The sequence below is a fragment of the Heteronotia binoei genome, chromosome 2, assembly GCF_032191835.1.
Source record: "Heteronotia binoei isolate CCM8104 ecotype False Entrance Well chromosome 2, APGP_CSIRO_Hbin_v1, whole genome shotgun sequence".
Classification (NCBI taxonomy): Eukaryota; Metazoa; Chordata; class Lepidosauria; order Squamata; family Gekkonidae; genus Heteronotia; species Heteronotia binoei.
Window position 1 is genome coordinate 197,883,296 of NC_083224.1, and position 142,776 is coordinate 198,026,071.

Consider the following 142,776-nt stretch of genomic DNA (forward strand, 5'->3'; position numbering starts at 1 on the left):
AGCAAATGGTGGGGGTAAGACCGCTGGAGACTGTAGCGCTTCTTCTGCACCAGGCTGGTTGGGCCACTGGAACTCACCCGGTACAAGACAGCATTTTTGGTCTGCTCTCCTCATGTAGAAAACTAGCCTCTTTCTGCTCCAAGTAGTCCAGCATGGTTTTAAGGTACGGAACAAATTGGCTTATAGGTGAAGAAGAAGACTGCAGATTGATACCCCGCCTTCTCTCTGAATCAGTCTCAGAGCGGCCTACAATCTCCTGTGGGGTGGAGATATAGGAGATATAGGAGGGGGGGGGGGGAGATATAGGAGATTGTGACCGCTCTGAGATTCAGAGTATAGGGCGGGATGTACATCCAATCCATTCCTTCCTTCCTTCCTTCCTTCCTTCCTTCCTTCCTTCCTTCCTTCCTTCCTTCCTTCCTTCCTTCCTTCCTTCCTTCCTTCCGCCCACATTCCTAAGTATTTGTTCAGCTTAATGGTCCCAAAGTGCAGGTGAGCAATTATGCTCACAAGATTAAATCCATTACCTTCTGTGGTCATGCCGTTTTCAAAATAGCGATTGAATCTGGAAGATGTGATGTTCTGTTTGAATGTTTTTGGTATAACAAGGCAGGACAGAAAAGGAGTAAATCTTTGACACAACAGTGGACTGAGTCCTCAGTAGATCGCCTTGTTTCTAAATTACTAGCAGATTCAAGAGTAAAAAATATACTCAATCTAGATAAATTTTTTTTTTTAAGTTCAGGCAAGTTACAAGAGGTTTTTATTGTAGAGAACAGATGTCTTTGTAGCACACATGCTAGCCCTGTCTGGTCTGAATTCTTCCTCTCCCCCTCACAGGTTTGGAATTCTAGCAGGAGCTCCTTTGCATATTAGGCCACACCCCCTGATGCAGCCAATCCTCCAAGAGCTTACAAAAAAGCCTTGTAAGCTCTTGGAGGATTGGCTACATCAGAGGGTGTGGCCTAACATGCAAAGGAGCTCTTGCTAGAATTCCACCCCTGCTCCCTCATATCCCCAGTTACATTTGATGAACACTTCTCAAGACAGGAAGGGAAGGGAAGGAGAGGAGAGGAGAGGAGAGGAGAGGAGAGGAGAGGAGAGGAGAGGAGAGGAGAGGAGAGGGGAGGGGAGGGGAGGGGAGGGGAGGGGAGGGGAGGGGAGGGGAGGGGAGGGGAGGAGAGGGGAGGGGAGGAGAGGAGAGGAGAGGAGAGGGGAGGGGAGGGGAGGGAGGGAAGGAAGGAAGGAAGGAAGGAAGGAAGGAAGGAAGGAAGGAAGGAAGGAAGGAAGGAAGGAAGGAAGGAAATAGATGGAGGGGAAGAAGGAGGGGAGGAGAGGTGGAAAGAAAGCAGCTTTAACTTTAAATGCATTCCCCAAGCTACCAACCGGCTTGGCGAAGTGATTTTAAAGAGAGAAAGGCTTTCAGGGTGGCAGACGCTTTAAGAACATAAGAGAAGCCCTGTTGGATCAGACCAATGGCCCATCCAGTCCAACACTCTGGGTCACACAGTGGCCAAATAAACCAGGTGCCATCAGGAGGTCCATCAGTGGGGCTAGAAGCCCTCCCGCTGTGCTCCCCCCCCCCCCCAAGCACCAAGAATACAAAGCATCATTGCCCCAGACAGAGAGTTCCATCAATACACTGTGGCTAATAGCCACTGAGGGACCTCTGCTCCATATGCTTATCCATTCTCCTCTTGAAGCTGTCTATGCTTGTAGCCACCACCACCTCCTGCGGCAGTGAATTCCTCGTGTTAATCACCTTTTGGGTGAAAAAGGATTTCCTTTTTATCAGTTCTAAACCCACTGCTCAGCAACTTCATTAAGAGCCACATGTGGTTCCTGAGCCAGTTTGGCTCTCCCTGTTATAGACTATTCCTGACCTATCCTGAAGCTGCTGTTATCTGATGGGTTCTAGGGGTGAAGGTGTGATCCCCACCCCCCCTCCTCTTCCACTGAATGGCTGCGTGCGTTCTTTTGTGCTTGGCAAGGTTGTGAAACAGTGGCCTCTTGTGTGTTCTCAAGAGGCAGTTTGCTGAAGTGGTTAAATGTGCGGACTCTTATCTGGGAGAACCGGGTTGGATTCTTCACTCCTCCACTTGCACCTGCTGGAATGGCCTTGGGTCAGCCATAGCTCTCGTAGGAGTTGTCCTTGAAAGGGCAGCTGCTGTAAAAGCTCTCTCAGCCCCACCTACCTCACAGGGTGTCTGTTGTGGAGGAGGAAGGGGAAGGAGATTGTAGACCACTCTGAGACTATGTCCTTGAAAGGGCAGCTTCTGAGAGGGCTCTCTCAGCCCCACCCGCCTCACAGGGTGTCTGTTGTGGGGGAGGAAGGGAAAGGAGATTGTAGGGCCGCTCTGAGACTCTGTCCTTGAAAGGGCAGCTTCTGGGAGAGCTCTCTCAGCCCCACCTGCCTCACAGGGTGTCTATTGTGTGTGTGGGGGGGGGGAGTAAAGGAGATTGTAGACTATGACATGCTGAGATTCAGAGTATAGCAGGATATAAATCCAAAATCATCATCATCATCTCCTCCTCCTCTTGTGGCTGTGTCCCTATTGCTTTGTGGATTCCCTCCCCCCCCCCCTTTTCAGCATGTGTTTTGCTCTCTCTAGCTGTTTATCCATCTTACATCGGTTTGTGTCTGGCATATCTCCCTGCAGATTGTCATGCCAGACATGCAGTTTGGTAATCTCCAACTGACCGCTGGAGGGAGAAAAAAACGCAATTGGGGAAGAAAAAAGCAATAGGGGACAGACAAGGGATAACACTTAAAACACGGAAGAGCCCAGAAATCAGTTTACCTAGCCTGCTGCCCACACTAAGCCTCTGAATGCTAAAAGGTCCAGCTTTTCATTTCAAACGGAAAAGTCAACGTTACATTTAAAAATGCCGCTCTTTTCTCTTTTCCTTCCAGGTGGCTTCATTCACCGAGAGGAGCCCCGGAGTTGGGTGTGCCTCCACAAGCGGCTCTATTTCAACTTCTCGGCCCTGCGGAAAGCAGAAGTGCTGACCATGGCCCAGCTCCAGATCCGATTCAACCAAAATTCCTACCGCGCTCCCAGATCGGGGCTGCCCTTTGAGCTGAGCCTCTACAGAGCTTCCCACATGGCCCTGAGGGGCATGTCGACACATGCCTACAGCCGAAGCCTGCTGCTGGAGCAGTCTTTTGTGCACGTGCACAAGTCTTTCCTCTTTAACGTGACCGAGGTGGCCAAAGATTGGCGGGCCGCCGGCAGAAACCTGGGCTTGATCCTGGAAATCGCCTCGCCCCAGGCCCCCGCGCTTTGCTCCAGTCTCGATTCCTTCCTGGACGCTTCCCTGCTGGTGATCTCCCTCGCCCCCAAACAATGCAAAGGAAGCCGGAGCAAGCGCAGCTCCCATTACGTGCCGGCCGGCCTCAGCAACATCTGCAAGCCCCGCCGGCTGTACGTCAGCTTTAGCGACATCGGCTGGGAGAACTGGATCATCGCTCCGCAGGGCTACATGGCCAACTACTGTCTGGGGGAGTGCCCTTTCCCCTTGGCGGAAGAGCTCAACAGCACCAACCACGCCATCCTGCAAACCATGGTCCACTCCCTGGACCCTGAAGAGACCCCGCAGGCCTGCTGCGTCCCGGTCCGCCTCTCGCCCATCTCCATTTTGTACTACGACAACGACGACAACGTGGTGCTGCGGCATTACGAGGACATGGTGGTGGACGAGTGCGGCTGTCGCTGAGCTGGGCGTTCCCCTCCCCCTGTCCTCCTTCAGCTTCGATAGCGGCTAACCACAGATGCTGATTTATAATCTTTGCACGGATGAGAATGCGGTAACGCCAGAGCTTTTTCTGTAGCGGGAGCTCCTTCGCACATTAGGCTGCACCCCCCCCACCCCCGATGCAGCCAGTCCTCCTGAAACTTACAGTGGGCCCTGTACGAAGAGCCCTGGAAGCTCTTGGAGGATTGGCTGCATCAGGGAGGTGTGGCCTAATACGCAAAGGAGTTCCTGCTACAAAAAAAAAAAAGCCCTGGATAATGGTAGAACCTGGAGGAGGCAGGATTTATGGAATGAGAGAACATGGACTCAATTGGAGAATGTTGGCACGCTGGGCAGGATTTATGGAATGAGAGAACATGGACTCAACTGGAGAATGTTGGCACGCTGGGCATCTGACCTCATCTTTGGTGCATCATAAAAAGGACCTTTTTGTGTCATCTTTAGCCCAACGTTTGCTATGTTTTCCTACCCAGAAATGAATAATATTTATAGTACTGCTTGCTACAATGAGGACTGGAGAATTTGGCGCTGTGCTTTTTTCATTGTCTTTCAGACGAAGACATAAGACAAGGAACATTAATGCTTTTTAACAGTCTTTCCAAGTGTGCTTTTTTTTTTGTTTGTGAAGGGGAATCTTCCTGTGTTATTAAAATTAAAATTAAAAGTGAAAAAACAAACATGTTCTTTTGTCGCCATTCCAGATGTTAGGTTTCCCTCTTTTCTTGTTCCACTTTCCCTAGCACAATTGCCTTTGCCAGCGACTCTTTCTTGGTCAGGGTTGCTGATTAATGAGAACATCAGAAGAGCCCTGCTCGATCAGACCAGTGATCCATCTAGTCCAGCATCCTGTCTCACACAGTGGCCAACCAGTTCCTCTGGAGGGCCAGCAACAGGGCAGAGAGGCTGAGGCCTTCATAGAGCATAAGAAGATCCCTGCTGGATCAGACCTGTGGTCCATCTAGTCCAGCATCCTGTCTCACACAGTGGCCAACCAGTTCCTCCACATGGCCAACAACAGGGCATAGAGGCTGAGGCCCTCATTAGAACATCAGAAGAACCCTGCTGGATCAGACCAGTAAAGGTCCATCTAGTCCAGCATCCTGTCTCACACAGTGGTCAACCAGTTCCTTTGGAGGGCCAGCAACAGGGCAGAGAGGCTGAGGCCTTCATAAGAACATCAGAAGAGCCCTGCTGGATCAGACCAGTGGTCCACCTAGTCCAGCATCCTGTCTCACACAGGGGCCAACTAGTTTCTCTGGAGAGCCAACAACAGGGCAGAGAGGTGGAGACCTTCCCCTTATGCTGCATCTTGACTCTGGGATTCAGAGGCTTAGTGCCTCTGAAGGCGAAGGTTCCCCACAGTCTCTGTGGCTAGCAGCCATTAATAGACTTTTCCACAAATCTGCCTCATCCCCTTTTCGAGCTGTTATATCTGTGGCCATCACGACGCCCCCTGGCAGCAAGCTCCACATTTTAATCACGCTCTATTTAAAGTAGCCTTTCCTTTTGTCCATCTGATTCAACATCCTGACCCAACTCAAGGCTCACAAGCAGGGACTGAGGGTGACTTCCTTGGTGTTAGGCCCCACAGGTGATATTTGGAGGTCGACTGCCTTTCTACATGCAACCTCCATTATAGCCTCGCACTAAATCCAGCAGCAGCCACAGTGGATGTTCTGAGAAGAAGGCTGCAGATTTATACCCCGCCCTTCTCTATGAATCAGAAACTCAGAGTGGCCTACAAGCTTCTTTCCCTTCCTCCCTCACAACAGACACCCTGTGGATGGGGCTGAGAGAGCTCTCCCAGAAGCTTCCCTTCCAATGACTGAGTCTCAGCAGCCTTCAATCTCCTTTCCCTTACTCCCCCACACCAGACACCCTGTGAGGTGGGTGAGGCTGAGAGAGCTCTCCCAGAAGCTGTCCTTCGAAGGACAGAGTCTCAGAGCAGCCTACAATCTCCTTGCCCTTCTCCAACCAGCACTGAAGCCTCAGCATGCCACTCAGGAACCAGCACTGAAGCCTCAGCATGCCACTTGAAAGGGCAGCTTCCGTGAGAGCTCTCTCAGCCCCACCTTCCTCACAGGATGTCTGTTGTGAGGGAGGAAGGGAAAAGAGATTGTAGGCCGCTTTGAGACTCTGTCTTTGAAAGGGCAGCTGCTGTGAGAGCTCTCTCAGCCTCACCTGCCTCACAGGGTGTCTGTTGTGAGGGAGGAAGGGAAAGGAGATTGTAGGCCGCTTTGAGACTCAAAGGGCAGCTGCTGTGAGAGCTCTCTCAGTCCCACCCGCCTCACAGGCTATCTTTCGTGGAGAGAGACGATAAAGGAGATTGTAAGCAGTCTCTGATTCAGAGAGAAGCGCAGGGTATAAATCTGCAGTCTTCTTCCTTGAGATGAGCCAGAGCTAAATTTCCCTCTTGCGCCAGGCGGCTGCATATGAAACCAGTGGTGGTGAATTCTGCACATGCAGCCTACCCCAGATTTTTTCTCCAAACGGCACTGAAACCTCCGCATGCCACTCAGAAAATGGAAATATGGTGACTGTCCTACTGTTGATGTCTCTTCCTTTGTTTCTTTTGCTTCTTTGCTCGAAACGGAAAGTTACGTGTAGGGGTGGAATTCTAGCAGAAGCTCCTTTGCATATTAGGCCACACACCCCTGATGCAGCCAATCCTCTTGGAGCTTCCAGTAGGCCCTGTGATAAGAGCCCTGTAAGGAATTCTAGCAGGACCTCCTTTGCCTATTAGGCCACACCCCCCTGATGTAGCCAATCCTCCTGGAGCTTACAGCAGGCCCTGCACGAAGAGCCCTGTAAGGGATTCTAGCAGGAGCTCCGTTGCATATTAGGCCACACACCCCTGATGCAGCCAATCCTCCAAGAGCTTACACCAGGGGGTGTGGCCTAATATGCAAAGGAGCTCCTGCTAGAATTCCACCCCTGGAACTTACTTGACATCTGAAGCTGCCTTATGTCAGATCTTTGTTGCTTAAGGTCAGTATGGTCTACTCAGGAGGAAGAGGAGAAGGATTTTTTTAAATGCGGTGAAATGGACAAACTTACAAGAATCGTAAAAGAACAAGATCTAGAGAAGTTTAAAAACGAGTGGGGAAAGTTTCAAAAATATATTGAAAAACAATGGAACGTTGAAGGACATTTGGTGATCTTTGACAACGGTTAATCTTTAAAGAAACTATATATGGATTACAGTTTTAAAAAAATAGAATTATTGGATTATAACTTTTTCGTTTACTCGCTAACGACTAAGAAGAAATACCATGAAGATGGATTATAATTATAACCTTTGGGCTTTTTAGAGAAAGATTCTTTAATAGATAGAGTTTATTACCTTATAACAAATTAAATTAAATAGTAATATGGAGATGTTTGCTAGGGGAAAAGCACTGCTGGGAGCCACCAAAGGGGGTGGGTTGGGGTGGAGAAAATGTGATATATGTGTATTAACATTTAATGACAAATGATAACGTACTATTACAATATATTACATTATAATAAATTGTTTTAAACAAGAGGAGAAGGATTTATACTCCACCCTTCACTTGGAGTGACTTACAATTACCTTCCCTTCCTTTCCCCACAATAGAAAAAGTTGATGTCACGGGGAGGTGAGTTGAACTGCTGGATAAACTGGCCATGCCAATCATCATCGGAGAGCCCCGTGGCACACAGTGGTAAAGCTGCAGTACTGAAGACAAAGCTCTCTGCTCACAACCTGAGTTTGATCCTGGTGGAAGCTGGGCTCAGGTAGCTGGCTCAAGGTTGACTCAGCCTTCTGAGGTTGGTAAAATGTGTACCCAGCTTGCTGGGGGGGGGGGGAGTGTAGATGGCTGGGGAAGGCAATGGCAAACCACCCCATAAAAAAAAAGTCTGTCATGAAAACGTCGTGATGAGACGTCACCCCAGAATCGGAAAAGACTGCTGCTTGCACAGGGGACTACCTTTACCTTTAATTGTCATCTGGTTCTGTGGTTAGTCTCTCGCAGAAGCCTAAAGGAGAGCCAGTTTGGTGTAGTGGTTAAGCGTGTGGCCTCTTATCTGGGAGAACCGGGTTTGATTCCCCACTCCTCCACTTGCACCTGCTGGCATGGCCTTGGGTCAGCCACAGCTCTGGCAGAGGTTGTCCTTGAAAGGGCAGCTGCTGTGAGAGCCCTCTCCAGCCCCACCCACCTCACAGGGTGTCTGTTGTGGGGGAGGAAGGGAAAGGAGATTGTGAGCCGCTCTGAGACTCTTCGGAGTGGAGGGTGGGATATAAATCCAATATCATCATCTTCTTCTTCTTAAAGTAGCCAAAGGAGGGCAGACTGCTTTCTACACAGGCTAGGGCCTTCTCAGTGGCAGCACCAGAAATGTGGAATGCTCTCCCGGACGCCATAAGGGACCTTTCCCTATTCTGCAGGGCCTGTAAAACTGAACTCTTTCAGCAGGCTTTTAACACAAACGGGCCTTTAACACAAACTCTACACTGTTGAGCACTATCACTCATGAGGGATTAGGACCACTGTCAGAAAGTAAGTTATGAGCCCGCCTATACTTAAGTTTTGAGCAGCGCCATGAAATGTACTTTGGGTTTTTTCAAATTGTTTTAAATTGTAATCATAAATTGCTTTTTGAATTGACTGTTAGCCACCCTGAGTCCTCTTGTGGAGAGGGCGGGATAGAAAACTAAAGGAATAAATAAAGAGGAGAAACGGCCTCAGTTTCCAAAGGGGTACATTGAGATAACAAAAATGTGCTTGGTATATATTGAGAATATGATCCAATTTAGATAAGTACAGGCATGAACTTACAATAGCCATACAAGACTGGTTATGTTGACTATTTTGAGGTCACTGAAATACTCTCTGTCAGGGGTGGCCAACGGTAGCTCTCCAGATGTTTTTTGCCTACAACTCCCATCAGACCCAGCCATTGGCCATGCTGGCTGGGGCTGATGGGAGTTGTAGGCAAAAAAAACATCTGGAGAGCTACTGTTGGTCACCCCTGATCTATGGTCTTGTTATGCGTAGTGGTAAACCAACAGGCAGAATATACAGCCTTTATTTCTTTGCTTATCTATGTATCTTTTATTCTTTTTCTAATTCCCTTTCCTTTTTTTTTTCATGGGAAACTTTAAAACCATAACAAAAAATGTGCTTCACTCACTTGAGGCTGGAGAACATCGTTTCCGGTTTGGAGAACAACTCCTTTCCCCAACTCATTTACAGCCTCGCTCTTTGGAAAAGATTCCTGCAATGAAGCCACTTCCCGGCTTATGGAAACAGTTGGCCTCCAAAATGTCTTCCCCCGGACAGCCTCATTCAGATCTTGCAAATCGAAGACTGTGGCGTCTCCTCTGAATTCCAACATGACAGCACCCTGGGAAATTTACCTTCAGACATGGCTATGCCGGGAGCTAAAAAGGCCCTTCCGCCTTTGCGGCTACACTCTCCAAAGCTGCAAAAGGGAATGAGGAAGGCTCAAAGCAGCAAGGGGACAGCTTTAAAGTTCAACTCTTTTTTTTCCTCCTTAGGTGTTCCAGATGTGGGAGCTTTTTCGGCAGGGTTTTTCCATCGGTCTCCGTTCAAAGAAGTCGATAAAAGGCAGACGAGGAGCACAAGCCCCAAAGATTGCAAGTAGGACAGCCTCAGTGTCAACTTCTACTACTTTTTCACTCAAAGGGTGATGAACACATGGAATTCACTGCCACAGGAGGTGGCGGCAACTGCAACGATTGGATAAACATCTGGAGTGGAGGTCCATCAGTGGCTATTAGCCACAGCATATGGATGGAACTCTCTGTCTGGGGCAGTGATGCTCTGTATTCTTGGTGCTTGGGTGGCGGGGAGACAGTGGGTGGACCTCCTGATGGCACCTGGTTTTTTTTACCACTGTGTGACTCAAGAGTGTTGGACTGGATGGTCCATAGGCCTGATCCAACAGGGCTTCTCTTATGTTCTTATGTGACACAGAGTGTTGGACTGGATGGGCCATTGGCCTGATCCAACAGGGCTTCTCTTATGTGACCCAGAGTGTTGGACTGAATGCGCCACTGGCCTGATCCAACAGGGCTTCTCTTATGTTCTTATGTGACACAGAGTGTTGGACTGGATGGGATATTGGCCTGATCCAACAGGGCTTCTCTTATGTGACCCAGAGTGTTGGACTGGATGGGCCACTGGCCTGATCCAACAGGGCTTCTCTTATGTGACCTAGAGTGTTGGACTGGATGGGCCACTGGCCTGATCCAACAGGGCTTCTCTCATGTTCTTCTGTGACACAGAGTGTTGGACTGGATGGGCCATAGGCCTGATCCAACAGGGCTTCTCTCATGTTCTTCTGTGACACAGAGTGTTGGACTGGATGGGCCATAGGCCTGATCCAACAGGGCTTCTTTTATGTTCTTATGTGACCCAGAGTGTTGGACTGGATGGGCCATAGGCCTGATCCAACAGGGCTTCTTTTATGTTCTTATGTGACACAGAGTGTTGGACTGGATGGGCCACTGGCCTGTTCCAACAGGGCTTCTCTTCTGTTCTTATGTGACACAGAGTGTTGGGATGGGACATTGGCCTGATCCAACAGGGCTTCTCTTCTGTTCTTATGTGACACAGAGTGTTGGACTGGATGGGACATTGGCCTGATCCAACTTGGCTTCTCTTATGTTCTTATGTGACACAGAGTGTTGGACTGGATGGGCCATAGGCCTGATCCAACAGGGCTTCTCTTATGTTCTTATGTGACACAGAAGGTTGGACTGGATGGGCCATTGGCCTGATGCAACAGGGCTTCTTTTATGTTCTTATGTGACCCAGAGTGTTGGACTGGATGGGCCATAGGCCTGATCCAACAGGGCTTCTTTTATGTTCTTATGTGACACAGAGTGTTGGACTGGATGGGCCATAGGCCTGATTCAACAGGGCTTCTTTTATGTTCTTATGTGACACAGAGTGTTGGACTGGATGGGCCATAGGCCTGATCCAACAGGGCTTCTCTCATGTTCTTCTGTGACACAGAGTGTTGGACTGGATGGGCCACTGGCCTGTTCCAACAGGGCTTCTCTTCTGTTCTTATGTGACACAGAGTGTTGGACTGGATGGGCCATTGGCCTGATCCAACAGGGCTTCTCTTCTGTTCTTATGTGACACAGAGTGTTGGGATGGGACATTGGCCTGATCCAACATGGCTTCTCTTCTGTTCTTATGTGACTCAGAGTGTTGGACTGGATGGGCCACTGGCCTGTTCCAACAGGGCTTCTCTTCTGTTCTTATGTGACACAGAGTGTTGGACTGGATGGGCCATTGGCCTGATCCAACAGGGCTTCTCTTCTGTTCTTATGTGACCCAGAGTGTTGGACTGGATGGGCCATAGGCCTGATCCAACAGGGCTTCTTTTATGTTCTTATGTGACCCAGAGTGTTGGACTGGATGGGCCATAGGCCTGATCCAACAGGGCTTCTTTTATGTTCTTATGTGACACAGAGTGTTGGTATTCTTGGTGCTTGGGTGGGGGGGAGACAGTGGGTGGACCTCCTGATGGCACCTGGTTTTTTTGACCACTGTGTGACTCAAGAGTGTTGGACTGGATGGGCCATTGGCCTGATCCAACAGGGCTTCTTTTATGTTCTTATGTGACCCAGAGTGTTGGACTGGATGGGCCATAGGCCTGATCCAACAGGGCTTCTTTTATGTTCTTATGTGACACAGAGTGTTGGACTGGATGGGCCACTGGCCTGTTCCAACAGGGCTTCTCTTCTGTTCTTATGTGACACAGAGTGTTGGACTGGATGGGCCATAGGCCTGATCCAACAGGGCTTCTCTTCTGTTCTTATGTGACACAGAGTGTTGGACTGGATGGGCCATAGGCCTGATCCAACAGGGCTTCTCTTCTGTTCTTATGTGACACAGAGTGTTGGACTGGATGGGCCATAGGCCTGATCCAACAGGGCTTCTCTCATGTTCTTCTGTGACACAGAGTGTTGGACTGGATGGGCCACTGGCCTGTTCCAACAGGGCTTCTCTTCTGTTCTTATGTGACACAGAGTGTTGGACTGGATGGGCCATTGGCCTGATCCAACAGGGCTTCTCTTCTGTTCTTATGTGACACAGAGTGTTGGGATGGGCCATAGGCCTGATCCAACATGGCTTCTCTTCTGTTCTTATGTGACTCAGAGTGTTGGACTGGATGGGCCACTGGCCTGTTCCAACAGGGCTTCTCTTCTGTTCTTATGCGACACAGAGTGTTGGACTGGATGGGCCATTGGCCTGATCCAACAGGGCTTCTCTTCTGTTCTTATGTGACCCAGAGTGTTGGACTGGATGGGCCATAGGCCTGATCCAACAGGGCTTCTTTTATGTTCTTATGTGACCCAGAGTGTTGGACTGGATGGGCCATAGGCCTGATCCAACAGGGCTTCTTTTATGTTCTTATGTGACACAGAGTGCTGGTATTCTTGGTGCTTGGGTGGAGGGGAGACAGTGGGTGGACCTCCTGATGGCACCTGGTTTTTTGACCACTGTGTGACTCAAGAGTGTTGGACTGGATGGGCCATTGGCCTGATCCAACAGGGCTTCTTTTATGTTCTTATGTGACCCAGAGTGTTGGACTGGATGGGCCATAGGCCTGATCCAACAGGGCTTCTTTTATGTTCTTATGTGACACAGAGTGTTGGACTGGATGGGCCACTGGCCTGTTCCAACAGGGCTTCTCTTCTGTTCTTATGTGACACAGAGTGTTGGGATGGGCCATTGGCCTGATCCAACAGGGCTTCTCTTCTGTTCTTATGTGACACAGAGTGTTGGACTGGATGGGACATTGGCCTGATCCAACTTGGCTTCTCTTATGTTCTTATGTGACACAGAGTGTTGGACTGGATGGGACATTGGCCTGATCCAACAGGGCTTCTCTTATGTGACTCAGAGTGTTGGAATGGATGGGCCATTGGCCTGATCCAACTTGGCTTCTCTTATGTTCTTATGTGACACAAAGTGTTGGACTGGATGGGCCACTGGCCTGATCCAGCATGGCTTCTCTTATGTTCTTATGTGACACAGAGTGTTGGACTGGATGGGCCACTGGCCTGATCCAACAGGGCTTCTCTCATGTTCTTCTGTGACATAGAGTGTTGGACTGGATGGGCCATAGGCCTGATCCAACAGGTCTTATGTTCTTAAAAAGCTGGTTTTAGAACTGAGCCCGTTTTGCTTGCAAAATCTGGGGATAAATTTGGGGATAAACAGAGGTCCATCTGTGGCTCTGAACTACAAAGTATAGAGAGAACCCCCTGCCCAGGGCAGTAATGGTCTGTATTCTTGGTACGGGGGGGGGGGAACAGGGGGAGGGCTTCTGGAGTTCTGAGGCCACTGGTGGCCCTCCTGATAGCAGATAGGATTTGGCCACCATGTGACTAAGCGCTGGGCAGGCCTGGCCCAAAACGGCTTCTCCTATGTTCTAAAGTTCGGGCCAAACAAGAGTAAAAGTTATGTCCCAAAACGCAACCTATAAATGCTTTGAACGCAAAGCCGTGGGCTCTACTATCAACCTTCCTCTGAGAGAAGACCCCCCCCCCCCAATTTCCTAGTGTCTCCCAAGCTGGTGTGTGTTAACAGCACTGGACCCAATCCAGACCAGGCGTGACCAAACTGTGGCTTGGGAGCTGCATGCGGCTTTCACACATATTAGGTGGCTCTTGAAGCCCCCACAGTTTTGTCAGCTGGCTTGTAGAAGACATTTCTCTTAAGTCACTATATTTAAAGTTAAAGTTGCTTTCCTTCCTCTTCTCCCTCCTCTCTCCCCATCTATTTTCCTTCCTTCCTTTGCTTGCGGCTCTCAAGCATCTGACATTCATGCCTTGTGGCTCTCAGACCTCTGACGCTTATTATGTGTGGCTCTTACGTTCAGCATGTGTGGCCACCCGATCCAGACGAAAAAATTCACAAATCGACCCTCCTCCAAGGCGCGTGACTTGTCCTAGGACTCTAGCCAGACCCTCCGCCCAGCTGAAAAAAAGCAATTCTATCTCCCTGGATGGGAAGCGATTCCAGATCACCACCAGGCCAGTATCTGGAGCGGAGTCGCTTCCGGAATAGCGGGAAGCCTGACGATTGCTCCACAGTGATGGGTGGGCAAAACTCTTCCCTCGATCGTGACCAGAGCGCCTCCAAGCTCTGACGACATAAGTCCTGGTGTGCTGGCTTCTTCTGCAGTCCCAGGGACACACAGAGGGGCACACTTTTAGGCTGCCGGCTCAGCGACACCCCTGGCAGAAGGGTCAACGGATTGCCACACCACTGCTGCTGAAGATGCTCTTCAAAGGTATAGCCTCCCCACCCCCTTTCGTCTACATCTTCCCGGCACCTGCAGGTTGGGCTTTCTCAGCTAACAAAAGCCCCCTTGAACACCTGCGATTTCCTTGCTTTTTTTCCCCGGCAGCACAGGTGACCACCCACTGTGGCGGAACCGGCCCGATTCTGCTTTCAGACCCGGTCCCGTCAGCTCCCTATGGAGTCGCCAACTCCTGGAGGGAGCTATGTCTCCTCCTGCCCCTTGGGCTCGCTGCCACCACCTGCTCAGTCCCGGGGTTCAGATTGAGAGGAACAGGACTCCCAATCCCCCTCTCCTGCTATGAGGCTAGGCCTCCAGGTCCTCTGCCACCCTGCACTTGGGTTTCACAGAGACCTCAGCGCTTCTTTGGGGCACCCCTGGAGGATTGGCACCTTCTCCAACTGCATGCCTTCCCCCCCTTCACCTGGGGTCCCCTTCTCAACACAGCGTGGTCTAAAGCGGTTTGGGGATCTATGTGGTACAGAGATTGCCAGTATTTAAAACAGAAAAAACATTTATTTAAAAGAGAAAAATATAGGAAAAGAAAAACACCAAAACAAAAGCAGTTGCATCTACAAAATTAGCACAGCACAGCCCAGCACAGCAAAGCCCAGCACAGCAAACAGCATAACAAAATAAAGTTGATTATAAACGCATCCGGCTGGCCCTGATCTAAACTTGCCCTGTCTTGTGAAGTACTTACTTAGTCTGCCTGCCTGGAGGCCTCATTTTCCTGAGCAGGCCTCCCCCACAGGCAGGAGCCTCCATTGCTCACCACATGCTCGCTCGAGCCCCAGTTCAAATCTGCCTTCTCTTCCTGCCTAATACATGCAAGGAACCACAGCACTTCCTGCCTCTCTAGGAGATTTTCCCCCTAGCGTTGTTGGTTTGGCTCTGGAAGGGAGGGGGGGGGAGTGAGGGGAAGGCTACACAGCCTGCTGAATGGATTTACTGATCCCTGCCTTTTTGGATGAAGCACCAACACTCTCAGATGGCGTTTCTCCACACGTCCCCCTCCTTAAATTCTGAGCCGGAGGGGTTGCCTCCTACAGAGGTGACCCCGTAGCAGAATCCAAACAAACAAGGAGAAACCCATTAACCAAAACATTACACAAACATTCAGGTATTTCTCCAATAATACACAAAGTCCAGCACCCTAGGTGCCCATGTCCTTTCTGGACAAAACGTTGCATGGCTGCCTGCAGAAGGAATGTCCAGTCTTTAAGATGTACTCCTCCATCTCCCAGGACCACCTCTGGAGTTTGGTGCTCTCCCTTCGTTGCTGCTGTTGCTGGGGTGAGTGGTCCATCAAAGGAGGGAATCCCTGGCCCCACATATGGCGTTGGAAACTGCCCAGTTCCCACACAGTTGCTCCTTCTTTATCCCTCATTGGTGGAATGTTCCCTCTGTCCACTCTGTCCTCCCAGAAAACTACCTCTGGGGCTCCAAACAACTGCTGTCCCAGCTTCTTTTTGTCTCCTTCCTTCCTACCTCTATGCAACACCATGGACCTCGCAGAGACTGGCTGTGGTACATCCACCTGCACCACTTGAACTGCCTTTCCCATTTTCTCCATAGCCACCACATAAGTAGCCTCGTCTAGGTCATCCACAATCATATGGGGTCCCTCCCAGTCCACTTTCCGTTCACCAGTATGAAGTGGCAGGGAAACCATCACCCTATCCCCTGTCTCAACTTCTGAGAACTCCACTTCCTGGTCCCTTGCCAACTCACACAGTGGATCCAGCCTAGGGTCACTTTGACCCTCAGACAGGGACATTTCTGGCTGCCCCAGACTTCCTATCATCTGTTCCTTCAAGCCACCCCTAGTCCCACTGTTTCCAGAACACTCAGCCAAAGTTTGATCTGGGTTCTCCGCCCCCTCAGTTGGTTTTTCAGTGTCAACCAACTGAGCTCCTTCCTGCCTGGAACGCTCCACAGCATCCTGCTGCCCTTGTGGAAATTGGCACCCCTCTTCCCATTGGGCACACCCTCCTGCAGGGTTTGAGACAGACTGGTCCTCCCCCTCCCTGGTTGGTGGTGAGGTGGCTTCCCTAAAGTTGCCCTCCTCCCCCCACCTTCCCCTGAGGGTTTGGCTTGGGTTCTCCGTCCCCTCGGTTGGTTTTTCAGCACTACCAAACTGACCCCCTTCCTGCCTGGAAGGTTCCACAGCTTCCCAGGATTCCTGTCTGCCCTGCTTCAAGACGACCTGTTTTGAGAGCGTCTCGGACGATCCCACTTCCTGATCCACAGCTACTTGGTGAACCGGTTCCAACCTAAGGCCGCTCCGGACCCCCTTCTGGAACCGCTCCCGTTCCCCCAAGCCTTCAGCTATGTGCTCCTCTGAGCCCCCATTAGCCTTGCTGCTCTCAGAAACTCCTGTGAAATCTCCACTCTCCACCTTGGTCTCTTCAGCATGCACATCCTTTATGCTAGACAGGTTCCTTTCCTTGCTAGGAACATCTACAGCCTCTTGCTGCACTTGGGGAAAGCTACACCCCTCTTCCCCTTGGGAACACCCTACTCCAGGGCTTGAGATAGGCTGGCCCTCCCCCTCCTGGGTGACTGCCCTCTCTTCGTCCTCAGTAACCTGGGTTATTTCCCCCTCCCTGGTTGGTGGTGAGGCGGCTTCCTTAAAGTTGCCTTCCTCCTCCCACTTTCCCCTGGGGGTTTGGCTGCGGGGTACAGCCTTGATAGAGTACTGGCCAACCACCAAATCCCGGCCCAATAACACTGGAACTGTTTGTTCCTTCATTACCCCACATTCAGAATAGGATTTACCTTCTTGTGGAGCCAAACCCCTGAACTGCTTTCGGGAGTGGTCTGGCCCCAGTTTGAACCTTTTAAATACAGTGGCCTTATAGGCCGCAAAAGTTATCCCCCCATCTTCCATAGGCATGCTGTAATAGATGGCTGAAAGCTCTCCAGTCAGGTTGCTACAGAGGTAAGACATATAGTCCTCCTCTGCAATCCCCCACTGTTTGGCTGCCCTCTCAAAGTTGGAGAGGTATGTGGAGGGGTCTTCTCCCTCCTTGTACACTGCAAAGTCTTTGGGCGTGACTTGGATCTCTTTGCTTAGTTCAGCTTCCAGACGTAGCACCTCAAGCTCATGGCGACGTTGCTCTTCTTGTTCCCGTCTGCGGATCTCTGCTTCTTCCTGTCTGCGGATCGCATCCCTCTCTGCTTGTCGTTCCTCTCTCTCTCTTTCCTCCCATCTGCGCTCTTGGTACGCCTTGGTACGGATTCTTGCCAATTCCAACCGTAACCGCAAGAGTTCTTCTGACTGGGTGGGGAACATTTTTGCAAGTGCCCCTGCATGCTGATGATACTCCAACAGGAGGTCTTGCATATCTACTACAGTCAGGTTGTCACACTCCAGCTCGAGCTTTGCACACTCTTCCTGGAGCTGTGGCTTTGTCATCTCCAGGATTTCCAGCCTCTTAGCACGCTCCATCCTAACTAACTAAACTTTCCCTACTCCAGTTGACCCGAAAATAAAACAAAACCGCTGTTGCTTTCTCTGGGTGCTTGCACGTATAAAAAAAACAAAAATGCCTGGCCAATCAAGTTCTCTGTTTGTTCTTATCCCACCGCTGCCGCCAAGTGTGGCGGAACCGGCCCGATTCTGCTTTCAGACCCGGTCCCGTCAGCTCCCTATGGAGTCGCCAACTCCTGGAGGGAGCTATGTCTCCTCCTGCCCCTTGGGCTCGCTGCCACCACCTGCTCAGTCCCGGGGTTCAGATTGAGAGGAACAGGACTCCCAATCCCCCTCTCCTGCTATGAGGCTAGGCCTCCAGGTCCTCTGCCACCCTGCACTTGGGTTTCACAGAGACCTCAGCGCTTCTTTGGGGCACCCCTGGAGGATTGGCACCTTCTCCAACTGCATGCCTTCCCCCCCTTCACCTGGGGTCCCCTTCTCAACACAGCGTGGTCTAAAGCGGTTTGGGGATCTATGTGGTACAGAGATTGCCAGTATTTAAAACAGAAAAAACATTTATTTAAAAGAGAAAAATATAGGAAAAGAAAAACACCAAAACAAAAGCAGTTGCATCTACAAAATTAGCACAGCACAGCCCAGCACAGCAAAGCCCAGCACAGCAAACAGCATAACAAAATAAAGTTGATTATAAACGCATCCGGCTGGCCCTGATCTAAACTTGCCCTGTCTTGTGAAGTACTTACTTAGTCTGCCTGCCTGGAGGCCTCATTTTCCTGAGCAGGCCTCCCCCACAGGCAGGAGCCTCCATTGCTCACCACATGCTCGCTCGAGCCCCAGTTCAAATCTGCCTTCTCTTCCTGCCTAATACATGCAAGGAACCACAGCACTTCCTGCCTCTCTAGGAGATTTTCCCCCTAGCGTTGTTGGTTTGGCTCTGGAAGGGAGGGGGGGGAGTGAGGGGAAGGCTACACAGCCTGCTGAATGGATTTACTGATCCCTGCCTTTTTGGATGAAGCACCAACACTCTCAGATGGCGTTTCTCCACACCCACAGTGAACCACAGGTGACCAGTGGCAGGTGAACATGCCCTTCCCAGCCCTTCCTCCTGCAACAAATTGCCTAGAAGTGCACGGGCAGCCTGCCAACGAGGAGGGAGACAGTGCCTTGTGGTGGCCCCCCCCCCTTTCCCAAGAACACTTAATGGAGTCAGTTTGGCATAGGGGTTAAGTGCGCAGACTCTTATCTGGGAGAACCGGGTTTGATTCCCCACTCCTCCCCTTGCAGCTGCTGGAATGGCCTTGGGTCAGCCAGAGCTCCTACAGAGGTTGTCCGTGAAAGGGAAGCTGGTGTAAGAGCTCTCTCAGCCCCACCTACCTCACAGGGTGTCTGTTGTGGGGAAGGAAGGGAAAGGAGATTGTAGGCCGCTCTGAGACTCTGTCCTTGAAAGGGCAGCTTCTGGGAGAGCTCTCAGCCCCATCCACCTCACAGGGTGTCTGTTGTGGGGGAGGAAGGGAAAGGAGATTGTAGGCCACTCTGAGACTCTGTCCTTGAAAGGGCCGCTTCTGGGAGAGCTCTCTCAGCCCCACCCGCCCCACAGGGTGTCTGTTTTGGGGGAGGAAGGGAAAGGAGATTGAAGGCTGCTCTGAGATTCTGTCCTTGAAAGGGCAGCTTCTGGGAGAGCCCTCTCAGCCCCACCCACCTCACAGGGTGTCTGTTGTGGGGGAGGAAGGGAAAGGAGATTGTAGGCCCCTCTGGGACTCTGTCCTTGAAAGGGCAGCTTCTGGGAGAGCTCTCAGCCCCATCCACCTCTGTTGTGGGAGAGGAAGGGAAAGGAGATTGTAGGCTGCTCTGATTCAGAGAGAAGGGCGGGGTATAAATCTGCAGTCTTCTGAAGACGAAAAAAAAATGCCGGTTCTCCTGTGTGACTTAGGTTACCTTCAGCTCACCAGATGCAAGGGCGTTTGGGGAGCAGTGGGCCATCCAAGTCCAAGAGCATAAACCCACTGCTGTACCAAGGAGACCAGTGCCTCTATGGCTGGTGACTTGAGCACAGAGCAAGCAGAGAGGAGAAACCAGGCCTGGATCATCTGCATCCCGCAAAACAAGCCGAAGAGACGGCATATGGGCCAAGCACAGAACGCTCGGTGCTCCTCTTCCTCCGAGCAAGAACTCAGACAGGGGCGCGCGCGACACTCGCCGCCGAGGCAGCTTTTCGATCAAGCCGCCTGACCTTTTGCTTACAGAAACCAGTCCCCCGAGAGATTGAATGCAAGAGCTCTTTATTAAGTTTCTTTTTGTTTTAAATTTGATGACAAACAGATTTTAAAAAACAAACCGAGACAAAAAGGAACAAGGGGGGGGGCGGGGGGAGAAGAAAAGAAGGTTCAGCAGTGTGCTGGCTCTGATGTTTGGGGAGGGCTTATAGAACTCAGAACAGCTACCCGGGAAAAGGAGGGGGGGGGGGGGACAAAACCATCAGCCGCACAAAGCAGAAGGAAGAGCTGCGATCCGGAGGAAGATGGGTGGGGGTGGAGGGTGAACAAGACCTAGGAAGGCAGTGGAATAAAGGGGTGGGGGGCGCGCACTACATTACTCAATGGATTTCTGCATTGCGCCAAGAGGGTCGAAGCGCTCAAAAAGCCAGCTGAAGAACCCACGCTGCAAACAAAATCAAAGCAGCCCTCTGACAATCTGGATAAATAAAAGAGTCCATTGACCCAGCAGGAAGGCCGGCCGTGCGTGCGCTCCTGCCCCCTCCCCCCCCCCCCGCTTCCACCTCCTCGCACACGGCGGAAGTCCGAACTCTGGGGGTTTGGTTCAGTTGGCGAGAACGGGCTGGTTCTCGTTTCGGGGGCGGGTGTTCCCCCTCCCATGCCTGCGGCACTCGAGCGACGTCGGATTGATTCTGCGAGGGGAAAGAGAGTGAAGGGACTTGCAGAATTCCTCTAAATTTTGCTAGGGAGGGTGGGTGGAGAGAAGGGAATGGAACAGAGAAGACTTCCAAATTCCTAAAAAAAAATAGCGAAGGGAGGGGGGGGGGATGTTCTCCTCTAAGTACATTCATGTAGGCTACCAAGAGTTCCGCGACACGCACACAACACAAAAGTTAACAAATGCTTAGAGCCCTTTGATTGGAAAGCTAATTTAATTCATGAGTTTTTTAAAAATGCCACTTCTAGGAGGGTTGGTTGAACTACTGCTTCAGCCGATCCGCGGGGGGTGGGGTGGGGTGAGGGGGAGATAAAAAGTGTTAAGCACGTTTTTATCGTTTCGCCTTAAAAAAAAACAAAAAACAAAACAAAACACAAAGAACACCAAGAGCAAAATTAACCAGGAAATTCTATCTTCTGCAAGTGGATTTTCTAAGAAAGCTCTGAGATGCGGATAAAAGACACTTCCGCTAGGAACGCAGCCGAGGCGATCTTGGGGGAGGCGCCCCGGTTCAGCCGGGCTCGGTGGTCCTCTGGAAACAGCCCAAGGGGGCTCGCTCCCCATTTTGAAAGCTCTCGGATTCCTTACGCTTCAGTTGTGCGCCCCTCCCCCTGCTATGTAGAATACCTGACTGACAGCCCACCCCTTTCCCCAAACGCTCTAATACCGCCTACCTACCACCGGATGTCCTGAGTCACCTGCCCCGTTGTAGCTTCATAGAGTCTTTAAACTTCAAGCCCAATATAATCCCCAGTTTCCACTCCTGCACCCCAGCTTGGTGGGAGCAAATAACAGCAGGCCTTTCCCCAGTGTCCTTTTTCTTCCGAGACCGAAGGGCACAGGTAACCAACGTCCCTTTTTTTTTGTGCGAAGCAAATGATAAACATCTTATAGATTTTGGGGGGGGGGGGGACTCAGGTTGGTTTTGCAGAGCAGAGCCCCGAGAATAGCAAATTCAAGTCGGCAAAGGCTTCTGAACCCCCGGAGCCCAGATTTGCCGGCCTCCCCTTTGCAAACTACTACCTGCCGTCAGAAGAAGAGGCCCACCAAAGTCACACCTTAAAAAAAAAAAAATCTTAAAAGACTGGAACTCTAGGTTTTTGTTTATATAAGCAATGAATGGTTATATTTTCTTAAGCCTCCCAGGTTTTCCCCACCCGCAGAACCACTACTAAGGTTTCGGAGACAAAACGTCTAAAAAAATATCCAGTGCTGCTTCGAAAGAATCTCTCTTTTCTTAAAAAGGAAAGGGGGGGGGGGAACAAAAAAACAACACGAATGCAAGAACCCCATCTCATCACCAAAAAGAGAAAAAAGCCTGTCTGGAACACGGGTGACATCACACGCGAGTTTCAAAGCTGGATTCTGGACAAAAAAAATAAAATAATAAACCCCACCCATCTCAGAGTCGGGTACCAGCCGGCTCCCCCGTGGGCACACGGAGGACCTTACTCTCTTGGATGTGTGCTTGCTCCTTGGGGGGGGAGGGAGTCAACAGATACTGCCTTAAAAAAAAAAAAAAACACGCACGCACGCAACTCTGAGATGGGGGTTTTTCCCCTCACCCCTCCCTGCTCTGAAACAAACGTGAAGCCCTACTCGTCAAAGAGAACGGAATGAAGTGGAACGTGCTTCTAAGGCCTTTCTCTTTCCTTCTCGGTGTGTGTGTCGATGGGGGGCTACGAGAGGGGAACGGGGGGCTCCGCTGACCACTTGGCTCTTCCAGGGCAGGCAGGCTCCCCCCCCCACAAGCGAGGCGCCGGTCGGTCCCCCGACGCTCTCTCCCATCATCTCTGGTCAGTCTCCTTGTCTCAGTGAGCTTAGCAGTAGGCTCTCTGGCTCTCTCTCTCGCGCGCGCACTCGTCTCTCCTCTCCGCTGGTTTCTCTCTCTCGCTTTCTCTCCCTCTCTCTCCTGTTGCTCTCACAGAGTTGCTTCAGTTTTAGCAGTGGAAAACAGGTATCCATTTTATTTTTTTTTTATTACCCAGAATAAAATGCTGATGAACTAAGCTCCACGCAAGCTTAGCTCCTCTTCTTCAACCTGTGAGGAAGGGGGGGGGGGGGAGGTGGAGAGGAAGGCCGTTAGCGTCTGCGGAATTGTAACAAAAGGGAAAAAAAACTGTATTAAAAGTAACAGCTGTTGATACAAGTCTTGGCTTGCTGCTCTATGGTTTGGAACAAACAAAGTTATTGTCGATACAGAAAAAACACTACCCACTAGATCAGGGGTGTCGAACTCATTTGTTATGAGGGCCAGATCTGACATAAATGAGACCTTGTCGGGCCGGGCCATGTCGGGCCAGGCAGTGTGTGTACCTATTTAAGATTAGGTAGCAGAGATACAAACTTTATAAAGGACACAGAGAAACACAAATATATATATATTTAAAAATCATGCTTAAAATATTAGCACTCCTTGGTCTTAAAGGTGCTTTCTTTGTATCTCTCCCATGGGATCCAGGGAACTGGGCGAAGGAAGCTCTGGCTCTTTCCTTCCTTCCCCAGGGACTGGGGGGGGGGGGGAGGACATCAGCCAATAGAAGGAAGAGAGGCTTGGCACAGTAGCTCTGCTGTGCGATTGAGAGAGCCTGGCAAAGCAAGCTATTCCTCTCCAAGGGAGGAGAGCCAATGGGGAAAACAGAGGTTTTGCTCTGTAGCTCCTGTGCAATTGAGCAAGCCTGGCAAAGCACGATGCCAGATTTTAACAACATTGGCAAAATTACAATAGAAGGTTGATGTTACAGCAACAGCATCAGCAATGGATCGCCTAGGTTAGTAACTATCCCTTTCATTCACCTTCTTCAGGCTGCAGTGCACTAGGGAAAGCCTTGAATTCCATAATGGAATGCCCAGTACTTCCTTCACATTTATATTGAGGCCCTCTCCAGCTTTTACAATTGTTGTATAGACAGAGCCTCAGAGAGCAACAGTCTTCCATTAGGGGTTACCCTTTACCAGATTCCTAATGTCTGTGGAGGCTGAGACCTGACCACCCTAAGGACACTGCCTGAATTTGAATGGCTGGGGCTCACAATAGCTTTGTACGGGGAAAAAACAAAACATTAAGCACGCTCACTGAGACGGGGAGACAATGATTGAATTGCCCCTGTATAAATCGATCATGCGGTCTCATTTGGAATACTGTGTACAATTCTGGTCACCGCACCTCATAAAAGATATTACAGCATTCGAAAACGTGCAGAAAAGGGCAACTAGAATGATTAAAGGTTTGGAACACTTTCCCTGTGAAGGAAGGTTAAAACGCTTGGAGCTCTTTAGCTTGGAGAAACGTCGACTGAGGGGTGACATGATAGAGGTTTGCAAGATTATGCATGTGATGGAGAAAGTAGAGAAAGAAGTCCTTTTCTCCCTTTCTCACAATACAAGAACTTGGGGGCATTCCATGAAATTGCTGAGCAGTCAGGTTAAAACGGATAAAAGGAAGTACCTACTTCTTCACCCAAAGGGTGATTAACATGTGGAATTCACTGCCACAGGAGGTGGTGGCGGCTACAAGCATAGCCAGCTTCAAGAGGGGATTGGATAAAAATATGGAGCAGAGGTCCATCAGTGGCTATTAGCCACAGTGTGTGTGTGTGTGGGTATATGTGTGTGTGTGTGTGTGTAATTTTTTTGGCCACTGTATGACCCAGAGTGTTGGACTGGATGGGCCATTGGCCTGATCCAACATGGCTTCTCTTATGTTCTCATTTCATGCTTTAAAACTATGCACAAGTCCCCGGAAACTCTGCCTCACTTAGAACATCCAAGTCCCTCCCCCCCACCCCCACCCCAGTTTGCTGCAACATTAACAACAATGTTTGGCGTATCGATCAAAGGCTCTGCTGGGAAGCACAGAATCGACAGAAAGAAGCATGGCCTTTGCCAACAGGACTCGTGGGCCACGTTGAGTAAAAGCAGTTTGGGTCTCCAATCCCCTCATGGTTCTCCCTCCCCCCACCCCCCAAAAAAAACCCAAATCCCGCTCAACACCTTACACTCTAATACTGTGACAGTCCCGTCACTCCATGTTGATATGCGCGTTCCCCCTGGTAGGTCGAATCCTGTGACAGGGCCACGTCGATCTGAGATTTAAACTCGTCACCGAGGTAACTGTCCTGAAGAGGGAAGTGGGAGAAGAAAAAGAAGATATTGGATTTATATCCCACCCTATACTCTGAATCTCAGAGTGGCTCACAATCTCCCGCCTCCCATAAGAGACACCCTGTGAGGCAGGTGGGGCTCAGAGAGCTCTCCCAGAAGCTGCCCTTTCAAGGACAGAGTCTCAGAGTGGCCTACAATCTCTTTCCCTTCCTCCCCCATAACAGACACCCTGTGAGGTGGGTGGGGCTGAGAGCTCCCAGAAGATGCCCTTTCAAGAACAGAGTTTCAGAGCGACCTACAATCTCCTTTCCCTTCCTCCCCCACAACAGACACCCTGTGAGGCGGGTGGGGCTGAGAGAGCTCTCCCAGAAGCTGCCCTTTCAAGGACAACTCCTACGCAAGCTCTGGCTGACCCAAGGCCATTCCAGCCGGTGCGAATGGAGGAGTGGGGAATCAAACCTGGTTCTCCCAGATAAGACTCCGCACACTTAACCGCTACACAAACTGGCTCTCAAAGCAGTCACAATCTCTTTTACCTTTACTTTCCCTCTCCCCCCACCAACAGCCACCCTGTGAGGCGAGTAAGAAAGAGAAGCTGTTCTCGGGGTTGTTTCTCTGGTGGAAGGCACGGAGGCCCTTACCCACGTATGGGAGCCTGCTGGGATCATGTCAAGCGCAGGCACAAACCCAGAAATGCCGAGTGCGTTACCTGCGACAGTTCGGGCTGCGAGAGGCCCGGCTGGCTCATCTGCGACGGCTGGCTCATGGAGATGTAGCCCTGAGTCAAGGGGCCCTGAGAGAAGGGCTGCGACACCACGTCTTGACTGGCCTGGCTGTTGGGGAGGTTGGACTGGCTGGCCCCCGGCATCCCGAAACGGTTCTTCTGGCGTCCCCCACGGCTGGCCTTGCCTTTTGGGTTCCCGCGTCCTGAAACAGCCAGATCTCACCAAAGACAGAAAGCGCTAATTGGACACTAGGGTTTGTGGGCGGGGCGGGAGGCCAGAAGCATCATAGGCCACTACTTTCAAGAGGGTAACCTGCACGCAGTTAGCGAAGGGCGGGGGCCCTGGATTAACGGTGGCGGGTTTGAAAACAAGTTCTCTGTCATTTAAACCCATAACTAAGAGCCTCGCGGTGCAGAGTGGTAAAGCTGCAGTACTGCAGTCGGAGCCTTCTGCTCACGATCTGAGTTCGATCCCAGCGGAAGCTGGTTCAGGTAGCTGGCTCCAGGTTGACTCAGCCTTCCATCCTTCCGAGATGGGTAAAATGAGCACCCAGCTTGCTGGGGGGGGGGGGGGATGTGGAGATGACTGGGGAAGGCAATGTCAAACCACCCCATAAAAAGTCTGCCATGAAAACATGAAAGCAATGTCACCTCAGAGTCGAAAAAAACAGGTTGCTTACCTGTAACTGATGATCTTCGAGTGGTCATCTGTGCAGTCACACACATGGGTCTTGCCGCAGGCAATGAATCCATTCCTCGGAGTTCCAATAGCTCGCCTATAGCGCTTTTGGCGCGCTCCCCTCCCGCCCTGGGGAGCAGGCAGCGACCGCGCATGCCTGGAGCGGGGGGGGAGCGCCCATTCCACTCAGTTTCTTCCAGCCGCCGCTGACATAACACAGTACAGAGTTAAATAACAATCACAGGAAGCCAGCAGCGGGGAAGGCTGGGTGGGCGTGTGTGACTGCACAGATGACCACTCGAAGATCATCAGTTACAGGTAAGCAACCTGTTTATCTTCTTCGTGGTCTCTGTGCAGTCCCACACATGGGTGACTAGCCAGCTGAGTAACCTGGAGGAGGGTGCTGGTAAAAGAAGATAGTTAGTCACATAAGAAGACAGATCATGTTCCAAGACATAGAGGCAGAAGCGAAAACACTCACCATACTTCAGTGGAAGATGGATCGGAGAACTGCTTGGCCGAAAGAGGCGTCTCGTCTCGCACGAACGTCCAAAGCGTAATGGGAGACGAACGTGGAAGGAGAGGACCACGATGCAGCTGCACAGATGTCCTCTAAGGAGACGCCCTGTAGAAAAGCCGAAGACGTGGAGACCGCTCTAGTAGAGTGGGCCTTGAGGCCTTCGGGAAGAGGCTGTTTAGCCAGTTCGTAACACAACCTGATGGCACTAACTACCCATTTGGATAGTCTTTGGGTAGAAATTTTGTGTCCTTTACGTGGTTTACCGTAGGCCACAAACAGGTTAGGGTCCTTACGGAAAGGTTGTGTGCGATGCAGATAGAAGGCTAGCGCCCTTCTGACATCCAGAGAATGCAGGGATCGCTGTCCCTGGTCCGACGGGTTAGGGAAAAACGTTGGTAACGCAGTGGAGGTAGACAGATGAAACTTGGAGACAACTTTGGGGAGGAACGTAGGATCCGGTCTTAAGACAACCTTGTCCCTATGAAAGATGGTGTAGGGAGGGTCATGTCTGAAGGCACATAAGTCACTTGCGCGCTTACCCGAGGTGAGGGCTATTAGCAATGCTGTCTTCCAAGAAAGAAGATTGAGCTGTATTGTCGCCATGGGTTCAAAGGGCGCCTTCATTAGACAGGAAAGAACAAGGGATAAACTCCACGTTGGGACGAATGGTTTAACCGGTGGATGTAGGTGCAGCATTCCTTTGAGGAAGGATTTAGATAAGGGGTGAGAGAACACTGTCCTGCCGTCGATAGTGTCATGGAATGCCGAGATGGCAGACAGGTGTACTTTAAGTGAAGAGTAGCACAAGCCTGATTTCTGCAGGGATAGGAGATAATCTAGAATCAGGTTTAGAGGTGTTACCTCAGGAGTCAAATGATAGGGTGCAACGAAGGAACAAAAGCGCTTCCATTTGCGTTGGTACGAGAGTCTAGTGGAAGGCTTCCTTGCGTTGAGAAGAATATTGGTCACTTCTGTGGAGAGGCAGGTGAGTGTATCCTCCAAGCAGTGAGGGCCAGAACCCGAGGGTTGTGATGAAGTACCTGGCCGTTCGCCTGCAATAGAAGGTCTCCCACGATCGGGAGGCGGCGGTAAGTGTGTTGTGACATTTGCAGAAGTTTGGTGAACCATGGTTGCCGTGGCCACCACGGTGCGATAAGGATGCAGTCCGTGCCATCCCGTGCGACCTTCGTCAACACGCGTGTCAGTAGGGGGGTTGGCGGAAAAATGTAGTGGAGGGGACCTCTCCAGAGATGTAGGAAGGCATCGTCGCCCTTCCTGCAGTAGAAGCGGTGACATTTGGCATTGTCCCTGGAGGCAAAGACGTCCACCCTGGGGGTCCCGAAGCACCTGAAAATCCGACGAAGGTAGGTCAGATTGATGGACCATTCGTGGTCGTCTATACGTATCCTGCTTAGGGAGTCGGCCAATACATTCTGTACACCTGGGAGGTGGATGGCGGTCATGTGGATGCTGTGTTTGATACACCATTCCCAGAGCAGTGTGGCTATGCGACATAGTCGAGGGGATCTGGTGCCTCCCTGCTTGTTTACATAAAATACTGTCGCCATGTTGTCCGTGGAAATCTGGATGTGGCGACCCGCAATGAGAGGAAGGAAGGATTGAAGAGCTCTGTGTACTGCAATCAGTTCTAAGCAGTTTATGTGCAGGGTCCTCTCCTGAGGGGTCCAGAGACCTCTGACAGTCTTGCCTTCTAAGTGGGCTCCCCATCCCCACATGGAGGCGTCTGTTGTCACGATAGCTGTTGGAGTAGTTGGTAAGAACGGCATGCCCTCGAGGAGGTTGTCGAGGCTGGTCCACCAAGTGAGAGAAGGAAGGACTCTCCTGGGGACGGTGAGCAGGGTGCTCTGAGGTTGCACATGAGGCCGGTAGGCACGTACGAACCAGAGCTGAAGTGGTCTCATTCGTAGCCTGGCGAAGAGGAGGACTGCTGTAGTAGCGGCCATCAGACCTAAAAGACGCTGAATAGTTAGGGCCGGTTGGATGGGATGTAGCTGGACCATCCTGGCAAGGGTGATGATTGTCATAGCACGGTCCTCTGGAAGGAAGGCACGGTGTAAAGAGGTGCGAAGATAGGCCCCTATGAAGCAGAGATGTTGAGTGGGGGTGAAGTGGGATTTGGTGACATTCACCCGCAGGCCTAGAGACTCCAGGAGGAGAAGGGCTTCGTGAAGATTGGCCTCGAGCTGATTTGGAGTAGGTGCAATGAGGAGCCAATCGTCTATGTACGGGAAGACTGTGATGTTTCGTAGTCGAAGAGCCGCTGCCACCACCGCCATGCACTTGGTAAATACCCTGGGTGCAGTGGAGAGGCCGAATGGTAGGGAGATGTATTGATAATGATGTTGGCCGATCGCAAACCGGAGGTATCTGCGATGCTGAGGTCGGATAGTCACATGGAAGTAAGCGTCCTGAAGATCTAGGGAAGCCATCCATGAATCCTTTGGAATCAAGGGCAAGATGGACTGCAACGAGATCATTCTGAATTTTCTGTACTGGATAAATTTGTTCAGCTTCCGAAGATCTAGAATAGGGCGCTTGCCTCCATCCCTCTTGGGGACCAGGAAGTACCTTGAGTAGAGTCCCATTCCCCGATGTTGGAGGGGAACCGGTTCTATGGCTTTTTTCTGGAGCAAGTCCAGAATCTCGTGATGGAGGTGATGGGATGGAGGGGTAGCCACGAAGTAGTGGTGGCGAGGCAGCGAAGCGAACTCTATTGCGTACCCCAGACGTACGATGGTGAGTACCCAGGAGTCGGTCGTGATTGAAGTCCAAGTCCTGTAGAATGGGGAAAGACGCGTGGGGTAGGGTGACTGAATGGGGAAGTCAAAGAGACTGCTTGGTAGGGGGGGATGATTTTTTGGACTGCTGAGGGCGTTGCCTTTGCTGAAAAGAAGGCTTCTGTTGCGCAGGTCTTCTTTTCCAGTATTCAGACTGTTTAGGAGAACGCTGGCGTCTTTGGAAAGATGGTTTCCAAGGTTGTTTGCGGCCAAATGGTTGCGAAGCAGGTTGAGAGACTCCTAGGCGCTTGGCCCGTTTACGCCCGTCGTCAACAGAGGACAAGACCTCATCAGTAGAGGCATGAAAGAGGCCGAGGCCATCAAAGGGAAGATCCTCTATCTTCTGCTTGATGTCGGGTTGAAGATTAGTGGATCTCAGCCAAGCATGACGACGCAGGGCAACTGAAGAGGCGAAGACACGGGATGAACAGGAGACCGCATGTCGAATCGAATTAATTTGTTGTTTGGAGACCCTGGAGAGTTCGGAAACCAGGGCTGATGCTGTTCTCTGAGAGGAGTCGGGAAGCGATGGTATCAGTGGTGTGAATTGGTTCGCCAGATTAAAAGTATAAGCAGCAAAATAAGCCAGGTAATTGTTAAGCTTCGAGTTGGTGGAGGCAAGTGTGAAGATTTTCCTTGCCAAGGTGTCTAATTTCCTTCCCTCACGATCCGGCGGCGCGGGATGCCTGGAGGGTTTGGCCTTCATGGCAGAATGAACGATGATAGAGTTCGGAGCTGGATGTGAGGCGAGGAACTTAGCGTCGGGGGCATGGACTCGATAGAGGGAGTCCAGCCTCTTAGAAGTGGGAGGTACTGATGCAGGTTTGTCCCAAGTCTCCTGAAGACCCTCCAGGTGCACCGGTAGCATAGGAAGCAAGGACCCGGGAGGGAAGTCTGATTGCACCAGGTCATGTACCATGTCCGACACTTTGGGGGAGTCCGCCTGGAGAGGTATCTTCAGTGCCTCCGCCATAGAAGTAATAAGGTTGAGATACGCTTTGGATGCATCAGACGGAGAGAGCCTGAGCTGTTGCGCAGAGTCCGAGGGGAGAGATGGAGAGTGGTCCTCCGAATCCGAAGAGGCTGGGGAGTCCCCACCCGAGGAAGAGGCTCCCGTGGAGGGGGAGGGTGGATGAACAGTCGGTTCCGAGATGGGGGCTGCAGGCTCCGAGGTCTTGGGAGGAGACCGAACTCGAGAATCCGGGGCCACAGATACAGTGGCAGAAGCAGTACGCGGTTTAGCCACGTCTCGGTACCGAGGGTGCTCACGGCGTTGATGCGAGGGGCCAGCCTCTTGTTCAGATGATAGGAGGCGGTTGAGGAGTCTGGGTGAGTACTCGAAATGGCTTCGAGGGTCACGAAGTCGAGAAGGGCGGTCGAAGTGGAGCTGAGGTGAATCCTCATGTCGGGTTGTGCGCGCGTAACGAGACCGAGGCGAACCGCCATAACGGATCCGTGGAGTAGCGGGATCACGGTGGAAGTAGGAGTCTGACTCCTGATATCTACGATGGATGTCCCACTCGGAGTGGGAGCCGGAGCGGTGACGGGACCTGCCCTGTCGAGGTGAGGGCGATCTGGATAGAGAGTATTCATATCGCCTCCTGGAGTAGTAATCTTGCTGTTCATAGTAGACCGAGGAACCGGAGTCGTGGCGGCTACGCGGAGAGCGTGATCGAATCCGAATCCGATGGGAGGAGACTTGCGTTGCCGATTCACGGTACAGCGGAGAGAGTGCAACATCATGGAAGGAGTCAGGTCGCAAAGATGGGCGTAGGTAAGTCTGTGTCGGGTCGGTGGTACGGTCGGGTTCAAGGATCTCAGAAGGTACCACGCTGTGTACTGAAGGCGATCGGGATCGAATCGGAATCACCTCCACGGCCGTGGAGGTGTGAGGTGTAAGCCGAGGCATGTCCGTGATGACGTCAACCGGGGTCGACAACTCGGACGGCAGGAGTGGTTGAGCTGAACTCGATTGAGCAGTCGAGGACATGGTGTTACGGGGCTTTATGGGCGCCGCGTCCGCTGACTCGGAATGACGCGCCGGTTCGGAATGGTGAGGTTTCTTAGGCGCCGAATCCGAGTGTCGAGCCTTCTTAGGCGCCGACTCCGATTCGGAATGACGCAGTTTTTTCGAAGACTTGTGGCCGGCTTCGGCGTGCTTCGAAGGTCGTTTCCCGGACTTGTGCGTCTTTTGAGACTGAGGCGCAGCCGGGGCAGCCGAATCTCCCGCTCGAGGTGGGGGAGGCGGCGAGTCGGAAGTGGGCATAGCCCGCAGGGACCGTTCTAAGAGGAAAGCCTGTAGTCGTGCGGCGCGGTTTTTGCGTGCCTGCTTGCCGAAGTTCGCACAATGCGGGCAAGCGTCGACTCGATGGCCTTCCCCGAGGCAAAAAAGGCAGTGACTGTGGCCGTCTGTGGTGGGAATTTTAGCCCCACAGTGCCTACACTTTTTGAAAGTAACCTTCCCTTCCATACGACCCGGACGGTGGGGGGAAGGGAGGGAAGGGAGGGAAGGGACGGGTAGGAAAAAGAGAAGAAAAGCGCAGAAACGGTTTTTTTTTTTTTTTTTTTTTTTAGGACGAAACGGGGGAAGAGAGAACGATACCAGTCAAAGTAGAGATGAGATGAGCTGAGGAGAGACGAGCTAAGGAAGAGCGCAGCGAGGAAGGTGTTGTCCGGGCGGCGGAAAGGAAGAAACTGAGTGGAATGGGCGCTCCCCCCCCGCTCCAGGCATGCGCGGTCGCTGCCTGCTCCCCAGGGCGGGAGGGGAGCGCGCCAAAAGCGCTATAGGCGAGCTATTGGAACTCCGAGGAATGGATTCATTGCCTGCGGCAAGACCCATGTGTGGGACTGCACAGAGACCACGAAGAAGATCGACTGGCGCTTGAGGAGAGGGCTACCTTTACCTTTAAACCCACAACTAAGAAGCCACAATGACACCCCGATTTATGGCACTTCACATCTATGACGTGTCTGCTTTTTATCACCTTCCACTGCTGTTACAGCCCAGTTAACAATACCAAGCAAACAAACACAGACCCCCAACTTGTGAATCTTTTAATCTGCTAAACCAACTCACTGCCCACCTTCTCTATATTTAAAGATGGCTTGCCATTCCGGTTTTGTCCGATGAAGTCTGCTTAAGAGCATACGAAAGCTTCCATTCGGAATAAAACTGAGTTGGTCTTAAAGGTGCACCCTGTCTACTGCTAAGTTCTCTGTCACAGAGTGTCGCCCAAAGGCAGACAAGGGACACCAGAACGCCGATCAGACAAGAGGTCGATGTTCCCTCTAAGCGGACTTTGCGTAAGATAGCTCACGGTTTTTTTAGCCTCCAGCTCACACATTTTTGTTTTAGCTCAGGAGGGAGGGCCTTCAGAGCAAACTAAGTGATGCTGTAACTCACTATTTTAATACCAAGCAAGAGGGACGGTGGCTCAGTGGTACAGCATCTGCTTGGGAAGCAGAAGGTCCCAGGTTCAATCCCCGGAATCTCCAAAAAAGGGTCCAAGGCAGTAGGTGATGGAGATGGAGGGACGGTGGCTCAGTGGCAGAGCATCTGCTTGGGAAGCAGAAGGTCCCAGGTTCAATCCCCGGCATCTCCAAAAAAGGGTCCAGGCAGTAGGTGACGGAGATGGAGGGACGGTGGCTCAGTGGCAGAGCATCTGCTTGGGAAGCAGAAGGTCCCAGGTTCAATCCCCGGCATCTCCAAAAAGGGTCCAAGGCAGTAGGTGATGGAGATGGAGGGACGGTGGCTCAGTGGCAGAGCATCTGCTTGGGAAGCAGAAGCTCCCAGGTTCAATCCCCGGCATCTCCAAAAAGGGTCCAAGGCAGTAGGTGATGGAGATGGAGGGACGGTGGCTCAGTGGCAGAGCATCTGCTTGGGAAGCAGAAGCTCCCAGGTTCAATCCCCAGCATCTCCAAAGAGGGTCCAGGCAAGTAGATGTGAAAAACCTCAGCTTGCGACCCTGGAGAGCCGCTGCCAGTCTGAGAAGACAATACTGACTTTGATGGACCAGGGGTCTGATTCAGTAGAAGGCAGCTTCATGTGTTCAAGTTGCATCTTTAAGACCAACCAAATTTTATGCAGAATGTCAGCTTTCGTGTGCTCTAAGCACTACTTCGTCAGAGAATAGGATGGAATGGCGAGCAGTCCTAAATATAGAGAAAGGGGGCAGTGAGTTAATGTGCAGAGTCACTGCCCACTTTCTCTGTATTTAGGACTGCTTACCATTCCATTCTATTGTCTGATGAAGCGTGCTTAGAGCACACGAAAGCTGACATTCTGCATAAACCTTCGTTGCTCCTAAACGTGCAACTGGACTCTTGTTTTGTTCTACTGCTTCAGACCAACACGGCTGCCCACCTGGATCTATTTTTATACCAGCTGCTCCCAAAGTAGGTTTTTTGCTCACAAGGCTCCGCAGCTGAGTGGGAGTGCTGCAAGAGGTTCATCGAGGCCTTCCTCTTCTACCCACAGAAGCTCTCGAGCAGAATTTGAAGGAAAAGAGTCATGGCCAATGTTACCTCTAAGCTGCAGTCTTCTGAGCAAAAATTCTACTTTGTGAGCTACCGGCATTAAAGTTGTGAGCTACTGGCATGAAGAAGATGAGGACTGCAGATTTATAGTCCATCCTTCTCTCTGAATCAGGCTCACAGTGGCCTACAATCTCCTTTCCCTTCCTCCCCACAGCAGACACCCTGTGAGGCAGGTGGGGCAGAGAGAGCTCTCCCAGAAGCTGCCCTTTCAAGGACAGAGTCTTAAAGCAGCCTACAATCTCCTTTCCTTTCCTCCCGCACAACAGACACCCTGTGAGGCAGGTGGGGCTGAGAGGGGTCTCCCAGAAGCTGCCTTTTCAAGAACAGAGGCTCAGATCAGCCTACAATCTCCTTTCCCTTCCTCCCCCACAAGACACCTTGTTAGGTGGGTGGGGCTGAGAGAGCTCTCCCAGAAGCTGCCCTTTCAAGAACAGAGTCTCAGAGCGGCATACAATCGCCTTTCCCTTCCTCCCCCACAGCAGACACCCTGCGAGTCAGGTAGGGCTGAGAGAGCTCTCCCAGCTGCTGCCCTTTCAAGGACAGAGGCTCAGAGCAACCTACAATCTCTTTTCCCTTCCTCCCCCACAAGACACCCTGTTAGGTGGGTGGGGCTGAGAGAGCTCTTCCAGCTGCTGCCTTTCAAGGACAGAGGCTCAGAGCGGCCTACAATCTCCTTTCCCTTCCTCCCTCACAACAGACACCCTGTGAGGTGGGTGGGGCTGAGAGAGCTCTCCCAGAAGCTGCCCTTTCAAGGACAGTGCCTCAGAGTAGCATACAATCTCCTTTATCTTCTTACCTCACAGCAGACCCCCTGTGAAGCAGGTGAGGCTGAGAGAGCTATCCCAGAGGCTGCCCTTTCAAGGACAATCTCAGAGCGGCCTACAATCTTCTTCCCCCACAAGAGACACCCTTTGAGGCAGGTGGGGCTAAGAGAACTCTCCCAGAAGATGCGGTTTCAAGGACAGAGGCTCAGAGCTGCCTGCAATCTCCTTTCCCTTCCTCCCCCACAACAGACACCCTGTGGAGCAGGTGGGGCTGAGAAAGCTCTCCCAAAAGCGTCCCTTTCAAGGACAACTCCTGTGAGAGCTATGGCTAACCCAAGGCCATCCGAGCAGCTGCAAGTGGAGGGGTGGGGAATTAAACCTGGTTCTCCCACTATACCAAGCTGGCTCTCAAAGTTATAGTTGGGAGCTCCTGCATAAGTTAGTGTGCTCTGGAGTCATCCTTCCTGTGAGCTAGCTCACACTAACTCAGCTTAGCTGCAAGACTGGTTATGGCTCGCTGGCTCCCTTCAAACAGCCAGGAATCGGGGGAACCTCGCCCTCTGGTATGGAGGCCAATTCCCCAAACTAAAAGGAAGTCAAGCTCATATTTTAAACTCGGAAGGAGGAATCAGCAACTGGGACAGTTCAGAAGTATCGAATGGATCTGGAGGCCAGGGACAACCTTAAGACCAATGGCAGTTTATTCAAGGCACGAGCTTTTATGGGCGGGCGCACTTCTGAAGAAAGCTCATACCCTGGATAAACTCCGGTTGGTCTTAAAGGTGCCACCCTGCTCAAAATCTGTTCTATTGCTTCCGAGCCACACGGCTGCCCGCCTGGATCCGTCAGAACTAACGAGGCACCGCGAACGAATTCAGGGTGGCCGTTCGCCCCACGTGCACCTGTGGACAGCTCGTGCTGCCAGGTTTGGGAACTGCTTGCTGAAGCTACACGAGCAATGCTGCACTGCTGCTGGGGGGAGGGCAAGAGAGACACATTTTATGCTTTCCGTCTTGGTGAGTATTACTCTCTTGACCTGACATAGAAGATGAAGAAGAAGATATTGGATTTAATATCCCGCCCTCCACTCCGAAGAGTCTCAGAGCGGCTCACAATCTCCTTTACCTTCCTCCCCCAAAACAGACACCCTGTGAGGTAGGTGGGGCTGGAGAGGACTCTCCCAGCAGCTGCCCTTTCAAGGACAACCTCTGCCAGGGCTATGGCTGACCCAAGGCCATGCCAGCAGGTGTAAGTGGAGGAGTGGGGAATCAAACCCGGTTCTCCCAGGTAATATATATGAGTAGCCCCATATATACCCGGTTCTCCCAGGTATATATATGAGTAGCCCCATGGCACAGCATGGTAAAGCTGCAGTCCTAAGCTCTGCTCACGACCTGAGTTCGATCCCGGCAGAAGCTGGGTTCAGGAAGCTGGCTCAAGGTTGACTCAGCTTTCCATCCTTCTGAGGTCAGTCAAAGGACTACCCAGGTTGCTGGGGGAAAGTGTAGATGACTGGGGAAGGCAATGGCAAACCACCCCGTTAAAAAGTGTGCTGTGAAATATATATTAATATATATAAAAAGGTAAAGGTAGTTCCCCTGTGCAATATATTTATTATATCTATCTCTATATCTAGGAGTCGGGCTCTCTGGCTCTCTCACACGCACGGTGGGACGGTGGCTCAGTGGTAGAGCATCTGCTTGGTAAGCAGAAGGTCCCAGGTTCAATCCCCAACATTCCCAACTAATAAGGGTCCAGGCGAGCAGGTGTGAAAAACTTCAGCTTGAGACCCTGGAGATCCGCTGCCAGTCTGAGTAGACCAGGGATGTCAAACATGCAGTTTGGGGGCTGAACCAGGCCCCCGGAGGACTCCTATCAGTCCCCCGAGCAACTGGCTGTCATCTGCTTCCTTCTGCATCACAGCTTGCTTTGCAAGGCTTCTCAATTGCACAGGAGCTACAGAGCAAAACCTCTATTTTGGGGAGGGGCGGTGGTTCAGTGGTAGAGCATCTGCTTGGTAAGCAGAAGGTCCCAGGTTCAACCCCCGGCATCTCCAACTCAAAAGGGTCCAAAGCAAAAAGGTGTGGAACACCTCTGCTTGAAACCTTGGAGAGCTGCTGCCAGTCTGAGTAGACAAGACTGACTTTGATGGACCGAGGGGGAGGTCTGATTCAGTAGAAGGCAGCTTCATAGGTTCATTTATATTTCAAAATCTAATCACCAAGCAAGAGAGAAATGTGTAGCAGGGCACAGTAAATGCCAGAAGGGCACCCTACCAGCAGCTGGCCCGTTGGCCTGTCCGAAATAGCCGGGCGGAGGCATTGGAGGCATCACCAAGTTGAATGGGATCGGAATGTTCATGGCGGTGACATGGCTTGGCCCGGCGCTGATCACCCCGATCTGATCGTGTGTTTGGAAGTACATGTTGGAGGGGCGGCCTGAGGGCACAACACAGAAGGGAGGTCTGAGAAGGAAAGGCCCACTGGCCGAAAGCACGGAGGATGCAAACCTGAGAGGGGCTTCCCAGACCATTCTGTCCCCTCTCCCCCAGGGTCAGAAGACATGAGCAAACCGCTTATCATTTGCGTTGTCTCTTTGAGCAGCAAAAATAATAAAAATAAGGAGGAGGAGGAGAAGAAGGGGAAGAAGGAGAAGGAAGGAGGAGGAGAAGGAGAAGGAGGAGGAGAAGGAGAAGGAGGGGGGAAGGAAGAGAAGAAGGGGAAGGAGAAGAAGAGGGGAAGGAGGAGAAGAAGAAGGGGAAGAAGGAGAAGGAGGGGAAGGAGGAGAAGGAGGAGGAGAAGGAGGGGAAGGAGGAGAAGGAGAAGAAGGGGAAGGAGGAGAAGGAGGGGGGAAGGAGGAGGAGAAGGAGGGGAAGGAGGAGAAGGAGAAGAAGAGGGGAAGGAGGAGAAGAAGAAGGGGAAGAAGGAGAAGGAGGGGAAGGAGGAGGAGAAGGAGAAGAAGGGGAAGGAGAAGGAGAAGAAGGGGAAGGAGGAGAAGGAGGGGGGAAGGAGAAGAAGGGGAAGGAGGAGAAGGAGGGGGGAAGGAGGAGGAGAAGAAGGGGAAGGAGAAGGAGGAGGGAAGGAGGAGAAGGAGAAGAAGGAGGGGAAGGAGGAGGAGAAGGAGAAGGAGAAGAAGGGGAAGGAGGAGAAGGAGGGGGGAAGGAGAAGAAGGGGAAGGAGGAGAAGGAGGGGGGAAGGAGGAGAAGAAGGGGAAGGAGGAAAAGGAGGAGGAGAAGGAGAAGAGGGGAAGGAGGAGAAGAAGAAGGGGAAGAAGGAGGAGGGGAAGGAGGAGGAGAAGGAGGGGGAAGGAGGAGGGGAAGAGGAAAAGAAGGGGAAGGAGGAGGAGGGGAAGGTGAAGGAGGAGGAGGAGAAGGGGAAGGAAGAGAAGAAGGGGGGAAGGTGAAAGAGAAGAAGGGGAAGGTGAAGGAGGAGGAGAAGGGGAAGGAGGAGAATGAAAAGGAGGAGGAGGAGGACAAGGAGGAGGGGAAGAATCGCACATTGTTATTTCCTAAAACTACCCACGTCACCTCACTGTTACCATGCGTCTCAAGGTGCCTTTGCTCAACACAGAACAAACCCTAACCTGGGTAAGGGCAGATTAGGAAAAAAACGCCTCCAGACACAGCACAAGGAGACTCCACCCAACTTTCACCCCTGGAATAGCATGGAAAGCGCTGGGTATTTCGCCCTTACCTTGGCTGCTGCGGTCGTAGACCGATCCAGGGATAATAGCTTCACGGGCGTCATACATGGCGGTTGTCATGAATCGGGCTCCCTAGGGTTGGGGGAGGGGAACACACGGAAAAATAAGCACGCTCACATGTGGCGGACATTATTGACAGAGCCAAACACAAGACCCTTTGGCACACTTCCCCCCACACCTGGGTCTCTATTTTTTTATCCCTGGATTTGAGTCTCTGTACATTGTAGATTGACCACTGAGGAAGGCCCCTTGGGGCCGAAACGCATATGGTCCTGGTGTTGATTGTAAATCCACAAAATGTATGAGTAACCAGAGGTGGACTTCTAGCAGGAGCTCCTTTGCATATCAGGCCACACCCTCCTGATGTAGCCAATCCTCCTGGAGCTTACAAGGCTTTTTTTTTGTAAGCTCCAGGAGGATTGGCTACATCAGGAGGGTGTGGCCTAATACCAGGGGTGGAATTCTATCAGGAGCTCCTTTGCATATTCGGCCACACCTTCCTGATGTAGCCAATCCTCCAAGAGCTTACAAGGCTCTTTTTTGTAAGCTCCTGGAGGATTGGCTACATCAGGAGGGTGTGGCCTAATATGCAAAGGAGCTCCTGATAGAATTCCACCCCTGTGAGTTAACGATATATGGTTTACATATTTTATGCAGTCTGACATTCAGACAATGCTTTAAAATTCATTTGTGGCATGTAAGTTTATGTAAAACATACATTTTATGAATGGTGTAAAGGCAGCTTCAGCCTCTTTTCCACTGTCCAGACTTGGGTTGAGTTTCCTCCCCTTCCCCCTTTCTTTATACTTCCCCCCAATCCACTACCATTGACTACTATCTTCATTAACATTTTAGATGCCTCCAAGCTGCAATTCTGCACAGACTGAGGATGCTACAGAACTAGCCAGCAGTTCTTGAACTTCGATACGGTGAAAACAGGCGTGTGATTTCAGACTTCGCAAACCACCCTGAGTGTTGGTTTTCAACGGAAAAACAGCTAAAAAAGAGGAACGCACTGCGAAATTATCCCTGTGGAAGTGGGCTTGAAGAGGGGTCCTAGTTGAAGCCAAGATCCACTCGGCCTGTGGAATCCTGGTTCCCTCCCTCTTCCCCATGGCTTGTGCCACAGGGGCTGGAAGGCATGGAGACCATTCACCAGCTCAAACAGGCAACTCTGGGTCAGATGGACCCAGAGGTGGAATTCTAGCAGGAGGCAGAGTTCCTTTGCATATTAGGCCACACACCCCTGATGTAGCCAGTCCTCCAAGAGCTTACAAAAAAGAGCCCTGTAAGCTCTTGGAGGATTGGTTACATCAGGGGTGTGTGGCCTAATATGCAAAGGAGCTCCTGCTAGAATTCCACCCCTGGGCAGGCCAATGATTTTCGACACCCTTGACAGCTTCAAACGCTTCAGTATATTACCAGCAGTGTTCCCTCTAAGCTGAGTTAGCGTGAGCTAGCTCACAGATTTTTTTAGCCTCTAGATCTCACATTTTTGTCTTAGCTCAGGAAGGATGACCCCAGAGCACAATAATTTATGCATAAGAACATAAGAGAAGCCATGTTGGATCAGGCCAATGGCCCATCCAGTCCAACACTGTGTCACACAGTGGCCAATGTGTGTGTGTACATACATACATATACACACACACACATATACACACACACACTGTGGCTAACAGCCACTGATGGACCTCTGCTCCATATTTTTATCCAATCCCCTCTTAAAGCTGGCTATGCTTGTAGCCGCCACCACTTCCTGTGGCAGTGAATTCCACATGTTAATAACTCTTTGGGTGAAGAAGTACTTCCTCTTATCTATTTTAACCTGACTGCTCAGCAATTTCATTGAATATCCACAAGTTTTTGTATTGTGAGAAAGAGAGAAAAGGACTTCTTTCTCTACTTTCCCCATCTCATGCATAATCTTGTAAACCTCTATCATGTCACCCCGCAGTCGACGTTTCTCCAAGCTAAAGAGCCCCAAGTGTTTTAACCTTTCTTCATAGGGAAAGTGTTCCAAACCTTTAATCATTATAGTTGCCCTTTTATGGACTTTTTCCAATGCTATAAAGTTAAAGAGCATGGGACCCAGTACTGAGCCCTGCGGCACTCCACTGCTTACCATCCTCCACTGCGAAGACTGCCCATTTATACTCACTCTCTGCTTCCTATTAATTAGCCAGTTTTTGATCCACAAGAGGACCTGTCCTTTTACTCCATGACTCTCGAGCTTTCTAAGGAGCCTTTGATGAGGAACTTTATCAAAAGCTTTCTGGAAGTCAAGGTAAACAACATCTATTGGGTCCCCTTTGTCCACATATTTGTTCACCCCCTCAAAGAACTGTAACAGGCTAGTGAGGCAAGATCTTCCCTTACAGAACCCATGCTGAGTATTCCTCCATAATACGCAGTAGCTCACAGCTGTAATGCCAGTGGCTCACAAATTTTAATACCAGCAGCTCACAAAGTAGAATTTTTGTTCACAAGGCTGCAGCTTAGAGGGAACACTGACTACCGGAGAAAGCCCATCGGCCAACGAGAGGAGGCCGTTGTGTGACACAGTGTCGGATTGGATGGGCCACTGGCCGGTCCCAACATGGCTTCTCTCAGGGCTTTTTTATGTAGCAGGAGCTGCTTTGCACTTTAGGCCGCAGCCCTCTGATGCTGCCAATCCTCCAAGAGCTTACAGTAGGCCCTGTTCTGAGAGCCCTGTAAGCTCTTGGAGGATTGGCTGCATGAGGGGTGTGTGGCCTAATATGCAAAGGAGTTCCTGCTACAAAAAAAAAAGCCCCGGCTTCTCTTGTGTTCTTTTACGGAGCAGAGGTCCATCAGGGGCTATGAGTCACAAGGTATAGAAGAAACACTATGCCTGCGGCACTGATGCCTTGGATGCTTGGCGCTTGGGGGCACAGTGGGAGGGCTTCTGGAGTTCTGGCCCCACTGGTGGACCTCCTGGTGCCCCCTGGGTTTTGGCCACTGTGCGTCAGAGGGCTGGACTGGATGGGCCAGTGCCCTGATCCAACAAGGCTTCTCTTATGTCTGAGGCATGTGATGCTCTGTATTCTTGGTGCTTGGGAGGAGCAACAGCGATGCTCCTGATGGCCCCTGGGTTTTGGCCACTGTGTGTCACAGAGGGCTGGACTGGATGGGCCAGTGCCCTGATCCAACAAGGCTTATGTCTGAGGCATGTGATGCTCTGTATTCTTGGTGCTTGGGAGGAGCAACAGTGATGCTCCTGATGGACCTCCTGATGGCCCCTGGGTTTTGGCCACTGTGTGTCACAGAGGGCTGGACTGGGTGGGCCATTGGCCTGATCCAGCACGGTTCCTCTTATGTTCTGATGATGGGTATTGAGGACTCATATCAGAGCTGACAAATGGGTGAAGCTGGAGCAATTCAGGCCTCGCTCTTGGTCCTCCGCTGTTTTCTGTCCACCCCTCCCTCCCTCTTCCAGCTGTGGCCGGCCAAGGCAGGCTCCCGCCCCCGTGCTTACCGGGTTGATGGTGTTCACGAGCTTCCGGGGCTTGCTGAACTGCATGAGGCTCTCGCGGAGGTTGTTCAGGGGTCCCTCCACCAGCACCTTCTGCTCCTTGTAGTAGTTCAGCAGGTGGTTCCAGAGAGGCTGCTTGGACAAGGCCTTGGGGTTGCCGACGATGATCACGCCGTATCTGCAGAACCGAGAGCGAGACACGAGGGCTGGGTCCTGCTCGACCAGCTCACCCTTTCCCTCCCAGCGAGGTGCACAGGCGGAAGCAAAAGCGCCGGAAAGCGCAAACTGACTCTTTACAGGGCCGTGCTTCCAAGCACTCGGGCAAGGTGATGCATCGGAGGGCTGACAAATCCGGGCTCGGAGCTGTCCTGGGCTTAGCCTTCTCCTGCGCAAGCAGCCAACCAGCCAGCACATCTGCCTTTCCCCTAGAGCTGGATTAACAATTAGGCCAAGTAGGCACTGGCCTATGGACCCCCATGCCTTTAAGAGCCCCAGGCCAGCTTCGCCCCCGGTTTCCCCCCTGCTTACAGTTCTCCCAGCCTGCACCAGAGCCGCTCTTTGCCCGACTCGCCTGGTGCGGCTGCTGCTGGCGTCATCGCCAAGTTTGCCTCTCTCTGCCTCTCCCCTGCAGCTTTGGAGAAGGGGCCTGAAGGCTGCAGTGGGGCCATGGGCGGTGGGGCAGGTGCTCAGATGCTAAAATAATTTGTGAGGCCCCCCCCCCAAGATTTTGACTATCTAGGGGCCTCCATAGGGTTTAATCCGGCACTGCTTCCTCCCCCCTGCCCCCCAAGCCTTTTCAAAACCAAGGCGAATGACTGGAGAATGGAACAAGGAAGGAAGGAAAAGGAAAGGACAGACGGGGGGGGGGGGGGGGGAAATAAAAAGAGTAAGCAAAATGGAGGTGCCTTGAAAGAATGAGGAAGAGCAGACCCTCCCCCATTTTACTTGGATACGAGGGCCGGGGCACAGAGTGGTAAAGCAGCAGTACTGCGGTCTGAACTCTCTGCTCACGACCTGAGTTCGATTCCCGGCGGAAGCTGGATTCAGGTAGCCGGCTCCAGGTTGACTCAGCCTTCCATCCTTCCGAGGTCGGTCAAATGAGAACCCAGCTTGCTGGGGGGAAAGTGCAGAGGACTGGGGAAGGCAATGGCAAACCAGCCCGTAAAAAGCCTGCCGTGAAAACGTTGTGAAAGCAACGTCACCCCAGAGTTGGAAACGACTGGTGCTTGCACAGGGGACCTTTCCTTTCCTCTTCTCTTCTCTAACCTATATTTAAGTGCAGATCCAGGTGGGCAGCCCTGTTGGTCTGAAGCAAAAGCACAAAGTGTGAGTCCAGGGGCACCTTGAAGACCAGCCAAGCTTTCGTGTGCACGCTCGGTATTAAACTTTGTCGATCTTCAAAGCACCGCTGGACTCAAACTATATTTCAGCAGGGAGACTCCCCACCAGTGTTCCCTCTAAGCTGAGTTCGCGTGAGCTGGCTCACAGTTTTTTAGCCTCCGGCTCACACGTTTTTGTCTCGGCTCACGAAAAATGGCCCCAGAGCACAATAATTTATCCAGTAGCTGCCAACGTATCTAAATTATAAATCAGGGGTGTCGAACTCATTGGTTATGAGGGCTGGATCGGAAATAAAAGACACCTGGTCGGGCTGGGCCATGTGTGTACCTATTTCAGATTAGGTAGCAGAATATAAATTTTATAAAGAACACAAACACACACACACACATATATTTAAAACTTAAAACACACTTAAAATGTTAGCGCTCATCGGTCTTAAATCACTGGCGATTCCCTCGATGACCTGGTGGAAGTCTGGCAAGATCAGCTATCCAGGGTCATCGACGAAATCGCACCCCGGCGCCCTCTGCGCCCTCGTATGAAGCTGGCTCCATGGTATACCTTGGAGCTACGCCAGCTGAAGCAAGGGCTCAGACGACTAGAGAGGCGGTGGAGGCATACTCGGGACGAAGTGACGAGAACATCCTATAGAACGTTTATGAAGTCATATGAGATGGCAGTCAAGGCTGCAAAGAAACAATACTTTGCAGCCAAGATTGCATCTGCAAATTCGCGCCCAGCACAATTGTTTAGGGTAATTGGCGATCTTATAACACTGCCACAAGGCAAACCAAACGTTAGAGAATTGGAGATAGGCTGTGAGGCATTTGCGAAATATTTTGCAGATAAAATCTCATCACTCCGCCAAGACCTACCTATCACATTAGATACAGTAAGTCAGACTGAGGCTCCGCGCCTGTCTTCGGATTTACTGCTGGACCACTTCGACCCACTCAGCCTGGAAGAAGTTGATGGAATTCTCTCCGCTGCTCGCCCAACAACATGTGATCTGGACCCTTGCCCCTCCTGGCTGATTAAATCTTGCCAGAGGGAGCTTAGATGTCCTCTACGGGACATCATAAATAGATCCCTCTTAGAGGGGCGTTTTCCAACGCCTCTGAAAGAGGCCTTGGTCCGCCCCCTCTTGAAAAAATCAACAGCAGACCCGGCCGAATTGGCGAACTATCGACCGGTGTCTAACTTACCATTTTTAGGTAAAATCATCGAGAGGGCAGTGGCGTTGCAGCTACAGAGATTTCTAGATGACGCTTCTATCCTAGACCCGTGCCAGTCTGGCTTCCGACCGGGCCACGGGACGGAGACGGTCTTGGTCGCCTTGGCAGATGACCTCCAACGGCAACTGGATCGAGGCGGTGTAGCAGTGCTGATGTTATTAGATCTGTCGGCTGCATTTGATACGGTCGACCATCGGCTACTGATCCACCGCCTCGCCGACATTGGGGTTAAGGGGTCTGCTTTACAATGGCTCTCCTCTTTCCTCATGGGTCGGGGACAAAGGGTGGCGATCGGGGGTGAACGATCCCAGAGGCGCACACTAGATTGTGGGGTGCCTCAGGGAGCAGTCCTCTCCCCGATGTTATTCAACATCTATATGCGCCCCCTTGCCCAGATTGCCAGGAGGTTTGGGCTGGGCTGCCACCAATATGCGGATGACACCCAGCTCTATCTGCTAATGGACGGCCGGCCCGCCTCCCCCCCGGAAGACCTGGATCGGGCGTTACAGGCTATCGCAACGTGGCTTAGACTGAGTGGGCTGAAGCTGAATCCGGCAAAGACAGAGGTTCTCTGTGTGGGTCGCGGCGCTCCAGGGAGGGAAATATCCCTCCCGACCTTCGATGGTGTGCAGCTAAAGGCGGCGCAGCAGGTGAAGAGTCTGGGTGTTTTACTGGAGCCTTCATTATCAATGGAGGCCCAGATAACAGCCACTGCCAAGTCAGCTTTCTTCCATCTGAGGCGGGCAAAGCAGTTGGCCCCTTTCCTGGAGCGTCGGGACCTAGCAACGGTGATCCATGCGACGGTCACCTCACGATTGGACTACTGTAATGCCCTCTACATGGGGCTGCCTCTGTGCCGGACCCGGAAGTTACAGCTAGTGCAGAACGCGGCGGCCAGGCTGTTACTTGGTCTCCCAAGATGGGAACATGTGCGGCCGGGGCTACGCGAACTGCACTGGTTACCGATTGTATACCGGGTCCAGTACAAAGTGCTGGTTATCACCTTTAAAGCCCTATATGGCCGAGGACCAGCCTACCTGAGGGACCGTCTCTCCCCGTATGAACCCCAGAGAGCACTGAGGTCAGTAGGAAAGAACAGACTGACTACCCCTGGGCCAAGACAAATTAAACTACAGAATACTCGCTCTCGGGCCTTTTCGGCCGCAGCCCCACATCTCTGGAACCAACTCCCAGAGGAGGTGCGGGCCCTGCGGAACCTTGATCAGTTCCGCAGGGCCTGCAAGACCACCCTTTTTAAATTAGCTTATGAATAACTGGAAATCCGCCATCAGCATCAACTAGAAGAGTGTTAAGGATAGCGTCATAAAATGTTTTAGTTAATTGTTTTAATTCAGGCTTTTAAGGTTAGTTTAATGTTAATTTAATGTTTCTAGTGTAACTGTTTTATTGTTGGTGCACCATTGGTCACCGTATTGTTAGCCGCCCTGAGCCTGCTTCGGCGGGGGAGGGCGGGGTACAAATAAAATTTATTATTATTATTATTATATTATTCTTTGTATTTCTCCCATGGGATCCAGGGAACGGGGCAAAGGAAGCTGTGGCTCTTTCCTTCCTTCCCCAGGGGACCAGGAGGGGGAGGAGACTCAGTCAATAGAAGGAAGAGAGACTTGGCTCGGTAGTTCTGCTGTGCAACTTAGAGAGCCTGGAAAAACAAGCTCTGCCTCTCCTCCTTCCTCCCCAAGGGAGGAGCCTCAGCCAATGGAGAAAATAGCTCCGTAGCTCTGCTGTGCGATTGAGCAAGCCTGGCAAAGCAAGCTGTGATGCAGAAGGAAGCAAGAGAGAGGGAGAAGGAAGCAGATGACAACCAGTTGCTCGGGGGCCTGATAGGAGCCCTATGGAGGCCTGGTTCGGCCCCTGAACTGCATGTTTGACACTCCTGTTAGAAATAAACAAGCAATAGCAGCTGGAGAAGAAATCTGGACATGCTCCGTTTAACGTGAGAGGAGAGACCACGTCTGAGACCAGACCGGTCTGCTTGCGTTCTGTGCTCCTGTGCAGTTGTCCAACTAGGCGTGGCCTACATCCTCCGTTCCCCACTCAGCCTTCCTCTGCCCCGAGGAGCCTTCATCTGACAGAGGAGGCTGGAGGGAGGCTCCGATCTCTGCTGACTGGAGGGGGAGGGTACAGGCTGCTAGCTCTAAGCAGAGTTCAATATGAGTCGACAAAATGCCGTTGGCTAGTCAAATAACCAGTGCCATCATACATATGGCTAGGAAAATTTGAAACAGGATGCATAATTTTCTGCTTTTTATGTTTCTATTTGCTTCTTTGAAAATCCTATATGAACGGCACAAAAACTTATGTCACTGCACTTTTCTTTTTTTTTAATGTGTCTAGCAACACACTGGAGTAAACCACAAGATGTTCATAGGAAAGGAAAAGTCCCCTGTGCAAGCACCAGTCGTTTCCAACTCTGGGGTGACGCTGCTCTCACATTTTCACGGCAGACTTTTTTACAGAATGGTTTACCATTGCCTTCCCCAGTCACCTCTAGTTTCCCCCCAGCAAGCTGGGTACTCATTTTCCTGACCTCAGAAGGATGGAAGACTGAGTCGACCTGGAGTCGGCGACCTGAAAACCCAGCTTCCGCCGGGGATCGAACTCAGGTCGTGAGCAGAACTTAGGACTGCAGTACTGCAGCTTTAACACTCTGCGCCACGGGGCTTCGTAACATCTGTCACAAAAAAACTCCAACAGGGTTGCCACTAAAATATTATTTTTCATTTCCCTCACCAACACTTGTCAATTTCCCTGACCACCATTCAGATATAACCACAAGTTTAAAAATGAATAGACCGTCTTGCATTAATGCAAGGCTTAGCTGAATGTTCTACTCTATGACTACACAAGTCTCAACTGCAAAAATATTTGCCAAAGTAAGAGATTTAATAGCAGCTTCTTTCAACATTAACTGCAGCAACATCTGTTTTGCAACTGCACCAAAAATTACACCAAGATACAAACTTCAATTCAAGCAAACTCTGAACGCTAACAAGTAGGAAATTTCCAAAGCTGGGGAAGTTTCACTTTCTGGTTCTAGAAAGTGTAATGAGCAGATCAGCAGCAAGAAAGGAGGTGGAGTTTCTGCAATCTAGAGAAGCAGACAACCCTCATATGCAACTTTTATACATGGGAGAAGTCAGGAAAGCGGGTGAGAGAGCTGGTACTCTGTAAACTCCAGCAGGAACAAGCAATCACATCCACAAAATTTACTTTGCATGGTGCAGAGTAGAAAATGCTAGTTGTTTGTGAAATCCAGCAGTGGCAAAACTCATGTGCAACTCTTTGCTGGGTGTAGCAGGAGACAAATCGTTCATTCCATACACAAGCATGCCCCAAAAACATGTAAGTTTATATGTAAGTTAAATGCAGTACTAGCAGGAAGGGATGAAAACAGTCAAATGTTTAAAGTTTGTATACTGCTATACCAGGGGTGGGGAACCATTTTTCTGCCAAGGGCCATATGAATATTTATAACATCACTCGCGGGCCATAAAAAATTATCAACTTAAAAAACAGTGCTCTGCCAAGGGAGAATGATTCAGGCCAGCAAAATTAATGCAAATAATTGTTTTTCTATTTGAAGTCATGTGGGGAGAGCCTAATCTGGCACGCACATACACACACACCCGGCCCGCGCCCTAGAAAAAGCCCAGCAGGAACTCAGTAGCATATTGACCATATCCCCTAATATTAGCATATTAGGTCACACACTCATTAGCATATTAGGCCACACCCTCTGGGAGAATCAAGTGCAAACTGAACTGTGGCAGTAACTTTTCCAGATCCTGCAGCAATTCTAGTGGCCAGCCAGGCCCCAGGGAGGCTGCCGCACAGTACATCTGGGCCCTGTGATCCCTGCCTGGCCCTGGGGAGGCTGCTGCACAGTGTGGCTGGGCCCCACAATCCTTGCTGGCCAGCAAAGCCCCAGAGCGGCTGTCACATGGCGCGGTTTGGTCCAGCAATTCCCAAGGGCCACACCAAGTGACCTCGAGGGCCGTATATGGCCCTTGGGATGGAGGTTCCCCACCCCTGTGCTAAACGTTTAAACTAGCCTTGGAAATCATGCAGGGACAGAGCTCAACAAACGCATTAGGCTGGTTGCTGGGGGTGGAGCTGAAAAAAAGGCGGAGCTGGGAAAAGGGCCTCATTAAGCTTTATTTATATTCTGCCAATTCTCTACTCCAGCTGCCACAAGAACACATCATCCTCTTGCAGGGCAAAAATCCACTGCTTGAATATGCTGTAATCGCAATTTCCCTGACTTTCCCTGATTTCAGCCCAATTCCCCTGACCTTTCAGAAAGTGGCAACCCCGTCCAAACCCTGAGGGGCCCAGCAACATGTCCCTGGGAGGGCTCCGTACCTTGCTCTGGTGAGAGCTACGTTGAGGCGCCGGGGATCGTTCAGGAACCCGATCCCTTGGTGTTCGTTGGCTCTGACACAAGACAGGATGATGAAGTCCTTCTCCCGTCCTTGGAAGGCATCGACGCTGGCAATCTCCACCTCCTGGAAGAATTGAGCGGGGGCAAGACAGCTAGTTTCCCCAATCGCTGGAAGTATCTTGTGACACACTGCATCATCGTTTCGCAGCACGAGAGGAGCCTGATTTCCAAATCCCCTCAAGTACTTTCCGTGGGCAACGCTCTATATCAGGGGTGTCGAATTCATTTGTTATGAGGGATCTGACATAAATGAGACCGTGTTGGGCCGGGCCATGTTGGATTGGGCCAAGCCATGTCAGGCCGGGCCATGTGTGTACCTATTTAAGATTAGGTAGCAGAGGTATAAATTTTATAAAGAACACAGATAAACACAAATATATATTTTCAAAAGCTTAAAACATGCTTAAAACGTTAGCGCTCGTTGGTCTTAAAGATGCTTTCTTTGCATTTCTCCCATGGGATCCAGGGAACTGGGCAAAGGAAGCTCTGGCTCTTTCCTTCCTTCCCCAGGAGAATGGGGGGGGGGGAGCCTCAGCCAACAGAAAGAAGAGAGGCTTGGGTCAGCAGTTCTGCTGTGCAACTGAGAGACCTTGGTAAAGCAAGCCCCAGAGAGGCTGCCACATGGCTTGGTTTGGTCCAGCAATCCCCGAGGGCCACCCCTGTCCCTTGGCAAAGCAAACCCCAAGAGAGGAGCCTCAGCCAATGGAGAAAACAGAGCTTTTGCTCCATAGCTCCTGTGCGACTTGAGCAAACCTGGCAAAGCAAGCTTTTATGCAGAAGGAAGCAGAGGACAGCCAGTTGCTCGGGGGCCTGATAGGAGCCCTCTAGGGGCCCGATTCGGCCCCCGAGCTGCATGTCTGACACCCCTGCTCTATATTCCATGCGTAGGGTGGCCGAGAGTGAGGAGCTTTCTAACTCTTCCCCAAGTGCCCCACCCCCTTGCCCCGGTCTCAAACCTCCAAGCTGCTTTTACCCCCGTCTCCAGAGAAAAGCAGCTTGGAGATGGAGATTCAGTAGAGGGGAGGAAAACGCAAAAAAGGTAAAAGTCCCCTCCTCTCGCCATCCATCAGCTTTACTGGATACAACCTCTCCATAAAGGTTGTGTTTGGTTTTTTTTTAATTAAACACAGTGGCCAGAAATTTGAGCCAAACAAGCTCCTGCCCTGTGTTTTTTTTAGCCTGGCTTTGCCTCTTCAAGCAGGGCAGGTTCCCTCTAAGCTGAGTTAGCGTGAGCTGGCTCACAGGTTTTTAGCCTCCGGCTCACACGTTTTTGCCTTAGGCTCAGGGAAAACGGCCCCAGAGCAAGCTAATTGATGCAACGGCTCACAACATGAATGCCTGCAGCTCACAAAGCAGAATTTTTGCTCACAAGACTCCACAGCTTAGAGGGAGCATTGCTCTTCAGTGGGGAAGAAGCTCTGCCATCACCGAAGGACATTATCATCTTTCTGGGCGAGGTAACAGAGCACACGGTGCCAGAACTCCAGGTGTTCCTAGATGACTCATCCAGGGGTGGAATTCTAGCTGGAGCTCCTCTGATTATTAGGCCACGCCTCCTGATGTAGCCAATCCTCCAACAGCTTACGAAAAAGAGCCTTGCAAGCTCTTGGGAGGATTGGCTATATCAGGGGGTGTGGCCTAATCTGCAAAGGAGCTCCTGCTAGAATTCCACCCCTGTGTCATGAGCCCTGACGAGGAGGAGCTGGAAAGGTTAACAGACCTGGAAGAGTTCCCAGCCAGTTCCTCAGCTGAACAAACAGCAGCTTGCCCATCAATCACTCTCCAGGCACCAGTGTCAGCTGCTGACGACTGATCTCCTCCAAGCTCTCCTCCTCCCATCTCAAGAGTTCGAAGCAGGCTCCGGCAAGAACTTTCAGAGCGAAGACATGAGGCACGCCGAGGCTTCAGGTCTCTCAGCCCTGAGTTATAGCAGAGTCACTGCCACCCAGGGAGCAGGCTGATTGAAACTCCCATATAGCTCCCATCTAAGACCTGGTAACCTTATGGAAGCAACAAGTCTATTCTCTGGCTTGCATCCATGCTCCTTCCTGATGCTGACCTGCTTGATTTCCTTGGCAACCTGACCTTTTGGACATTGACTTCTGATTCCAGTTTGTGATTCTGCATTGCTGACTTGGCTTCTGCTTGACTTCCTGGACTTTGACCTTGGACTGGCTTTGGACTCCTGCCTGCCTGCACCCTGGGAACGTGACACCCTGCATCTACCCAAGATCTCTTAATTTGGCTTCAGGCCACGCTATGGGAAAGAGACCAAGCTGCTAGCTTCCGTTGATGGTCTCCACTTGAATGTGAGTGAGGACCGTTCCTCCTCATAGCTCACACTGGATTTATCAGTAGCCTCTGATACCAGCTAGGTGAGGCCTTCAGAGGTAGAAGCAGGTAGCAAGGGACACGCTTTGGATTAGTTTCAATTGTTCTTTATGGACTAAGCCAGGCGGGGCCAAACTTGCTTAATGTAAGAGCCACACAGAATTAAACATCAGGTGTCTGAGTACCACAAGATGTGAGTGTCAGGTGTCAGAGAGCTACAAGATGGGAAAGTAGGAAAGAAGGGAGGGAGGAGAGGTGGAAAGAAAGCAACTTTAACTTTAAACGCATTCTCCAAACTGCTGGCTGGTTTGACTTGGAGAAGTGATTTAAAGAAAGATGCCTTCTCCAAGCCAGCTGATGGGATGGTGGGGCTTCAAGAGCCACATGACATGCGTGAAAGAGCCACTGACCACTGTGTGACCCAGAGTGTTGGACTGGATGGGCCTTTGGCCTGATCCGACAGGGCTTCTCTTACGTTCTTATGTGACACAGAGTGTTGGACTGGATGGGCCATTGGCCTGATCCAACAGGGCTTCTCTTATGTTCTTATGTGACAGAGAGCGTTGGACTGGATGGGCCACTGGTCTGACCCAACATGGTTTCTCTTATGTTCTTATGTGACACAGAGTGTTGGACTGGAGGGGCCACTGGTCTGACCCAACATGGCTTCTCTTATGTTCTTATGAGACACAGAGTGTTGGACTGGATGGGCCACTGGTCTGACCCAACAGGGCTTCTCTTATGTTCTTATGTGACACAGAGTGTTGGACTGGATGGGCCATTGGCCTGATCCAACAGGGCTTCTCTTATGTTCTTATGAGACACAGAGTGTTGGACTGGATGGGCCACTGGTCTGACCCAACAGGGCTTCTCTTATGTTCTTATGTGACACAGAGTGTTAGACTGGATGGGCCATTGGCCTGATCCAACAGGGCTTCTCTTATGTTCTTATGAGACACAGAGTGTTGGACTGGATGGGCCATTGGCCTGATCCAACAGGGCTTCTCTTACGTTCTTATGTGACACAGTGATGGACTGGATGGGCCATTGGCCTGATCCAGCATGGCTTCTCTTACGTTCTTATGTGACACAGAGTGTTGGACTGGAGGGGCCATTGGCCTGATCCAACATGGCTTCTCTTATGTTCTTATGTGACACAGAGTGTTGGACTGGATGGGCCACTGGCCTGATCCAACAGGGCTTCTCTTACGTTCTTATGTGACACAGAGTGTTGGACTGGATGGGCCATTGGCCTGATCCAACATGGCTTCTCTTACGTTCTTATGTGACACAGAGTGTTGGATTGGATGGGCCATTGGCCTGATCCAACATGGCTTCTCTTATGTTCTTATGTGACACAGAGTGATGGACTGGATGGGCCATTGGCCTGATCCAGCATGGCTTCTCTTACGTTCTTATGTGACACAGAGTGTTGGATTGGATGGGCCATTGGCCTGATGCAACATGGCTTCTCTTATGTTCTTAGTCCTACTGTACTTTTCACTAGTTGGTTTGCCATCTAACTGCTTCACTCCCCACTTTGCCACCCGCCTCAAATCTCAACGAAGACTAACTACTGATGGAAGATCAAGATTAGCCGTTATCAAGGATTTGGGAAGCAGACAGGAACTCAGGAGTGTGTTGGGAGCAGTGCACCTGGTAGAGCTTGGTGTGAAGGGAGCCACTGAACTGCATGTACTGCACCAGGTAGGAGCGCTGCCCCTCGTAGGGGGTGATGATGCCAATCTGATCGGGCTTCGCGCCAGCTTTCAGCAGCTTGGTGGTAATCTTTTCCACGTTTGCAGCCTCTGTCCTGGAGGGGAGCAGGAGAGAGGAGAAAGAAGTCAACTTGTTCGTTTCAGAAAGTCCCCAGTACAGCCTCTTTTACACTCCCTTTCCTTAACACAAGGAAAGCGTTTACCACGTCTAACCCACTCCACGTCCAAGACTCCAGGTTTTTTATTTTTTAAAGTTTGGTGTGAGAGCCAGTTTGGTGTAGTGGTTAAGTGTGCGGACTCTTATCTGGGAGAACCGGGTTTGATTCCCCACTCCTCCACTTGCACCTGCTAGCATGGCCTTGGGTCAGCCATAGCTCTGGCAGAGGTTGTCCTTGAAAGGGCAGCTGCTGTGAGAGCCCTCTCCAGCCCCACCCACCTCACAGGGTGTCTGTTGTGGGGGAGGAAGATAAAGGAGATTGTGAGCTGCTCTGAGACTCTTCGGAGTGGAGGGCGGGATATAAATCCAATATCATCATCATCTTCTTCTAAAGGCCAAGTATAGAACAGGCCCGTGGCACAGAGTGGTAAAGCTGCAGTACTGCAGTCCAAGCTCTGCACACAAACTGAGCTGGATCCCGGCGGAAGCTGGGTTCAGGTAGCCGGCTCAAGGTTGACTCAGCCTTCCATCCTTTCGAGGTCAGTAAAATTTGAGGACCCAGCTTGTGGGGGGGTGGGGTGTAAAGTGCAGATGACTGGGGAAGGCACTGGCAAACCACCTCATAAAAAGTCTGCCATGAAAACGTCATGATGCGACGTCACCCCAGAGTCAGAAACGACTGGTGCTTGCACAGGGGACTACCTTTACCTTTCTACGGAACAGACAGAGGAGAAGGGCTGTAATTCCCTAGAGTCCATTTCTTGGGTGTCATGACTATCATGCACTCCAACCAGATCTTTGTGCTTTTCTATACTGGGAAGGCCTGCTGGCTAAGGATGGGACCCTGGTCCGTTTATAACTTAATTAATTTATTTTTTTTATTTATACCCTGCCCTATCCCACAAGCAGGCTCAGAGTGGCTTACGACATTAGCACATTACAACAACATTAAATGAAGCGCATCATATTTAAGCAATAGCATGCATACAGAGAAATCAAATTAATCAAGAGACCCTGATCCGCACGATTGGCACAACTTAAGCACCTAAGATAGTAGCTCCAGGCTGCTTCCACTGAACCAAAGCAAGTCATTAAAGGCACAAACTATGTTGAATTGGAAGCACCATCAGCCCGCACTGAAGACAGGCCTCTCCGTGTTTCTTCCACAATGATTTCAGTGAACCTAAGAAGGTGGCAGGGTGTGTGTGGTTCTGAAAGAATCAGAGAATCATATAGGATCATAGAATCAGAGTTGGAAGGGACCTCTAGGGTCATGTAGTCCAACCCCCTGCACAATGCAGGATACTCACAAACCCCTCCCCCAAAATTCACAGGATCTTCATGGCTGTCAGATGGCCATCTAGCCTCTGTTGAAAAACCTCCAAGGAAGGAGAGCCCACCACCTCCCGAGGAGGAAGCCTGTTCCACTGAGGAACCGCTCTAACGGTCAGGAAGTTCTTCCTAATGTTGAGCCAGAAACTTTTCTGATTTAATTTCAACCCGTTGGTTCTGGTCCGACATTCTGGGGCCACAGAAAACAATTCCACGCCATTCTCTAAATGACAGCCCTTCAAGTCCTTGAAGATGGTGATCATATCACCTCTCAGCCGCCTCCTCTCCAGGCTAAACATGCCCAGCTTCCTTCAACCTTTCCTCATAGGACTTAGTCTCCAGACCCCTCACCATCTTCGTCGCCCTCCTCTGGACTCGTTCCAGCTTGTCTAGATCCTTCTTAAAATGTGGTGCCCAAAACTGAACACAATACTCCAGGGGAGGTCTTACCAGAGCAGAGTAAAATGATACCATCACATCACGGGATCTGGACACTATACTTCTGTTGATACAGCCCAAAATTGCATTTGCCTTTTTAGCCACCGCATCACATGCTTACTGACAGCTCCTGAATGCTCATACTCCCCCATCCATGAAACTCCTCATAGATAAGAACATAAGAGAAGCCATGTTGGATCAGGCCAATGACCCATCCAGTCCAACACTGTGTCACATAGTGGCCAAAAAAACTCAGGTGCCATCAGGAAGTCCATCAGCAATTTCATGGAATGCCCACGAGTTCTTGTATTGTGAGAAAGGGAGAAAAGGACTTCTTTCTCGACCTTCTCCATCCCCTGCATAATCTAGTAAACCTCTATCATGTCTTTTGGAATTGCAGACCTCCGGAAGGAACAAGCAGGGCCGAGACATTCAGCCCACCTCACTTCCTCCCATACCTGGATACAGCAACTACAAGCTCATTTCGTTCAAGGAAATCAAGGCAAAGATGTTGCAGGATCCAAGTCTCGGAACAAGCCCCCGGTCTCTAGTTCCTTTTCCCGTAACTTGGCTGGAACCGGTTTCCTTCCCTCTTGTGATTTACCTGTTCAGGTAAGATGTGCCAGAGCTTGCAATTTCCTCTTGTCCTTGGGTTACGTAGAAAAACATAGGCTTATCTGGCTGAGGCCACTGGAAGTCAAATCCCTTTTTCACACGGTCCGCTGCAGAGGAACGAGAGATGCCCGGTTTTCAGTAAAAAGTGCACCCTGAAATAACTCACTCTGTGGCAAAATATTTGCCAATAGTGCTCTCTCTAAAACGAAGGCGTGGTTGCGCTGCTAAGATGTACTAAGACTTTAACTCTAATTTTATATTGTTATAATGTTTTATAATGTTAAAGAGTTTTAGCGGAATTTTATATTAATATCAGGTAGCCTTTCAGATTATTTAATTATGTTTTGCGATTATGATTATTGGTTTTCCCTCTCGTTGTTCGTCTTTTTTGGCTTTAAATCTATTTGTAATTTGTTTTATTTACTGTCTTGTTTTCTCTTGCGCCACTGCTCAAAGCAGCTAACAAATAAAAGGAAAGGAACAAAGCAGTAGTCCAGGTTTCACCTTTAAGACCAACTACGTTTTATTCAGAATGTCAGCTTTCGTGCGCTCTACAACTCCCATCAGCCCCAGCCGTTGGCCATGCTGGCTGGGGCTGATGGGAGTTGTAGGCAAAAAAACATCTGGAGAGCTACCGTTGGCCACCCCTGCTGTAGAGAGTAGACTGTAGGGCAGGGGTGGCCAATGGTAGCTCTCCAGATGTTGTTTTGCCTATAACCCCCATCAGCCCCAGCCAGTGGCCATGCTGGCTGGGGCTGATGGGAGTTGTAGGCAAAAAAAAAACATCTGGAGAGCTACTGTTGGCCACCTCTGTTCTACTGCTTCAGACCAACACGGCTGCCCGCTTGGATGGAAAGGAAAGGAAAGGGAAAAGCCCAAAGTCTTCCATTAAAGAGAGAGCATGCGCACAGGGCAGGATGTGGATTTTGGCACGTGGTCAATGCAATTATGGGAGATGCTGCGTTGCTCTGCAATAAGCCACAAGCCCTCCCCACCCCCCAACCCCAGCTCTCTTACCTGCTGTGACACCATTCTGGAGAGACCCCTCGTAAAAGATGTTGGAAGGAAAGGCGCTCAGGGCAGGGTGCATGCGGTACTGCACTTGTAGGCGGATGGGCCGGATCCCCAGGACTACCAGCCGCTCGAAGAGTGACTGGGAGAGGCCCGCTTTGGCTGCCTTCTTGCACATCACGACGGGGCCGAGCTGGCAATGGTCGCCCACCAGGATCAACTAAGGACGCAAAGGTCACGAGCTGCTGAACAAGGGGTCGACACCCACCGCCCCCCCTCCCGGGTTCCCTTTCTTCTCACGGCCCATTCTCCAAATGCGGAAATGACATGGATTTGCCTTCCCGGCGTTTCAGAGGAAAGGAAAGGGAAACTCGCACCCCTCTCGAAAGAAGGCTGCTGGAACAAAAGCTGCAGCCAACAGCCTCAAGTGCTTTCGGTTGCTCCGAGCCTACCTGTTTTGCCCCAAGGACGACTGGCACCATACACTCCGGCTCAGTGGCCTGGGTGCTTTCATCGATCAAAATGGAGCGGAACTGCATCTTGGCCAGCCTCGGGTCGCCAGCTCCCACGCATGTGCAGCAGATGACGTCTGCGTTCTGAAAGGCAGCACCCAGCAGCGAATTACACGACGCTCAAAGCAGGCTTAAAACAACACCAATGAGATTGTTGTGCTCCTCTCCAGCTTCCACTGCAGCTGTTAGAAGTCTCTGAGAGCCAGTTTGGTGTAGTGGTTAAGTGAGCTGACTCTTAACTAGGAGAACCGGGTTTGATTCCCCACTCCTCCACTTGCGGCTGCTGGAATGGCCTTGGTTTAGCCATAGCTCTCACAAGAGCTGTCCTTGAGAAGGCAGCTTCCGGGAGAGCTCTCTCAACCCCAACCATCTCACAGGGTGTCTGTTGTGGGGAAGGAAGGGAAAGGAGATTGTAGGCCGCTCTGAGACTGTCCTTGAAAGGGCAGCTTCTGGGAGAGCTCTCTCAGCCCCACCCGCCTCACAGGGTGTCTGCTGTGGGGGAGGAAGGGAAAGAAGATTGCAGGCCGCTCTGAGACTCTGTCCTCGAAAGGGCAGCTTCTGGGAGAGCTCTCTCAGCCCCACCCGCCTCACAGGGTGTCTGTTGTGGGGGAAGAAGGGAAAAGAGATTGTACACCGTCTGAGACTCTGTCCTTGAAAGGGCAGCTTCTGGGAGAGCTCTCTCGGCCCCACCCACCTCACAGGGTGTCTGTTGTGGGGGGGGGGGGGAAGAGAAAGGAGATTGCAGGCCGCTCTGAGACTCCGTCCTTGAAAGGGCAGCTTCCAGGAGAGCTCTCTCAGCCTCATCTACCTCACAGGTGATGCTCCCTCTAAGCTGTGGAGTTTTGTGAGCAAAAATTCTGGGTTGCGTGCTACCGGCCTTAAAGCTGCGAGTGGGCCACTCGACTACTGCATAAACTAGCTTGCTCTGGGGCCATCCTTCCTGAGCTAAATATGTGTGAGTTGGAGGCTAAAAAACTCTGAGTTAGCTCATGCTAACTCAGCTTAGAGGGAACACTGCTCACAGGGTTTCTGCTGCAGGGGAGGGACATTAGAAAAAGAAGATGACAACATCGTAAGGAGATTGTATGAGACTCTGAGATTCGGAGTGAAGGGCAGGGCATAAATCCAATATCATCATCATCTTTTTCTGCCTGAGGTGCCCCCAGGTCACCAAAGCACCTACTGGAGTGTGCTGCGGGGGCGACTCGCCTGACTCGGCTGCCTTAACAGGAAAAATCGTTACCATCAGCAATTCTCGCTCAGCCGTTCGCTTCAGTGCCCGGTAGCGCTTTTCGTCCGCAGAGGACAGTTCTCCAGTTTCATCTTTCAGCTGCTGCAGTTTCTGGAGCTCAGGCATGCTGAAAAGGAAACAGACAGAGGTCACTGGTGAAACTACAGCCCGTGCTGGTTCATTACGATTCCTCGATAACACATTCCCATCTCTGCTCCAGCTCTATTGCTATTCTGATTCTTTTGTTTTTTTTTCAGAGAGTGCTGGGCTGCAGTGGTAGTTTAAATTCAACCAGGAAAGGAAAGGTCCTCAAAAAGGATATTATAGCATTGGAGAAAGTCCAGAAAAGGGCAACTAGAATGATTAAAGGGCTGGAACACTTTCCCTATGAAGAAAGGTTGAAATGCTTGGGGCTCTTTAGCTTGGAGAAATGTCGACTGCAGGGTGACATGATAGAGGTTTACAAGATAATGCATGGGATAGAGAAAGTAGAGAAAGAAGTACTTTTCTCCCTTTCTCACAATACAAGAACTCGTGGGCATTCGATGAAATTGCTGAGCAGACAGGTTAAAACGGATAAAAGGAAGTCCTTCTTCACCCAAAAGGTGATTAACATGTGGAATTCACTGCCACAGGAGGTGGTGGCGGCCACAAGCATAGCCATCTTCAAGAGGGGTTTAGATAAAAATATGGAGCAGAGGTCCATCAGTGGCTATTAGCCACAGTGTGTGTGTGTGTGTGTGTATGTATATGTGTATATAAAAAATTTTTTACCCTGTGTGACACAGAGTGTTGGACTGGATGGGCCATTGGCCTGATCTAACATGGCTTGTCTTATGTTCTTATGGTTCCCTGCACAAGCACCAGTCGTTTCCGACTCTGGGGTGACACTGCCTTCACGACGGACCTTTTTACAGGGTGGTTTGCCATCCCAGCGAAAGCTGATTCAGGGAGCCGGCCCAAAGTTGACTCAGCCTTCCATCCTTCCGAGGTCGGTCAAATGAGTCCCCAGCTTGCTGGGGGGAAAGCGTAGATGACTGGGGAAGGCAATGGCAAACCACTCCGTAAAAAGTCTGCCGTGATGTCACCCCAGAGTCAGAAACGACTGGTGCTTGCACAGGGGACCTTTCCTTGCCATTGCCTTCCCCGGTCATTACACTCCTCCCCCCCCACCCCAGCAAGCTGGGGACTCCTTTGACTGACCTCGGAAGGATGGAAGGCTGAGTAAACCTGAGCCGGCTACCTGAACCAGCTTCTGCTGGGATTGAACTCAGGTCGTGAGCAGAGCTTAGGACTGCAGTACTGCAGCTTTACCACTCTGCACCATGGGGCTCTTGAAATTCAACCAGAGACCTTACTAAATATGCTGCTAGAAGACTATTCCAGACAGACCAAAGTGTTTTTAATACATGCAGTGACTGCAGCTAGAATAATTTGTGCTAAATATTGGAAAATATACAAAATACCAAGAAAAGAGGAACTATTAGCTAAGCTTTTAGACCTCGCAGAAATAGATACCTTATCTGCCAGACTGAAAGGTGTTAATCTGCATGAAACTAAGAAAACGTGGGAACCATAATATAGCTGGTTATGGTGCAATATATGAACTTCCAAAATAAGATAACAATGTGATTCATGACAAATATTGCCATGTAAAAATATATTCTTGTCTTAGTAGTAGTTTTGAGAGATATTAATGAGTAATGAATTAATGAACTATAAGATGTAACTGCAGAAAAGGTTACAAGGTGACTGATACTGACGACGAAGATATGGAATGAATAATGTATAAGTAGAGATATTACAAATTTTTAATTCATGTACCCCATCCTTTTTCCTTCCCTTCTACCCCCCATTCCTATTTTACCTGAAAATCTAATAAACCTATTTAAAATAGGTAGTTTAAATTCCCTTCCCGGCAATGTCTTACTGATGAAACATTTAGATGCTCTTGAACGCTTGGGGAGTTCTGGGACAGCACGGCGAGGCAGCCCACAAGGGATTCGGGAAGATCAGAAAGGTCAAGCGTCCAGAGGCCAGGGCTGGCTAAAGCATGGCTGATGTAGCTACAAGGACATATGAACATATGAAGCTGCCTTATACTGAATCAGACCTTTGGTCCATCAAAGTCAGTATTGTCTTCTCAGACTGGCAGCGGCTCTCCAGGGTCTCAAGCTGAGGTTTTTCACACCTATTTGCCTGGACCCTTTTTTGGAGATGCCGGGGATTGAACCTGGGACCTTCTGCTTCCCAAGCAGATGCTCTACCACTGAGCCACCGTCCCTCCATCTCCATCACCTACTGCCTGGGCCCTTTTGAGCTGGAGACGCTGGGGATTGAACCTGGGACCTCCTGCTTCCCAAGCAGATGCTCTACCACTGAGCCACTGTCCCTCCATCTCCATCACCTACTGCCTGGGCCCTTTTGAGCTGGAGACGCTGGGGATTGAACCTGGGACCTCCTGCTTCCCAAGCAGATGCTCTACCACTGAGCCACCGTCCCTCCATCTCCATCACCTACTGCCTGGGCCCTTTTGAGCTGGAGACGCTGGGGATTGAACCTGGGACCTCCTGCTTCCCAAGCAGATGCTCTACCACTGAGCCACTGTCCCTCCATCTCCATCACCTACCGCCTGGACCCTTTTTAGTTGGAGATGCCGGGGATTGAACCTGAGACCTTCTGCTTCCCAAGCAGATGCTCTACCACTGAGCCACCGTCCCTCCATCTCCATCACCTACTGCCTGGACCCTTTTGAGTTGGAGATGCCGGGGATTGAACCTGGGACCTTCTGCTTCCCAAGCAGATGCTCTACCACTGAGCCACCGTCCCTCCATCTCCATCACCTACTGCCTGGACCCTTTTGAGTTGGAGATGCCGGGGACTGAACCTGGGACCTTCCGCTTCCCAAGCAGATGCTCTACCACTGAGCCACCGTCCCTCCATCTCCATCACCTACTGCCTGGACCCTTTTTAGTTGGAGATGCTGGGGACTGAACCTGGGACCTTCTGCTTCCCAAGCAGATGCTCTACCACCGAGCCACCATCCCTCCCCAGAGATATTACAAATTTTGAGAGTAGCAAGGAGTAGCAAGACGTGGTCCTACTGGTCTGAGGAAGCCACCCAGATGGCCAGCAAGGCCCAGAGCATTTAAGGTATGGGGTGCACAAGGCCTAGACTAAATCCAAGGAACATCCATGGCAATACTGGAAGAACCATCCCTCTCTACCCCCCACACACACACACTTTCCAAAGAGCTCTCTCACCTGCCCTGCCTTGGCTAGTATTTGGATGGGCAACCTCCAAGGAACACCAAGGTCGTGACACAGAGACAGGCAACGGCAAACCACCTCTGAAACGTCTCTTGCTTTTGAAACAAGCCTTGCTCGCCCCCTAGCGTTGCATAACGCTCAAAGAGCTACAGCAAGGATGGCCAAACTTGTCAGCCGATGCAACTTTCCTGAACTAAGTTCCCTTTGATGTATCCCAATATAGCATGCCATCTACTGCTACAAAGTATCAGTCTCAATCTTCCTTGCCATCTTGAAACGCTGTTACTAACCATGAGAAAAGACCCTGCATATCAAAGTAGGGAGTTGTAGATTGTTGCCAATGCTAGATGTGAACATTTCTTCCCCTTGATACTAACAAAGGCAGAAATCCCCCCTTTGAAGATAAAGCGCCTCCAGGGACAGCCTCCTGGCCATCCCCGGAAGACTAACAGTAACAATAAGATAAGAGAGGGAGACCGTGTGAATCTTTGCACCTCAACTCAGCAATGTTTAGAATTGTGGCTTTGTATAGTTCCCTTTGATGTATCCCAATATAGCATGCCATCTACTGCTACAATGTATCAGTCTCAATCTTCCTTGTCTGGATGCTTATGGATTATCAAATAAAGCCTAACTTTGCAACAATTCAAGGTCTGGTTAATTTGAGATCCCATCATCTGGCTTGGGGCTCTTTCACACATATTGTGTGACTCTTCCCCCCCCACCACCAAAATAATATTTTTATTAACTTTTAAAACAATACAATATCATAAATAGATCTCTTATATCTAAATACAAATAATCAAAATAGAAATCATACAAAGATAATGCAAAGAAATTATGTGTAGTTATTCCATTTTGTTTACAAAGATAATTATTCCTTTTTTATTACATTCTGCCCCCCCCCCCCCCACGATACGTATCTAAAATTAGATTTAATAAAGATACTAAAGATTTCAGGTTTTCACGGCTGGTAACATCATTAGGGTTTGTAGAATCTTTCGGGCTCAAGTGCCGTCTTCTACTGGAGCAAGTTTTTCTCCCAGACGTTTCGTTCTCAGCTGCGGAGAACATCCTCAGTGGCGTTGCAGCCGGAACAGGCGCTCTGACCTTCTTGGCTCTCAATGCACAGCAGCCAAGAAGGTCAGAGCACCTGCTCCGGCTGCAACGCCACTGAGGATGTTCTCCGCAGCTGAGAACGAAACGTCTGGAAGAAAAACTTTCTCCAGTAGAACACGGCACTTGAGCCCGAAAGATTCTACAAACCCTAATAAAGATACCGTTTGTTAATAATATTCGGTACATCATCCTGAGAGAATAATCTAAAATTGATAACCGAACAGTTGCAAAGTTTGTCGTCGGGTAGGATTTACCAGAAATTTTAAATTTTCTGCAATTTTACTCATTACATAAAAATTCCAGGTCTTTCTGTGCCAAAGAGCAACGGTGGGCTTCTGTGTATTTTCCCCATAACTGAGCTATTATTGCTTTTGCAGCATATTGTGTGGCTCTTGAAGTTCCCACTGCACCGTTGGCTGGCTTGGAGAAGGCATTTGTCTCTTTGAAACACTTCTCCAAGCCAAGCAGCTGGCAGCTTGGAGAGTGCAATTAAAGTTAAAGTTGCATTAGTTCCACCTCTCCCTCCATCATCTATTTTCCTTCCTTCCTGCTCTCAGACATCTGACATTCATGTCTTGCAGCTCTCAAGCATCTGATGTTTATGCCATGCAGCTCTTACATTAAGCAAGTCTGGCCACTCCTGAGCTAGAGCTTCGACTGCCAGACAATCTTAGGATCTCCTCGCTATTCTACACACACACACACACACACACACACAGAATGCCATGTGAGAATTAAAATTATTATTACCTGTCCATGTTTCTGATTTGGTTGTGGAGGGCCAGGAAAGACACTGGGGAGTCAATGGCCTCCCGGCTCTTGGCACACAGACGTACTACTTTCAGTCCGGTCTGATGTATCTTTTCGGTCAGCTGGTCCACAGCTATGTTACTCGGGGCACAAACCAGTACCGGCCTTAAGGGAGTGGAGAGACAGGAGTGAGGGCCAATCAGGCAACAAGATCATGCAACAAGAGTGTTTTAAAGAACATTCCCCCGAACTTAAAGACAATAAAACGGCAGCAGTTAAAAAGGCATCAAGGACAGTGGAGAGTAGAGATAACCCAAACGTTTATGAGAAGCAAACTGTTTTAAATAGCGTCTAAAAGTCAAGCCAGCAACGAGTGATTCTGCGTACTGAGAGATAAGGAAAGCTTTAGTGCCGCAAGCGGAAAGGTGCTCATCGTTTTGGTAAATGGGATGGGGGAAGGCAGCCAGAACACTTTGTAGGGTGGGTGTCAAGTCTGCTTTAACTCTGGTCAAGCCTGCATTCAATCTTTGGTTCAGGAGAGAAGCATCCTGGGCAAAGCCACACTGTATGCCAATGCTGCTAGCTTAAACTCTCCTCACACCCCTCCTTTCCTTTGTTATGTAGGTTGCTTTGAAATGGGGATATGTGAAAAAGATTATAGTGCCTTCTCAGGCCGGGAACCGGGGGAAGTTGGAGCTGGGGAGACGCTCAAGGCCAAACCAGGCCTGAGAACGAAATTGTAACATCAATGTGTGAATGTGCCCTGCATAGTGCCCCTCCCTCAAGAATCCTTTTGATGTGTACCTTATATGATTGCTTTCTACTGTATGATCTTTAGTCTTTCAATCTCCTTGTAGTCGAGAACAATGATATCAATAAACTAGCTGCATTGTATCAACAAGGCCTCGTTATTGAATCAGCCGACTTGACAGTAGGTCTGTGGGGGTGGGCAGAAAACCTGAGAAGGCTCCCCTCCCCCCAATGTTTCTTCCAATGTTTCTTTTGAAGAAATTTTGAGGAGCAGTAAAAAACCACAGTGAAATATCCTGCTTTGAAGCGATTCAAATAGGTGTAACTTGCTTATAAGGTGCTGCACTGTACTTTTATGCAAGACAATCAAGGGATTTGCGAACGATCGTTCCTACATGTTCCGTAGACAGATATTAACGTATTTTCAAGCTTACTGTTTAAATGGAACTAATTTTCTCTACAATAAGCTAATGCATTAATGAAGAGTTCTGCGTTCTCAGCCTTATAATGTTGAACCGATACCCAAAGAGGCCATTAAACCTATTGCAACTTGCTTCTATCTAAATAAGCTTCATTACAAGACTTGTTCTATATTAAACAAGGCTTTTTTGGTAGAAAACCCCCAGCAAAAACTCATTTACGTATTGAGCCACGCCCCCTGATGTCACCATCGTTTCACATGGAACTTTTTGCGGGGAAAGCCCAGCAGGAACACATTTGCATATTAGGCCACACCCCTCACACCAAGCCAGCCAGAACAAAAAAGCCCTGATATTCAGCTTATTTCTTCCTGTCTCTCAGCTAACAAAAATATATATGCGACTGCTAAGACAGCAGAGTTGCAGCAGTTTGTGGTTCCTTTCTCTATGGTCAGGGGCCTGTCTATCTGGGGGACCGCCTTTCTCCACATGTTCCCCAGAGAGCACTGCGTTCAGGGACAAAAAATCTATTGTCCATCCCTGGACCAAAGGAGGCTAGGTTGCGTTTGACACGAGCTAGGGCCTTCTCGGTGGCAGCACCAGAATTGTAGAATGCTCTCCCGGAGGCCATAAGGGCCCTGCGGGATCTTTCTACTTTCCGCAGGGCCTGTAAGACCGAACTGTTCCGACAGGCCTTTGATATCTAACCGGGAGAGAACTGCCACCCCACATCATTATAGAGTACTATGTGATCACCATCAGAAGATAAGAATTCGCCTCTCAGCTGCTAGGACATTGTAGGCGCAGCTTTGGAAACAAGGAACAATACCAGAGAAATGGGATTGGATTGTGAAAGTTTTATCGCGGAGTGAGATGGACAAATTAACTAAAACTTTAAGAGACTATGACTTAGACTTATTCAAAAAGGAGTGGAAGAAATTCAAAGGATATATGGAGAAAGAGTGGAACATAAAAAGACACTGGACAATTTTTTAGTATTAATCAAAAGTATTACATTTTGATAGATTAGTGGTACCTTTAGAATTAACTGGAAATTTATAACTTCGGGGAAGTCAATATTGGAGGGGGGGGGTGAAATATCATATGGTTTAGTATAAGAAAAAATTAATTAAATATTGCAACCATGCGTTATTAATAACAGTTCTCTCCCGGTTAGATGTCAAAGGCCAAAGAAAATAGGAATTCGCTTATATTGTAGTGACACAGCACCACGAAATGGTTTTTAAAATCTTAAATTGCAATTATGTTTTATTGGTTTTAACTTGTAAATACGAATGTTGTCAGCTGCCCTGAGTCCGCTTGCGGAGAGGGCGAGATAGAAATTTAAAGTAACAAAAAATAAATAAATAAGTACTGGGGCGAGTTTACAATTTTGCTAACGGCAAACTAAAAACTTAGAGCAGGGGTGAACAACTTTTTTTTGGCCCGAGTGTTTGGGGGGGGGGGGAGATGACAAGATTCCAGCAAACGAAGTGGGTGGGAACAAACAAAAAAGTCTTAAAAGTGTCGATTCACAGGACAGCTGCTCTCCACAACCTTCCTCTGGGTCTCCCAGAGCGATTCACCTGGCAGGCCCATCTGCTTTAATCCGACAGAAAGATGGCATCAAGAGACTCCACGGCTGGCACGACCTGAACTGGCATATGCTTAGGGCCCAGAACCGCAGCGGTAAAGCTGCAGTACTGCAGTCCCTAAGCTCTGCTCACGACCTGAGTTCAATCCCCGGCAGAAGCTGGGTTCAGGTAGCCGGCTCCAGGTTGGCTCAGCCTTCCATCCTTCTGACGTCGGTCAAAGGAGTCCCCAGCTTGCTGGGGGGGGGAAGTGTAGAGGACTGGGGAAGGCAATGGCAAACCACCCCGTAAAATGTCTGCCGTGAAGACGCTGTGAAAAGCAACGTCACCCCAGAGGTGCTTGCATAAGGGATCTTTCCTTTCCTTGGGCCTAGAACAGGGGTGGCCAATCTTTGGCTCAGGAGCCACATGTGGCTCTTTCGCATATATTGTGTGTGGCTCTTGAAGCCCCTGCCACCCCATCAGCCAGCCTGGAGAAGGCATTTGCCTCTTTAAATAACGTCTCCAAGCCAGCCGACAGCTTCAAAAATGCATTTAAAGTTAAAGTTCTTTTCTTTCCATCTCTCCCTCCCCACCTATTTAGTGTAATGTTTATGTGCGCGGACTCTTATCTGGGAGAACCAGGTTTGATTCCCCACTCCTCCATTTGCACCTGCTGGAATGGCCCTGGGTTAGCCATAGCTCTTGTGGGAGTTGTCCTTGAAAGGGCAGCTGCTGTGAGAGCCCACTCAGCCTCACCCACCTCACAGGGTGTCTGTTGCGGGGGAGGAAGGTGAAGGAGATTGTGAGCTGCTCTGAGACTCTGTCCTCAAAAGGGCAGCTGCTGTGAGAGCTCTCTCAGCCCCACCCACCTCACAGGGTGTCTGTTGTGGGGGAGGAAGGTGAAGGAGATTGTGAGCTGCTCTGAGACTCTGTCCTCAAAAGGGCAGCTGCTGTGAGAGCCCTCTCCAGCCCCATTCACCTCACAGGGTGTCTGCTGTGGGGGAAGGAGATAAAGGAGATTGTAAGCCACTCAGACTCTGATTCAGAGAGAAGGTCGGGGTATAAATCTGCGGTCTTCTTTTTTCCTTCCTTCCGGCTCTCGAACACTGAACATTTATTCTATGTGGCTCTTACGTTGAACAAGTTTGGCCACCCCTAGCCTAGAATACAACACCAGCACTTGCAACTGAACTCACAAACGAACGGGCAACCGGGGCAGCTACCTTAGAATCGGAGGTACCTAAGCCAAACCAACTGCACACCTCCCTTCTACTACCAGGATTCCGTGCCCCTTGCTTGGGTTCTTACCCATTTCCTTGCCTGGCCAGGTGGTAAACGATAGTAGCTGATGTCACAGTTTTGCCTGTCCCTGGAGGACCCTGGATAAGGCTCAACGGACGCTGCAAGACAGTCTTCACAGCATACACCTGGGGAAGAGGAATATTGTGAATTTAAGGTGTAAAAGGACACTGGAACCAACCATAGCAGCTCTCTGGCCCCGCTCCTGCGTTACGCTTCCCACCATCCTCCCATGGGGAGGGACGGTGGCTCAGTGGTAGAGCATCTGCTTGGGAAGCAGAAGGTCCCAGGTTCAATCCCCGGCAGCTCCAACTCAAAAGGGCCCAGGCAGTAGGTGATGGAGATGGAGGGACGGTGGCTCAGTGGTAGAGCATCTGCTTGGGAAGCAGAAGGTCCCAGGTTCAATCCCTGGCATCTCCAACTCAAAAGGGCCCAGGCAGTAGGTGATGGAGATGGAGGGACGGTGGCTCAGTGGCAGAGCATCTGCTTGGGAAGCAGAAGTTCCCAGGTTCAATCCCTGGCATCTCCAAAAAGGGTCCAGGCAAATAGGTGTGAAAAACCTCAGCTCGAGACCCTGGAGAGCCGCTGCCAGTCTGAGAAGACAATACTGACTTTGATGGACCGAGGGTCTGATTCAGTATAAGGCAGCTTCATATGTTCATCCTCCTGGCACAGGATTAGGGCTTACCTGAGAGTGGTTGAGGTCAGGGAGTCCCTGCGCCGTGAAACGTTTTGGCAGCTGACACTTGATGATGACGTCTTCCACTTCGTGGCCCAGCAGCTTGTGGTAGATGTAGCCGGACACGGAGGTTTCGTCCACGGCAAACGTTTTGAGCGCGCTCTGCATTCTGGGAAGGGGGAGAGGGGCTGTTTGGTGCGGGCCCTTCCGCGGGACTCCTCCCGCCCCCCCCTTGCTCAGGGCGATCTCAGCGCGTTCCTCTCACCCACCTGTCAAAGGAGGTCGACTTCCACACAAAGTCCACCTGGAAGTTGTGGGTCACCTCCACGGGAGCGCCGACGCTGCTTCTCAGCTCGATAGCGATCTCATCACCATAATCTTCAAAACCTTATTAAGTAGCAATGTGCGCAAAAAGCTGCAAACTCTGGCAAAAAGAGTTCCCTCCCCATCCCGGCATGTCCGTCTCTACTTGCATCAGCGTTCGACGAAGGACACACAGTCTGAAGGTTCATGACGTGCTTCGTGTACAGCCATGGAGGATGGTGTGGAATTGTTTTCTGTGGCCCCAGAAGGTTGGACCAGAACCAGTGGGTTGAAATTAAATCAAAAGAGTTTCCAGCTCAACGTTAGGAAGAACTTCCTGACTGTTAGAGAAGTTCCTCAGTGGAACAGGCTTCTTTGGGAGGTAGTGGGCTCTCCTTCCTTGGAGGTTTTTCAACAGAGGCTAGATGGCCATCTGACAGCAATGAGGATCCTGAGAATTTAGGGGAAGGTGTTTGTGAGTTTCCTGCATAATGCAGGGGGTTGGACTAGAGGACCCTGGAGGTCCCTTCCAACTCCATGGTTCTATCTATCAGTGGCTACTAGCCATGGCAACTAGAAAGAACCTCCAATGTTCAGAGGCAGCAGTCCTCTGAATGCCAGTGCCAGGAGGCAACATCGGGGGAAGGCCACAGCCTCTGCGTTGTTGGCCCTCTAGAGAAACTGGGTGGCCACTGTGTGAGACGGGATGCTGGGCTAGATGGACCACTGGTCTGACCCAGCAGGGCCCTTCTGATGCTCTTATGAAGGCCTCGGCCTCCATGCCCTGTTGTTGGCCCTCCAGAGGAACTGGTTTGCCACTGTGTGAGACGGGATGCTGGACTAGATGGACCACTGGTCTGATCCAGCAGGGCTCTTCTTATAGTCTTATGAAAGCCTCGGCCTCTCTGCCCTGCTGTTGGCCCTCCAGAGGGACTGGATGGCCACTGTGTGAGGCAGGATGCTAGCAGTACTACTGGCCTGATGCCGCAGGGCCGCACTTATGCTTTCCTGCTGAAGGCCTGAGCTCATAAACCGAGCAAAGGGATACTGCCCAAGAATCCTTATGAAACCTTTCTGCACCCTCTGGATGGCAGGATGGAAGAAGAGTATAATAGAGGCCAGGGGCGTCCCTTCAATTCCGTGACGCAAGAAGGGGAGAGATCGCCTTTCCCGACTAGATAGGCAAACTCCAGAAAGTCAGCACAGAGCACCTGCGGCTCCCTCTGGAGTCCACCCAAGATGCCGACTCACAGCCTTACTTCTCTTTACACAAAGTAAAAAGGATACTATCCGGAACTTTAATGACATGGCCGATTCCTTTCCACAGAGGGGCCAGATCCCCTTTGTACCTCAGGCAGATTTCATCTCCCTGCATCAGGCGCATATCTGGGGAGACAACGTGAAGCCGTTAAGCGTTTCTGGGCAGCATTCACCCCCCCCCCCCCCCCTCTGATGGAGAACAAGCTCAGGCACCAGGGCAAGCAAAACCAGCAAATTCCCCAGTATAAATCATGTCATTCATTCGTTCGTTCATTCATTCATTCGTCTTATATTCCGCCCTTTCCCATAACAGGCTCAGAGCGGATCACCACATGAACTGAACAAGAATAACAACCTACCATTTAAATTTAAAAATAATGCAATAAAATTAGAAGAATTGCAGATTTTACCCCGCCCTTCTCTCTGAATCAGAGACTCAGAGCGGCTTACATTCTCCTGTATCTCCTTCCCCCACAACAGACACCCTGTGAGGCGGGTGGGGCTGAGAGAGCTCTCCCAGAAGCTGCCCTTTCAAGGACAGAGTCTCCGACGGTGTACAATCTCTTTTCCCTTCCTCCCCCACAATAGACACCGTGTGAGGCGGGTGGGACTGAGAGAGCTCTCCCAGAAGCTGCTCTTTCAAGGACAGAGGCTCAGAGTGGCCTACAATCTCCTTTCCCTTCTTCCCCAACAACAGACACCCTGTGAGGTGGGTGGGGCTGAGAGGGCTCTCACAGCAGCTGCCCTTTCAAGGACAATCTCTGCCAGAGCTATGGCTGACCCAAGGCCGTTCCAGCAGCTGCAAGTGGAGGAGTGGGGAATCAAGCCCGGTTCTCTCAAATAAAGAGTCCGTGCACTTCACCACTACACCAAACTGGCTCTCAGGGACATGCTTTGGATTAGTTTCAATTGTTCTTTATGGACTAGACTCTGAGGCTTGTTGCTGGAGACCAGGTGCTGGACTTTGCTCTTTTGTACTGCTACAGACAGACTAACACAACTACCCATCCCGATCTCTCTGAAGAAGTGAGCAGTGACTGATGAAATCTCCTGCCATAACTGTCGTTAAGTCTTTCAGGTGCTGCTGGACTCATAAGAATACAAGAGAAGCCATGTTGGATGAGGCCAATGGCCCATCCAGTCCAACACTCTGTGTCACATAAGAACATCAGAGAAGCCATGTTGGATCAGGCCAATGGCCCCTCCAGTCCAACACTCTGTGTCACTCTGGCTCTTTTTTCCCCACAACAGACATACCAGTGCCGCCTATCTTGATTTAATTACTGAGTCCTCTTTAAATCAAGAGACTTCACAAGGGTTTGTAGGCCACTGCTGTCTGCTCTTCCTAGGCCAGCACGAGGGCCAGTGAAGCAGTGACGGATTAAACCCCGTGGAGGCCTCTAGGTAGTCAAAATCTTGGGGGCCTCCTTGCAAATTATCTCAGAGTCGGAGCACCCACCCCACGGCACGTTGTCCCCGCTGCAGCCTGCAGGCACCTTCTCCAAAGCCCCTTTGACAAAGCTGCAGGGGAGAGGCTGAGAGAGGCAAACTTGATGACAACACCAGCAGCAATCACACTAGGCAAGTTGGGCGAAGAGCGGCTCAGTTGCTGGCTGCTTGTGCAGGCTGGGAAGGCTGCAAGCAGGGGGGAAACCGGGAGGGGGAGCCAGCCTGGGGCCCCTAAAGGCATGGGGGCCCATAGGCCAATGTCTACTTGGCCTAATTGTTAATCCAGCCCTGTAGCTAAGACAAGTCCTGCCCATCAAATGAAGCTTGGGCCATTAAGTCCCCTGCACTCGGTCAACGACAGATCTGACCTGAATCGGTCTTCGGCAAGGTGAAGTAAGCAATCCTTTTCTTGTTCAAGCCCAGATCCCATCGCACGGTGATGTTGTCTTGGGTCTAAACAACAGAGAGACAAAACATTCTGCTTTACGGGTGGAAAAGGAGCAGTCAAGAGCGGATCTGGCCTCCCACTTCTTGTTCACTTTAAGTGGTGCTTGAACAATTGCAGGAGGCGCTGCTAACCCTGCCTGCTAAATAGATATGTCTGGTTTCATCGCTGTTGAGTGCGCTGACACAGCCCAGGAACCAATAATCAGAGAGAGAGAGAGAGGGCTGATGTGAAGCCCATTCTGATGCAGCAGTCCTCCCTTTGGAAGTGAACAGGCTTGCCGCTACCACTGGTCAGGAAGAGTTGACAGTTGCGGGCAGGGGTGGAATTCTAGCAGGAGCTCCTCTGCATATTAGGCCACACTCCCCTGATGTAGCCAATCCTCCAAGAGCTTACAAGGCTCTTTTTCGAAAGCTCTTGTGGGATTGGCTATGACAGGGGGGTGGCCTATTAAGCAAAGGAGCTCCTGCTAGAATTCCACCCCTGGTTGCGGGAAAAGTACTGCGGCCTCCTCCCCTCTAAAAAAGGATGCTGCAACAGTGAACAGTCTTGGGGCTGCAGAAGGAAGAAGGACTATTAAGAGGCCATATACCAGGGGTGGCCAATGGTAGCTCTCCAGATGTCTTTTTGCCTATAACTCCCATCAGTCCCAGCCATTGGCCATGCTGGCTGGGGCTGATGGGAGTTGTAGGCAAAAAACATCTGGAGAGCTACCGTTAGTCGCCCCTGCCATATACTCCTTCCTCGCAGCAAGGATTTCTCTCCCCCACCCTCCCATTTCAAAACTCTAAATACTGGTGCAAGTCACTCGGGAGTCAAGCAATAAGGAAAAATATTCTCTCAATCTGAAATCTATGGCCCAGGGCAAAAACATCCAAGAATAACTGAAACGTGGCTGAATGAGGAAAAAGTAGCTGTGTATGTACTAAGCCCTGTGGCGCAGAGTGGTAAAGCTGCAGCACTGCAGTCCTAAGCTCTGCTCACGACCTGAGTTCGATCCTGGCGGAAGTTGGGTTCAGGTAGCTGGCTCAAGGTTGACTCAACCATCCATCCTTCCGAGGTCGGTCAAATGAGTACCCAGCTTGCTGGGGGGAAAGTGTAGATGACTGGGGAAGGCAATGGCTAACCGCCATGTAAAAAGTCTGCCGTGAAAACGTTGTGAAAGCAACATCACCCCAGAGTTCGACTGGTGCTTGCACAGGGGACTACCTTCTTATGTACTAAGCAGGGCACTGAAGTTTTAAGAGCAACCCTGGATTTTCGTAATGAGTTATGTGCCAGCATGAGAAGTCTGCACCGCGCAACAGGCAAGTCTGTGCAGACCCCTTACTGCCTTAAAAAACCCCACTTTGGGTAGTATTTAAAAATGTATGTCAAGCAGGGGTGGAATTCTAGCAGGAGCTCCTTTGCACATTAGGCCACACCCCCCTGATGCAGCCAATCCTCCAAAAGCTTACAAGGCTCTTTTTTGTAAGCTCTTAGAAGACCGGCTACATCAGAGGGGGTGTGGCCTAAAATGCAAAGAAGCTCTTGCGAGAACTCCACCCCTGACGCCAAGTATGCACATCACACACTTAAGGCTACCTGTGTTACAAGACGTGGCAAGGAATTCAGTAGCCCAAAAAGGAAAAGACGCTAGCAAAACCACAAAACTGTGGCGCTCCCAGAGCACCTCGGAGGCTCAAAGACATGCCAAGGTGGCTAGAGAAACCCTTCACAGGCTTTGCCGACAGTTGTGCTTCGCTCCCGTAGGAGTCCATCCCACCCGCCCAGAGGCACGGCTGGTGAAATCCAAGCAAGCCTTCCGCTGGCCATGAAGCACAGATGTCACCAAGGCCCAAGGCTTGGAAACGGCCGCTCCCCTTCCCTGGTCCTCCCCCGGACCCTTGCCTGGGACTCCTTGAGCTTCTTGTCGTAGTCTGCCTCGAGCTTGACCAGAGGTCCAAAGATGTTCTGGTACTGGTAAGCATCCTCGTATCGAAGCAGGACATGCTGGGGCTCCTCATCGACACCGGGTTTCTCCAGGTCTTCGAGGGTGGCAGACGGGTTTTCCTGCCAATCAAAAAAGCACACTGGACAGTCACTCCGTAGCCCAGATCAGGCAGTCTTCTGTCAGGTCTTCCTCATGGGGGGGATGAGAGAATGATGAGCCCCCCCCCCAACAGAAACTCAAGCCCTATATGGCCTGGGACCCATTTACCTCCGGGACCGCCTTTTCCCCTATGAGCCCCAGAGAGCACTACAATCAAGTTCAGAAAATCTCTTGACGGCCAAAGGATGTCTGGCTGTCCACCCGCCAGAGCAAGAGCCTTTTCGGTGGCGGCCCCTACCCTCTGGAATGCTCTCCCTGAAAACATCAGGGCCCCGAGGGACTTGCCGCAGTTCCGCAGGGGCCTGTAAGACGGAGCTGTTTAAGCGGGCTTTTAACATCTAATAGAGACGACCGGTACCTCACTATCCCACAGCACTGATACCCTACCCCACGGGTGGTCAACAGTAGCTCTCCAGATGTTTTTCGCCTACAACTCCCATCAGCCATAGCCATTCGCCATGCTGGCTGGGGGCTGATGGGAGTTGTAGGCAAAAAAAAATCTGGAGAGCTACCGTTGGCTACCCCTGCCCCTACCCCCAACCCAAACAGAAATGTAATGTGCTCAACAACATCCAATAACGTTATAGTAAAGAGCATTAATCGAGAACTAATAATAATGCCGCCCAGGGATTAGAACTGTATACGTTGGAGATGTTTTAAGGAGTTCATTGTGATTTAATTGTAATTTATTTAATTCTATGTTATTTTACTTGCTGTTGGCCGCCCTGAGCCCACCACGGGAGGGAGGGATGTAAATGTAATAAAATAATTTTATCGTAGTTCCATTGAGAGCATTTTATCTTATTGCCTCTGCGTGTGGTTTGGGAGCTGCACGGAAGCAGAGAGAAGGGTGCTCCAAAGAGTGATGGTAAGAGCACAGAAGATTTGTGGATGTTCTCTTCCCCTCATCGGTGGGTCTGTATAATATGGGATGTAAAAGGAAGATACAAATGATCTTAAGGGACCCTTCACATCCGGGCCACTTGCTATTTGAGATCTTACTGTCAGGTAGGCGATATAGAGTGTTGAAGGCTAAGACAAATAGATTCAAGGGCAGCTTCTATCCAAGTGCCGTGGTTAGGCTAAATGCAGGGTTATGAATGGTTATTTGTTTTTAGATGCATTTAAATGGTTATGTATATGTCCTTTTTTCTGGGGTGTTGATGTGTTGGTATGTTTGTGGAAAAGCACCTCATTTCGCTGCTCTCATTTTCTTTTTGAGAACAATGACAATAAATTTATCTATCTAATAAAATAAGTGAAACAAAACTTGGTCAGTGTGGGTGAAGCGGTTTAAGAGTGCTGGACTAGTATCTGGGAGACCTGAGTTCAAATCTCACTTGAGCCATGGAAGCTGGCTGGGTGACCTTCGACAAGTCACATTCTCCCAGCCTAGCCTACCTCGCAGGGTGGCTGTGAGGGTAAAAACAGAGGAGAGGAGTACAATGCAAACTGACCTCCGGTGCTCACTGGGGAGAAAGGCAGTGTATAAATGAATAAAAATAAATACTGGCAAGGAAAAATGTGCTTTGTCCTCCACTGACAATTAGAGAGTTGCTTTTAAAGTGAAGCTTTAGGACCAACAAATACATCTGAACTTTACACAGACTACTTTCAAGCGTAGAACAAATCAAATAATCCTACGGAGCACAGAGGTGTCAAGCATTAGGCCCAAGGGCCACTTCAAGCCTCCATTTTTTCCATTGGCTGCAGCTTCTCCCATGGGTTTGCCAGGTTCTCTCAATCACACAGCAGAACTACTGAGCCAAGCCTCTCTTCCTTTAATTGGCTGAGGCTCCTCCCCCTCCTGGTCCCTTGGGGAAGGAAAGAACCAGAGCTCCCTGGATCCATGGGAGAGATACAAAGAAAGCACCTTCAAGACCAACGAGTGCTAATGTTTTAAGCATGTTTTAAGGTTTTTTAAAAATCTTTGTGTTTGTCTGCGTCCTTTATAAAGTTTATCTCTCTGCTACTTTAGTCTTAAAATAGGTACACACACAGCCCGGCAAGATCTCATTTATGTCAGATCTGGCCCTCACGAGTTCGACACCCCCGACCTACATGGTGCTTTCTGTAGTTTCCTGTGCATTACCTTATCCTGTAGAAAAGAGCCGCGGCACAGGAGCACCTTGAAGACTAGCAAAACTTGTAGCGGGATATGAGCTTTTGAGAGTTGCTGCTCTATTCTTTTTTACTGCTACAGACAAACACAAACTGCCCCATCTCGATCTATTATCTAACCTTGTACGACCCCGGAAGTCCCTGCGGTACAGACAGGAGAAGGCCTTGTCAATGGCCACGCAGCTAGCTGGTGGAAGAGGTGTCGCTTAAAGCCAGTTTGCTGCAACAGGTCCCAAGAGCCCCTCGAATTAGCCAGGGAGCACAGGAAGCATCTCCGGCTGAGCAGGCAATGAAGCTCTTTCCCCGCCCCTGCATCTTCTAGCCCAGGGGAAGGGAACGTTGCCTCTCCAGATGTTTTTGTGCCTACGACTCCCATCAGCCCCCAGGCATTGGCCATGCTGGCTGGGGCTGATGGGAGTCGTAGGCAAAAAAACATCTGGAAGAGAACGTTCCCTACCCCTGTTCTAGCCTGAATCCAGTGGTGTCTTAAGACCGACAAAATTTTGTTCTGGGTATAAGGAAGTGTGCTGGCACACAAAAGTGTATATCTTCAATAAAAATTCCTTAGTCTTAAAGGGGCCACTGCATTCAAACTTTGCTCTGCTGCTTCAGTGCAACATGGCTACCCACTTGGTCTGTCTTTTATCCCTTAAACTAAGTGCCCAGGCTCAGGAGGCTGGCAGGTTAATTACACGGAGATATGGGCCTAGGAATGTTTGCTGTGTTTCCGAAAGCTGGTCTATCCCAACCAAATGCATCCACCAGACCAAAAAGAGCCAGATTGGTGAGGTGGTTAAGTGTGTGGACTCTTATCTGGGAGAACTTGCACCTGCTGGGATGGCCTTGGGTCAGCTATAGGGCAGCTTCTGGGTGAGCTCTCTCAGCCCCACCCGCCTCACAGGGTGTCTGTTGTGGGGGAGGAAGGGAAAGGAGATTGTAGGCTGCTCTGAGACTCTGTCCTTGAATGGGCAGCTGCTGTGAGAGCTCTCTCAGCCCCACCCACCTCACAGGGTGTCTGTTGTGGGGGAGGAAGGGAAAGGAGATTGCAGGCTTCTCTGAGACTCTGTCCTTGAAAGGGCAGCTTCTGGGAGAGCCCTCTCAGCCCCACCCGCCTCACAGGGTGTCTGTTTTGGGGGAGGAAGGGAAAGCAGATTGTAGGCTGCTCTGAGACTCTGTCCTTGAAAGGAGCAGCTGCTGTGAGAGCTCTCTCAGCCCCACCCACCTCACAGGGTGTCTGTTGTGGGGGAGGAAGGGAAAGGAGATTTGTAGGCTGCTCCTGAGACTCTGTCCTTGAAAGGGCAGCTGCTGTGAGAGCTCTCTCAGCCCCCACCCACCTCACAGGGGTGTCTGTTGGGGGGAGGAAGGGAAAGGAGAGATTGTAGGCTGCTCTGAGACTCTGTCCTTGAAAGGGCAGCTGCTGTGAGAGCTCTCTCAGCCCCACCCACCTCACAGGGTGTCTGTTGGGGGGGGGGGGGAAGGAAAAGGAGATTGTAGGTCGCTCTGAGACTCGGTCTTTGAAAGGGCAGCTTCTGGGAGAGTTCTCCCCAGCCCCACCCACCTCACAAGATGTCTGTTGTGGGGGGGAGAAGATATAGGAGATTGTAAGCCACTCTGAGTCTCTGATTCAGAGGAAAGGGCGAGGATATAAATCTGCAGTCATCTTCTTAAAAATCCTGAGTTTTGTACAGAGCTGGGTCCTATTGGACTTTGTGTACTTTTCAATGTCAAACAAACCTTCCATCCCCTAAACCCACCTTCTTCTCTACCCCAAACCAGAAGGGAGAAATGAGGGAAGGGAAAGCAAGACTGCTTTATGAACGAAGCTGGATTCCTAACTCTGTACCAGATGCAGACACAGCCCCGCCCGCCGGGCGCTCCTGGCTTCCCTCCTCCCCTTCGCTAGCCCCCGCCCCCCTTCCGTTTCCACGCCTACCTTCCAAAGCTCCTCCAGCTTGTTTATCTGCTGAGCCGTGATCTGCCGAGCTCTCAGCTGCTCCTGCTCGGAGGGGATCTTGACCAGCCAGGAGAGGAAACAGCGGTCTTGGATCAGAGGCTGCCACTGCGAACTGTCCCAGTTGATATCCTTCAAGCTGCTCTGGCTGGCACAAGGCTGCCTGCACAACCAAGATATTGGAGGAGAATTCTGTCAGACGAGCCCAAGGAGACATTTGGCAGAAGCTGCTGTCAAAACACTCCAGTCTCCTAGTAGCAGCCGGAACTGCAATTGCTTCATCACGGAAATCTCCTCGAGCTCCTTCTCTCTCAAGCTGGTTTGCCAAAATCTGGGACATCGTTATCGTGGGAAAAAAATCACTGCTCACATTTCACTCTGAAGTTTGCCCTAAAAACTCACATTTCATGGGAAAATGGTCTTCATTTACAGATTATGTAGCAACTCATGATCTCCAACCATTCAATTCAGAATATCTCAACTTTCTCTCTAATTTTCCCCCCCTTTGAAATATCTTCTTTCCTCTTCTGTTTGTGTTAGTCGTGGTCTACATCTTGCACAAAGTACATACTACTGTTGCAGAAGGGACACTTTATAATAGTAATGGCATACGTTACTCTTTGCACTGATATTCTTTAAATTAAGTTTAGGTTTTAAATCCCATAACTGATTATGTGGCATCTGACATAACTTGATGTTAAATCTACTTGCTAGGTTTCCTACCTTTTATTTCCTTTTTTATACGTAACACTGCTGTTATGTTCTTGTCCGATATAGCTTACAGCTTGTTTATACTTAGCTATAGTCAATATTATTTACTGTGCTGCAATGTTACTTGCAATCCTTGTTCCTTTGCAATCTTGTTTATTTTTTGTATTGGGAAAACGCCAATAAAATGTTAATGACCTAAAACACTCTAGAAATCTTCCCCGAGAGACGTGACCAGGCCTTGAATTCAGCAGGAGCTCAAAGGAACCTTTCTGAGGGTTCCCCCTCTTCCTCCCCACCTACCTCGTCCATGGAATAGCAGGTGCAAGCTGTATCACAATCCCTGGATTAGGAGAGCGGGCAGCCAGCCAGCCACCAGGGGCTTTGCCACGCCCCCGGCAGCCCTCATTAACCCCTGGAGAAGCCTGCACCACCCTTCCTCCTTATGTGATTTTGGGCAGTAGGTGGCTTGCTGGCCTTTTGACTGTGTGTGTGTGGGGGGGTGGGGTGGGATCTCTAGCCAGCCCAAGCAGGCCTCACACACCCGGGGCTCTACTTTCTTGTGTCAAGTTGCTTTTGGCTTTGGGGGGGGGGGGGCGGCGGCATATGCTAATGAGTCCTGCTAATGAGCTCTGCCACGTATTTTTCTACAAAACAACCCCTGGATGTGACGCTGTCCCACCGAGAGCCAGCGACAAACCCACTTCAAAGGCGGACGTTCTCTCACCTGCACAGCAAAACCACCACGGAGTCGGCCTTGGCGGGGATGAAGCCAAGGAGGAATACGTTTCGGCAGCCGCAGTTGTAGCATTCCAGGACCGTCTCCCCAAGGGGCCCGTCCTTATGAAGAGTCACCTCCTTGCATTTGGCCCTCACAAGATGATTCACGATGTGGCTGAGACACAACACAGAAAGACGTGCGCTTGTTTGAACGGCAACATCTGCTCGGGCCCACTTCCCTTCCAAGACAAAAACCTGCAATGCGTTTCAGGGATCTGCCCCCCAATTTTTTTAAAAACTGCTATTCACAGGATTCAAATAGAGCAGGGGTGTCAAACATGCGGCCCGGGGGTTGGATCAGGCCCCCGAGCAACTGGCTGTCATCTGCTTTCTTCTCCCTCTCTCTTGCTTTCCTTCTGCATCACAGCTTGCTTTGCCAGGCTCGCTCAATCGCACAGCAGAGCTACAGAGCAAAACTTCTATTTTTTGCCATTTGCAGAGGCCCCCTCCCTTGGGGGGAAAAGGGGGGGCAGAGCCTGCTTTGCAAGGCTCTCTCAATCGCAACAGCAGAACTACTGAGCCAAGCCTCTCTTTCTGAGAGGCTCCCTCTCTCTTGGTCCCCTAGGGAGGGAGGGAAAGAGCCAGAGCTTCCTTTGCTCAGTTCCCTGGATCCCATTGGAGACATACAAAGAAAGCGCCTTTAAGACCAACGAGCGCTAATGTTTTAAAACATGCTCAATTTTACTTTAAAAACATATTTAATTATGCTTGTCTGTGTCCTTTATAAAGTTTATGCTACCTAATCTTAAATAGGTGCACACATGGCCCGGCCTGACAAGGTCTCATTTATGTTCCATCTGGCCCTCATAACAAACGAGTTCGACACCCATGAAGCGGAGATTCCCAGCTGTTCCACAGGAAGCCCTAATGAGGACACAACTTCCAAATCATGGGGAATTCTCACAAAAACTGGAAGGACCTGTAGCTCAGCAAAAAACAGTACCGTTGATGGCTTAAAAGGATCTTGCCGGCGGGGCTGGGATAAGCCTCTCCTTGCCAGAGACTCCCAAGAGCTGCTGCCAGTTAGAGCAGACCACGCTGTGCTACACAGACCGGCTTCTGTCTCTGCAACAGGCTGCTTTCTTACTTTTATGCATTCACAAGCATCGAGGGCACTAACCACTTGAAGCATCCATAGTTGTTTTTACCTGCCAGAGGTTATTCCCACGGCCGTTGCAGAACCACTTCTTGCTGGTGTTTGCAGTAGACCACGCAAGCTGGGTCGTGGATTGCCACAGTAGCTAAGAAGGAGAAGAAGAAATTGGATTTATATCCCACCCAAATCTCAGAGCCGCTTACAATCTTCTTTATCTTCCTCCCCCACAAAAAGACATCCTGTGAGGTGGGTGGGGGCTGAGAGAGCTCTCCCAGAAGCTGCCCTTTCAAGGACAGAGTCTCAGAGCGGCCTACAATCTCCTTTCCCTTCCTCCCCCACAACAGACACCCTGTGAGGTGGGTGGGGCTTGTGAGAGCTCTCACAGCAGCTGCCTTTTCAAAGACAGAGTCTCAGAGCAGCCTACAATCTCCTTTCCCTTCCTTTCCCACAACAGACACCCTGTGAGGTGGGTGGGGCTGAGAGAACTCTCACAGAAGTTGTCCTTTCAAGGACAGAGTCTCAGAGCGGCCTTCAATCTCCCTTTCCCTTCCTCCCCCACAACAGACACCCTGTGAGGGCGGGGTGGGGGCTGAGAGGGCTCTCACAGCAGCTGCCCTTTCAAGGACAGAGTCTCAGAGTGGTCTCTAATCTCCTTTCCCTTCCTCCCCCACAACAGACACCCTGTAAGGTGGGTGGAGCTGTGAGAGCTCTCCCAGAAGCTGCTCTTTCAAGGACAGAGTCTCAGAGTGGCCCACAATCTCCTTTCCCCTTCCTCCTCCACAACAGACACCTTGTGAGATTGGTGGGGCTGAGAAGGCTTTCACAGCAGCTTCCCTTTCAAGGACAACTCCTACGAGAGAGCTCTGGCTGGACCCAAGGCCATTCCAGCAGCTGCGAGTGGAGGAGTGGGGAATCAAACCTCCGGTTCTCCCAGATAAGAGTCTGCACACTTAACAACTACACCAAACTGGTTTCTCTCCGGAAGAGTAACACAAAGGGTAACAGGCAAATGCCTTTCTTCAGGGACAGCCCAGTCAGGGTGTGCTTTCAGATCCAAGCTGCTACCAGAAAGAGCGCGGTGCCGACGCTTTGCATTCCTTATTATTTCCTGTATTGTCAGAGACACGATGTAGGCTTAGAAGCCCCAGCTTTGCTTTGCCCTGCCACAACCTGCGCAGCATTCAGGCCACTGGAAGCAAGTGGCCCTTTCCAGTCAAGACGCCTCTGTACGAAAAAAGGCTGACTTCACAGGGACAGGGGACCAAATTAACAACCCCCGTGTCATCGTTAAGGGCACAATAAAGGCCGCCATCAGTAGTCGCTGGTGGCGAGTGCCAGTTCAGAATGACATGAGATGCTGCCGAAAGCAGATGCTAGGTCAGGGATGGTCAAACTGTGGCTCTTTCAAGCATACTGTGTGGCTCTCAAAGCCCCCACCGGTCAGCTTGGAGAAGACATCTCTCTCTTTAATACGAACCCCAGAGAGCACTGAGGTCGGCAGGGAAAGACCTGTTTGACTATCCCAGGGCCGAAGGAAGCAAGACTGCAGAGTACCCGCCAACCCGGGCCTTCTCTGTTGTGGCCCCACACCTGTGGAACCAGCTCCCAGAGGAAGTACGGGCCCTGCGGGACTTTGATCGTTTCCGCAGGGCCTGCAAGACCTTCCTCTTTAGTGAAGCCTTCACCGACTAAACACTGAGAGACTGCTTAAATGAGTTTGTTATCTGTCAGAATAGCACCAAGATGTTAATTTTATTGTTTTACTGTTTTTTAGAATTTTAATCAATTTTTATCTACTGTTAAAGTATTGTATCATTTGTTATATTGATTTAATGTTGTTAGTCCCCTGAGCCTGCCTCGGCGGGGAGGGCGGGATATAAATAAAAGGTATTATTATTATTATTCTTTTAAATCACTTCTTCAGCAGCTTGGAGAATGCTGCTTTTTTTTTTAAAGAGACAATATCAACTTTATCTTTATCTGTGGAAAAAATACAGTTACATTTACAAGATGATCAGACAACCAACAGTTCCTGTCTGGGATACTAGCATGGTGGGTACGAGAAGCAAAACAAAGGAATACATAAAGTCCATATGGGCAACACTGCAATAAGATAGATCCAAGCGGGCAGCCGTGTTGGTCTGAAGCAGTTGAACAAAGCAGGAGTCAAGTTGCACCTATTAAGACCAACCAATTTTGATTTAGAACATCAGCTTTCGTGTGCTTTTGAGCACACTTCATCAGACGAGAGGATCCAGCACAGTGAGCAAAGCCATGCATAGCTGAGCAGAGCCGTACAGAGCTGGTAGGCAGTGGCCCAGAAATGCAACATGGTACAGATTGAAGGAACCAATGACAGTGAAGTAAAATTATCTGGTAGGCAGTGGTTTAGAATGTAAAACGGTACAATGACAGAACAGTAAAATTAACAAATTGAGCAAACCTTTGATCTGAGTAGCATGAGCATGCGAAATAAGAGTTCGAGTCACTCTAAAATCTAATGCTAATAAATAGCATCGATAACTTCCAATTGTGAAAAACATTGACTATGAGAGGCGAGATACTCCATGTATGGAGACCAGACTCTCAGAAAGGTCGGCGAGAATGCATTTAAAGTTAAAGTTGCTTTCTTCCTACCTCTCCCTCCCCCAGATCTTTTCCTTCCTTCCAGCTCTCAAACATCAGATGTTCATGTCTTGCGACTCTCAAACATCCGATGTTTATTCTCTGCGGCTCTTACGTTAAGCAAGTTTGGACAACCCCCTGCCCTAGGTCACACAGAGAGACGCCACGCTGGAGCTTCAGCCCCATCTCCGCCCTCCAGCGATGTCTGCTCCCGCTCACCCTGCAGGCGTGCACAGGAAGGTCTTTGGTATAATACGTGTCTTCCTCGTCTTCCTCAAAATTGAGCTCTGCCAAGAGCTGGCTGGTCTTCTGCACGTTGTCATCCAGCAGCGCCATTTTGGAGAATGCCATCAGGCCCGTTGACCTAAGAACACAAGAGATGATGCGCTTTATTTCGTTCTGTTGTTCTATTGTTTTGGTTTTTATTGCATTGTTTTAAATGTAAATTGTAGGTTTTTATTGTTTCAATTTGTGTTGTAATGCGCCCTGAGCCCGTTACTGGGAAAAAGGTGGAATATAAGCCTACTAAATAAATAACAAGCCATTTTGGGTCAGAGCAATAGCAAATCCAGTCCGACACTCTTGTGTCCCTACAGTGGCCAAAAAACCCAGGCGCCATCAGGAGGTCCACCAGTGGGGCCAGGACACTAGAAGCCCTCCCACTATGCCCCCCCAAGCACCAAGAATACAGAGCATCACTGCCCCAGATAGAGAGTTCCAACAATACGCTGTGGCTAATAGCCACTGATGGAACCTCTACTCCAGATGCTTATCCAATCCCCTCTTGAAGCTGTCTACGTCTGTAGCTGCCGCCACCTTCCTGTGGCAGTGAATTCCACGTGCAAAATCACCCTTTGGGTGAAGTGCTTCCTTTTATCCGTTCTAACCCCGACTGTTTCAGCAATTTCATTGAATGTACACAAGCTGTATTGTGAGAAAGAGAGAAAAGTAATTCTTTCTCTACCTTCTCTATCCCATGCATAATCTTGTAAACCTCTACCATGTCACCCCTCCTCAGTCGACCGTTTCTCAAAGAAGAATATTTTTGGTTTGTTTGGGATGCACCGGTAAGTGGCAGTGCCCAGACAACACACGGGAGTCCCTTTATTAGATTTCACTTATTAAAAACAGGCAACCAGCACTGATCCAACCCATATAATGCAGCTGCTGCAAGGAGAATTTAGAGTTGTTTTTCAATGGTACATGGACAAAGGAAACCTGGCAAGGACAGCCGCAAGACCATTCCGCACAGCAAATAAACAGTCTCTCCTGGCCTGTCTGACCACATAGGCTCATGTTCATTATTTATGGCCTAAACATCCCACAGATTCTCTATCAAGGGTTTCTTGCTCCATCACTTAGAGATGATCATTTTTGCACCACAGGCCGTTTTGCCAGCATGCACCCATAACCTTAAATACTGCAATGCCCAAGACACACCTGCGTGGCTTCCCAGACGCCTTCTTCCTTCCCACCCTCTGAAAAACAGCAGGAGATGTTGAAAGGATACCATGCCTAGGAGTCCTCTGCCTACTGGCACTGTTGCCCTACCCTTCCCTTGCTCGGCCCCCCAGTCTCCAACCAGACCTTTTAGAGCAGGGATGTCAAACATGCAGCCCCCGGAAGGGCTCCTATCAGGCCGCAGAGCAACCGGCTCTTATCTGCTTACTTCTCCCTCTCTCTTGCTTCCTTCTGCATCTCAACCTGCTTTGCAAGGCTCGCTCGATCGCACAGCAGAGCTACAGAGCAAAGCCTCAGTTATCTCCACTGATTGAGGCTCCTTCCCCATATGTTCCCCAGAGAGTACTTAGATCGGGATCACAAAATCTATTAGCAATCCCCGGGCCCGAAGGAGGCCCGATTGAAATCAACTAGAGACAGGGCCTTTTCAAACGTAGCCCCCTGCTGGTGGAACCAACTGCCAGATGAAGCAAGGGCCTTGCGGAACCTTGTGCAGTTCCGCAAGGCCTTGCAAGACTGTCCTCCTCTGGCAGGCATTCAATTGACTTGGCACCGGTACTTAAGAGAAGTGGAAGAAGGCCGTCGCCACCTAGAATAGCACTAACTCAATATTCTGTTTTTTCTGTTTTAACTGTTTTAATCATTGTGTGTGTGTTGTGTGTGTGTATATATATATATATTTATTTATTTTATTACTGAATGTGTAATTTGAATACTTATTAATTTAATTGATTTGTGGGAATTTGATGTTGTGAGCTGCCCTGAGCCTGCTTCGGCAGGGAGGGCGGGATATAAATCAAATAAATAAATTCCCCTCCTGGTCCCCTTGGGAGGGAGGGAAAGAGCCAGAGCTCCCTTTGCCCAGTTTCCTGGATCCCCATGGGAGAAATACAAAGAAAGCACCTTTAAGACCAACAAGCGTGAATGTTTTAAGCCTGTTTTATTTTAAGTTTTTTTTTTTTTTAAAGTCTTTAGTCATGTTTATCTGTGTCCTTTAAAAAGTTTACATCTCTGCTACCTTATCTCTAAATAACACACACCAGCCGGCCCGACACGACATCAGCCCGACAAAAGTCTCATTTGCGTCAGAACCGGCCCCCATAACAAATGAGTTCGACACCCCTTGTTTTAGAGCAATCACCAGCCTAGGTCCCTCTCCTTGCTTCTGTTGTTCTTCATCATGCCAAGATAAAGGCTAGCTAGGCAATCCAAAGTTAAAGGCAACCGGAGCGCTGGGAACATCAGAGGTTTGAGATGAATCGTTCAATCTGCATGCAGGAACTGGAGCCCTGGAGCCCGCTAAACAAACACAGTGGGGCCTTCCTCGTGGCCGAGGCTACGATCCTTTGCAGCAAATTATTTCCAATGATGGCTAGATCTTCCACTGAGCAAGAGCAGAAGATCGTCCTTCTACCACTTACTGACCTCAGTTCCACCATTCACTCCCCAGAGGCCACTCTCTTTTGATTCGGGATTCAAAACCAGAAGGAATCACACCTTAATGCAAAGCCTCAGCCTCTGAACCTACCTTTTGCCTTGGCAACTCGGCATTTACAGGCAGACTATGATTTAGTTCCCCTCCTATTAACTTGCCTCAATCAGAACCAACCTTGCATTACTGCACAGAAGACAGCAGCCGGATGAAGGCTACAACTCAACTCAAAGCAACTCCATTCTCCCAAGGAATCGAACTTCTAGACAGCAAGCCCCATGGGCATCTCATAACACACAACACACAGAACGCTGCACCAACAATGCACAACAGCCGGGGAGCAACAGAAGAAAAAAAGCCAATTAAATTCGTTCCATCTTACCAGCTGCTCAGCTTTCCTCCAAGACTACAGAATTGGTTTTTTTTTATATGAGTGAATTAAGTTCACCTGTTTCCAGAAAAATGGCAGGAGAAAGTTGGCTGAGGTTCCCCTGACTCAACACCATCACTTGAGCGAACACTGGGTAAAAGGAAAAGAAACTGGAAGCAGCTTGTCTCTTGGGGAATTTGCCTAATACACAAAGAGGTCTTTTGCTTCAACTTCCAGTATAGGTATCTTCCAAGGTAACATGCAGCACTTGCAAGCAAAGCCGTTTGCTCCTGGTCAGCTGCAAAAAAGGTCACAAACAACTCCTACAACAACTACTCCAAAGACAGCAAATGAGATTACCATCTTTAGGGTGCCTTGCTGTTGTCAGGAAAATACATTCTCTGGAAATGTCCATTAAACCAGAACCAGATAAATATATATTTTTTAATACCACCATGCAGCACAAACTTTCAGAGTCCCCGATGGCATCGCTAGGTTGCCTGCCCTTGCAAGATCACAGGGAACAGAGACGCCTGCGAGCCAACAACTACCTACAATCCCATTTACAGCACTCCCAAACACATGGGGACCGCACCGTGAAGGAACATAATACAATCAAAAGTAGGTAAAGGTAGTCCCCTGTGCAAGCACCAGTTGTTTCCAACTCTGGGGTGACATCGCATCATGACTTTTTCATGGCAGACTTTTAAAGGGGTGGTTTGCCACTGCCTTCTCCAGTCATCTACACGTCCTCCCCCCCAGCAAGCTGGGTACTCAATTTGCCAACCTTGGAAGGAAGGAAGGCTGAGTCAACCTGGAGCCGGCTACCTAAACCCAGCTTTCGCCGGGATCGAACTCAGGTCGTGAGCAGAAGGCTCTGACTGCAATACTGCAGCTTTACCACTCTGCGCCACGGGGCTCTTAATAATACAATCATGGCCAGCCCTAATAAAATGTGCCCATTGCCTGTGCATAAATGGCAAGATTTCATTCTGGTGTCTGCAGCCATGCCATACAGCTGGCCTACCAACAAAGCGGAGAATCGCAAACATTTATGTGGGCTTGTATCCCACCGTTTAGCCTGGCTGCAAACACGGTGTTTGAAAAATTATTATTTCGATACCATTTTACTGTTTGAACATACCGAGTTTAGTATTTAATGATGTAAGAGGCCCTGTGCCCTGAGCTGTCACGAGAAAGACGGGAACATAAATATTTAATTAATTCAATTTAACACTCGTGAGGTCCTCCCACACGGAAGGGGCAACAAAAGTACATGGGTTAAGTAACAGCAGAATAACAAGAGCAAACCGTGCAATTTTATACACTTCCTACAGCAACACAGTTTAGCACTCTATTTTGCAAGAGAACCTGCAACCAAGACTGCTGGCTGTTGCTAGTGGATTGCAGCTCACTCGTGAATGCAGCTGTTTGGGGGGGGGGGGCTTAACTTTCTGCCTCCATGGAACTAAAGAAAGAATACACAACCCCACATCCTGGCCAGGAGTTTTGTAAAGGGGAGAAGCGACTCACAACCAGGGGCCATTTTGTAGAAAAATAGGTGGCGGAGCTTATTAGCATAACTCATTAGCATATGCCACCACCACCACCCCGCCAGCCAAAAGCAACCTGGCGCAAGGAAGGAGAGCCCCGGGCAGGTGAGGCCTGCTTGAGCAGGCCTCACTTACCTGGGGCTCTCCTTTCTCCAGTCAAAAGGCCAGCAAGCCATTCCCTTTCCAAAATCACATAAGAAATGGAGAAAGGGTGGGGTGGGCTTCTCCCGGGGTTAATGAGGGCTGCTGGGGGCGTGGCCAAGCTCCTGGTGGCTGGCTGGCTGCCCGCTCTCCTAATCCAGGGATTGTTATGCAGCTGCACCTCCTATTCAATGGACAAGGTAGGTGGTGGGGAGGAGGAGGAGGGGGAACCCTCAGAAAGGTTCAGAAGCTGTGCTCCTGTGGGATCCTGCTGAATTCAAAGCCTGCTCACAATACAGATGCTGAAGCCTGGGGCAAGGTAACTCTCTGAAAGAGGCACATTCTACCTCTGTAGCATTGGCAGCATTAAAAAAAAAAAGTCACTTCTCTGATGGGAGTTTTCCCTGCAGATGGACAGCACTGAATTTCTGGCTTTCCCTAGCGGTGAATATTTGGCAGTGTTTCCCGCAGCCGGAACGAGAGTTTCAAACTCTTCTAAGTCCCAAAGGATAATTTATTTATTTTTTATTGCATTTCTATCCCACCCTCCCTTGCAAGCAGGTTCAGGGCGGGTTACAACCAGGTAAAACGATTAAAACACATCAAAACAATCTAATTTAAAATCTCGTCACACAACACAACTCCCAAGATGGCGAACAATCGGGCAATCCCGGGTGTGCCAGTATATACGCCCAGATGGGTCAGGAAGTTAGGGGAGTGGGCATTGACGTCAAATTGCCGACAAACGAAAGCAGAATTCCTTGTGAAAATAAGCCCAGAGCAATAACGTACATGTCTTTCAGAAAGAAAATTCTGGTGGTGTAAGGAAGGATGCCAAATTATGCGGTCCAGGGCTTCTGTATTAAAACAGTTACGTGCCCACCTTATGTCATGGAAATATGCAAAAAAGTCTGTTCTACAACACATTTGCAGCCAGCAGGTGAGGAAGGTGAAGCCGGACAAGGGCACGAGCACAAAGCCCTTGTAAACATGCACAGCCAGACAAAGCCCATAACAAGTGACGTGATGGCGCACTACCATCGCAACCAAAAACAAAACTGAACCACAGTGTGCCCAAGAAACAAGGTAACCAGGGGATGTTCCCAGTGTTGACATGAGCGGAAATCCTGCTGTTATCATGAGAAAACTCACACCTGTGCAAAGTCCTTAAAGGACACACTTCTAGCAGAGTATGCAACTCTGGGCACCGCTTGCTGCCACTTGTTTTCACAGTGAGCATTGATTCAACTTCTCAGCGCGTGGAAGGGACGCCCAGGAACCTCTACTGCTGCAAGGCAGTTCCATAAAACAAACTGGGTGCCCTTCCTTTTCAGACTCTAGGAATCTGTGAGCTCAAGTAGCCTTCCTCACGCATGCACATGTGTGAGTGCACACCCTGCTTCCAGCAACAGCCAGAGACTAAACTACTGGATCCCTCAACAGCCAAGCAGCCCTTCCGTGGTTAGGCAGGAAACTGTTCCCTTAGTGAGGTGATCCAGGAAGTGCCTCGATATAGACATCTTTATATGTTCTTCATTCAACTTCTCCAGGAGATTGCTTTAGCCACAGGCTTGCAAAATGCCATGTTACACTTCCCTTGGTATGTCTCATCATCCATCAGCCAGTACTATTAAAACACACATGCAAGTATTCCTTTGCCCAGTCCCTAAAACACAGCTACAAAAAAAACACACCCTACGGTTGTAAGCAGGTACTGGAGTGGAGTTTCCTACTGTACGAGCTGCCACAGAGAGAGAGCCAGTTTGGTGTAGTGGTTAAGTGTGCGGACTCTTATCTGGGAGAACCGGGTTTGATTCCCCACTCCTCCACTTGCACCTGCTAGCATGGCCTTGGGTCAGCCATAGCTCTGGCAGAGGTTGTCCTTGAAAGGGCAGCTGCTGTGAGAGCCCTCTCCAGCCCCGCCCACCTCACAGGGTGTCTGTTGTGGGGGAGGAAGGGAGAGGAGATTGTAGGCTGCTCTGAGACTCTGTCCTTGAAAGGGCAGCTTCAGGGAGAGCTCTCTCAGCCCCACCTGCCTCACAGGGTGTCTGTTCCGGGGGAGGAAAAGAAAGGAGATTGTAGGCCGCTCTGAACCGCTGTCCTTGAAAGGGCAGCTGCTGTGAGAGCCCTCTCAGCCCCACCCGCCTCACAGGGTGTCTGTTGTGGGGAGGAAGGTAAAGGAGATTGTGAGCCGCTCTGAGACTCTTTGGAGTGGAGGGCGGGATATAAATCCAATATCTTCTTCTTCTTCATCTTCACAGGTGAGTAGGCAGGGATGCCTTTGTAAATGACTCACATTATATATATGTACCTATGCACCCCAAACTCCCATCCCAAAGGAATCCCCCCCCCACTTTTACCCAAAGTTAAACAATTATTCTTGTTCTCACCCCCAAATCCTATTTCTTCATTTCCCCCTAATTTCAGGCGCTTTTAGCCAAGACTTCCCCAGATCTCCCCCCCCCCTTTCAAAAAGAGAGCTTCACTAACAAAAGATTCTACATATTGGCCCCTGCTCAGCAAAATGCAGCTGTGACTAAAACAGGTTCTCTAATTTATCACATATAACTTTACCTCTCCCCAATACTTCTCCCCCACCAAAAAATAGTTTTGTCTAGAAAAAGCTACATCCATGAAACTCTGCCATTTCTTCACCACATTATATGCTGTTTAGATTAAGAGTCAAAGAGTGTTGTCTCTATAACAAAGACCCCCTTCCATATTTTAATAGATACCAGCCCAATTCAATTAAGCATAGCCATGTATAAACATTTGCTCTTGTTTTTATGGCCTATTATATTTCTGTTCCCATACACACAAAGTACAAACAATTACAGTTTCAAAGGGGTAGCTTTATTAGTTGGTCCCAGCAAAACATAAAGTCTTGAGCTACTTAAAGAGCAACTTGGTACTGTAACATAAGTTCCCATGCCTTGTCAGATACATGAAGCACTACCACAATGCCATGAAATACTAGAAATACGAAACGCACCCTCCATCTCCTTTCCCCTCCCCTCCAACTGCCTTTACAAGTTACACGCACTGTCCACTTCAACTAAACGTGGCTGTGATGAAAGAATACCTCTTATTTTTATTCTTCCAGAAATGCAAAAGCTAACCCTGCCAAACTACTTTTCTTCCTCACCCCATTTAATTGCAAACATGAGTAAAGAAAGTCGTATCTAAAACAGACCAGCAAAAATCTTGTCGCGCACGGTTCACGTATAAACTGAAACGTGGATGACGGAACTCAGATTAAAAGCCTTAACTGCAATTGTTCCTTAAAGCACAACTGGTCTTAGACAAACAAGAGAACTCCCCTCATAAGAGACTGCTCTTTCCACTGTACGCTTCCAGATAAACCACACTGTAAGCCTAGACTGGTAACTTCCATTGCAACATATTGGAAAAAGTGCACGCATACATGAAAGCTCAGACCTTGCAAAAAACTTTGTTGGTCTTAAAGGTGCCACCTGCCTCAAACTTTGTTCACATAACCACAGTACGGTGTGCTGCTTACAAAGGGCGAACCAGGCTTTGGACCCACATTCAGCCTCCCTGTGTAACCCTGACCTCCCTCACAGGGCTGTTGCGAGTGCAAAGTCAAGGTGAGGAAAACTACCGTGGCCACTGTGAGCTCCTGGGCAGGATAAAGGCAGCTGGAAGGACGCAGGCAGGTAAACAGAAGAAACAAAAGGTATAAGCACCTACCAACCTCCTCTCCAGTGTTCCCTCTAAGCTGAATTAGTGTGAGCTAGCTCACAGATTTGTGCCTCAGCTCAGGAAGGATGACCCTAGAGCACAATAATTTTTGCAGCAGCTCGCAACTTTCATGCCCGTAGCTCACAAAGTAGAATTTTTGCTCACGAGACTCTGCAACTTAGAGGGAGTATTGCTTCTCTCCTACCACAAGTTCTGCACCTCAGCCTCAACTCAGCCAAGCGTTGACAAAGTCTTTTTGCCTGCTTTGTTATAGGCTGGGTTTTAGACCTCTGCAGTGTCAAACACGCTCCCTGTATAACTTTCTCCCCGCCCACGCAAATGAAACAGAGGATCCTGTTAGACTTCGTCTGCATGTGCACACCCACAAACCCAGAGTGTCTAATAGAGCCCCCACCATCCCGTTCCACCCCCCCCCCCCCGAAGTGCTTAGAGCCATACTGCTGGTGCTTGGAGGATTGAAATTGTTTGTTACTCTCTGTCTCCGATAATGCAAAAATCTGCACCTTAACCTCTTTGGCACTGTGAACTTCTTTTCCAGAGAAGAGTCTATGTGTGGGAGGTGGCTAAAGTTGCCAATCCTCAGATGGGGGCAGGGGATCCCCCAGAGGCCCCCCCCCCCTGTTTCAGGGTCATCAGAAAGCGAGAGTAGAGGGAGGGAAGTGTCAGTTGGGCACTCCATTATTCCTTATGGAGATTGATTCCCATAGGGTATAACGGAGAACTGATCCACGGGTATCTGGGGCTGGGGGGGACTGCTTTTTGAGGTAGAGACAACAAATTTGCAGCTTAGCATCCAATGCCTCTCTTCGAAACACCCTCCAAGTTTCAAAACGATTGGACCAAGGGACCAATTCTATGAGTTCCAAAAGGTGCCCCTATCCTTCATTATTCCAGTGGAAGGAAGGCATTTAAAAGGTGCGCGGTCCCTTTAAACGTGATGGCCAGAACTCCCTTTGGAGTTCAATTATGCTTGTTACAACCTGGCTCCACCCCAAGTGTCTCCTGGCTCCACCCTCAAAGTCCCCAGATATTTCTTGAATTGGACTTGGCAACCCAAGTGGTGGATGATTCATTAAAGCAGGGGTGCCCAAACTGCGGCTCAGGAGTCACATGTTTGTGTGGCTCTCAAGGCTCCCACTGCCCCATCGGCTGGCTTGGAGAATGCCAGTTTAAAGTTAAAGTTGCTTTCTTTCTACCTCTCCATCCCTCCCCCATGTATTTGCTTTCCTTCCTTCTCTCAGACATCTGACAGACTGAAGAACAGAGATGACAGACAGATAAGACAAACAGACAGACAGCTCCAGTGTCTCCCGGCTCCTCCCCCAAAGCCCCCAGATATTTCTTGAATTGGACTTGGCAACCCGAGTGGTGGCTGATCCATTAAAGCAGGGGTGCTCGGAACCCACACATGGCCCTTTCACACATATTTGTGTGGCTCTTAAAGCTCCTAACGCCCCATCAGCTGGCTTGGAGAATGTATTTAAAGTTGAAGTTGCTTTCTTTCTACCTCTCCATCCCTCCCCCATGCATTTGTTTTCCTTCATTCTCTCAGACATCTGATAGATAGACTAGATAGATACATGATTGACGATGATGACAGATGACAGACAGACACCTCCAATGTCTGCTGGCTCCTCCCCCAAAGTCCCCAGATATTTCTTGAACTGGACTTGGCAACCCGAGCGGTGGCTGATCCATTAAAGCAGGGGTGCCCAAACCGTGGCTCGGAACCCACATATGGCCCTTTCACACATACCTGTGTGGCTCTCAAGGCTCCCCCCATCAGCTGGCTTGGAGAATGCCAGTTTAAAGTGAAAGCTGCTTTCTTTCTGCCTCTCCATCCCTCCCCCATGCATTTGCTTCCTTTCCTTCCGGCTCTCAAACATCTGCCGTTCGTGTCCTGCGACTCTCAAACATCTGCCGTTTATTCTTCGTGGCTCTTACAGTAAGTCTGGCCACCCCTGGATTAAAACAAACGACTTAAGGAGATGAGATAGGTCGATATAGTGCTGTACCCGGGCCTCGCTGCCCCGCAAGCGGGGGGACAAGCTGTCACAACTAGAACTCAGAGCCCAATAATACTAATAATAAAGCAGGCAGCACACAGGTCTTGAGTCAACTGGCTAACTGGCCACCCCCGGCCCTGCTCCCTTCCTTCCTTCCGCCCCTCACCTGGGCTTCGAGCTGCCCGGCAGCGAGGGCTGAAGGCGGGCCCACTCCTCCTCCTCCTCCTCCGGGCGCCGCGGGGTTTCCCTGGGCGACGGCGCCTCCTCCTCCTCCGCCTCCCCCGGGCGGCGTCTGGGTCTGACTGGGCAAAGTGAAGTCGGTGAACTCGAACTCAGAGCCCTGCGTGTCGGCGCCCAGCAGCTCGGCCTCCTCGGTGTCCAGGAAGGTCAGCGTCTGCGAGCTGGGCCCGTACGCCTCCACGCTCATGATGGCGGCGGGTCGCTTCCTCGGTCGGCTCCTTTTTCCCTTTCCCCCCCTCACGGAAACGGCCTCCTCGACGACGACAACGACGACGACTAGGCCGCGCGCCGCTACTGCGCCTGCGCGGATTCCGAGGAGGGGGGGGAACCGCCGACCAGCCCGGCTGTAACGAACCAAGCGCTCCCGCCCCCTTCCGCCTCCTCTCGTCCAATCAGGCCTCGGCCTCGCGCCGATCGAGGCGGCGCGAGGACTCTTCGTGCGCACGCGTAACAAAGCGCTCTTCTCAACGGCCGGGGAAGGAGGGGGAGTGACAACATACGCGGCAGAATCCGATGGAAGTGCGCGCGCACGCGCGCTAAACAGTGCTGAGAGGAGAAAGAATAGAGGGGGGTGTGGTTGTGTGGGAGGGGGGGGAGAACGGGACTGTTCCAGTTGAACCAATCAGAATGGGGGAGGAGGGACTTTTTTTAGGACGTAAACGAATCAGAGCGGAACTAGTAGTGAAAAGGGGAGGGGCGCGGCAGAATCGATAGCAGAGGGAAAGGTAGCCAATCGTAATTGAGTTCGTGCGCACTCGCAGTGAAACAGCGAACGGCAGCGTGGGTGAGTTCTGAGAAGACAGAATAGACGGGGAAGACGAGGTGGGAAATAAGCCAATCACAATGAAGAAGGGGGGGGGGAGGGAAATTTTTTAGAATAGCCAATCAAGATGAAGATGTGGATTACAGGCGGGAAAAGAGGAAGAAAAGCCGAGCAGTTCGCATGCGCAGTGGAAAGTCCGGGAAGGAGCCGAACTGTGTGGACGTTCTGTGGAGCTGCTCGTTAGGTTACTGCGCAGCCTCAGTAGCAGCTCTCCTGTCAGTGACGCCCCACCTGCTATTAACCCTGCTTCACCTGTTGTTCTATTGGTGAAAGTGGCAGGCTAGGACCTGGGAGACGCGAGTTCGAATCCCCTCTCTAGGGTTGCCAGGTCCAATTCAAGAAATACCTGGGGACTTTAGGAGTGGGGCCAGGAGATTTCAGGGGTGGGGCCAGTAATAAGGTTGTAACGAGCATAACTGAATTCCAAAGGGAGTGTTGGCCATTACATTTAAAGGGACCTCACATCTTTTAAATGCTTTCCCTCCATGGGAAATAATGAAGGATGGGGGAACCTTTTGGGGGGGCTCATAGAATTGGGTCCCCTTCTCCGATCTTTCTGAAACTTGGAGGGTGTTTTGAAGAAAGGTACTGGATGCTATGCTGGAAATTTGGTGGCTCTACCTCAAAAAACAGACCCCCCTTCCAGAGCCGCAGATACCCACAGATCAATTCACCATTATACCTTGTGGGAATCGGTCTCCATATGGAATAATGGAGTGCCCAGCAGACATTTCCCTCCCCCCCACTTTCTGATGACCCTGGCCTCCAAACCGGGGGATCCCCTGCCCCCACCTGGGGATTAATTACAAACAACAAACTGTGATGTAAATAGGCTGCCATACTTTTTAATATAATTACTTATTGATATACATACTTTTAAAATATAAAACTGCTTATAGATTGACAAATGTCTTAGATACAAAAATCCACAATAGCAACCATAAAAGACATTCAAACCAATTGCAACAGAACCCATAGTGATTTTTAAGTGGTACAACATGCAAGTAACTAGTTACAATAAACGCGTTTCGTATTACACTTCATCAGTATTACAAAAAGTCCTTGTCTTGTGTTGTATACGATAAAGGAGTAAGCCAGCTTCCTTCGCTCAAAGCAAGTGCAAAAATCTTCCAGTTTATTGCTGGCCCAAACACTTCCCATACAGGCACTGAGGCTTCCTGTAGAACCACCTTAAAAACACAAATAACAAAATACTAATAAAGGTTGTTATTGGAGTATTACGGTGCATTTTTGAGACCCAGGGATGAAATCATAACTTAATCTCCAAATTATTCAATTTCACCATTACAGGGAACATATACTCTTAAAACTCACCCATAGTTGCAATGTGCTTATCTGTAAGGAGCAAGCCTATTCATCCGGTTCCAGCCTTCAATTTAATATTGGTCTAATGCTCTCAAATTGTAAGCTATGCAAGCAATGAGATAATTCTGTATAAATTTATTGAGAAAGCCATTCTTCGAATTGAGAAGGAACAAAGTCTTCGCTTCTTTTTGCTGGCCAACGAACTCTGCAAAACTACCAACTACTGGTCCTTCTTAAGAGAATGTTCCCCACAATTAAATGCAGCCTTATTGTAACTACAAGTAACTAGTTACAATAAACCTGTTTATTGCAACTAGTTACTTGTATGTTGTACCACTTAAAAATCACTATGGGCTCCGTTGCAATTGGTTTGAATGTCTTTTATGATCGCTGTTGTGGATTTTTGTATGTAAGACATTTGTCATCTGCTTGGGAAGCAGAAGGTCCCAGGTTCAATCCCTGGCATCTCCACTAAAAAAGGGTCCAGGCAAATAGGTGTGAAAATCCTCAGCTTGAGACCCTGGAGAGCCATGAATGGGGTTGCGGCTCAGTGGCAGAGCATCTGCTTGGGAAGCAGAAGGTCCCAGGTTCAATCCCCGGCATCTCCAAAAAAGGGTCCAGGCAAATAGGTGTGAAAATCCTCAGCTTGAGACCCTGGAGAGCCGCTGCCAGTCTGAGTAGACAATACTGACTTTGATGGACCCAGGGTCTGATTCAGTATAAGGCAGCTTCATATGTTCATATGTTCATATAAGCGGTTTTATATTTAAAAAGTATGTATATCAATGAGGAATTATATAAAAAAAGTATGGTCGCCTATTCACATCACAGTTTGTTGTTTGTTTTTTGTAATTTATCTCCTCCGTTATCTAGGGTTGCCAATCCCCAGGTGGGGGCAGGGGATCCCCCGGTTTGGAGGCCCTCCTCCCGCTTCAGGGTCCTCAGAAAGCGGGGGGAGGGGAGGGAAATGTCTTCTGGGAACTCTATTATTCCCTAGGGAGATTTATTCCCATAGAAAATCATGGAGAATTGATCCGCAGGTATCTGGGGCTCTGGGGGGCTGTTTTTTGGGGTAGAGGCACCGAATTTTCAGTATAACATCTAGTGCCCCTCCCCAAAATACCCCCCAAGTTTCAAAAAGATTGGACCAGGGGGTCCAATTCTGTGGGCCCCCAAAGAAGGTGCCCCTATCCATTATTTCGTATGGAAGGAAGGCATTGAAAAGGTGTGCCGTCCCTTTAAATGTGATGGCCAGAACTCCCTTTAGAGTTCAATTATGCTTGTCACAACCTTGATCTTGGCTCCACCCCCAAAGTCCCCAGATATTTCTTGAATTGGACTTGGCAACCCTACCATGATCCCATTGTTGATTATTGCTTCTCCTTAGTGTTGGGGATTGTGGCATCACAAAACTATAAAGTTAAAGAATTATATTAATAAGATGTTCAGGATGCGTATTGACCGTTGGGTAGTGTTGCCAAGTCCAATTCAAGAAATATCTGGGGGCTTTGGGGGTGGAGCCAGGAGACTTTGGGGGTAGAGCCAGGAGACATTAGGGGTGGAGCAAAGATCAAGGCTGTGACAAGCATAATTGAACTCCAAAGGGAGTTCTGGCCATCACATTTAAAGGGACGGCACACCTTTTCAATGCCTTCCTTCCATAGGAAATCATGAAGCATAGGGGCACCTTCGTTTGGGGTTCATAGAATTGGATCCCCTGCTCCAATCTTTTTGAAACTTGGGGGGTATTTTGGGGAGAGGCACTAGATGCTATACTGAAAATTTGGTGCCTCTACCCCAAAAAACAGCCCTCCCAGAGCCCCAGATACCCGCAGATCAATTCTCCATGATTTTCTATGGGAATAAATCTCCATAGGGAATAACAGAGTTCCCAGCAGACATTTCCCTCCCCTCCCCCTGCTTTCTTACGACCCTGAAGCGGGGGGAGGGCCTCCAAACCGGGGGATCCCCTGCCCGCACCTGGGGATTGGCAACCCTACCATTGAGTCGACTCATAATAGAACTAACTGTGAAAAGAAGAAAATAAAGGAATAAATTTTTCATGCCAACTGGTTCAGTATCTAACATGGATCACGTATAAATTGTTAGGTTGCCTTAGGGAGAAAGTAAAGAAAAAAATCAGTTGATTAACATGATATTATGAAGTATGGCAAATAAGCTGGCAACCTTGATTGAGGTTTGTGCACCTTTGGGGCCATGAGACTGTAGGGCCAACTGTAGGGCACAGTAGGAGGGCTTCTAGTGTCCTGGCCCCACTGGTGGACCTCCTGATGGCACCTGTTTTTTTTGGTCACTGTGTGAAAGAGAGTGTTGGACTGGATGGGCCATTGGCCTGATCCAACATGGCTTCTCTTATGTTCTTCTATCTGAGGCAGTGATGCTCTGTATTCTTGGTGCTTGGGGGGGGGGGCAACAGTGGGAGGGCTTCTAGTGTCCTGGCCCCACTGATGGACCTCCTGATGGCACTTGGGTTTTTTTGACCACTGTGTGACACAGAGTGTTGGTCTGGATAGGCCCTTGGCCTGATCCAACATGGCTTCTCTTATGTTCTTATGTGACACAGAGTGTTGGGCTGGATGGGCCATTGGCCTGATCCAACATGGCTTCTCTTATGTTCTTATGTGACACAGAGTGTTGGGCTGGATGGGCCATTGGCCTGATCCAACATGGCTTCTCTTATGTTCTTATGTGACACAGAGTGTTGGACTGGATGGGCCATTGGCCTGATCCAACAGGGCTTCTCTTATGTTCTTATGTGACACAGAGTGTTGGACTGGATGGGCCATTGGCCTGATCCAACATGGCTTCTCTTATGTTCTTATGTGACACAGAGTGTTGGACTGGATGGGCCATTGGCCTGATCCAACATGGCTTCTCTTATGTTCTTATGTGACTCAGAGTGTTGGACCTGATGGGCCATTGGCCTGATCCAACATGGCTTCTCTTATGTTCTTATGTGACACAGAGTGTAGGACTGGAGGGGCCACTGGCCTGATCAAACATGGCTTCTCTTATGTTCTTATGTGACACAGAGTGTAGGACTGGAGGGGCCACTGGCCTGATCCAACAGGGCTTCTCTTATGTGACACAGAGTGTAGGACTGGATGGGCCATTGGTCTGATCCAACATGGCTTCTGTTATGTTCTTCTGTCTGGGGCAGTGGTGCTCTGTATTCTTGGTGCTTGGGAGGGGCAACAGTGGGAGGGCTTCTAGTTTCCTGACCCCACTGGTGGACCTTCTGATGGGACCTGGGTCTTTTGGCCACTGTGTGACACAGAGTGTTGTACTGGATGGGCCATTGGCCTGATCCAACATGGCTTCTCTTATGTTCTTCTGTCTGGGGCAGTGGTGCTCTGTATTCTTGGTGCTTGGGAGGGGCAACAGTGGGAGGGCTTCTAGTGTCGTGGCCCCACTGGTGGACTTCCTGATGGCACCTGGGTTTTCTGGCCACTGTGTGACACAGAGGGTTGGACAGGATGGGCCGTTGGCTGATCCAACATGGCTTCTCTTATGTTCACTGAGCCCAACCTACCTTATAGGGTGGCTGTGAGGATAACATGGAGGCGAGGAAAATAAGGTCAGCCTCTTTGGGTCCCCACTGGTAAATAAGAAAAAGACAGAGGAGGAGTTGGGTTTAAGAGCCCTTCTTAATTTTCCTCAGGAAAGCCCTGCTGTGGTGCCTCCTCCTTCGGTTCTTCCCGTACCTCAGGGTGGAATCATAGACTCTCAGAGTTGGAAGGGACCACAGAGGCCATCTTGTCCAACCCCCTGCTCAATGCAGGATCAGCCTACAGCATCCCTGACAAATGTTTGTCCAACCGTTGCTCAAAGATGGCCAGTGAGGGAGAGCTCACCATTTCCCTAGGTAGCTATTCCTTGTAGAGTAGGGGTGTCAAACATGCGGCTCGAGGGCCAAATCAGGCCCCTGGAGGGCTCCCATCCGGTCCCCGAACAACTGGCTCTTGTCTGCTTCCTTCTCCCTCTCTCTGGCTTTCTTCTGCATCACAGCTTGCTTTGCAAGGCTTGCTCAGTTGCACAGGAGCTACAGAGCAAAACCCTCAATTTTCTTCATTGGCTGAGGCTCCTGGTCCCTTGTGGGTGGAAATATTGTGGAAAGAGCCAGCGCTTCCTTTGCCCAGTTCCCTGGACCCCATGGGAGAAATACAACGAAAGCATCTTTAAGACCAATGAGTGCTAACGTTTTAAGCATGTTTTAAGTTTAAAATATATATATATATTGGTGTTTGTGTCCTTTAAAAAGTTTATATCTCTGCTACTTAATCTTAAATAGGTGCACACACATGGCCTGGCCCAACCCAGCCCGACAAGGTCTCATTTATGAGTTTGACACCCCTTTTTTATAGTGCTTAGAAGACTTTCTTATTCTAAGAGAATTAATGAATTCAGCTAAGGAGCGAGGAGAAATTAGTATGCTGTATCTGTATCTAATTCAAAGTGACCAGGACATTCTCTAAGTTTCCACATAAGACTTGATCTCCTGGGGAAGGGGATTTCCTTCATAATTGGGGTTAGTCACACTGATCATATATGTCTAGACTAGGCTTCCCAACCCTCCCGCCCTGGAGGGGGACCCCGGGATTTCCAGCCTCTTCCCCCGCTCCCCAAAAAAACGGAAGCGGGGGGAGGGGGGGAAACGGCGCCAAGGAGCGTGGCGAGCCGCCCCATCTCGGAGCGGGCGACGCCGCTTGCGCCGCTGCCGCCTCTCTCCGCTTCACCATAGTTGCTCCGAGATGGGCTCAGGCTGAGCCCATCTCGGAGGAGCAGCTAAGATGAGGCGGAGAAGAGGCGGCAGCAGTGCAGCGGCATCGCCCGCTCCGCCTCTGAGGTAAAATCAGAGAAGGGGAGGGTAGAGGCAGGCCAGGAGCGTGGCGAGCTGCGAATCTGGGTCCTTCTAGGACCCGGACTCGCAGCTCGCCAAGCTCCTGGCCTGCCTCCACCCTCCCCTTCTCTGATTTCACCTCAGAGGCGGAGCGGAGCAGGCGACGCCGCTGCGCTGCCGCCTTTTCTCCGCTTCACCGTAGCTGCTCCTCCGAGATGGGCTCAGCCTGAGCCCATCTCGGAGGAGCAGCTACGGTGAAGCGGAGAAGAGGCGGCGGCAGTGCAGCGGCGTCGCCCGCTCCGCTCCGCCTCTGAGGTGAAATCAGAGAAGGGGAGGGTGGAGGGAAGGAAGGCATTTAAAAAGTTGTGAGGTCCCTTTAATTGTGATGGACAGAACTCCCTTTGGAGTTCAATTGTGCTTGTCACACCCTTGTTCCTAGCTCCACCCCAGTGTCTCCTGGCTCCACCCCCAAAGTCCCCAGATATTTCTGGAATTGGACTTGGCAACCCTAGTCTAGACCAGTGGTGTCAAACTCATTTGTTATGCGGGCCGGCTCTGATATAAATGAGACCTTGTCAGGCCGGGCCACGTGTGTACCTATTTAAGATTAGGTAGAAGAGATATAGACTTTATAAAGGACGCAGACAAATACAGTTAAAGATTTTTAAAAACCCTTACAACATGCTTAAAGCATTAGCATTTGTTGGTCTTAAAGGTATTTTCTTTGTATTTCTCCCATGGGATCCAGGGAACTGGACAAAGGAAACTGTGGCTCTTTCCTTCCTTCCCCAGGGGACTAGATGAGGGAGGAGCCTCAGCCAATAGAAGGAAGAGAGGCTTGGCTCAGTAGCTCTGCTGTGTGATTGAGAGAGCCTGGCAAAACAAGCTCCCCCTCACCCCCTTCCTCCTCAAGGGAGAAGCCTCAGCCAATGGAGAAAACAGAGGTTTTGCTTTGTAGCTCCTGTGCGATTGAGCAAGCCTTGCAAAGCAAGCTGTGATGCAGAAGGAAGTAAGAGAAAATGAGAAGGAAGCAGATAACAACCAGTTGCTCAGGGGCCTGATGGAAGCCCTCCAGGGGCCTGATGCGGCCCATAGGCTGCATGTTTAACACCCCCTGGTCTAGACTTTCTCATATTTGGGAGCCAGTGTGGTGTAATGGTTAAGAGTGTTGGACTACTACATAAGAGACCCTGATTCGAATCTCCTACATGTGCCATGGAAGTTTGCTGAGTTATCTTGAGTCAGTCAAAAATCTCAACCTACCTCTCAGGATTGTTGTGAAGATAAAATGGGGGAGGGGAGAACAAATGTAGACTAAATGGAATATTTAAATGGAGGGGGGGGAACCCTTAGAGGGGAAAACCCGCTTTTTATTAGCAGGTGTTTTTTCCCCCAACTTTTTAAATATTTGAGTTAAGAAAATACAGGAAAGAAATATCAATAACCAACGAGGTAGCAGGGCAATTGTATAACAATTACAAAAATAAGAGTGTTAAAGTATGTAAATAAAAATAAATTAATGTGAGATCCCAACTGCTGGGATTAACAGCTATAAGGAAAGCATATACTTTACAGGTAGAGGTAGTCCCCTGTGCAAGCACCAGTCATTTCCAACTCTGGGGTGACGTCGCATCACAACATTTTCACAGCAGACTTTGAACATATGAACATATGAAGCTGCCTTATACTGAATCAGACCCTCAATCCATCAAAGTCAGTATTGTCTTCTCAGACTGGCAGCGACTCTCGAGGGTCTCAAGCTGAGGTTTTTCACACCTATTTGCCTGAGCCCTTTTTTGGAGATGCCAGGGATTGAACCTGGGACCTTCTGCTTCCCAAGCAGATGCTCTACCACTGAGCCACCGTCCCTCCCTTATGCGGGGTGGTTTGCCATTGCCTTCCCCAGTCATCTACACTTCCCCCCCCAGCAAGCTGGGTACTCATTTTACTGACCTCGGAAGGCTGAGTCAACCTTGAGCCAGTTACCTGAACCCAGCTTCCGCCTGGATCAAACTCAGGTCATGAGCAGAGAGCTCGGACTGCAATACTGCAGCTTTACCACTCTGTGCCACTAGGAATAAAGGACCATGCTGAGCAAGTATGATTGAAAGCTGATTCAGGGAAGGGTAACCACTTATACAGAGAGGATGTGCTACTGACAGAACCAGTTGTGGGTGTCAAACAAAATCCCAATTTTATCCATGGCATAAACCTCCCGAATCTTAAGCATACCAAAGCTTCAAAGGAAGGGGGCCTGGGGATTTCCAATATTTGGGTATAACCATTTTTGCTGCAATAAGTAACGTGGAAATCAAAGATTTACTGCATTTGGGGCCTGACACTCCAATTAGCTGGTGGTTTGATTCTTATGTTAATGAAATCTACAGGACAATCCTAAACAGGACTACTCAGGGTTCTACTAGGTTTGTTCAGTGGGACTTACTCCTAGGAAAGTATTCTTAGGATTTGTGAACATAGGAACATATGAAGCTGCCTTATACTGAATCAGACCCTCAGTCCATCAAAGTCAGTATTGTCTTCTCAGACTGGCACCAGGGGGGAGAATGCAACCATCACCGGTAAAAGATAAGCAGGCATGTGAAAGTGTTACTTGCAGGGACAACTGTAGTTTTATTATGAGAAGTAGTTTAAAGCCCAAGCCTTTGAAGTGTATTCATAAATGCCAATGGTTCAAGCTATCTGTTACCAGTTTCAATGAATCCATGTAGAGAGTAACATTGTTGTAATCAATAAATGAAACCTAGTTTTTAACAAAGACAAGTCTGATCATTTTGAAACTTCAATGAACCCTTTGCTGACAGTTGAATGGAAATATTTAAAAGTGCAACATCTGTTGGTATCCAAATACGACTCTGCAGCGCTTACGTATTTCAGAATCTCCCTTATTCAATGCAGAAAATGGAACTTACAAGATTTCTTCATAACTATTTGAGGTTGATAGATAAATACAATGCGCAAAGGCTCAAAGATAAATTTAATAAGGAGCTAGATCACCCTTTTTTGAAAGAAAAAAAAGTGGGATATGGTTCTAAAGTTTATGCCTGGTTTTCTGTGGAACTGAAGCAGCCAGTTTGGTGTAGTGGTTAAGTGGACTCTTGTCTGGGAGAACTGGGGTTGATTCCCCACTCTTCCACTTGCACCTGCTGGAATGGCCTTGGGTCAGCCATAGCAATCTCAGGAGTTGTCCTTGAAAGGGCAGCTCCTGTGAGAGCCCTCTCAGCCCCACCCGCCTCACAGAGTGTCTGTTGTGGGGGGAGAAGATAAAGGAGATTGTAAGCCGCTCTGAGTCTCTGATTCAGGGAGTGGGGGGAGGTATAAATCTGCAATTCGTCTTCTTCTTCTTCTTCTGACAACATAAGAACCCACATTTTATTATCTGTGGCACGCACGACTATTGTTGCTAAATGGATATCAGACTGCAAACCAATGATTGTTGAATGGCAACGACGGGTATGGAAGCACTTCATAATGGCAAATATTTCTAACTCAGTGGTTTGTTCTCCCTTTGAAAAGTATGCAAAACACTTTGTATGAGTCTGGTTTCCTATAGCAGAGTATTTGGCCACTTTGGACATAATTCCTAGAAATCCGCTATATAAACAAATGTTATACTTCTAATTAAGATTGTCTGAATTATACCCTTTATTGTTGTTGTGATCCTGATATGATGGAAATGGTAACTGAATATCTACCGACTTTCCTTCTGTGCAAATTTTTTGTATTGTACTCTTTTCTAAACTTTCAAATAAAAGAACCTGAATTTTTTTTTTTAAAATGTAAGCCTTGAGGAAACCTGTTTCAGCGTGTCTAATGAAGTGGGCATGCGCATAAAAGCTTATACCTAGAATTCAACTTTGTGTCATGGGTGCTGGGGACCCTGCAGAAGAAGCTGAGCCTGCAGAAGAAACTGTGCCCCTGCCACCTGCACCAGTGCCCCTGCCTCCTGCTAGAGAAGATCCCAGCCCCCCTGCCTCGCCCTCTCGGGTGGCTCGTGTGCGTGACCGCCTTCGTCAGGACCTCAGGGATCGGAGGAGGGCGGCACGCTCACGAGCAAGACGCTCCCTGAGCCCTGAGTTCTAAAAGGATCCTGGCCCCTCTAGTAGTGAGGATGCTTGAGTCTCAGCAGGATCCTGGCCGCCCTCTGAGTCAGCAATTAGTCCAAATGGGCAACAGACAGCAGAGGGCTATATAGCTGTGGGCTTTGGGAGAAGGCTTTGTGGAAGCAACTAGTCACTTACCTGACGTTCTAGCATCCACTCCGGCTTCTGGACCGCTTGACATTGGCTTTGACTTCTGGACCCCCTGACTTCGGTTTCTGAACCTCTGACCTGTGATACCTGGACTGTGATTTGGTTTTGGCGCTTTGAACCCTCTTTGCTCACCAGCTACAGACCTTGGACTGCCCCTGGACTTTGCCTGGCCTGGCCCCAGCTCGTGACACTTTATTGGTATAGCATTTAAAAATTCTTAAAACAGGGGTGTCAAACTCATTTGTTATGAGGGCCAAATCTGACATAAATGAGACCTTGTCAGGCCGAGCCATGTCAGATTGGACCTGGTCATGTGTGTACCTATTTATGATTAGGTAGCAGAGATATAAACTTTATGAAGGACACAGACAAACGCAAAGATTATTTTTTAAAAAATTAAAACATGCTTAAAATATTAGCACTTGGTTTAAGGGTGCTTTCTTTGTATCTCTCCCATGGGGCCCAGGGAATTGGGCAAAGGAAGCTCTGGCTCTTTCCTTCCTTCCCCAGGGGACTGGGGGGAGGAGCCTCAGCCAATAGAAGGAAGAGAGGCTTGACTCAGTAGCTCTGCTGTGCCTGGCAAAGCAAGCTCTCCCTCCCCCCTTCCTCCACAAGGGAGGAGCCTCAGCCAGTGGAAAAAATAGAGGCTTTGCTCTGTAGCTCCTGTGCAATTAATAAGCAAGCTGAGATGCAGAAGGAAGCAAGAAAGAGGTAGAAGGAAGCAGATGACAGCCAGTTACTCGGAGACCTGAGAGGAGCCCTTTGGGGGCCTGATTCAGCCCCCAGGAGCCCTTTGGGGGCCTGATTCAGCCTCCCCCCCCATGTTTGACACCCCTGCCTTAAAAAATCACATTAAAACTTAACATCCTTAAGACTTCACAAAATCAAAACAGCACAACAAAAGACCCAGAGTAAACATCACAAGGACAATACAGAAGGCCCACATAAAAGCTGTTAAGGAAGGTGCTCTGTGGACTTCAACACACAATCCCATATTGAGGACTGGTGTCACCACTGGGAAAGCACAAGATCTCACCAACAAACCCAAGAAACCGAGGGCACAAACAGCAGGGCCAAAGATGGTATGATACCTTGGCCACCAAATGAGAAGGGAGCACTCACTGGAGAAGACCCTGATGCTGGGAAAGACAGAAGGCAAAAGAAGAAGGGGACGGCAAAAGAGGAGATGGCTGGACAGCGTTGCTGATGTCTCTAACATGAATTTGAGCAGACTGCAGAGGATGATGGAAGACAGGAGGGCCTGGCGTGACTTGGTCCACGGGGTCACAAAGTGCTGGGCTCAGCTGTGCGACTGAACAACAAAAAACGTGGTATGGAGGCTCATCCAGGGAGGAGTGGGAATCTGTACCTTGTATTTTGCCTGCAAATTTATTTACTCATTTAAAATATTTCCTCTTCAGAGTCTGGCTCGAGGCAGCATACAATTAAGAAAGAGTATAAAACACAAAGCAGAAGCCAATAGACCTCAGAAGCGCAAATGAAACCTATCCACAAAACAGAAATGCACGGGTAGCCAAATCGTATCCGGATAAGGCTCACTTGTGAATTATCTGGTCTGTACAAGAGTTCCCCCTGTGCCGTACAAGAGGAGCCCCGTGGGGCAGAGTGGTAAAGCTGTAGTACTGCAGTCCAAGCTCTCTGCTCACAACCTGAGTTCGATTCTGGTGGAAGCCGGTTTCAGGTAGTAATAATAATAATAATAATAATAATAATAATAATAATAATAACAACAACTTTATTTTTGTATCCCGCCCTCCCCCGCCAAAGGCGGGCTCAGGGCGGCTCACAGACATGGAATTCCATGATTCAAATAAAACAATATAAACAACAATTTTAAATACAATCACATAAATAAATTCGTTAAAAATAGATAAAATAGGTGCTATAAAATACTATACGTCATAATCATATATAAGATGGCTACAAATCAGTTTAGCCAGGTTCTGTCTTAAAAGCAAGCTGAAAAAGAAATGTTTTGCAAGCCCTGCGGAATTGCTTCAGGTCCCGCAGGGCTCGCACCATCTCTGGAAGTTGATTCCACCATCGAGGGGCCATTGCTGAGAAGGCTTGCTCCCTGGTTGTCTTCAATCTAGTCTCTCTTGGCCCAGGGATTGTTAAAAGATTTTGAGAGCTGGATCTCAGTGCTCTCTGGGGAACATATGGGGAGAGGCGGTCCCTTAGGTAGGCAGGTCCTCGGCCATATAGGGCTTTAAAGGTGATGACCAGCACTTTATAGCGAACACGGTACACAACCGGTAGCCAGCTCAAGGTTGACTCAGTCTTCTATCCTTCCGAGGTCGGTAAAATGAGCACCCAGCTTGCTGGGGGGAAAGTGTAGATGACTGGTGAAGTCAATGGCAAACCACCCCGTAAAAAGTCTGCTGTGAAAACGTCATGATGTGACATCACCCCAGAGTGGTGCTTACACAGGGGACTGCCTTTACCTTTTTTTAGAAGAAGAATTGCAGATTTATACCCCACCCTTCTCTCTGAATCAGAGTCTCAAAGCGGCCTACAATCTCCTTCATCTTCTCCCCTCACAACAGGCAGCCTGTGAGGTGGGTGGGGCTGAGAGGGCTCTCACAGCAGCTGCCCTTTCAAGGACAACCTCTGCCAGAGCTTTGGCTGACCCAAGGCCATTCCAGCAGCTGCAAGTGGAGGAGTGGGGAATCAAACCCGGTTCTCCCAGATAAGAGTCCACGCACTTCACCACTACACCAAACTGGCTCTTTTACAAGAGTTCAGATCTTACCCTTCCACATTTCTGGCAGGTGCCCCCAGCACATCCATTGGATTACGCACCAGCTGTGTTTGTGGTCACTTGGTGAGGCAGTGGGATGAGCAGAACTTGTTCATACCTGTCTTGTGCTCACCTCTATCCTTGCTGATATAACAGCATCGAAGTACAAACGTAAGAGAAATTATGAGCTCCTCTTATTCCCACTGAAAGACTGGGGAAGGCCATGGCAAACCACCCCGTAAAAAGCATGCCTTGAAAACGTTGTGAAAGCAACACGTCACCCCAGAGTCTGAAACGACGGGTGCTTTCACAGGGGACCTTTCCTTTCCTTATTCCCAGGGAATTTAAGAGTTGTTAATTGGGCAGGGAAACCATGGACGCGGAGGAAAGAGCGTGGGCGTTCAGAAGGTGCTAAAATTTACTCATCTTCTCTCGCAAGGTACAACTCAACAGGCTCCTTTCTAGCCATAGCCCTCTCCGTGATCCCAAGCCGAGGGGTGTTGCACTACTTTCCCCCTGCACTTTGGAGAGCGAGCCAGGCTGCTGTCCGAGGTGCTGAAATAGTCTGCCGTGGGGCCAGGTTCCCTATCCATTTGTTTCCAAGGCAGAGTCTATTGGCTTCCCTCTATAGCTGTGGCAATAACAGGCCGCCAGTGACTCAGGCGATAATGGCCACTGATGCCATCAACTGACACACCGTGGGGGGAAATGAGCTGTTATAAGTTGAGCAGAAGCTGACTTGGCATTGTGTATGTCCAACAAAACAACTCTGATTTTATAGTTCAAGTTGTTCTTTGAATTCCAAAAATACAGTTGTACTATCCGGGGGTGGGTGGGGGTGGAACCATCTCACTGAAAAATATAAATGCGAGCTCTAACAGCCATTTTGCAAAATCCCAGATACCCATGCTGTGTCTGGAACAGTTACACACAATAGTCTGTCTGAAGCGTTAGAAAAGAGCATAAGAACATAAGAGAAGCCATGTTGGATCAGGCCAATGGCCCATCCAGTCCAACATTCTGTGTCACACAATAGCCAAAAACCCCAGGTGCCATCAGTGGGGCCAGAACACTAGAAGCCCTCCCCCTGTTGCCCCCCCCCAAGCACCAAGAATAAAGAGCATCATTGCCCCAGACAGAGAGTTCCAACTATACGCTGTGGCTCATAGCTACTGATGGACCTCAGCTCCAAATGTTTATCCAATCCCCTCTTGAAGCTGGCTATGCTGGTAGCCGCCACCTCATCCTGTGGCAGTGAATTCCACGTGTTAATCACCCTTTGGGTGACGAAGGACTTCCTTTTATCCATCCTAATCCGACTGCTCAGCAAATTCATTGAGTGCCCACAAATTCTTGTATTGTGAGAAAGGGAGAAAAGTACTTCTTTCTCTACCTTCTCCATTCTTGTCTTAGCTCAAGGTCGGCTCAGCCTTTCTCCTTCCGAGGGACGGAAAACATCATGAGGTGATGTCACCCAAGAGGTGGAAACAACTGTTGCTTGCACAGGGGACTACCTTTATATATTATAGAATCATAGAATCATGGAGCTGGAAGGGACCTGCAGGTCATCGAGTCCAACCCCCTGCACAATGCAAGAAACTCACCAATACTTCCCCCTAAATTCACAGGATCTTCACGGAGAGGTGAATGGATAGGTGAATGGGAGAGTGGGAGAGTGCATGTTTTGCATGCAGAAGGTCCCATGTTCTACGTACCTGGCGTCTCCCGTTGCAGGTGTCGGAAAGAGCTTCTGTGCCTGACACCCTATAGTGGAAGATGCTGAGCAACATGAGGAAGCAATCTGGTTCCGTTGAAGGCTGTTCTGTCTGTGTGGGTCAAGGCATCCACTCAGCAGTAGAAGGTTCAGAGAGCCAGTTTGGTATAGAGAGCTAGTTTGGTGTAGTGGTTAAGTGTGTGGACTCTTATCTGGTAGAACCGGGTTTGATTCCCCACTCCTCCACTTGCAGCTGCTGGCATGGCCTCGGTTCAGCCATAGCTCTGGCAGGAGTTGTCCTTGAAAGGGCAGCTTCTGGGAGAACCCTCTCAGCCTCACTTACCTCCCAGGGTGTCTTTTGTGGGGGAGGAAGATAAAGGAGATTGTAGGCCACTCTGAGACTCTGTCCTTGAAAGAGCAGCTTCTGGGAGAGCTCTCTCAGCCCTACCCACCTCACAAGGTGTCTGTCGTGGGGGAGGAAGGGAAAGGAGATTGTAGGCCACTTTGAGACTCTGTTGTTGAAAGGGCAGCTTCTGGGAGAGCTCTCTCAGCCCCACCCACCTCACAGGGTGTCTGTTGTGGGGGACGAAGGGAAAGGAGATTGTAGGCCGCTCTGAGACTCTGTCCTTGAAAGGGCAGCTTCCAGGAGAGCCCTCTCATTCCCACAGGGTGTCTGTTGTGGGGGGAGAAGATTTGGGAGATTGTAAACCGCTCTGAGTCTCTGATTCAGGGAGATGGGCGGGGTATAAATCTGCAATTCTTCTTGTTCTCTGGTGTCTCCTAGGAGACTGCGGCAGATGCTAGAGGCTGAGGCAGTGCCAGATTAAACCCTGTGGAGGCCCCCAGGCAGTTTAAATCTTGGGCCCCCCCTTGCTGATTATCTCAGAGTCTCAGTGCCCGCCCCACTGCCCCCACTGCAGACACCTTCTTAAAAAGCCTCTTTGGCTGCTCTCTCTGTAGGAGAGAGGCAAACTTGGCAACGACACCAGAAACAATGGCACCAGGCAATTTTGGCAAAGAACAGCTCAGTTGCTGGCTGCGCGTGCAGGTTGAGAGGGCTGCAAGCAGGGCGGAGCCAGCCAGTGGCCCCTAAAGGCATGGGGCCCCTTAGGCCAGTGCCTACTGGGCCTTATTGTTAATCCGGCTCTGGGCTGAGGGCAAGAGAATGCATCTTATCTCGGCTTAGCAAGGAGCCAGTCAAGCTACAGCTGTAATACGAGATATGGAGCAGATTTCCCAGTTAGCCTAGTAGCAGCTGCCTTTCTAGCCCAGCTCCCAGAAAGACCTTTTTTTTTAAACTGGAGATGGAACCTAGGCCTCTCTTTCCATGCAAAACACATAGCGGGGAATGAACCTTTCTCTGCCTTGGACCTGAGAGAGCTTTGGTTGTCAAAAGTGGATAGTTCTGCATGGGCCTCATTTTGAGCAGGAGCTCACAGGAGCAGAGCCAGTTAGGTTATATCTGAGCAGTCAGGTTAGAACTGCTGAGCAGACAAGTTAGAAGAATTGCAGATTTATATCCCACCCTTCTCTTTGAATCAGAGACTCAGAGTGGCCTACAATCTCCTTTCCCTTCCTTCCCCACAACAGACACGCTGTGAGGTGGGTGGGGCTGAGAGAGTTCTCCCAGAAGCTGCCCTTTCAAGGACAGAGTCTCAGAGCGGCCTACAATCTCCTTTCCCACCCTCCACCCCCTGCCCCACAACAGACACCCTGTGAGGTGGATGGGGCTGAGAGGGCTCTCCCAACAGCTGCCCTTTCAAGGACAATTCCTGTGATAACTATGGCTAACCCAAGGCCATTCCAGCAGCTGTAAATGGAGGAGTGGGGAATCAAACCCGGTTCTCCTAGATTAGAATCCACGCACTTAACCACTACACCAAACTGGCTCTCAGAATGGATAAAAGGAAGTACTTCTTCACCCAACGGGTGATTGAGACGTGGAATTCACTGCCACAGGAGTTGATGGCAGCTGCAAGCATAGACAGCTTCAAGACAGGACTGGATAAACAACTGGAGCAGAGGTCCATCAGTGGCTATTAGCCACAAGGTATAGATGGAACTCTCTGTCTGGGGCAGTGATGCTCTGTATTCTGGGTGCTTGGGGGGCACAGTGGAAGAGCTTCTAATGTCCTGGCCCCACTGATGGACCTCCTGATGGCACCTGGGTTCTTTTGGCCACTTTGTGACACAGAGTGTTGGACTGGATGGGCCATTGGCCTGATCCAACATGGCTTCTCTTTTGTTCTTATGTCTGGGGCAGTGATGCTCTGTATTCTTGGTGCTTGGGGGGGGCACAGGGGGAGGGCTTCTAGTGTCCTGGCCTCACTGATGGACCTCCTGATGGCACCTGGGTTCTTTTGGCCACTTTGTGACACAGAGTGTTGGAATGGATGGGCCATTGGCCTGATCCAACATGGCTTCTCTTATGTTCTTATGTGACACAGAGTGTTGGACTGGATGGGCCATTGGACTGATCCAATACGGCTTCTCTTATGTTCTTATGTTCTTTCTTACCCCTCCCCCTAAAAATGCTTGCTTCTGGGCTCCATTGTTCAAATCCCCTGTGAGAATTCTGCTGAACTCTAAAATCTGACAAACTTTCTAATATCTTTGCTCACAAAAAATGAGAAAACAACCAAAGCATATAAAACTGACCGATGGAAATCTTCCTCGAGCCACTGTTGCCACATAGGAGAAAGTCATTTAAAAATATGATGGGAGTAAGGTTGTAGTATGACCATTATAATTCAGGAAGCATCTTAAGGTAGATGTTGAGCTGATATAATTTAGTATACTTTTCAGTGATATCAAGGGTGTGTGGCAAATGCAAAGGAGTTGTGCTAATAAGCTCCGGCACCTCTTTTTCTACAAAATGACCACTGGTTCCGGGAGAGATGGGCCATCACACAACTCCATGCACATTTAGAAGACTACGGTTCTCTGCAGGCCTCATTTTGGGCAGGGGTTCACAGGAGCTGAGCTCTGGAACCCCCACATTTTATTGTGCCCTTTCTTTCTTACTCCCCCCCCAAAAAATACTTGCTTCAGAGCTTCCTTGTTCAAATCCCCTGTGAGAATTTTGCTGAACTCTAAGATCTGACAAACTTTCTAATATTTCCCCTCACAAAAAATGGGAAAAGAACCCAAAACTATCAAGCAGACAGATGGAAATCTTCGTCATGCCGTTGTGGCCACACATGGGATGGGAGCAGTGTTCCCTCTGAGCTGAGTTAGTGTAAGTTAGCTCAAAGTTATTTAGTCTCAGGAAGAAGAAGAAGACTGCAGATTTATACCCCACCCTTCTCCCTGAGTCAGAGACTCAGAGCGGCTTACAATCTCCTGTATCTTCTTCCCTCACAACAGACATCCTGTGAGGTGGGTGGGGCTGAGAGAGCTCTCACAGCAGCTGCCCTTTCAAGGACAGTCTCAGAGCGGCCTACAATCTCCTTTCCCTTCCTCCCCCACAACAGACACCCTGTGAGGCAGATGGGGCTGAGAGAGCTCTCCCAGAACCTGCCCTTTCAAGGACAGAGTCTCAGAGTGGCCTACAACAAACTTGTGGACAAAGGAGACCCGATAGATGTTGTTTACCTTGACTTCCAGAAAGCTTTTGATAAAGTTCCTCATCAAAGACTCCTTAGAAAGCTTGAGAGTCATGGAGTAAAAGGTAGGCTTCCCAATCCCCCCGCTTTTCCGGGAGGCTCCTGGGTTCCCAGCTTCATCCCCCGGTCTCCAGAAATCAGGAAGCGGGGGGGTGGGGGGGTGGAGGGGGGGGGAGAACATACCTGAAGCGTTCATGTTGGTGTAGAGCTCCTGAGTCCTGAGCAGTTTGTAAAATTTCTGCCCCTTTAAGGCTGGGCAGGAAGGAGGAAACAGGAAGGGCTTCGGAGAACGGCCCCGCCCTTTCTTTGCTTTCGTTTTCAGAGCAGGCAGAGGGAAGAAGACCAAGTGCGGTAAGTGTTTGTTTGTGTGTGTGAGAGAGGGAGGGGGCAGGGAGGGGGGAATTCCCTGGTATGGAGGCCCTCCCCCTTCCTTTAGAAAGCGTGGGGGGGGAGGGAAATGTCTACTAGGCACTCTATTATTCCCTATGGAGAACAATTCCCATAGGGAATAATAGGGAATTGATCCGTGGGTATTGAGGGCTCTGGGGGGGCTATTTTTTGAGGTAGAGGCACCAAATTTTTAGTATAGCATCTAGTGCCTCTCCCCAAAATACCCCCCAAGTTTCAAAACGATTGGACCAGAGGGTCCAATTCTATGAGCCCCAAAAGATGGTGCCCCTATCCTTAATTATTTCCTATGGAAGAAAGGCATTTAAAAAGGTGAGCTGTCCCTTTAAATGTGATGGCCAGAACTCCCTTGGAGTTCAATTATGCTTGTCACATCCTTGTTCCTGGCTCCACCCCCAAGGTCTCCTGGCTCCACCCCCAAAGTCTCCTGGCTCCGCCCCCAAAGTCCCCAGATTTTTCTTTAATTGGACTTGGCAACCCTAGTAAAAGGACAGGTCCTCTTGTGGATCAAAAACTGGCTAATTAATAGGAAGCAGAGAGTGAGTATAAATGGGCAGTCTTGGCAGTGGAGGACGGTAAGCAGTGGAATGCCGCAGGGCTCGGTACTGGGTCCCATGCTCTTTAACTTGTTCATAAATGATTTAGAGTTGGGAGTGAGCAGTGAAGTGGCCAAGTTTGCGGATGACACTAATTTGTTCAGGGTGGTGAGAACCAGAGAGGATTGTGAGGCACTCCAAAGGGATCTGTTGAGGCTGGGTGAGTGGGCGTCAACGTGGCAGATGCGGTTCAATGTGGCCAAGTGCAAAGTAATGCACATTGGGGCCAAGAATCCCAGCTACAAATACAAGTTGATAGGGTGTGAACTGGCAGAGACTGACCAAGAGAGAGATCTTGGGGTCAAGACAGTGTGCGTTTGCAATGTCAAGACAGTGTGTTTGCAATAAAAAAGGCCAACACCATGCTGGGAAGTATTAGGAAGAGAATTGAAAACAAATCAGCCAGTATCATAATGCCCCTGTATAAATCGATGGTGTGGTCTCATTTGGAGTACTGTGTGCAGTTCTGGTCGCCGCACCTCAAAAAGGATATTATAGCATTGGAGAAAGTCCAGAAAAGGGCATCTAGAATGATTAAAGGGCTGGAACACTTTCCCTATGAAGAAAGGTTGAAACGCTTGGGACTCTTTAGCTTGGAGAAACGTCGATTGCGGGGTGACATGATAGAGGTTTACAAGATAATGCATGGGATGGAGAAAGTAGAGAAAGAAGTACTTTTCTCCCTTTCTCACAATACAAGAACTCGTAAACATTCGATGAAATTGCTGAGCAGCCAGGTTAAAACGGATAAAAGGAAGTACTTCTTCACCCAAAGGGTGATTAACATGTGGAATTCACTGCCACAGGAGGTGGTGGCGGCCACAAGCATAGCCACCTTCAAGAGGGGTTTAGATAAAAATATGGAGCAGAGGTCCATCAGTGGCTATTAGCCACAGTGTGTGTGTATGTATAAGATTTTTTTGCCACTGTGTGACACAGAGTGTTGGACTGGATGGGCCATTGGCCTGATCCAACATGGCTTCTCTTATGTTATGTTCTTGTTCTTATGTTTCCCTTCCTCCTCCACAACAGACACCCTGTGAGGCAGGTGGGGCTGAGAGAGCTGTCCCAGAAGCTGCCCTTTCAAGGACAGAGTCTCAGAGTAGCCTACAGTCTCCGTTCCCTTCCTCCTCCACAACAAACACCCTGTGAGGTGGGTGGGGCTGAAAGAGCTCTGACAGAAACTGCCCTTTCAAGGACAACTTCTTCCAGAGCTATGGCTGACCCAAGGCCATTCCAGAAGCTGCAAGTGGATGGGTGGGGAATCAAATCCGATTCTCCCAGATAAGAGTCTGCAGACTTAACCACTACACCACACTGGCTCCAGAGCAAACTACACCAAGGATGGCCTCAGAGCAAACTAATTTATGCAGTAGCTGAATTACTTGCTCGCAACTTGAACGCCAGTAGCTCACGAAGTGGAATTTTTGCTCAGAGACTCCATAGCTTAGATAGAGGGAGCATTGGATGGGAGTAACATTTTATTATGGCAATTATAATTCAAGACGTAGATGCTGAGCTGATATAATTTAGAACACCTTCTGGTGATGTCAGGGGCATACGGCAATGAGTTGTGCTAATGAGCTCCAGCACCGCTTTTTCTACAAAATGACCCCTGGCCTGAGAGAGAAAAGCGCGGAGGAGGAGGAGGCTAGTGATAACCTTCCCAAAAGCGCCAGTCTAGTTTCGGCCACTTTGTTCAATTGCGCAGTCAAGTCCAGCTCTTTGCGACCCCCTGGACCAAGTCACGCCAGGCCTTCCTGTCTTCCGCCATCCTCTGAAGTCCGTTCAAATTCGTGTTAGTTACATCAGTAACGCTGTCCAGCCATCTCCTCTTTTGCCGTCCCCTTCTTCTTTTGCCTTCTGTCTTTCCCAGCATCAGGATCTTCTCCAGGGAGTGGCCAAAGTAGTTGAGCTTCAGCTTCAGCATCTGACCTTCCAGGGAACAGTCTGGGTTGATTTCCCTTAGGACTGACTGACTGGATCTTCTTGCAGTCCAAGGGACTCTCAAGAGTCTTCTCCAGCACCACAGCTCAAAAGCATCTATTCTTCTGCGCTCGGCCTTCCTTATGGTCCAGCTCTCCCTGCCATACATTACTACTGGGAATACCATCGCTTTGACTATATGGACTTTTGTTGGCAGGGTGATGTCTCTACTTTTTATTATACTGCCTAGGTTTGCCATAGCTGTCCTCCCAAGGAGCAAACGTCTTTTAATTTCGTGCCTACAGTCACCTTCTGCAGTGATCTTGGATCCCAGAAATGGGAAGTCTGTCACTATTTCCATGTCTTCCCCTTCTAGCCAAGGAGTGATGGGGCCGGATGCCATGATCTTAGGTTTTTTGATGTTGCACTTCAAGCCTACTTTTGTGCTCTCCTCTTTCACCCTCAACAAGAGGTTCTTTAGGTCCTCCTCATTTTCACCATTAGAGTGGTATCATCTCCATATCTGAGGTTGTTGATGTTTTCCCCGGCAATTTTAATTCTGGCTTATGCTTCATTCAGGCCAGCATTCCGCATTAATATAAATTAAATAAGCAGGGTGACAATATACATCCTTGTCGAACTCCTTTTCCTATTCTAAACCAATCAGTTGTTCCATATCCCATTCTGACAGTTGCTTCTTGACCCTTATATAGGTTTCTCAGGAGACATGTGAGGTGGTCTGGTACTCCCATCTCTTTAAGGACTTGCCACAGTTTGTTGTGATCCACACAATCAAATGAAGCAGAAGTCAATGAAGTAGAAATAGATGTTTGGGAGTTTGTTATTGCCCACCAAATCAAAAGATAGAGGACGATTATAATATGATGGAAGGATTAAAGATAGTGGCTAAATGTAAAAACTGTGTCGTCGTAGGTGGTTTTAACTACCCGCAGATTGATTGGGTCAATATGTGTTCTGGTCGAGAGAAAGAGATTGAGTTTTCTAGATGCTCTCAATGACTGTGCTACAGAGCAAATGGTCTCAGAACCTATCAGGGGTGGGGTGATCCTGGATTTGGTCCTAAGTAATGCCCAAGACTTGGTGAGAGATGTAAAAGTGATCGCACTGCTTGGGAGCAGTGACCATAACGTTATTGATTTCACCATTTGTATAAATAGAGAGTTGCCCCAAAAGACCAGCACAACCTTGTTTAACTTTAAAAGGGGTAAATTCTCTGAGATGAGGAGGCATGTGAAGAGGAAACTGAAAGGAAAGGTAAATACAGTCAAAACCCTTGGGGAAGCTTGGAGGCTATTTAAAACTACAATCCTAGAAGCTCAGATAAAATATATACCACAAGTTAGGAAAGGCACAAACAGGTATAAGAAAAGGCATGCATGGTTAACAAACAAAGTAATAGAAGCTGTAAAAGGTAAGAAGGATGCTTTTAAGCGGTGGAAAGCTTGTCCAAGTGAGATTAATAAAAGGGAACACAGGCTGTGGCAAATCAAATACAAGACTGTGATCAGGCAGGCAAAAAGGGACTACGAGGAGCATATTGCAAAAAACATAAAGACCAACAATAAAAAATTCTTCAAATATATTAGAAGCAGGAAACCAGCCAGGGAGGCAGTGGGGCCCTTGGATGACCAAGGGGTAAAAGGATTACTGAAGGAGGATAGGGAAATGGCTGAGAAGCTGAATGCATTTTTTGCCTCCATCTTCACTGTGGAAGACGAGAAGTGTTTGCCTGCTCCAGAACCACTAATTTTGGAAGGGGTGTTGAAAGACCTGAGTCAGATTGAGGTGGCAAGAGAGGAGGTCCTATAACTGATAGACAAATTAAAAACTAATAAGTCACCAGGTCCGGATGGCATACATCCAAGAGTTCTGAAAGAACTCAAAGTTGAACTTGTGGATCTTCTGAAAAAAATATGTAATCTTTCATTGAAATCTGCCTCCGTTCCTGAGGACTGGAAGGTAGCAAATGTCACCCCCATCTTTAAAAAAGGTTCCAGAGGAGATCCGGGAAATTACAGGCCAGTCAGTCTGACTTCAATATCAGGAAAGTTGGTAGAAACCATTATCAAGGACAGAATGAGTAGGCACATTGATGAGCACGGGTTATTGAGGAAGACTCAGCATGGGTTCTGTAAGGGAAGATCTTGCCTCACTAACCTGTTGCATTTCTTTGAGGGGGTGAACAAACATGTGGACAAAGGAGACCCAATAGATGTTGTTTACCTTGACTTCCAGAAAGCTTTTGATAAAGTTCCTCATCAACGGCTCCTTAGAAAGCTCGAGAGTCATGGAGTAAAAGGACAGGTCCTCTTGTGGATCAAAAACTGGCTAATTAATAGGAAGCAGAGAGTGAGTATAAATGGGCAGTCTTGGCAGTGGAGGATGGTAAGCAGTGGGGTGCCGCAGGGCTCAGTACTGGGTCCCATGCTCTTTAACTTGTTCATAAATGATTTAGAGTTGGGAGTGAGCAGTGAAGTGGCCAAGTTTGCAGATGACACTAAATTGTTCAGGGTGGTGAGAACCAGAGAGGATTGTGAGGCACTCCAAAGGGATCTGTTGAGGCTGGGTGAGTGGGCGTCAACGTGGCAGATGAGGTTCAATGTGGCCAAGTGCAAAGTAATGCACATTGGGGCCAAGAATCCCAGCTACAAATACAAGTTGATAGGGTGTGAACTGGCAGAGACTGACCAAGAGAGACATCTTGGGGTCGTGGTAGATAACTCACTGAAAATATCAAGACTGTGGGATTGCAATAAAAAGGCCAATGCCATGCTGGGAATTATTAGGAGGGGAATTGAAACAAATCAGCCAGTATCATAATGCCCCTGTATAAATCGATGGTGCGGTCTCATTTGGAGTACTGTGTGCAGTTCTGGTCACCACACCTCAGAAAGAATATTATAGCATTGGAAAAAGTGCAGAAAAGGGCAACTAGAACGATTAAAGGTTTGGAACACTTACCCTATGAAGAAAGGTTAAAACGCTTGGGGCTCTTTAGCTTGGAGAAACGTCGATTGTGGTGTGACATGATAGAGGTTTACAAGATAATGCATGGGATGGAGAAAGTTGAGAAAGAAGTACTTTTCTCCCTTTCTCACAATATAAGAACTCGTGGCCATTTGATGAAATTGCTGAGCAGACAGGTTAAAATGGATAAAAGGAAGTACTTCTTCACCCAAAGGGTGATTAACATGTGGAATTCACTGCCACAGGTGGTGGTGGCAGCCACCTTCAAGAGGGGGTTAGATAAAAATATGGAGCAGAGGCCCATCAGTTGCTTTTAGCCACAGTGTATATATATAACGTGTGTGTGTATATGGCCACTGTGTGACACAGAGTGTTGGACTGGATGGGCCATTGGCCTGATCCAACATGGCTTCTCTTATGTTCTTATGTTTTTCTGATACTCCCGTGCTTTCTCCATAATCCAGCGAATGTTGGCAATTTGTTCTCTAGTTCCTCTACCTGAAGAGCCCTGTGGTGCAGAGTGTTAAAGCTGCAGTACTGCATTCCTAAGCTCTGCTCATGACCTGAGTTCGATCCCCAGCAGAAGCTGGGTTTTCAGGTAGCCGGCTCGAGTTTGACTCAGCCTTCCATCCTTCCGAGGTCGGTCAAATGAGTCCCCAGCTTGCTGCGGGGGGAAAGTGTAGATGTCTGGGGAAGGCAATGGCAAACCACCCCGTCAAAAGTCTGCCGTGAAAACCTAGTGAAAACAACGACACCACAGAGTCTGAAACGACTGGTGCTTGCACAGGGGACCTTTCCTTTCCTCTACCTTTCCGAAACCCAGCTTGAACTTCTAGTAGTTCCCGATCTACATACTGCTGAAGCCTAGCTTGTAGTAATAATAATAATAATAATAATAATAATAATAATAATAAATTTTATTTATATCCCGCCCTCCCCGCCTAGGCAGGCTCAGGGCAGCTAACAACATATTCATACAAAAGTTATACAATAATTTTAAAATCAGCATTATCTTAAAAACCATTCTAGATTACATTCGACATAATTTAACGGTAACAGTGGTGTTCCTGGCGCTATTCTGTCTGTTTGCATGATGGTGAAGATCACTGAGACAAAAGTCATTTTGGCGGATCCATTTGTTTATTGATCATAAAATCAGCAGCCGACCTAAAAAGGATGGTCTTGCAGGCCCTGCGGAATTGGTGGAGACTCTGCAGGGCCCTCACTTCTTCCGGGAGCTGGTTCCATAGGCATGGAGCTGCGATGGAGAAGGCCCGTGCGTGGGTGTTCTGCAGTTTGGCCTCTTTTGGCCCAGGGATGGTTAGCTTGTTCTTCCCTGCTGACCTCAGTGCTCTCTGGGGCTCGTATGGGGAAAGACGGTCCCTCAGGTAGGCAGGTCCTCGACCATATAGGATCTTTACTTGCTGGCATGTGAAAGGAGTGCAATGGGTGCGATAGTTTGAACATTCCTTGACATTACCCTTCTTTGGGACTGGAATATCAACGGACTTTTCCCAATCCTGTGGCCATTGTTGCAGTTTTCCAAATTTGCTGACATAATGAGTTTCGGCCACTAGAGGGATGTGAAAGGACGTGTGCTTGCCCTGGGACTGGACAGGAGTTCCCGCAAGGCTTGCAGTTTGCATCCAAAAAGGAGATTTTTAGACCAGCTCCTGCCAGCTCCTGTTTCCTGTCGCTGTTGCCCCGTTGAGCCAGAAAACAGAGATTGTGACAGAGAGATTGTGTCACCGTAGATTCTTTCCCCGAACGACGTATTCAAATTCCAGTCAAACCTCAGCAATGGAAAGCGGGTTTATTTTCTCCCAACTCCCAGAAGGCAAAACTGCTTTCATCTCAATTCATCCCTGCAAGAAAAGGAAGTATCGTTTTGCTCACATCTTACCGTAGCTCATAGGAATGTTCTCGTAACCGGCAGCCCTCTTGTGTAAGCTCTTCCCACTGTAGCCAGGTGACCTTTCTGCCTGACCTCATGAGTCCCATGAGCCTTTTGTGCTGAGAGGTGCGACCGTGGGAGGGCGTCTGTTCTGTTCTGGCATTGAATTCCAGGGCATTAAATCATTCCTTACAATTATCCCCTGCCCTAATTTTCAGGGCAAGTCTTGTGGCTTTATGTGCCCAGGCCCTGAATTCAGCAGGAGCTCACCGGAGAACAGCCCCTGAATCTTTCTGAGGGTTCCCCCTCCTCCTCCCCACCTAGCTTGTCCATTGAATAGGAGGTGCAGCTGCATAACAATCCCTGGATTAGGGGAGTGGGCAGCCAGCCACCAGGGGCTTTGCCACAACGCCAGCAGCCCTCATTAACCCCTGGAGAAGCCCACACCACGCCACTCTTTCTCCACCTCTTATGAGATTTTGGTAGGTGATGGCTTGCTGGCTTTTTGATTGGGGGGGGGGCAGGAGAGCCCCAGGTGAGCGAGGCCTGCTTGGGCTGGCCAGGACACTAGAAGCCTTCCCACTGTTGCCCCTCCCAAGCACCAAGAATACAGAGCATCACTGCCCCAGACATAAGAACATAAGAGAAGCCATGTTGGATCAGGCCAGTGGCCAAAAAACCCAGGTGCCATCAGGAGGTCCACCAGTGGGGCTAGGACACTAGTAGCTGTATAAGAAAGGAAAGCCAGACAGTCCTTCTAATTATAGACTCATGAGCCTATTGCCCATAATTAGCAAATTGTATGCTAGACACCTGCTAGATTAGCGGTATCAAATCCATTTGTTATGAGGGCCGGATCTGACATAAATGAGACCTTGTCGGGCCGGGCCATTTCAGGTCATGCGTGTACCTATTTAAGATTAGGTAGCAGAGATGTAAACGTTATAAAGGACACAAACACAATTAAAGATTTCTTTAAAACTTGCTTAAACTTGCTTAAACGTTAGCACTTATTGGTCTTAAAGGTGCTTTCTTTGTGTCTCTCCCATGCGATTCAGGGAACTGGGCAAAGGAAGCTCTGGCTCTTCCCTTCCTTCTCCAGGGGACCAGGAGGGGGAGGAGCCTCAGCCAATAGAAAGAAGAGAGGCTTGGCTCAGTAGCTCTGCTGTGCAACTGAAAGAGTCTGGCAAAGAAAGCTGTACCTCTCCCCACCCCTTCCTCCCCAAAGGAGGAACCTCAGCCAATGGAGAAAATAGAGGTTTTACTCTGTAGCTCCTGTGCCATTGAGCAAGCCTTGCAAAGCAAGCTGTGATGCAGAAGGAAGCAAGAGAGAGGGAGAAGGAAGCAGATGACAGCCAGTAGCTTGGGGGCCTGATAGGAGCCCTCCGGGGGCCTGATTTGGTCCCTGAGCTGGATGTTTAACACTCCTGTCCTAGATAAATTGCTAAATTGGCTATCTGATGTTAATATTATCCCAGCAGAACAAGCTGGCTTCGCAGAGGTAGGCCAGTCTCTCGCAGCCGGCTGTGCCATTTAACCTTGATCTCCAAATTGTACCCAGGAACCGTGGAAGTCAAGAGACGACACAGGGAAATGGAAAGGTAAGCTGGACCGCTTCCATCTTGCTGCAGACGGCCAACCTGCATCACAAAGGGAATCCTTGTGCGGGAAGCTTCCCCAGCGTGGCCATCAAAAGAGTCTTGGCAAGGAAAAAGACACCACCGAATGCCATCGCAGAGTCTGGGGCTGTGCCGCATCCATCTGTCTGACATTTGGAAGTCATGAATTAACAAAGGTGGATTTATGACGATGGAGAAAAGCTGCAGAAAAATACAGACGCCTTCGTGCTCCTGAGCAGGCCAGTGAATAAACGAGCGAGAGCTAACCATTTTTTTGTAAGCAGGGGTGGAATTCTAGCAGGAACTCCTTTGCGTATTAGGCCACGCCCCCTGATGTAGCCAATCCTCCTGGAGCTTCCAGTAGGCCCTGTACGAAGAGCCCTGTAAGGAATTCTAGCAGGACCTCCTTTGCATATTAGGCCACACACCCCTGATGTAGCCAGTCCTCCTGGAGCTTCCAATAGGCCCTGTATGAAGAGCCCTGTAAGGAATTCTAGCAGGACCTCCTTTGCATATTAGGCCACACACCCCTGATGTAGCCAATCCTCCTGGAGCTTACAGTAGGCCCTGTGAGAAGAGCCCTGTAAGGAATTCTAGCAGGACCTCCTTTGCCTATTAGGCCACTCCCCCGTGATGTAGCCAATCCTCCTGGAGCTTCCAGTAGGCCCTGTACGAAGAGCCCTGTAAGGAATTCTAGCAGGACCTCCTTTGCCTACTAGGCCACACACCCCTGATGTAGCCAATCCTCCTGGAGCTTCCAGTAGGCCCTGTGAGAAGAGCCCTGTAAGGAATTCTAGCAGGACCTCCTTTGCCTATTAGGCCACTCCCCCCTGATGTAGCCAATCCTCCCGGAGCTTCCAGTAGGCCCTGTATGAAGAGCCCTGTAAGGAATTCTAGCAGGACCTCCTTTGCCTACTAGGCCACACACCCCTGATGTAGCCAATCCTCCTGAAGCTTCCAGTAGGCCCTGTACGAAGAGCCCTGTAAGGAATTCTAGCAGGACCTCCTTTGCCTATTAGGCCACGCCCCCCTGATGTAGCCAATCCTCCTGGAGCTTACAGTAGGCCCTGTACTGAGAGTCTTGTAAGCTCTTAGAGGATTGGCTACATCAGGGGGTGTGGCCTAATATGCAAAGGAGTTCCTGCTACAAAAAAAGCCCCGGGGGAGGAGAAATATCTTCACCCTCTTCTGGAAGGCTGGCTATGGGGGAGTGGGAAGAGGGGTCGTTTGGTGGGTCCAGAGCTTAGAAGCCATGGTAGAAGAGGCCTCATGGGGTGGATCAACCTCACTTCACCTGAGGGTGGCACGCAGAGAGGGGCAGTGCAAACAGATCTTATATCATGGGCAGGTTCCCTTGGATGGAAGAAGCCCATCTCTCACCCACTTCAGGTCCAAGGCTTTATAAGTTAGCACCAGATGTCAAAAAGAGCCCCGTGGCGCAGAGTGTTAAAGCTGCAGCACTGCAGTCGGAGCCCTCTGCTCACGACCTGAGTTCGATCCCGGCAGAAGCTGGGTTTTCAGGTAGCTGGCTCGAGGTTGACTCAGCCTTCCATCCTTCCAAGGTCAGTAAAAGGAGTCCCCAGCTTGCTGGGGGGAAAGCGTAGATGACCAGGGAAGGCAATGGCAAACCACCCTGTAAAAAGGTCTGCCGTGAAAACGTTGTGAAAGCAGCATCACCCCAGAGTCGGAAACGACTGGTGCTTGCACAGGGGACTACCTTTACCTTGAAGAGCCCTGTGGTGCAGAGTGGTAAAGCTGCAGTACTGCAGTCAGAGCCCTCTGCTCACGACCTGAGTTCGATCCCAGAGAAAGCTGGGATCAGGTAGCTGGCTCCAAGTCGACTCAGCCTTCCATCTTTCCGAGGTTGGTCAAATGAGTACCCAGCTTGCTGGGGGGAAAGTGTAGATGACTGGGGGAGGCAATGGCAAACCACCCCGTAAAAAGTCTGCCATGAAAATGTTGTGGTGTCATAACATTTTCGCGGCAGACTTTTTACGGAGTGGTTTGCCATTGCCTTCCCCAGTCATCTACGCTTTCCCCCCAGCAAGCTGGGGACTCCTTTTACCGACCTTGGAAGGATGGAAGGCTGAATCAACCTGGAGCCGGCTACCTGAACCTAGCTTCTGCCGGGGATCGAACTCAGGTCATGAGCAAAGCTTAGGACTGCAGTACTGCAGCTTTACCACTCTGCGCCACGGGGCTCTTAGCTCTGACTCTTATATCTTTAATCAAAACCGGGAAGCAGCAGTCCCTCCCCCCAAATTCTTCCCATGTCGTTTGCAGATGCACATCATCTACAAGAGTGGCCTTAGTAGCTTCGGTAACTCTTCAGACCAGGCTGAACGAATCTGATCACTGTTGCATGGAGATAAGTGCGGTGCAAAGCAAGGCACTTCAGACAGCAATTAAAAAAAAATGGCAAGGCAACCTGACACCAGAAACAAAACTAGAAGCTGGTGTGGTTCTTGTAAAAAGTGGGGTGGTAAGAACACAAGAAAAGCCATGTTGGATGAGGCCAATGGCCCCTCCAGTCCAACACTCTGTGTCACATAAGAACATAAGAAAAGCCATGTTGGATGAGGCCAATGGCCCATCCAGTCCAACACTCTGTGTCACATAAGAGAAGCCATGTTGGATCAGGCCACTGGCCCCTGCAGTCCAACACTCTGTGTCACATAAGAACATAAGAAAAGCCATGTTGGATGAGGCCAATGGCCCCTCCAGTCCAACACTCTGTGTCACATAAGAACATAAGAAAAGCCATGTTGGATGAGGCCAATGGCCCATCCAGTCCAACACTCTGTGTCACATAAGAGAAGCCATGTTGGATCAGGCCACTGGCCCCTGCAGTCCAACACTCTGTGTCACATAAGAACATAAGAAAAGCCATGTTGGATGAGGCCAATGGCCCATCCAGTCCAACACTCTGTGTCACATAAGAGAAGCCATGTTGGATGAGGCCAATGGCCCCTCCAGTCCAACACTCTGTGTCACATAAGAACATAAGAAAAGCCATGTTGGATGAGGCCAATGGCCCATCCAGTCCAACACTCTGTGTCACATAAGAGAAGCCATGTTGGATGAGGCCACTGGCCCATCCAGTCCAACACTCTGTGTCACATAAGAGAAGCCATGTTGGATCAGGCCAATGGCCCCTGCAGTCCAACACTCTGTGTCACATAAGAACATAAGAGAAGCCATGTTGGATCAGGCCAATGGCCCATCCAGTCCAACACTCTGTGTCACATAAGAACTTAAGAGAAGCCATGTTGGATCAGGCCAATGGCCAATCCAGTCCAACACTCTGTGTCATATAAGAACGTAAGAGAAGCCCTGTTGGATCAGGCCAGTGGCCCATCCAGTACAACACCCTGTGTCACACAGTGGCCAATATATGTGAGTACACACACACACATATATACTGTGGCTAATAGCCACTGATGGACCTCTGCTCCATATTTTTATCCAATCCCCTCTTAAAGCTGGCTATGCTTGTAGCCGCCACCACCTCCTGCGGCAGTGAATTCCACATGTTAATCCCCATTTGGGTGAAGAAGTACTTCCTTTTATCTGTTTTAACCTGACTGCTCAGCAATTTCATTGAATGCCCACGAGTTCTTGTATTGTGGGAAAGGGAGAAAAGGACTTCTTTCTTTACTCTCTCCATCCCACGCATAATCTTGTAAACCTCTATCATGTCACCCCGCAGTCGATGTTTCTCCAAGCTAAAGTGCCCCAAGCGTTTTAACCTTTCTTCATAGGGAAAGTGTTCCAAACCTTTAATCATTCTAGTTGCCCTTTTCTGCACTTTTTCCAATGCTATAATATCCTTTTTGAGGTGCGGTGACCAGAATTGCACACAGTATTCCAAATTAGAGCGCACCATCGATTTATACAGGGGCATTATGATACTGGCTGATTTGTTTTCAATTCCTTTCCTAAAAAATCCCAGCATGGCGTTGATTTCCCCCACTCCTCCCCCAAATTAGCATTCAGGCTGCTGCATCCTGGATCAGCTTCAATGGAAGCCCGACGTGGAGTGTGATGTAGTAGTCTAAGCCCGAGGAAGAATGCATAGGTGGCTTAGGAAGCTGTAGTTCTAAGTGCTCATACAACCAGACTTTATACGTGTTGACTTCTAAGGAAGTTCCAAAGTTAGAGTGCATAGAGTCCAAGCCTTATTGTGTATTTTATGTCTTTATTTATTTGGTTGATTTATATGCCGCCCTTTCCCACACGGGCTCAGGATCGCAGTGGTAATAAAACAATTAAATACAGTAACGACTCAGTAATGTACCAATAAAACACCAATAAAACAAAGCTACAAAAATAGACATAGGCGGGCAGGTACAGGTTTCAGGTAAAACAAATTTCCCGGCTCGTTGTAATTTTATAGCCCATTATGGGAGAGGGTAATAGAGAGGGTTGCCAATCCCCAGGTGGGGGCAGGGGATTCCCCCAGTTTGGAGGTCCTCCCCCCGCTTCTGGGTCATCAGAAAGCGGGAGGAGGGGAGGGAAATGTCTGCTGGGCACTGCATGATCCCCTATGGAGACATATTCCCGTAGGAAATAATAGAGAATTGATCTGCGGGTATCTGGGGCTCTGGTTGCGCTGGTGTTCAAGATAGAAGCACCAAATTTTCAGTATAGCATCCAGTCCCTTTCCCCAAAATGCCTCCCAGGTTTTAAAAAGATTGGACCAGGTGGTCCGATTCTATGAGCCCCCAAAGAAGGTGCCCCTATCCTTCATTATTTCCTATGGAAGGAAGACATTTTAAAAGGTGTGCGGTCCCTTTAAATGTGATGGCCAGAATTCCCTTTGGAGTTCAATTATGCTTGTCACACCCTTGTTCCTGGCTCCACCCCCAAAGCCTCCTGACTCCAACCCCAAAGTCTCCTGGCTCCACCCCTAAGGTCCCCAGATATTTATTGAAATGGACTTGGCAACCCAAGCAATAGATGGTATAAGCAGGAGACGTCCGCCTGCCTCAACTGAAGGCCTGGCAAAACAGCTTCGTCTTGCAGGCCCTACGAAACGGAAGTAAGTCCGATATGAGCTGTATCGGTCTATCTGGCCCGGTATCAGCCACTCTGACTGGCGGTGGCTCTCAAGAGAATGAAAGTTCTCTTGCTCCATGACATGTGGCCTGTTGGAGAGGCACCGTGGCGCAGTGGTAGAGCACCTGCTTGGCACACAGAAGGGCCCTGGTTCAATCCCCGGCATCTCCAGTTAAAGGGAACAGGCAGTAGATGATGGGAAAGATTTCTGTCTGAGACCCTGGAGAGACGCTGCCAGTCTGAGTACACAATACTGACCTTGATGGACTGAGGGTCTGATTCAGTAGAAGGCAGCTTAATGTATTCACGAAACATGTATTCACATTGAGGAGGGACGGTGGCTCAGTGGTAGAGCATCTGCTTGGTTAGCAGAAAGTCCCAGGTTCAACCACCGGCATCTCCAACTCAAAAGGGTCCAGGCAGTAGGTGATGGGGATGGAGGGACGGTGGCTCAGTGGCAGAGCATCTGCTTGGGAAGCAGAAGGTCCCAGGTTCAATCCCCGGCATCTCTAACTCAAAAGGGTCCAGGCAGTAGGTGATGGAGATGGAGGGACGGTGGCTCAGTGGTAGAACATCTGCTTGGTAAGCAGAAGGTCCCAGGTTCAATCCCCGGCATCTCGAACTCAAAAGGGCCCAGACAGTAGGTGATGGAGATGGAAGGATGGTGGCTCAGTGGTAGAGCATCTTCTTGGGAAGCAGAAGGTCCCAGGTTCAATCCCCGGCATCTCTAACTCAAAAGGGTCCAGGCAGTAGGTGATGGAGATGGAGGGACAGTGGCACAGTGGTAGAACATCTGCTTGGTAAGCAGAAGGTCCCAGGTTCAATCCCCGGCATCTCGAACTCAAAAGGGCCCAGACAGTAGGTGATGGAGATGGAGGGACGGTGGCTCAGTGGTAGAGCATCTGCTTGGTAAGGTTCAATCCCTGGCATCTCCAACTAAAAAGGGTCCAGGCAAGTAGCTTGAGACCCTGGAGAGCCACTGCCAGTCTGAATAGACAATACTGACTTCGATGGACTGAGGGTCTGATTCAGTATAAGGCAGCTTCATATGTTCATTTATGTTCATGACCCTTTGCATTGGAGATGACCGGGACTTGAACCTGGAACTGTCTGTATCCAAAGCATGTACTTGACCACTGACCTATGGCAAAGTGCCCACAGCAGAACTGGGGAGGCAACCCAGTCGTAGGCGGCAAGGCATCTTGCAAGCCGGGAAACCTGGACCGGACAGGGCTCCGTTCTGACATTCCTTTGGCCCGCCGGATGGGATTACTCCTTGTTCTCTTTCGGTGGCCTGTTTTCCTTTGACCGCAGAAAAAAAGCTGGAGGTTGGTTTCTGGCTCCCCCCTTTCGAAACGGCTCATTGTAATGAGGTTTGCAGAAGGGCAGGCTGACTCCCGCCAGAACTCGCCTCCCCGACCACCCCCCCAGCACAGCGCATGGCGTAATCCGTCGCTCAGGAGAGCTGTTAAAAGGGCCTGGCAGGAAACATCAGACATAGTTTCCTTCTCTGCTCATGTCACTTTCAATTAAAAGACAATCGCTTCTTAGAATGCTCGATTCAGATTCCTAATGGGCATCAAGCTACTGCTTGAACTTGGCGGGGGGGGGAGAGAGGAAGCCTTCTATGGGGCAGGGAGATGGGATGGAATGTAATCATGGACCATCTTGGCCTGAGCAGGAGGAAACGGCTGGAGCAAGAGATGGCACGATGGAGTTGGGGATTAGCGGCCAGCCACCCCCACGGCCCGTTTTTATCCTCTGACCGAATCGGAGCGGTTTGCGAAAACATATTTTGGCGGTAAATTCGTCTGCTGGATTCCCAACCTTTACCAGAAGTCAGCCTTATGACAATAACACAGCTTCCCGCTTTTGGCCGGCTTCTGTCTGACTCAGTTCTCCCTTCCACGCCCACCAACCCCGAGTTTTCAACACAGGCTGGCATTGGGGAGAGGTCAGGATCGCAAGATATGCCCAGGGTGATCAGGGGCATGAGCTGACGGCTGCCACGACACCCAGGACGTTCCCCTGCATCGTTCAAGGCACATTCCACTACCGGTTGAAGTGCGGGCCCCGCGGAGTCTTGATCGATTCCGCAGGGCCTGCAAGACTAACCTTTTTTCAAATGGCCTTCGCTGAAATGTGGATCGATCCGCTATAATCGGCCATCGTAAACTACCGAGGAGAACATCTAGAGTATAGCACTGAAAATGTTAATTTTTTTATAGTAATTTTATGTTTTGAATGATAAGGGTTTTCATTAGTAAATTACATATATTGTTTTGGAAAATGCTTTATATTGTAAATTGTACGTTTTACATGTTGTGAGCCGCCCTGAGCCTGCTTTGGCGGGGAGGGTGGGATATAAATAAAATATATTATTATTATTATTATTATTATTATTATTATTATTATTATTATTATTATTATTATTATTATTATTATTATTATTATTATTATTATTATTATTATTATTCTCCTCCTTCTCCTCCTCCCCTCCAGGGGGTCAGAAACAGGGCAGGCATCAAGATCGGGGAGGGCTCCGACCAGAAGCAAACCTGCCTTGATGCTTTCTGTATCTACGTGTTTCATCAAGTCACCACCGGCTCACGGCAGCCCCATCCACGGGGAGTTCCGGGCAAGAGAGAAGCGGAGGTGCTTTGCTGTTATCTTCCTCTCCAAAGTCTTCCTTGGTGGTCTTCCACCCTAGTGCTCACTCTGCTTCTCTTCTGTCACACAGCAGGGGACCGGGAAAGGTCTTCTTCTCTGGTAAGGGTCTGTCTGGGAGGGCCTAACTCACCCATCCAACCCCTGTATCTTCCCCAGGGGTGGAATTCTAGCAGGAGCTCCTTTGCATATTAGGCCACACACCCCTGATGTAGCCAATCCTCCAAGAGCTTATAAGGCTCTTTTTTGAAAGCTCGTGGAGGACTGGCTACATCAGGGGTGTGTGGCCTAATATGCAAAGGAGCCCCTGCTAGAATTCCACCCCTGATCTTCCCTATTAAAAAGGTAAAGGTAGTCCCCTGTGCAAGCACCTTTTTATGGGGTGGTTTGCCATTGCCTTCCCCAGTCATCTACACTTCCCTCAGCAAGCTGGGTACTCATTTTACTGACGTCGGAAGGATGGAAGGCTGAGTCAACCTTGAGCCAGCGACATGAACCCAGCTTCCCCCGGGATCGAACTCAGGTCGGGAGCAGTACTGCAGCAACTGGAGAGCCAGTTTGGTGTAGTGGTTAAGTGTGCGGACTCTTATCTGGGAGAACCGGGTTTGATTCCCCACTCCTCCACTTGCACCTGCTAGCATGGCCTTGGGTCAGTCATAGCTCTGGCAGGAGTTGTCCTTGAAAAGGCAGCTGCTGTGAGAGTCCTCTCCAGCCCCACGCACCTCACAGGGTGTTTGTTGTGGGGGAGGAAGGTAACGGAGATTGTGAGCCGCTCTGAGACTCTTCGGAGTGGAGGGCGGGATATAAATCCAATATCTTCTTTACCACTCTGTGCCACAGGGCTCTCTGTCTTCCCTATTAAAGGTCAAGGTTGTCCCCTGTGCAAGCGCCAGTCAAGTCACCACCGGCTTAGCCAATCCTCCGAGAGCTTATAAGGCTCTTTTTTGAAAGCTCTTGGAGGACTGGCTACATCAGCGGTGTGTGGCCTAATATGCAAAGGAGCCCCTGCTAGAATTCCACCCCTGATCTTCCCTATTAAAAAGGTAAAGGTAGTCCCCTGTGCAAGCACCTTTTTATGGGGTGGTTTGCCATTGCCTTCCTCAGTCATCTATACTTTCCCACCAGCAAACTGGGGACTCATTTGACCGACCTCGGAAGGATGGAAGGCTGAGTCAACCTGGAGCCAGCTACCTGAACCAGCTTCTGCTGGGATCGAACTCAGGTCGTGAGCAGAGGGCTCCAACTGCAGTACTGCAGCTTTACCACTCTGCGCCATGGGTACTCCAGCATTTTAGGCTACTAGTAATTTTCTCGTCCTAAAGGCAAACCAACTGAATTTAGTTATTTTAAGAGTAATTGCAGGATATTTGCTTTCCAGGAGTTCTTTAAGTTGGCATATTTTTTGACTGCTAGTGGGGGGAGTGATCATGGAAGGCAGGAGGGAGTCCCTAAGCTTCCTGCACACCTTGCAATCATAAAAGACATGAACTAATGACTCTATGCCATCATTGCAACAAGGGCATATAGGAGCTTCATGGGGGATTTCCCTGTATCTACCCTCTGTAACTGCAGAAGGGAGGGCGTCCCACCTCATAAGGGTTTTCTAGGGGAAACAAATATGGCATGGGAGATAACCTATGACCTGAGACATCTCGGGAAGAAACTGAAATATATGTCATACTTTCCAAGCAAACATATCTTGCTCTTAGAATAGTATAGGGGTGGTCAAACTGTGGCTCTTTCATGCATATTGTGTGGCTCTTGAAGGCCCCAGTGCCCTGTCAGCTGTCATTTCTGGCAGTTTGAATAAGGTATTTAAAGTTAACGTTGCTTTCTTTCCACCTCCCCCTCTCCCCTCCCTCCCTCCCTCCCTCCCTCCCTCCCTTCCTTTCTTTCTTTCTTTCTTTCTTTCTTTCTTTCTTTCTTTCTTTCTTTCTTTCTTTCTTTCTTTCTTTCTTCCTTCCTTCCTTCCTTCCTTCCTTCCTTCCTTGCAGCTCTCAGACATCTGACATTTATTCTATGTGGTTCTTATGTTAAGCAAGTTTGGCCACCCCTGGAATAGAATATTTACCATTTGGTAGTATAAATGCCTTGATCTTCTAGAAGCAATGGTGCAAATATATCCAAGAGAGAGAAATGCAAATTTATGGTTTGAGCTACCATAGCACACACTTACCTTAGTTTTTGACAGCTGAGACATAAGGTAAAAACAGAAATTAAAAAAAAAAAACCCAAACCTTCTGTAGTGAACAGAAATAAATAGGAAAGTTGGTAGAAACCATTATCAAGGACAGAATGAGTAGGCACACTGATGAACATGGGTTATTGAGGAAGACTCAGCATGGGTTCTGCAAGGGAAGATCTTGCCTCACTAACCTGTTGCATTTCTTTGAGGGGGTGAACAAACATGTGGACAAAGGAGACCCGATAGATGTTGTTTACCTTGACTTCCAGAAAGCCTTTGATAAAGTTCCTCATCAAAGGCTCCTTAGAAAGCTCGAGAGTCATGGAGTAAAAGGACAGGTCCTCTTGTGGATCAAAAACTGGCTAATTAATAGGAATCAGAGAATGAGTATAAATGGGCAGTCTTCGCAGTGGAGGACGGTAAGCAGTGGGGTGCCGCAGGGCTCGGTACTGGGTCCCATGCTCTTTAACTTGTTCATAAATGATTTGGAGTTGGGAGTGAGCAGTGAAGTGGCCAAGTTTGCAGATAACACTAAATTGTTCAGGGTGGTGAGAACCAGAGAGGATTGTGAGGCACTCCAAAGGGATCTGTTGAGACTGGGTGAGTGGGTGTCAACGTGGCAGATGAGGTTCAGTGTGGCCAAGTGCAAAGTAATGCACATTGGGGCCAAGAATTTGTTTTACCTGAAACCTGTGCCTGCCCGCCTATGTCTATTTTTTGTAGCTTTGTTTTATTGGTGTTTTATTGGTACATTACTGAGTCGTTACTGTATTTAATTGTTTTATTACCACTTTTTTTGGCCACTGTGTGACACAGAGTGTTGGACTGGATGGGCCATTGGCCTGATCCAAAATGGCTTTTCTTATGTTCTTAAGTGTATTATTTGGATAGAAACTCTCAGTCACAACACAGGTAGTAGCATACTGGGATACCAAGTCAAATTTTACAACGTTGAAAATGGAACTCTTATAATATACTTTCTGTTGGAGTGAGCAGCTCAGTACGCCTGGACATTAGGGGGCGCTACATCACTCTAAATGTGTATAGATGTTATCTCCTTGAAAGGGATGCCTTTTTGTCTTCACCTGGGAGTTGCCCTCTGGCCCATTTTCTCTCTGTCCTCTCACTGTCTCACATGGCCTTCCATGAAGACTAGAGTTTGGGCAGAGGATCTGCTGGATTGGAGGTTCTCCCCCAGCTTCAGGGTCATCAGAAAGTGGGGGGGAGGGAAATGTCTGCTAGGCATTATTCTTTATGGTGACCAATTCCCATAGGGTATAATGGAGAATTGATCCGTGGGTATCTGGAGCTCTGGCGGGGGGGGGGGGGGGGCGGGGTGGCGGCTGTTTTTTGAGGTAGAGGCACCAAATTTTCAGCATAGCATCCAGTGCCTCGCCTCAAAACACCCTCTAAGTCTTAAAAATATTGGACCAAGGTGGCCAATTTTATGAGCACCAAAAGAAGGTGCCCCTATCTTTAATTTCCAATGGAGAGAAGGCATTTAAAAGGTGCGCGGTCCCTTTCAATGTGATGGCCAGAACTCCCTTTGGAGTTCAATTGTGCTTGTCACACCCTGGCTGCACCCCCACTGTCTCCTGGCCCCACCCCCAAAGTCCCCAGATATTTCTTGGATTGGACCTGGCAACTCTAATGGAGACGCATGTCTCTGCAGGTCTGTTCTGTAAATACAGTTCCCGTCTAATTTTTCCATTGAGCCTTTTCCTTCAAATTTCTGGGTTTTTTTTTCCTGCATTGTCACAAGTCTGGGGGTATCACATTTCTCTGATGCAAGGAGCCATTTCCCTTACAGAAGAAGCCTGCAAATATACTTCCAAATATCTTTATCCTTTCATAGGAATTTTGTTTTACAGTGACCAAAAGTAGGTGGTGGTGGAAATGCGCCCTTCCCTTCCAAAATCTAAAGTGACGAAGGATTGTCCATTCCCCGTTCTTTGCTCCTTAGCTCCTTAGATTTTCTTTGGGGCAGAAACGTTGTGGGAGAAGATTGTATTCATCTGACTCATGCAAATTTAGATGAAAGCCCAGCGGTCATTAAAAAATGTTGCCATCTTTTTTTTTTGTTTAAAAAAACTTTATGAATACCTCAGTAAAACAAGAACTCGTAGTGCTCTCCAAATAAAAACAGGAAATAACACATTGGTCACGAAATGAGGAATTAAAACAATCTCTCAGTTTGGCGTAGTAGTTAAGTGTGCGGACTCTTATCTGGGAGAACCGGCTTTGATTCCCCCACTCCTCCACTTGCTGCTGCTGGAATGGCCTTGGCTCAGCCAGAGCTCTGGCAGAGGTTGTCCTTGAAAGGGCAGCTGCTGTGAGAGCCCTCTCAGCCCCACCCACCTCACAGGGTGTCTGTTGTGGGGGTGGAAGGGAAAGGAGATTGTAGGCTGCTCTGAGCCTCTGTCCTTGAAAGGGCAGCTGCTGGGAGAGCTCTCTCAGCCCCACCCACCTCACAGGGTGTCTGTTGTGGGGGAGGAAGGGAAAGGAGATTGTAGGCCGCTCTGAGCCTCTGTCCTTGAAAGGGCAGCTTCTGTGAGAGCCCTCTCTAGCCCCACTCACCTCACAGGGTGTCTGTTGTGGGGGAGGAAGGGAAAGGAGATAGTAGGTCGCTCTGAGCCTCTGTCCTTGAAAGGGCAGCTTCTGTGAGAGCTCTCTCCAGCCCCACTCACCTCACAGGGTGTCGGTTGTGGGGGAGGAAGGGAAAGGAGATTGTAGGCCGCTCTGAGTCTCTGTCCTTGAAAGGGCAGCTGCTGTAAGAGCTCTCTCAGCCCCACCCACCTCACAGGGTGTCTGTTGTGGGGGAGGAAGGGAAAGGAGATTGTAGGCCGCTCTGAGTGTAGTGTATTGCGGTAGCAAACGACGGCAACCATTTCGTTATCACGCAATAGCGTTAGTCTTAGTCCGCGTGGCCAGCGGAGGAGACTGGGGTTGACCCAGGCGACTCCGCACTGCGCGCTAAGCACCCGCCTATCACCATCAGTGGCGGGAAGTTTAACTGGCCAGGATTGGGCTGGCCAGTCTGGGGGGCTGTTCCGGGCAACGTTTATAAGCCGGGCCCGGCCCGCGTGTCTCTCTCTCTCGTGTGTAATGTACCTGCATTAAAGTATGTTGCCCTACCGACGTCTCCAGTCTTGGTATAGTGGCGATGAAGGTGGGATTTTAGCTACATCAGCTACATTGGAGACCCAGGGCAGCAACCGACCACGACCGCCGCCGCAGCCGCCATGGCTCACCAGGGCGGAACCACGGGTCACATCGAGGTGTTCAACCCCGCAAATCCAGAGGGCTGAGAGTCCTACTCGGAGCGGGTTGAATGCTACCTGAGGGCCAACCGGATCACCGAGGACAGCATGAAGAGGGACGTTCTTCTGAGCGTCTGCGGGGCGGCCACGTTCGAGATCGCCAAAGGTCTCTCGGCCCCCGCCCGACTCACGGAGAAGTCCTACGAGGAGGTCATCAGACTCCTCACCGGCCACTTCCTACCGCAACCCTCCAGGGTGGCCCGCCGTTTCCTCTTTCATCGGCGGGACCAGGCGGCAGGGGAATTGGCCGCCGACTACCTGGCAGCCCTACGCCAGATCGCAGGCAACTGTAGTTTCCCCCATCTGGAAGAGACCCTGGCGGATCGGTTCACGTGGGGCCTTCGCGACGAGAGGCTCCAACAGAAGCTCTTCGCGAAGGAAGAGCTCACACTCCAGGGCGCCTTCAGCGAAGCCGTGGCGTTCGAGAGAGCATCAAGGACCTTCCCCAAGGCGAGGACCGACGTGGTCCACCAAGAGGAGTTGGACCCCGACCATCCGGAAGAGGGAAAAGTGTTCCAGCTGTGACGCCCAGCAGGGGCCACCAGTCGTGCCCCACCGCGACCCCGAACGGCGGAGAGACCGCCCGCAACGAAGTGCGCCAGTTGCGGCGACCCCCACGACCGGAGGGACTGCCAGTACAGGACCTGGGACTGTTGGAGCTGCGGAAAGACTGGCCACATCGCGCGGGCTTGCTGAGCCAAGTCCAACCGCAGGAGGCCGACCACTCACCACGAGTCAGCGGAGTTCCACTCCCCAGCATCCACAAGTTTGCAGGTACTGAACTTGCCCCTCGCCACCCCAGATAAGGTCAAAATGGCGGTCCTCATTGAAGGAGCCCCATGCATCATGGAGGTGGACTCGGGTTCCTCCATCTCCATAATAGCGGAGGAAACCCTGAAGAACCTGTGCCCCCGTTACCGGCTCCAACTGCGGCCGGCAGACTTTATACTGCGGGACTTTCAGAAGAACCCGGTACAAATCGTGGGGTGGGCCCGGGTACAAGTAGAGAGGGGTCCTTCAAGGGCCTGCTGGACATCCTGGTGGTCAAGCGCCAACTCACCACCCTGTTGGGGCTGGTGTGGTTTGGCCCCTTGGGGATCCGCTTGGAGGGGGTGGGGCAAATCCTGACACCCAGAGGATTCGGGGAGGTATGCCGCAAGTTCCCTGATGTGTTTGACGGGTCCCTGGGGAGCTACAAAGGGCTGGTCATCTCCCTACCGCTCGACCCGACGGTCCAGCCAATCCAGCTTAAGGCTAGGAGGGTCCCTTTCGCCTTGAAGCCCAACATTGAGGCGGAACTGGACCGCCTCACAGCCCAAGGGGTTCTGGAACCGGTAGACTACGCCCCGTGGGAAACCCCCATAGTGACCCCGGTCAAGGCCAACGGGGAGGTGCGGATATGTGCAGACTACAAATGCACAATCAATAAGGCCTTACAGGACAACCCCTACCCCGTCCCGGTGGTCAGCCACGTCCTGGCTGCATTGGCGGGGTCCAAGATATTCGGGAAGCTGGATCTGGCACAAGCCTACCAACAGCTCCCAGTAGACGCCAGAACGGCCGAAGCCCAGACTATAGTGACCCACAGGGGGGCCTTCAGAGTGCGGAGGCTACAGTTTGGGGTCAGCGTGGCTCCGGGGATTTTCCAGAGCATAATGGACTCTCTTCTTAAAGGGATCCCCGGAGTCCAGCCCTTTTTCGACGACGTTTTAATCGCCGCCCCGGGCCCTGAGGAGTTTGGCAACCGCCTGAGAGAGGTGCTCCGCCGGTTCCAAGAGGCGGGGCTTAAGGTCAAGAGGGAGAAATGCTTGCTGGGGTACCGCGGGTGGAGTTCCTGGGGTTCACCGTGGACGCAGCGGGGATCCACCCGATGGAGGACAAGACCCAGGCAATCGTGCAGGCCCCGGCCCCCACGTGCAAGGTGGAGCTACAAAGCTTTTTAGGACTGTTGAACTTTTACCATTCGTTCCTGCCCCACAAGGCGGCCATCGCTGAACCACTCCACCGGCTGCTGGACAAACAAGCCGCTTGGGTGTGGGGCAAGCGGCAAGCTGCCGCGTTCCAGGCGGTAAAAGACACATTAGTCTCCAACGCAGTGCTCCACCACTTTGATGAGAGCCTCCCTGTAATCCTGGCTTGCGATGCGTCGCCCTATGGGGTGGGCGCAGTCCTGGGGCACCAACTCCCGGACGGGAGGGAGGTACCGGTGGCGTATTATTCCTGCACACTAACCCTGGCGGAGCGCAATTACGCGCAAATTGACAAGGAGGCTCTGGCCATCGTAGCGGGGGTCCACAAGTTCAATGATTATCTGTATGGAAGGAGGTTCACAATAGCCACTGACCACAAGCCACTTTTGGGTCTGCTAGCCCCAGACCGCCAAACCCCACAAATCCTATCCCAGAGGGTGTTGAGGTGGAACCAATTCCTCAACTCGTACACGTACACCCTGGTCCACCGGCCGGGCAAGGCTATGGGCCACGCGGACGCACTCAGCCGCTTGCCGCTACCCGCCCGGACCCAGCCCCAGCACACCATGTCATGCTAGTAGAGACACTCCCGGAGCAGCCCCTCCACGCAGCGGAGGTTGCCAAAGCCACCGGGAGGAACAAAACACTAGCAAGGGTCCTGGACTGGGTGATGAGGGGATGGCCCGAGGGGAAGATGGGGGAAGAGTTTAGGCCATACAACACAAGGAGGGAGGAACTAGCAGCCCATAAAGGGTGCCTCTTGTGGGGAAGCAGGGTGGTGGTTCCCCCCCCCGCTACAGAAGCGAGTTCTCGAGTCACTCCATGAGACCCACCCCGGTATAGTCAGAATGAAAGCCTTAGCGTGGAGTTATGTCTGGTGGCCGGGGATGGACGAGGAGATAGAGAACTGGGTCCGGAGGTGCAGCGTGTGCCAGGAGTTGCGTCCCGAACCGCCCAGCGCCCCCGCCACACGTTGGGAAACCAACCGGAAGCCTTGGTCGAGGCTGCACATAGATTTCATGGGGCCCTTCCAAGGGCAGATCTTGATTATAGTGGACGCTTACACCAAATGGCTGGAGGTCATTCCAGTGGCGTCCACTTCATCCACCGCCGCAATCAGGGCACTGCGCAGGGCCCTCAGCACCCACGGCATCCCAGACACCCTAATCTCTGATAACGGGGCAGCGTTCACCTCTGGGGGATTCCAGGCATTCCTACAGAGGTACCTAATCAAACACATACGATCCGCCCCATTCCACCCAGCCACCAACAGCCAGGCTGAGCGCATGGTGCGCACCACGAAGGAAGCCCTGGGGCGGATCGTGTAGGGCGACTGGGACCACCAGTTGGCCGCCTTCCTGTTTGATAACAGGGTGATCCCCAATCCGGTCACAGGGGTTAGCCCGGCAGAGCTCCTCATGGGACGCAAACTCACAACTAGGTTAGATAGGATGCACCCCGGCAGAGCCTCAGACATCCGCGGGTCCCCCGAGATCAGGGACGCGACCAGAGGATTTTTTGCAGGGGATCCGGTGTTCGCCCGAAACTATGGGAAGGGCCCAGAATGGTTGGCGGGCCGAGTGCTGCGGGTACTCGGGTCCCGCCACTATGAGGTGTCCACCGAGGGGGGCCAGATCCTGAAGCGGCACATCGACCAAATGCGCCGCTGCACCCTACCAGAGGCACCCACAGAAACGGAAGAAGCAGGGGCCGGTGAGGAGCCAAGGGGGAGTCTGCCAGAAGCGGTCGCGCCAGAACCGGTCCCGCCTATACAGGAGGCCGCAAGGCCGGCCGATTCCGAGCTACCAGCAGAGGCGGACCGAGAGGCCGCCGCAGTGCCTTCCCCCGGAGAGACGCCAGCCACGGAAGCCGCACCGACACCACAAGCCGCCCCCAGGCGGTCAACCCGGGAGCGCTGGGCGCCCAACTACCTACAGGATTATATACATCAACTAGGGGGGGAGGGGTGTAGTGTATTGCGGTAGCAAATGACGGCAATCATTTCGTTATCACGCAATAGCGTTAGTCTTAGTCCGCGTGGCCAGCGGAGGAGACTGGGGTTGACCCAGGCGACTCCGCACTGCGCGCTAAGCACCCGCCTATCACCATCAGTGGCGGGAAGTTTAACTGGCCAGGATTGGGCTGGCCAGTCTGGGGGGCTGTTCCGGGCAACGTTTATAAGCGGGGCCCGGCCCACGTGTCTCTCTCTCTCGTGTGTAATGTACCTGCATTAAAGTATGTTGCCCTACCGACGTCTCCAGTCTTGGTACATTATACTGAGTCTCTGTCCTTGAAAGGGCAGCTTCTGGGAGAGCTCTCTCAGCCCCACCCACCGCACAGGGTGTCTGTTGTGGGGGAGGGAGAGGAGATTGCAGGCCGCTCTGAGACTCTGTCCTTGAAAGGGCAGCTTCTGTGAGAGCCCTCTCCAGCCCCACCCGCCTCACAGGGTGTCTGTTGTGGGGGAGGAAGGTAAAGGAGATTGTGAGCTGCTCTAAGACTCTTCGGAGTGGAGGGCGGGATATAAATACAACATCATGTTCTTCTCATTCAGGATAGATTAAAACCAGGGGTGTCAAACATGTGGCCTGGAGTCCAAGTCAGGCCCCCAGAGACGTCCTTGAGCAAGTCTACTTCCTTCTCCCTATCACTTGCTTCCTTCTGCATCACAGCTTCGAAGCAGGATATGAAGAATTTGAAGTTGTCTTTCATTTGGATTGTGCTTGAAATTACTGGAGTGGTCTCCGTAGAAATAAGACTGTAGAGTGTACCTTTGATGGAAGGAACTTTGAATCAGGCTACGAAGTCGACCTCCTGTACAATGGGACTCTGCTTTGTATTGTGAATTTCTATTGTGTTAAGGCATCATTGAGAGTGTTCCATAATGAATGTATGTGCGTATCTATGTTTCACCTATAAATCTGGAATTACAGCGCATGGAATTCTTAGTAATCCCAGTTTGCAATCTAGAGTGACCTCTCTCTGTGTTTTCAGTTCCTTCTGCATCACAGCTTGCTTTGCCAGTCTTGCTCAATCGCACAGGAGCTACAGAGCAAAACCTCTATTTCCTCCATTGGCTGAGGCTTCTCCCTTGGGGAGGAATAGCTTGTTTTGCCAGGCTCTCTCAATCACACAGCAAAGCAACTGAACCAAGCCTCACTTCCTTCTATTGGCTGAGGCTCCTCCCCCTCCTGGTCCCCTGGGGAAGGAAGGAAAGAGCCAGAGCTTCCTTTGCCCAGTTCTGTCAGACTCTGTTCATTGATACTATTGCTGAATGCTGATTACTAACCATGTTGTTTAATGCACCTATATGCTAACTAACCCATGATAGTAGAACGGTAGGGGGGGGGGCAAGTAGGGAATAGCCAAGGAGTAGTTTCCCAAGAATATCAAAGGTTGTTGGGCAGCCTTTGAAGTGGAGAATGCCCGCTAGATTCTCACCTCCCCCCTAGAGGCAGCAAGGACATTGGCGCTGGGAAATGTAACCACCAACTGAAAAAGATAAGGGGGGAGGTGTGTGAAAACTCACACATGCAAAGGCAGCCTTTGTTTTGGGAATTGGGGTGTAGATGCAATTGCTTTGATGTAGAATGTTAAATATCACTGATGTGAACTGCTCGCCATCAGTTCCAACCCCTATCATGTTGGAGTAACTTTGGAGTATACAATAAATGCAACTTTGTTTCAAATAACAAGTCTGCTCATTTGGAAACTTCAATGAACCTTCGCTGACAAGTTCCCTCAATCCCATGAGAGAGATACAAAGAGATACAAATACAAGTTGATGGGGGTGTGAACTGGCAGAGACTGACCAAAAGAGAGATCTTGGGGTCGTGGTAGACAACTCACTGAAAATGTCAAGACAGTGTGCGTTTGCAATAAAAAAGGCCAACGCCATGCTGGGAATTATTAGGAAGGGACTTGAAAACAAATCAGCCAGTATCATAATGCCCCTGTATAAATCGATGGTGCGGTCTCATTTGGAGTACTGTGTGCAGTTCTGGTCGCCGCACCTCAAAAAGGATATTATAGCATTGGAGAAAGTCCAGAAAAGGGCAACTAGAATGATTAAAAGGCTGGAACACTTTCCCTATGAAGAAAGGTTGAAACGCTTGGGACTCTTTAGCTTGGAGAAACGTCGACTGCGGGGTGACATGATAGAGGTTTACAAGATAATGCATGGGATGGAGAAAGTAGAGAAAGAAGTACTTTTCTCCCTTTCTCACAATACAAGAACTCGTGGGCATTTGATGAAATTGCTGAGCAGACAGGTTAAAATGGATAAAAGGAAGTACTTCTTCACCCAAAGGGTGATTAACATGTGGAATTCACTGCCACAGGAGGTGGTGGCGGCCACAAGCATAGCCGCCTTCAAGAGGGGTTTAGATAAAAATATGGAGCAGAGGTCCATCACTGGCTATTAGCCACAGTGTGTGTGTATGTATAAAATTTTTTGCCACTGTGTGACACAGAGTGTTGGACTGGATGGGCCATTGGCCTGATCCAACATGGCTTCTCTTATGTTCTTAAAACACTTTTTTTTAAGAAAAAGAAAGCACCTTTGTGTCCTTTATAAAATTTTTATCGCTGTTTCCTGACATTACATTTTGTGACACACATGGCCCGGCCCTAGGATTGCCAAGTCCCCTGCCTCCTCCTGTACCACAGAGTTTTCCTCCTCCATTGTACCATAGAGTTTTCCCTCCCAAATGGCTAGAGCATCCAGGAAAACCACAGAGGTTTGCCAGAAATGCCTAAAGGGGCCGGCGCGCAACTTCACCAGCGCGATGACGTCACTTCCGGGTGACATCATCACACCAGCAATGTCGGGGGAGGTTCCCCTGGGCCGGCAGGTTGGGAACCTCCAAGGCAGGGAAAACCCCGCTCGGACCAGGGGCTTGACAACTCAGCCGGCCCAACAAGGTCTCATTTATGTCAGGTCCAGCCCTCATAACAAATGAGTTCGACACCCCTGGATTAAAACTGTGATTAGAGTTGCCAGCTCTGGGCTGCGAAATTCCTGGA

At 49.9% G+C, this 142,776-nt stretch overlaps 2 protein-coding genes and 1 long non-coding RNA gene across 3 annotated transcripts in view; 1 reads left to right on the forward strand and 2 right to left on the reverse strand.

The window, feature by feature from the left end:
* GDF1 (growth differentiation factor 1) overlaps positions 1-4,433 on the forward strand; it is a 7,940-nt gene extending 3,507 nt beyond the window's left edge. Inside the window, exon 2 of the mRNA XM_060232809.1 lies at positions 2,915-4,433. Coding sequence (XP_060088792.1) covers positions 2,915-3,717 — 803 coding nt within the window. The 3' untranslated portion in view covers positions 3,718-4,433. The remainder of the gene's footprint in view (positions 1-2,914) is intronic.
* Positions 4,434-22,000: 17,567 nt separating this feature from the next.
* Positions 22,001-93,959, reverse strand: UPF1 (UPF1 RNA helicase and ATPase). Its single transcript, XM_060232825.1, is given in 27 exon segments — positions 22,001-22,481; positions 24,439-24,558; positions 25,254-25,471; positions 36,842-37,003; positions 38,258-38,339; positions 41,764-41,938; positions 48,723-48,865; positions 52,789-52,945; positions 55,382-55,499; positions 56,410-56,623; positions 56,856-56,999; positions 58,159-58,273; positions 63,286-63,450; positions 67,337-67,455; positions 68,016-68,175; positions 68,276-68,384; positions 69,597-69,695; positions 71,387-71,471; positions 73,354-73,515; positions 77,610-77,790; positions 79,063-79,230; positions 80,264-80,274; positions 80,276-80,314; positions 80,316-80,356; positions 83,046-83,163; positions 83,165-83,200; positions 93,689-93,959. Coding segments are annotated over 26 exon segments (3,399 nt in total). The 5' UTR covers positions 93,950-93,959; the 3' UTR covers positions 22,001-22,481; positions 24,439-24,441.
* Positions 93,960-95,410: 1,451 nt separating this feature from the next.
* LOC132567748 (uncharacterized) lies at positions 95,411-96,120 on the reverse strand. The gene is made up of 2 exons (XR_009555117.1): positions 95,921-96,120; positions 95,411-95,775 (listed from the first exon to the last, which is right to left on the reverse strand). It is a non-coding gene; the product is annotated as an uncharacterized LOC132567748 (long non-coding RNA).
* Between the last annotated feature and the right edge of the window lie 46,656 nt (positions 96,121-142,776).